The sequence below is a fragment of the Oncorhynchus clarkii genome, chromosome 21, assembly GCF_045791955.1.
Source record: "Oncorhynchus clarkii lewisi isolate Uvic-CL-2024 chromosome 21, UVic_Ocla_1.0, whole genome shotgun sequence".
Lineage (NCBI taxonomy): Eukaryota > Metazoa > Chordata > Actinopteri > Salmoniformes > Salmonidae > Oncorhynchus > Oncorhynchus clarkii.
In genome coordinates this window covers 27,884,848-28,029,026 of record NC_092167.1, presented here as the reverse complement: position 1 = coordinate 28,029,026, position 144,179 = coordinate 27,884,848, and the positions used below count along the sequence as shown (strand labels likewise).

Here is a 144,179-nt window from a genome sequence, read left to right as displayed (position 1 = left end):
TGTAGGGTAATTCAACTTCTAGATCATTCAGCAGCTGTAGTCTGTAGGGTAATTCAATTTCGACATCCTGCAGCTGTAGTCTGTAGAGTAAATCAACTTCTACATCCTGCAGCAGCTGTAGTCTGTAGAGTAATTCAACTTCTAGATCATTCAGCAGTGTAGTCTGTAGGGTAATTCAACTTCTACATCATTCAGCAGCTGTAGTCTGTAGGGTAATTCAACGTCTACATCCTGCAACAGTGTAGTCTGGAGGGTAATTCAACTTCTACATCATTCAGCAGTGTAGTCTGTTGGGTAATTCAACTTCTACATAATTCAGCAGCTGTAGTCTGTAGGGTAATTCAACTTCTACATCATTCAGCAGCTGTAGTCTGTAGGGTAATTCAACTTCTACAGCATGCAGCAGCTGTAGTCTGTAGGGTAATTCAACTTCCACATCATTCAGCAGCTGTAGTCTGTAGGGTAATTCAACTTCTACATCATTCAGCAGCTGTAGTCTGTAGGGTAATTCAACTTCTACATAATTCAGCAGCTGTATTCTGTAGGGTAATTCAACTTCTAGATCATTCAGCAGCTGTAGTCTGTAGGGTAATTCAATTTCGACATCCTGCAGCTGTAGTCTGTAGAGTAAATCAACTTCTACATCCTGCAGCAGCTGTAGTCTGTAGAGTAATTCAACTTCTAGATCATTCAGCAGTGTAGTCTGTAGGGTAATTCAACTTCTACATCATTCAGCAGCTGTGGTCTGTAGGGTAATTCAACGTCTACATCCTGCAGCAGTGTAGTCTGGAGGGTAATTCAACTTCTACATCATTCAGCAGTGTAGTCTGTTGGGTAATTCAACTTCTACATAATTCAGCAGCTGTAGTCTGTAGGGTAATTCAACTTCTACATCATTCAGCAGCTGTAGTCTGTAGGGTAATTCAACTTCTACATCATTCAGCTGCTGTAGTCTGTAGGGCAATGCAACTTCTACATAATTCAGCAGCTGTAGTCTGTAGGGTAATTCAACTTCTACATCCAGCAGCTGTAGTCTGTAGAGTAAATCAACTTCTAGATCATTCAGCAGTGTAGTCTGTAGGGTAATTCAACTTCTACATCCAGCAGCTGTAGTCTGTAGAGTAAATCAACTTCTACATCATTCAGCAGTGTAGTCTGTAGGGTAATTCAACTTCTACATCATTCAGCAGCTGTAGTCTGTAGGGTAATTCAACTTCTACATCCTGTAGCTGCTTTAGTCTGTATGTTAATTCAACTTCTAGATCATTCAGCAGTGTAGTCTGTAGGGTAATTCAACATCGACATCCTGCAGCTGCTGTAGTCTGTAGAGTAATTCAACTTCAACATCCTGCAGCTGCGGTAGTCTGTAGAGTAAATCAATTTCTACATCCTGCAGCAGCTGTAGTCTGTAGGGTAATTCAACTTCTACATCATTCAGCAGCTGTAGTCTGTAGGGTAATTCAACTTCTACATCCTGCAGCAGCTGTAGTCTGTAGGGTAATTAAACTTCTAAAGCATGCAGCAGCAGTAGTCAGTAGGGTAATTCAACTTCTAAATCATTCAGCAGCTGTAGTCTGTAGGGTATTAAAACTTCTAAACCATTCACCAGCTGTAGTCTGTAGGGTAATTCAACTTCTACATCATTCAGCAGCTGTAGTCTGTAGGGTAATTCAACTTCTACATCCCGCAGCAGTGTAGTCTGTAGGGTAATTCAATTTCTACATCCTTCAGCAGCTGTAGCCTGTAGGGTAAATCAACTTCTACATCATTCAGCAGCTGTAGTCTGTAGGGTAATTCAACTTCTACATCCTGCAGCAGTGTAGTCTGTAGGGTAAATCAACTTCTACATCATTCAGCAGCTGTAGTCTGTAGGCTAATTCAACTTCTACATCCTGCAGCAATGTAGTCTGTAGGGTAATTCAACTTCTACATCAGTCAGCAGCTGTAGGCTGATGGGTAATTCAACTTCTACAGCATTCAGCAGCTGTAGTCTGTAGGGTAATTCAACTTCTATATCATTCAGCAGGTGTAGTCTGTAGGGTAATTCAACTTCTACATCATTCATCAGCGTAGTCTGTGGGGTAATTCAACTTCTGCATCATTCAGCAGCTGTAGTCTGTAGGGTAATTCAACTTCTATATCATTCAGCAGCTGTAGTCTGGAGAGTAATTCAACTTCTACATCCTACTGCAGCTGTAGTCTGTAGGGTAATTCAACTTCTGCATCATTCAGCAGCTGTAGTCTGTATGGTAATTCAACTTCTAGATCATTCAGCAGTATAGTCTGTAGGGTAATTCAACTTCGACATCCTGCAGCTGCTGTAGTCTGTAGAGTAAATCAACTTCTACATCCTGCAGCTGCTGTAGTCTGTAGAGTAATTCAACTTCTACATCACTCAGCAGCTGTAGTCTGTAGGGTAATTCAACATCCACATCATTCAGCAGCTGTAGTCAGTAGGGTAATTCAACTTCTACAGCATGCAGCAGCAGTAGTCTGTAGGGTAATTCAACTTCTACATCATTCAGGAGCAGAAGTCTGTAGGGTAATTCAACTTCTACATAATTCAGCAGCTGTAGTCTGTAGGGTAATTCAACTTCTACATAATTCAGCAGCTGTAGTCTATAGGGTAATTCAAATTCTACATCCTGCAGCAGTGTAGTCTGTAGGTTAAAACAACTTCTACATCATTCAGCAGCTGTAGTCTGTAGGGTAATTCAACTTCTACATCATTCAGCAGCTGTAGTCTGTAGGGTAATTCAACTTCGACATCCTGCAGCTGCTGTAGTCTGTAGGGTAAATTCAACTTCTATATCATTCAGAATCTGTAGTCTGTAGGGTAATTCAACTTCTACATCATTCAGCAGCTGTAGTCGGTAGGGTAATTCAACTTCTACATCCTGCAGCTGCTGTAATCTGTAGGGTAATTACACTTCTACATCATTCAGGAGCTATAGTCTGTAGGGTAATTCAACATCTACATCATTCAGCAGCTGTAGTCAGTAGTGTAATTCAACTTCTACAGCATGCAGCAGCAGTAGTCTGTAGGGTAATTCAACTTCTACATCATTCAGCAGCTGTAGTCTGTAGGGTATTGCAACTTCTACACCATTCACCAGCTGTAGTCTGTAGGGTAATTAAACTTCTACATCATTCAGCAGCTGTAGTCTGTAGGGTAATTCAACTTCTGCATCATTCAGCAGCTGTAGTCTGTAGGGTAAATCAACTTCTACATCATTCAGCAGCTGTAGTCTGTAGGGTAATTCAACTTCTACATCCTGCAGCAGTGTAGTCTGTAGGGTAAATCAACTTCTACATCATTCAGCAGCTGTAGTATGTAGGGTAATTCAACTTCTACATCCTGCAGCAATGTAGTCTGTAGGGTAAATTCAACTTCTACATCAGTCAGCAGCTGTAGGCTGATGGGTAATTCAACTTCTACAGCATTCAGCAGCTGTAGTCTGTAGGGTAATTCAACTTCTGTATCATTCAGCAGCTGTAGTCTATAGGGTGTTTCAACTTCTACATCCTGCAGCAGTGTAGTCTGTAGGGTAATTCAACTCCTATATCATTCAGCAGGTGTAGTCTGTAGGGTAATTCAACTTCTGCATCCTGCAGCAGTGTAGTCTGGAGGGTAAATCAACTTCTACATCATTCAGCAGTGTAGTCTGTATGGTAATTCAACTTCTACATCCTGCAGCAGCTGTAGTCTGTAGAGTAATTCAACTTCTGCATCATTCTGCAGCTGTAGTCTATAGGGTATTTCAACTTCTACATCCTGCAGCAGTGTAGTCTGGAGGGTAAATCAACTTCTACATCATTCAGCAGTGTAGTCTGTATGGTAATTCAACTTCTACATCATTCAGCAGCTGTATTTTGTAGGGTAATTCAACGTCTACATCATTCAGCAGCTGTAGTCTGTCGGGTATTCAACTTCTGCATATTTCAGCAGCTGTCGTCTGTAGGGTAAATCAACTTCTACATCATTCAGCAGCTGTAGTCTGTAGGGTAATTCAACTTCTATATCATTCAGCAGCTGTAGTCTGGAGAGTAATTCAACTTCGACATCCTGCAGCTGCTGTAGTCTGTAGGGTCATTCAACTTCTATATCATTCAGCATCTGTAGTCTGTAGGGTAATTCAACATCTACATCATTCAGCAGCTGTAGTCAGCAGGGTAATTCAACTTCTACAGCATGCAGCAGCAGTAGTCTGTAGGGTAATTCAACTTCTACATCATTCAGCAGCAGTAGTCTTTAGGGTAATTCAACTTCTACATCATTCAGCAGCTGTAGTCTGTAGGGTAATTCAACTTCTACATAATTCAGCAGCTGTAGTCTATAGGGTAATTCAAATTCTACATCCTGCAGCAGTGTAGTCTGTAGGTTAAATCAACTTCTACATCATTCAGCAGCTGTAGTCTGTAGGGTAATTCAACTTCTACATCATTCAGCAGCTGTAGTCTGTAGGGTAATTCAACTTCGACATCCTGCAGCAGCTGTAGTCTGTAGGGTAATTAAACTTGTAGATCATTCAGCAGCTGTAGTCTGTAGGGTAATTCAACTTCGACATCCTGCAGCTGTAGTCTGTAGAGTAAATCAACTTCTACATCCTGCAGCAGCTGTAGTCTGTAGAATAATTCAACTTCTAGATCATTCAGCAGTGTAGTCTGTAGGGTAATTCAACTTCTACATCCTGCAGCAGCTGTAGTCTGTAGGGTAATTCAACTTCTAGATCATTCAGCAGCTGTAGTCTGTAGGGTAATTCAACTTCGACATCCTGCAGCTGTAGTCTGTAGAGTAAATCAACTTCTACATCCTGCAGTAGCTGTAGTCTGTAGGGTAATTCAACTTCTACATCATTCAGCAGCTGTAGTCTGTAGGGAAATTCAACTTCTAGATCATTCAGCAGCTGTAGTCTGTAGGGTAATTCAACTTCGACATCCTGCAGCTGTAGTCTGTAGAGTAAATCAACTTCTACATCCTGCAGCAGCTGTAGTCTGTAGAGTAATTCAACTTCTAGATCATTCAGCAGTGTTGTCTGTAGGGTAATTCAACTTCTACATCATTCAGCAGCTGTAGTCTGTAGGGTAATTCAACGTCTACATCCTGCAGCAGTGTAGTCTGGAGGGTAATTCAACTTCTACATCATTCAGCAGTGTAGTCTGTAGAGTAATTCAACTTCTACATAATTCAGCAGCTGTAGTCTGTAGGGTAATTCAACTTCTACATCATTCAGCAGCTGTAGTCTGTAGGGTAATTCAACTTCTACATCATTCAGCAGCTGTAGTCTGTAGGGTAATTCAACTTCTACATCCTGCAGCAGCTGTAGTCTGTAGGGTAATTCAACTTCTAGATCAGTCAGCAGCTGTAGTCTGTAGGGTAATTCAACTTCGACATCCTGCAGCTGTAGTCTGTAGAGTAAATCAACTTCTACATCCTGCAGTAGCTGTAGTCTGTAGGGTAATTCAACTTCTACATCATTCAGCAGCTGTAGTCTGTAGGGTAATTCAACTTCTACATCATTCAGCAGCTGTAGTCTGTAGGGAAATTCAACTTCTAGATCATTCAGCAGCTGTAGTCTGTAGGGTAATTCAACTTCGACATCCTGCAGCTGTAGTCTGTAGAGTAAATCAACTTCTACATCCTGCAGCAGCTGTAGTGTGTAGAGTAATTCAACTTCTAGATCATTCAGCAGTGTTGTCTGTAGGGTAATTCAACTTCTACATCATTCAGCAGCTGTAGTCTGTAGGGTAATTCAACGTCTACATCCTGCAGCAGTGTAGTCTGGAGGGTAATTCAACTTCTACATCATTCAGCAGTGTAGTCTGTAGGTTAATTCAACTTCTACATAATTCAGCAACTGTAGTCTGTAGGGTAATTCAACTTCTACATCATTCAGCAGCTGTAGTCTGTAGGGTAATTCAACTTCTACATCATTCAGCAGCTGTAGTCTGTAGGGTAATTCAACATCGACATCCTGCAGCTGCTGTAGTCTGTAGAGTAAATCAATTTCTACATCCTGCAGCAGCTGTAGTCTGTAGGGTAATTCAACTTCTACATCATTCAGCAGCTGTAGTCTGTAGTGTAATTCAACTTCTACATCCTGCAGCAGCTGTAGTCTGTAGGGTAATTAAACTTCTACAGCATGCAGCAGCTGTAGTCTGTAGGGTAATTCAACTTCTACATCATTCAGCAGCTGTTGTCTGTAGGGTAATTCAACTTCTACATCATTCAGCAGCTGTAGTCTGTGGGTAAATCAACTTCTACATCATTCAGCAGCGTAGTCTGTAGGGTAATTCAACTTCTGCATCCTGCAGCAGCTGTAGTCTGTAGAGTAATTAAACTTTTGCATCATTCAGCAGCTGTAGTCTATTGGGTAATTCAACTTCTACATCCTGCAGCAGTGTAGTCTGTATGGTAATTCAACTTCTACATCATTCAGCAGTGTAGTCTGTATGGTAATTCAACGTCTACATCATTCAGCAGCTGTAGTCTGTCGGGTACTCAACTTCTGCATAATTCTTTAGCTGTAGTCTGTAGGGTAATTCAACTTCTACATCATTCAGCAGCTGTAGTCTGTAGAGTAATTCAACGTCTACATCCTGCAGCAGTGTAGTCTGGAGGGTAATTCAACTTCTACATCATTCAGCAGTGTAGTCTGCATGGTAATTCAACGTCTACATCATTCAGCAGCTGTAGTCTGTAGAGTAATTCAACTTCTACATAATTCAGCAGCTGTAGTCTGTAGGGTAATTCAACTTCTACATCATTCAGCAGCTGTAGTCTGTAGAGTAAATCAACTTCTAGATCATTCAGTAGTGTAGTCTGTAGGGTAATTCAACTTCGACATCCTGCAGCTGCTGTAGTCTGTAGAGTAAATCAACTTCTACATCCTGCAGCAGCTGTAGTCTGTAGAGTAATTCAACTTCTACATCATTCAGCAGTGTAGTCTGTAGGGTAATTCAACTTCTACATCATTCCACAGCTGTAGTCTGTAGGGTAATTCAACTTCTACATCCTGTAGCTGCTTTAGTCTGTATGGTAATTCAACTTCTACATCATTCAGCAGTGTAGTCTGTAGGGTAATTACACTTCTACATCCTGCAGCTTCTGTAGTCTGTAGAGTAAATCAATCTCTACATCCTGCAGCAGCTGTAGTCTGTAGGGTAATTCAACTTCTACATCATTCAGCAGCTGTAGTCTGTAGGGTAATTCAACTTCTACATCATTCAGCAGCTGTAGTCTGTAGGGTAATTCAACTTCTACATCCTGCAGCAGCTGTAGTCTGTAGGGTAATTAAACTTCTAGATCATTCAGCAGCTGTAGTCTGTAGGGTAATTCAACTTCGACATCCTGCAGCTGTAGTCTGTAGAGTAAATCAACTTCTACATCCTGCAGCAGCTGTAGTCTGTAGAATAATTCAACTTCTAGATCATTCAGCAGTGTAGTCTGTAGGGTAATTCAACTTCTACATCCTGCAGCAGCTGTAGTCTGTAGGGTAATTCAACTTCTAGATCATTCAGCAGCTGTAGTCTGTAGGGTAATTCAACTTCGATATCCTGCAGCTGTAGTCTGTAGAGTAATTCAACTTCTACATCCTGCAGCAGCTGTAGTCTGTAGGGTAATTCAACTTCTACAGCATGCAGTAGCTGTAGTCTGTAGGGTAATTCAACTTCTACATCATTCAGCAGCTGTAGTCTGTAGGGTAATTCAACTTCTACATCATTCAGCAGCTGTAGTCTGTAGGGTAATTCAACTTCTAGATCATTCAGCAGCTGTAGTCTGTAGGGTAATTCAACTTCGACATCCTGCAGCTGTAGTCTGTAGAGTAAATCAACTTCTACATCCTGCAGCAGCTGTAGTCTGTAGAGTAATTCAACTTCTAGATCATTCAGCAGTGTTGTCTGTAGGGTAATTCAACTTCTACATCATTCAGCAGCTGTAGTCTGTAGGGTAATTCAACGTCTACATCCTGCAGCAGTGTAGTCTGGAGGGTAATTCAACTTCTACATCATTCAGCAGTGTAGTCTGTAGGGTAATTCAACTTCTACATAATTTAGCAGCTGTAGTCTGTAGGGTAATTCAACTTCTACATCATTCAGCAGCTGTAGTCTGTAGGGTAATTCAACTTATAAATAATTCAGCAGCTGTAGTCTGTAGGGTAAATCAACTTCTACATCATTCAGCAGCTGTAGTCTGTAGAGTAAATCAACTTCTAGATCATTCAGTAGTGTAGTCTGTAGGGTAATTCAACTTCGACATCCTGCAGCTGCTGTAGTCTGTAGAGTAAATCAACTTCTACATCCTGCAGCAGCTGTAGTCTGTAGGGTAATTCAACTTCTACATCCTTTAGCTGCTTTAGTCTGTATGGTAATTCAACTTCTAGATCATTCAGCAGTGTAGTCTGTAGGGTTATTACACTTCAACATCCTGCAGCTGCTGTAGTCTGTAGAGTAATTCAAATTCTACATCCTGCAGCAGCTGTAGTCAGTAGAGTAAATCAATCTCTACATCCTGCAGCAGCTGTAGTCTGTAGGGTAATTCAACTTCTACATTATTCAGCAGCTGTAGTCTGTAGGGTAATTCAACTTCTACATCATTCAGCAGCTGTAGTCTGTACGGTAATTCAACTTCTACATCCTGCAGCAGCTGTAGTCTGTAGGGTAATTAAACTTCTACAGCATGCAGCAGCTGTAGTCTGTAGGGTAATTCAACTTCTACATCATTCAGCAGCTGTAGTCTGTAGGGTAATTCAACTTCTACATCATTCAGCAGCTTTAGTCTGTAGGGTAATTCAACTTCTACATAATTCAGCAGCTGTATTCTGTAGGGTAATTCAACTTCTAGATCATTCAGCAGCTGTAGTCTGTAGGGTAATTCAATTTCGACATCCTGCAGCTGTAGTCTGTAGAGTAAATCAACTTCTACATCCTGCAGCAGCTGTAGTCTGTAGAGTAATTCAACTTCTAGATCATTCAGCAGTGTAGTCTGTAGGGTAATTCAACTTCTACATCATTCAGCAGCTGTAGTCTGTAGGGTAATTCAACGTCTACATCCTGCAGCAGTGTAGTCTGGAGGGTAATTCAACTTCTACATCATTCAGCAGTGTAGTCTGTTGGGTAATTCAACTTCTACATAATTCAGCAGCTGTAGTCTGTAGGGTAATTCAACTTCTACATCATTCAGCAGCTGTAGTCTGTAGGGTAATTCAACTTCTACAGCATGCAGCAGCTGTAGTCTGTAGGGTAATTCAACTTCCACATCATTCAGCAGCTGTAGTCTGTAGGGTAATTCAACTTCTACATCATTCAGCAGCTTTAGTCTGTAGGGTAATTCAACTTCTACATAATTCAGCAGCTGTATTCTGTAGGGTAATTCAACTTCTAGATCATTCAGCAGCTGTAGTCTGTAGGGTAATTCAATTTCGACATCCTGCAGCTGTAGTCTGTAGAGTAAATCAACTTCTACATCCTGCAGCAGCTGTAGTCTGTAGAGTAATTCAACTTCTAGATCATTCAGCAGTGTAGTCTGTAGGGTAATTCAACTTCTACATCATTCAGCAGCTGTGGTCTGTAGGGTAATTCAACGTCTACATCCTGCAGCAGTGTAGTCTGGAGGGTAATTCAACTTCTACATCATTCAGCAGTGTAGTCTGTTGGGTAATTCAACTTCTACATAATTCAGCAGCTGTAGTCTGTAGGGTAATTCAACTTCTACATCATTCAGCAGCTGTAGTCTGTAGGGTAATTCAACTTCTACATCATTCAGCTGCTGTAGTCTGTAGGGCAATGCAACTTCTACATAATTCAGCAGCTGTAGTCTGTAGGGTAATTCAACTTCTACATCCAGCAGCTGTAGTCTGTAGAGTAAATCAACTTCTAGATCATTCAGCAGTGTAGTCTGTAGGGTAATTCAACTTCTACATCCAGCAGCTGTAGTCTGTAGAGTAAATCAACTTCTACATCATTCAGCAGTGTAGTCTGTAGGGTAATTCAACTTCTACATCATTCAGCAGCTGTAGTCTGTAGGGTAATTCAACTTCTACATCCTGTAGCTGCTTTAGTCTGTATGTTAATTCAACTTCTAGATCATTCAGCAGTGTAGTCTGTAGGGTAATTCAACATCGACATCCTGCAGCTGCTGTAGTCTGTAGAGTAATTCAACTTCAACATCCTGCAGCTGCGGTAGTCTGTAGAGTAAATCAATTTCTACATCCTGCAGCAGCTGTAGTCTGTAGGGTAATTCAACTTCTACATCATTCAGCAGCTGTAGTCTGTAAGGTAATTCAACTTCTACATCCTGCAGCAGCTGTAGTCTGTAGGGTAATTAAACTTCTAAAGCATGCAGCAGCTGTAGTCTGTAGGGTAATTCAACTTCTACATCATTCAGCAGCTGTAGTCTGTAGGGTAATTCAACGTCTACATCATTCAGCAGCTGTAGTCTGTAGGGTAATTCAACGTCTACATCATTCAGCAGTTGTAGTCTATAGGGTGTTTCAACTTCTACATCCTGCAGCAGTGTAGTCTGTAGGGTAATTCAACTTCTACATCATTCAGCAGCTGTAGTCTGTGGGGTAATTCAACTTCTACATCATTCAGCAGCGTAGTCTGTAGGGTAATTCAACTTCTGCATCCTGCAGCAGCTGTAGTCTGTAGAGTAATTCAACTTCTGCATCATTCAGCAGCTGTAGTCTATTGGGTATTTCAACTTCTACATCATTCAGCAGTGTAGTCTGTATGGTAATTCAACGTCTACATCATTCAGCAGCTGTAGTCTGTAGGGTAATTCAACTTCTACATCATTCAGCAGCTGTAGTCTGTAGGGTAATTCAACTTCTACATCATTCAGCTGCTGTAGTCTGTAGGGCAATGCAACTTCTACATAATTCAGCAGCTGTAGTCTGTAGGGTAATTCAACTTCTACATCCAGCAGCTGTAGTCTGTAGAGTAAATCAACTTCTAGATCATTCAGCAGTGTAGTCTGTAGGGTAATTCAACTTCTACATCCAGCAGCTGTAGTCTGTAGAGTAAATCAACTTCTACATCATTCAGCAGTGTAGTCTGTAGGGTAATTCAACTTCTACATCATTCAGCAGCTGTAGTCTGTAGGGTAATTCAACTTCTACATCCTGTAGCTGCTTTAGTCTGTATGTTAATTCAACTTCTAGATCATTCAGCAGTGTAGTCTGTAGGGTAATTCAACATCGACATCCTGCAGCTGCTGTAGTCTGTAGAGTAATTCAACTTCAACATCCTGCAGCTGCGGTAGTCTGTAGAGTAAATCAATTTCTACATCCTGCAGCAGCTGTAGTCTGTAGGGTAATTCAACTTCTACATCATTCAGCAGCTGTAGTCTGTAGGGTAATTCAACTTCTACATCCTGCAGCAGCTGTAGTCTGTAGGGTAATTAAACTTCTAAAGCATGCAGCAGCTGTAGTCTGTAGGGTAATTCAACTTCTACATCATTCAGCAGCTGTAGTCTGTAGGGTAATTCAACATCTACATCATTCAGCAGCTGTAGTCTGTAGGGTAATTCAACGTCTACATCATTCAGCAGTTGTAGTCTATAGGGTGTTTCAACTTCTACATCCTGCAGCAGTGTAGTCTGTAGGGTAATTCAACTTCTACATCATTCAGCAGCTGTAGTCTGTGGGGTAATTCAACTTCTACATCATTCAGCAGCGTAGTCTGTAGGGTAATTCAACTTCTACATCCTGCAGCAGCTGTAGTCTGTAGAGTAATTCAACTTCTGCATCATTCAGCAGCTGTAGTCTATTGGGTATTTCAACTTCTACATCCTGCAGCAGTGTAGTCTGGAGGGTAATTCAACTTCTACATCATTCAGCAGTGTAGTCTGTATGGTAATTCAACGTCTACATCATTCAGCAGCTGTAGTCTGTCGGGTATTCAAATTCTGCATAATTCTTTAGCTGTAGTCTGTAGGGTAATTCAACTTCTACATCATTCAGCAGCTGTAGTCTGTAGAGTAATTCAACTTCAACATAATTCAGCAGATGTAGTCTGTAGGGTAATTCAACGTCTACATCCTGCAGCAGTGTAGTCTGGAGGGTAATTCAACTTCTACATCATTCAGCAGCTGTAGTCTGTAGAGTAATTCAACTTCTACATAATTCAGTAGCTGTAGTCTGTAGGGTAATTCAACTTCTACATCATTCAGCAGCTGCAGTCTGTAGGGTAATTCAACTTCTAAATAATTCAGCAGCTGTAGTCTGTAGGGTAATTCAACTTCTACATCATTCAGCAGCTGTAGTCTGTAGAGTAAATCAACTTCTAGATCATTCAGTAGTGTAGTCTGTAGGGTAATTCAACTTCAACATCCTGCAGCTGCTGTAGTCTGTAGAGTAAATCAACTTCTACATCCTGCAGCAGCTGTAGTCTGTAGAGTAATTCAACTTCTACATCATTCAGCAGTGTAGTCTGTAGGGTAATTCAACTTCTACATCATTCCGCAGCTGTAGTCTGTAGGGTAATTCAACTTCTACATCCTGCAGCTGCTGTAGTCTGTAGAGTAATTCAACTTCTACATCCTGCAGCTGCTGTAGTCAGTAGAGTAAATCAATCTCTACATCCTGCAGCAGCTGTAGTCTGTAGGGTAATTCAACTTCGACATCCTGCAGCTGTAGTCTGTAGAGTAAATCAACTTCTACATCCTGCAGCAGCTGTAGTCTGTAGAGTAATTCAACTTCTAGATCATTCAGCAGTGTAGTCTGTAGGGTAATTCAACTTCTACATCATTCAGCAGCTGTAGTCTGTAGGGTAATTCAACGTCTACATCCTGCAGCAGTGTAGTCTGGAGGGTAAATCAACTTCTACATCATTCAGCAGTGTAGTCTGTATGGTAATTCAACGTCTACATCATTCAGCAGCTGTAGTCTTTAGAGTAAATCAACTTCTAGATCATTCAGTAGCTGTAGTCTGCAGGGTAATTCAACTTCAACATCATGCAGCTGCTGTAGTCTGTAGAGTAAATCAACTTCTACATCCTGCAGCAGCTGTAGTCTGTAGAGTAATTCAACTTCTACATTCAGCAGCTGTAGTCTGTAGAGTAAATCAACTTCTACATCCTGCAGCAGCTGTAGTCTGTACAGTAATTCAACTTCTAGATCATTCAGCAGTGTAGTCTGTAGGGTAATTCAACTTCTACATCATTCAGCAGCTGTAGTCTGTAGGGTAATTCAACGTCTACATCCTGCAGCAGTGTAGTCTGGAGGGTAAATCAACTTCTACATCATTCAGCAGTGTAGTCTGTAGGGTAATTCAACTTCAACATCATGCAGCTGCTGTAGTCTGTAGAGTAAATCAACTTCTACATCATTCAGCAGTGTAGTCTGTAGGGTAATTCAACTTCAACATCATGCAGCAGCTGTAGTCTGTAGAGTAAATCAACTTCTACATCATTCAGCAGTGTAGTCTGTAGGGTAATTCAACTTCTACATCATTCATCAGCTGTAGTCTGTAGGGTAATTCAACGTCTACATCATTCAGCAGCTGTAGTCTGTAGAGTAATTCAACTTCTACATAAATCAGTAGCTGTAGTCTGTAGGGTAATTCAACTTCTACATCATTCAGCAGCTGTAGTCTGTAGGGTAATTCAACTTCTAAATAAATCAGCAGCTGTAGTCTGTAGGGTAATTCAACTTCTACATCATTCAGCAGCTGTAGTCTGTAGAGTAAATCAACTTCTAGATCATTCAGTAGTATAGTCTGTAGGGTAATTCAACTTCGACATCCTGCAGCTGCTGTAGTCTGTAGAGTAAATCAACTTCTACATCCTGCAGCAGCTGTAGTCTGTAGAGTAATTCAACTTCTACATCATTCAGCAGCTGTAGTCTGTAGGGTAATTCAACTTCTACATCCTGCAGCTGCTGTAGTCTGTAGAGTAATTCAACTTCTACATCCTGCAGCTGCTGTAGTCAGTAGAGTAAATCAATCTCTACATCCTGCAGCAGCTGTAGTCTGTAGGGTAATTCAACTTCGACATCCTGCAGCTGTAGTCTGTAGAGTAAATCAACTTCTACATCCTGCAGCAGCTGTAGTCTGTAGAGTAATTCAACGTCTACATCCTGCAGCAGTGTAGTCTGGAGGGTAATTCAAATTCTACATCATTCAGCAGCTGTAGTCTGTAGGGTAATTCAACGTCTACATCATTCAGCAGTTGTAGTCTATAGGGTGTTTCAACTTCTACATCCTGCAGCAGTGTAGTCTGTAGGGTAATTCAACTTCTACATCATTCAGCAGCTGTATTCTGTGGGGTAATTCAACTTCTACATCATTCAGCAGCGTAGTCTGTAGGGTAATTCAACTTCTGCATCCTGCAGCAGCTGTAGTCTGTAGGGTAATTCAATTTCTAAATAGTTCAGCAGCTGTAGTCTGTAGGGTAATTCAACTTCTACATCATTCAGCAGCTGTAGTCTGTAGAGTAAATCAACTTCTAGATCATTCAGTAGTGTAGTCTGTAGGGTAATTCAACTTCGACATCCTGCAGCTGCTGTAGTCTGTAGGGTAATTCAACTTCTACATCCTGCAGCAGCTGTAGTCTGTAGAGTAATTAAACTTCTACATCATTCAGCAGTGTAGTCTGTAGGGTAATTCAACTTCTACATCATTCAGCTGCTGTAGTCTGTAGGGCAATTCAACTTCTACATAAATCAGCAGCTGAAGTCTGTAGGGTAATTCAACTTCTACATCCTGTAGCTGCTTTAGTCTGTATGTTAATTCAACTTCTAGATCATTCAGCAGTGTAGTCTGTAGGGTAATTCAACATCGACATCCTGCAGCTGCTGTAGTCTGTAGAGTAATTCAACTTCAACATCCTGCAGCTGCTGTAGTCTGTAGAGCAAATCAACTTCTACATCCTGCAGCAGCTGTAGTCTGTAGAGTAATTCAACTTCTACATCATTCAGCAGTGTAGTCTGTAGGGTAATTCAACATCGACATGCTGCAGCTGCTGTAGTCTGTAGAGTAAATCAATTTCTACATCCTGCAGCAGCTGTAGTCTGTAGGGTAATTAAACTTCTACATCATTCAGCAGCTGTAGTCTGTAGGGTAATTCAACTTCTACATCATTCAGCAGCTGTAGTCTGTAGGGTAATTCAACGTCTACATCATTCAGCAGCTGTAGTCTGTAGGGTAATTCAACGTCTACATCATTCAGCAGTTGTAGTCTATAGGGTGTTTCAACTTCTACATCCTGCAGCAGTGTAGTCTGTAGGGTAATTCAACTTCTACATCATTCAGCAGCTGTAGTCTGTGGGGTAATTCAACTTCTACATCATTCAGCAGCGTAGTCTGTAGGGTAATTCAACTTCTGCATCCTGCAGCAGCTGTAGTCTGTAGAGTAATTCAACTTCTACATCATTCAGCAGCGTAGTCTGTAGGGTAATTCAACTTCTGCATCCTGCAGCAGCTGTAGTCTGTAGAGTAATTCAACTTCTACATCATTCAGCAGTGTAGTCTGTAGGGTAATTCAACATCGACATGCTGCAGCTGCTGTAGTCTGTAGAGTAAATCAATTTCTACATCCTGCAGCAGCTGTAGTCTGTAGGGTAATTAAACTTCTTCAGCATGCAGCAGCTGTAGTCTGTAGGGTAATTCAACTTCTACATCATTCAGCAGCTGTAGTCTGTAGGGTAATTCAACTTCTACATCATTCAGCAGCTGTAGTCTGTGGGGTAATTCAACTTCTACATCATTCAGCAGCGTAGTCTGTAGGGTAATTCAACTTCTGCATCCTGCAGCAGCTGTAGTCTGTAGAGTAATTCAACTTCTGCATCATTCAGCAGCTGTAGTCTGTAGGGTAATTCAATTTCTAAATAATTCAGCAGCTGTAGTCTGTAGGGTAATTCAACTTCTACATCATTCAGCAGCTGTAGTCTGTAGAGTAAATCAACTTCTAGATCATTCATAGTGTAGTCTGTAGGGTAATTCAACTTCGACATCCTGCAGCTGCTGTAGTCTGTAGGGTAATTCAACTTCTACATCCTGCAGCAGCTGTAGTCTGTAGAGTAATTAAACTTCTACATCATTCAGCAGTGTAGTCTGTAGGGTAATTCAACTTCTACATCATTCAGCAGCTGTAGTCTGTAGAGTAAATCAACTTCTAGATCATTCAGCAGCTGTAGTCTGTAGGGTAATTCAACTTCTACATCATTCAGCTGCTGTAGTCTGAAGGGCAATTCAACTTCTACATCCTGTAGCTGCTTTAGTCTGTATGTTAATTCAACTTCTAGATCATTCAGCAGTGTAGTATGTAGGGTAATTCAACTTCTACATCATTCAGCAGCTGTAGTCTGTAGAGTAAATCAACTTCTAGATCATTCAGTAGTGTAGTCTGTAGGGTAATTCAACTTCGACATCCTGCAGCTGCTTTAGTCTGTATGTTAATTCAACTTCTAAATCATTCAGCAGTGTAGTCTGTAGGGTAATTCAACTTCTACATCATTCAGCAGCTGTAGTCTGTAGAGTAAATCAACTTCTAGATCATTCAGTAGTGTAGTCTGTAGGGTAATTCAACTTCGACATCCTGCAGCTGCTGTAGTCTGTAGGGTAATTCAACTTCTACATCCTGCAGCAGCTGTAGTCTGTAGGGTAATTCAACTTCTACATCATTCAGCAGCTGTTGTCTGTAGGGTAATTCAACTTCTACTTCCTGCAGCAGCTGTAGTCTGTAGGGTAATTAAACTTCTACAGCATGCAGCAGCTGTAGTCTGTAGGGTAATTCAACTTCTACATCATTCAGCAGCTGTAGTAAGTAGGGTAATTCAACGTCTACATCATTCAGCAGCTGTAGTCTGTAGGGTAATTCAACGTCTACATCATTCAGCAGTTGTAGTCTATAGGGTGTTTCAACTTCTACATCATTCAGCAGCGTAGTCTGTAGGGTAATTCAACTTCTGCATCCTGCAGCAGCTGTAGTCTGTAGAGTAATTCAACTTCTGCATCATTCAGCAGCTGTAGTCTATTGGGTATTTCAACTTCTACATCCTGCAGCAGTGTAGTCTGTATGGTAATTCAACTTCTACATCATTCAGCAGCTGTAGTCTGTCGGGTATTCAAATTCTGCATAATTCTTTAGCTGTAGTCTGTAGGGTAATTCAACTTCTACATCATTCAGCAGCTGTAGTCTGTAGAGTAATTCAACTTCTACATCATTCAGCAGCTGTAGTCTGTAGAGTAAATCAACTTCTAGATCATTCAGTAGTGTAGTCTGTAGGGTAATTCAACTTCGACATCCTGCAGCTGCTGTAGTCTTTAGGGTAATTCAACTTCTACATCCTGCAGCAGCTGTAGTCTGTAGGGTAATTCAACTTCTACATCATTCCGCAGCTGTAGTCTGTAGGGTAATTCAACTTCTACATCCTGTAGCTGCTTTAGTCTGTATGGTAATTCAACTTCTAGATCATTAAGCAGTGTAGTCTGTAGGGTAATTCAACTTCGACATCCTGCAGCTGCTGTAGTCTGTAGAGTAATTCAACTTCTACATCCTGCAGCTGCTGTAGTCAGTAGAGTAAATCAATCTCTACATCCTGCAGCAGCTGTAATCTGTAGGGTAATTCAACTTCTACATCATTCAGCAGCTGTAGGCTGTAGGGTAATTCAACTTCTACATCATTCAGCAGCTGTAGTCTGTAGGGTAATTCAACTTCTACATCCTGCAGCAGCTGTAGTCTGTAGGGTAATTAAACTTCTACAGCATGCAGCAGCTGTAGTCTGTAGGGTAATTCAACTTCTACATCATTCAGCAGCTGTAGTCTGTAGGGTAAATCAACTTCTACATCATTCAGCAGCTGTAGTCTGTAGGGTAATTCAACTTCTACATCATTCAGCTGCTGTAGTCTGTAGGGTAATTCAACTTCTACATCATTCAGCTGCTGTAGTCTGTAGGGTAATTCAACTTCTACATAATTCAGCAGCTGTAGTCTGTAGGGTAATTCAACTTCTACATCCAGCAGCTGTAGTCTGTAGAGTAAATCAACTTCTAGATCATTCAACAGTGTAGTCTGTAGGGTAATTCAACTTCGACATCATGCAGCTGCTGTAGTCTGTAAAGTAAATCAACTTCTACATCATTCAGCAGCTGTAGGCTGTAGGGTAATTCAACTTCTACATCCTGCAGCAGCTGTAGTCTGTAGGGTAATTAAACTTCTACAGCATGCAGCAGCTGTAGTCTGTAGGGTAATTCAACGTCTACATCATTCAGCAGCTGTAGTCTATAGGGTGTTTCAACTTCTACATCCTGCAGCAGTGTAGTCTGTAGGGTAATTCAACTTCTACATCATTCAGCAGCTGTAGTCTGTGGGGTAATTCAACTTCTACATCATTCAGCAGCGTAGTCTGTAGGGTAATTCAACTTCTGCATCCTGCAGCAGCTGTAGTCTGTAGAGTAATTCAACTTCTGGATCATTCAGCATTTCAACTTCTACATCCTGCAGCAGTGTAGTCTGTAGAGTAATTCAACTTCAACATAATTCAGCAGCTGTAGTCTGTAGGGTAATTCAACTTCTACATCATTCAGCAGCTGTAGTCTGTAGGGTAAATCAACGTCTACATCCTGCAGCAGTGTAGTCTGGAGGGTAATTCAACGTCTACATCATTCAGCAGCTGTAGTCTGTCGGGAATTCAACTTCTGCATGATTCTTTAGCTGTACTCTGTAGGTTAATTCAACTTCTACATCATTCAGCAGCTGTAGTCTGTAGAGTAATTCAACTTCTACATAATTCAGCAGCTGTAGTCTGTAGGGTAATTCAACTTCTACATCATTCAGCAGCTGTAGTCTGTAGAGTAATTCAACTTCTACATCCTGCAGCAGCTGTAGTCAGTAGAGTAAATCAATCTTTACATCCTGCAGCAGCTGTAGTCTGTAGGGTAATTCAACTTCTACATCATTCAGCAGCTGTAGTCTGTAGGGTAATTCAACTTCTACATCATTCAGCAGCTGTAGTCTGTAGGGTAATTAAACTTCTACAGCATGCAGCAGCTGTAGTCTGTAGGGTAATTCAACTTCTACATCATTCATCAGCTGTAGTCTGTAGGGTAATTCAACTTCTACATCATTCAGCAGCTGTAGTCTGTAGGGTAATTCAACTTCTACATCATTCAGCAGCTGTATTCTGTAGGGCAATTCAACTTCTAGATCATTCAGCAGCTGTAGTCTGTAGGGTAATTCAACTTTGACATCCTGCAGCTGTAGTCTGTAGAGTAAATCAACTTCTACATCCTGCAGCAGCTGTAGTCTGTAGAGTAATTCAACTTCTAGATCATTCAGCAGTGTAGTCTGTAGGGTAATTCAACTTCTACATCCTGCAGCTGCTGTAGTCTGTAGAGTAAATCAATTTCTATATCCTGCAGCAGCTGTAGTCTGTAGGGTAATTCAACTTCTACATCATTCAGCAGCTGTAGTCTGTAGGGTAATTAAACTTCTACAGCATGCAGCAGCTGTAGTCTGTAGGGTAAATCAACTTCTACATCATTCAGCAGCTGTAGTCTGTAGGGTAAATCAACTTCTACATCATTCAGTAGCTGTAGTCTGTAGGGTAATTCAACTTCCACAGCATTCAGCAGCTGTAGTCTGTAGGGTAATTCAACTTTTACAGCATGCAGCAGCTGTAGTCTGTCGGGTAATTCAACTTCTACATCATTCAGCAGCTGTAGTCTGTAGGGTAATTCAACGTCTACATCATTCAGCAGCTGTAGTCTGTAGGGTAATTCAACTTCTACATCCCACAGCAGTGTAGTCTGTAGGGTAATTCAACTTCTACATCCTGCAGCAGTGTAGTCTGTAGGGTAATTCAACTTCTACATCAGTCAGCAGCTGTAGTCTGTAGGGTAATTCAACTTCTACATCATTCAGCAGCTGTAGTCTGTAGAGTAATTCAACTTCTACATAATTCAGCAGCTGTAGTCTGTAGGGTAATTCAACTTCTACATCATTCAGCAGCTGTAGTCTGTAGAGTAATTCAACTTCTACATCCTGCAGCAGCTGTAGTCAGTAGAGTAAATCAATCTTTACATCCTGCAGCAGCTGTAGTCTGTAGGGTAATTCAACTTCTACATCATTCAGCAGCTGTAGTCTGTAGGGTAATTCAACTTCTACATCATTCAGCAGCTGTAGTCTGTAGGGTAATTCAACTTCTACATCCTGCAGCAGCTGTAGTCTGTAGGGTAATTAAACTTCTACAGCATGCAGCAGCTGTAGTCTGTAGGGTAATTCAACTTCTACATCATTCATCAGCTGTAGTCTGTAGGGTAATTCAACTTCTACATCATTCAGCAGCTGTAGTCTGTAGGGTAATTCAACTTCTACATAATTCAGCAGCTGTATTCTGTAGGGTAATTCAACTTCTAGATCATTCAGCAGCTGTAGTCTGTAGGGTAATTCAACTTCGACATCCTGCAGCTGTAGTCTGTAGAGTAAATCAACTTCTACATCTGCAGCAGCTGTAGTCTGTAGAGTAATTCAACTTCTAGATCATTCAGCAGCTGTAGTCTGTAGGGTAATTCAACTTCTACATCCTGCAGCTGCTGTAGTCTGTAGAGTAAATCAATTTCCATATCCTGCAGCAGCTGTAGTCTGTAGGGTAATTCAACTTCTACATCATTCAGCAGCTGTAGTCTGTAGGGTAATTAAACTTCTACAGCATGCAGCAGCTGTAGTCTGTGGGGTAAATCAACTTCTACATCATTCAGCAGCTGTAGTCTGTAGGGTAAATCAACTTCTACATCATTCAGCAGCTGTAGTCTGTAGGGTAATTCAACTTCTACAGCTTTCAGCAGCTGTAGTCTGTAGGGTAATTCAACTTTTACAGCATGCAGCAGCTGTAGTCTGTCGGGTAATTCAACTTCTACATCATTCAGCAGCTGTAGTCTGTAGGGTAATTCAACGTCTACATCATTCAGCAGCTGTAGTCTGTAGGGTAATTCAACTTCTACATCATTCAGCAGCTGTAGTCTGTAGGGTAATTCAACTTCTACATCATTCAGCAGCTGTAGTCTGTAGGGTAATTCAACTTCTACATCCTGCAGCAGTGTAGTCTGTAGGGTAACTCAACTTCTACATCAGTCAGCAGCTGTAGTCTGTAGGGTAATTCAACTTCTAGATCATTCAGCAGCTGTAGTCTGTAGGGTAATTCAACTTCGACATCCTGCAGCTGTAGTCTGTAGAGTAAATCAACTTCTACACCCTGCAGCAGCTGTAGTCTGCAGAGTAATTCAACTTCTAGATCATTCAGCAGTGTAGTCTGGAGGGTAATTCAACTTCTACATCATTCAGCAGTGTAGTCTGTATGGTAATTCAATGTCTACATCATTCAGCAGCTGCAGTCTGTAGAGTAATTCAACTTCTACATAATTCAGCAGCTGTAGTCTGTAGGGTAATTCAACTTCTACATCATTCAGCAGCTGTAGTCTGTAGGGTAATTCAACTTCTACATCATTCAGCTGCTGTAGTCTGTAGGGCAATTCAACTTCTACATCCTGCAGAAGTGTAGTCTGTAGGGTAATTCAACTTCTACATCATTCAGCAGCTGTAGTCTGTAGGATAATTAAACTTCTACAGCATGCATCAGCTGTAGTCTGTAGGGTAATTCAACTTCTACATCATTCAGCAGCTGTAGTCTGTAGGGTAATTCAACGTCTACATCATTCAGCAGTTGTAGTCTATAGGGTGTTCAACTTCTACATCCTGCAGAAGTGTAGTCTGTAGGGTAATTCAACTTCTACATCATTCAGCAGCTGTAGTCTGTGGGGTAATTCAACTTCTACATCATTCAGCAGCGTAGTCTGTAGGGTAATTCAACTTCTGCATCCTGCAGCAGCTGTAGTCTGTAGAGTAATTCAACTTCTGCATCATTCAGCAGCTGTAGTCTATTGGGTATTTCAACTTCTACATCCTGCAGCAGTATAGTCTGTAGAGTAATTCAACTTCAACATAATTAAGCAGCTGTAGTCTGTAGGGTAATTCAACTTCTACATCATTCAGCAGCTGTAGTCTGTAGGGTAAATCAACGTCTACATCCTGCAGCAGTGTAGTCTGGAGGGTAATTCAACGTCTACATCATTCAGCAGCTGTAGTCTGTCGGGAATTCAACTTCTGCATAATTCTTTAGCTGTAGTCTGTAGGTTAATTCAACTTCTACATCATTCAGCAGCTGTAGTCTGCAGAGTAATTCAACTTCTACATAATTCAGCAGCTGTAGTCTGTAGGGTAATTCAACTTCTACATCATTCAGCAGCTGTAGTCTGTAGAGTAATTCAACTTCTACATCCTGCAGCAGCTGTAGTCAGTAGAGTAAATCAATCTTTACATCCTGCAGCAGCTGTAGTCTGTAGGGTAATTCAACTTCTACATCATTCAGCAGCTGTAGTCTGTAGGGTAATTCAACTTCTACATCATTCAGCAGCTGTAGTCTGTAGGGTAATTCAACTTCTACATCCTGCAGCAGCTGTAGTCTGTAGGGTAATTAAACTTCTACAGCATGCAGCAGCTGTAGTCTGTAGGGTAATTCAACTTCTACATCATTCAGCAGCTGCAGTCTGTAGAGTAAATCAACTTCTACATCTGCAGCAGCTGTAGTCTGTAGAGTAAATCAACTTCTAGATCATTCAGCAGTGTAGTCTGTAGGGTAATTCAACTTCTACATCCTGCAGCTGCTGTAGTCTGTAGGGTAATTCAACTTCTACATCATTCAGCAGCTGTAGTCTGTAGGGTAATTAAACTTCTACAGCATGCAGCAGCTGTAGTCTGTAGGGTAAATCAACTTCTACATCATTCAGCAGCTGTAGTCTGTAGGGTAATTCAACTTCTACAGCATTCAGCAGCTGTAGTCTGTAGGGTAATTCAACTTTTACAGCATGCAGCAGCTGTAGTCTGTCGGGTAATTCAACTTCTACATCATTCAGCAGCTGTAGTCTGTAGGGTAATTCAACGTCTACATCATTCAGCAGCTGTAGTCTGTAGGGTAATTCAACTTCTACATCATTCAGCAGCTGTAGTCTGTAGGGTAATTCAACTTCTACATCATTCAGCAGCTGTAGTCTGTAGGGTAATTCAACTTCTACATCCTGCAGCAGTGTAGTCTGTAGGGTAAATCAACTTCTACATCATTCAGCAGCTGTAGTCTGTAGGGTAATTCAACTTCTACATCAGTCAGCAGCTGTAGTCTGTAGAGTAATTCAACTTCTACAGCATTCAGCAGCTGTAGTCCGTAGGGTAATTCAACTTCTGCATCATTCAGCAGCTGTAGTCTATAGGGTGTTTCAACTTCAACATCCTGCAGCAGTGTAGTCTGTAGGGTAATTCAACTTCTACATCATTCAGCAGCTGTAGTCTGTAGGGTAATTCAACTTCTACATCATTCAGCAGCTGTAGTCTGTAGGGTAATTCAACTTCTACATCCTGTAGTCTGTAGGGTAATTCAACTTCGACATCCTGCAGCTGCTATAGTCTGTAGAGTAAAACAACTTCTACATCATGCAGCAGTGTAGTCTGTAGAGTAATTCAACTTCTACATCATGCAGCAGTGTAGTCTGTAGAGTAATTCAACTTCTACATCATGCAGCTGCTGTAGTCTGTAGAGTAATTAAACTTCTACATCATGCAGCAGTGTAGTCTGTAGAGTAATTAAACTTCTACATCATTCAGCAGCTGTAGTCTGTCGGGAATTCAACTTCTGCATGATTCTTTAGCTGTACTCTGTAGAGTAATTAAACTTCTACATCATGCAGCAGCTGTAGTCTGTAGAGTAATTAAACTTCTACATCCTACAGCAGCTGTACTCTGTTGAGTAATTAAACTTCTACATCATTCAGCAGCTGTAGTCTAGCTTTAGGGCAAATTCAACTTCTACATCATGCAGTGTCTATTACACACCATTTAAAACCAAGCTAGAGGCCATTCCTGAATATGCAATATGGCACTATCATCAACTTTTTTTGCCATTGGAAAGGGAAATGGAATTTATGTCACCACCAATGTGTCTGCATGCCTGTCTGTCTGCCTGCCTGCCTGCCTGCCTGCCTGCCTGCCTGCCTGCCTGCCTGTCTGTCTGTCTGTCTGCCTATCTGTCTGTCTGCCTGCCCTGTAATAGCTGGATGCAAATTAAAGTTTAAGATCATAAATAATTCTCTATTAGCCTACACAACCTCACTAAAAACCTAGCCTACAGGCCTTTCCAGAATATGCAATATGGAACTATTATAGGCCTTTTTCGACATTAAAATAGGAAATAAGGTACGGGATTTAAATCACCACTGTGTCTGTGTGTCTGTCTGCTGTCTGCCTGCATTTGTGTGTGTGTGCGTCTGTCTGCCTCTGTAATAGCTGTAGGCGAATGAAAGTTCAACATCATGCATAGTCTATTACACACCCTCACTAAAAAAACAAGCGTACACGAGATTCCTGAATATGTCATATGGCACAATCATAGGCATTTACACAATTGGAATAGAAAATAACGGGATTTAAATCACCACGGTGTCTGTGTGTCTGTCTGCATCTGTAATAACCGAAAGGAACCGCCCTACGCCGCCGTTGTAACGTATGATTCCACCACGCTGTAGCTTGTGCTGCTGCGCCAACCTACCACCCCGTCGTTTCTCCACCAGCGCACAGCGCCATATTCGCACTGCAGACTTTTGGGTTCAGTTGCAGCAAACTGTTTGCCACTGTCGAACGGGTGCCGCCAAAAATAAATATTTTTTGTAGATCAAACTAACAAAAAAACTGTTAGATTGCAGCAACCAGACTCACGGATAAAATATACGTCGATTTATGGTTACAGTGTAAAGTTATTGTATCACTCGCTTCAGAACCAGTGTCGATACAACACCGGACGGACGAATTTCAAACATGGGCACATTTTCGGCATGGTCGATCTTTCTGGTGGTCTCGCTGCTTGCTGTGAAAGGTAAGCGTTTCGCCCAACCCCTCTCTCTCTTCTTTGTTGCAGTTCACGCTATTGCATAGTTCATCAATTTTTTGTTGCCTCGGTCTGTTGTTTGTAACCAGTAGGCCCAATTTCTTTATTCTAAAGAGAATAACGGTACACGGGCAGCAGCAACTCACCGCAGCATAGTTCATTAGCCTACGATCGAGACAGGGTTATTGCATAGTTACGCGTTGCGGTCTAACATATGTTTTAGCCTAACTACCCAGTCATGCCTGTATGTAGCCTGCTACGTTAGTCTGGTTTGGACTTAGAGCCATATTGACCAGCCAGTCTGGCTGCGAACTAATGTTCCATATGTTTGATTCCAGGACCCAAATGAATCACGTTCTAATCACGCTTTTGTCGAGGTGAATATTTGAATTAATCAAACAAGAGGAAGCTTTATGTGAAGATGTGGGGTGGAAAAACGTTCCCCGAGATGCTGATTTCGTTGCAGTCTAGTCACATAACAGTCAGTATGATCAATAGAATTCATCTTACAGGCAAGACAATAAGAACTAATATTCAGGATTGATATAGGCGTTATTCTGGGGGTAATATGGATGGATTTTTAAAGGGTAATATTGTCTTTGTTTATCACTAACGATGGATGAATTAAATAAAGAGATATGCAAATTAGCTATTGATGATGATTGTCTGAAAGTAATTGATAGTCCAGTTAACATTTTTGGTGGATCCCTTAGGCAGTTAGGATACACTCACAAGACAGCATGGTTTTTGATTGAATGGTTAGATTGTGAGCTAAGGAGCTACGGTCTCGTTCAGTGAGTGGAGTGTCTTTCGTTCTCTCCATCATGGCAGGTGCAGGTTCAAACCTCGAGGGTGCCAGTGTCCTCCCTCCACACAGACGCAGGCACACGCACGCGCACACGCACGCACACACACACACTGAGCGTGTCATTGTGAGACAATGAGACCTGTCGAGTCCTCAAGTCCTATTCTGTTCTATTCAGATTATTACTGCATTAATGATCTGAATGATCTGTCCCAAATGGTACTCTATGCTATGTAGGGATAGGGTGCCATTTGGGACAAAACCCTGCATGTTTAAAGTTCAGTCTGCCAGCTCTATTAATGATCTGAATGATCTGTCCCAAATGGTACTCTATGCTATGTAGGGATAGGGTGCCATTTGGGACAAAACCCTGCATGTTTAAAGTTCAGTCTGCCAGCTCTGCCACCCTTCGCAGATTAGTGCGTACTTGGCTAATTTTTAGCTAGAGGGGTTTGGATTGTGGGATGAGGGGATGAAGGAGGGGGGGAGAGGGAGAAAAGGAGGGGGGCATAACCTTAGCTGCAGTATTTTCTTCGGGAGAGGGAGATGATGGGTGTGTGTGTGACAGAGAGAAAAAGAGAGCTGTTTGGGTTGTGTGTGCGTGTCTGTGGAGGAGGAGAGGAAGGGTGTGTGCGGTGGATCTGTGGAGACGGGAGAGGGGTGTATGTGCATGAGCACACATGCGTGTGTGTCAGCTTTCTTTTTGGCTTAATGAAGAGAAATAAGATCAACCCCCTAGACCGGCAGCGAGACAGAGCCATGTGGTGTTCGTCAATGAACAGAGGAATCGATTATTTATTCACTTTGTTACACACCAGCTGGGGATCCAAACAGGTCTCTATAGACAACCGTTCGTATTGTGAATTCAGCGTTGACCTGAGAAATTATATCTAATTAACTGCTATGGTATAGAGATGACTGTTGATGTCTAGGATGTAGAAAGTAACTAGTTGTTACGAGCAAAATTCATGTGGGGGAAAAACATGTTATTCAAATAGCAGCGGAGGTCAAACGATGGCGTTCGCTGGACAAGCCTTCATCCGCGCTTGAAGAACATCTACGCATGATCGCGTCGCACGAGTAAGAGAGCGATGGTCAGAAGTCATGTGGTTGCTTCTGAGGTCGTCACCAAGCTCGTATGGAATCCGCACACACAGAATTCCTATGACAATCTACATAATTTCAAATGTCGTTTTTCCTCTATAGACAAATATCTGGATAAATATCCTTACACCCCGGGTGGGAGATAGCCTACATAGCTATAAGTCCTATAAATAATGATAGCGTAGCATCTATAAATAATGATAGCGTAGCAATAGATATAGAGCTGAATACTATGCAGAATAAAAGCTATGTTATAGCATACTAATAGCAATAGCCATAGCTAATAAATTGCAATAATGAAAGTCATATTATTAGTTAGGGCCCCATTAATAATTTAACCATGGCTGTGCTGCAGAGGTGCATGGCGACCCAGCCTGGCCTGCAGTCACACAGTCACATAGACTGTGGTCTTCTTAGCCATGAATCTATTTTTAGAGTTACCAGCCAGTGTCACCCACAAGTTGCCTGCCAGATCTCAGAAGGGACAGGGAGAGGGCAGCAGTGTCTGTGTGTTTGCGTGAGTGTGTGTGCATTGCATGCATGTGAGTGTGTGTAACTAGGCAAGTGTGGCTACTCTGTGTTCTTGGTGCTAAGCATCTTTTTAATTTCGGAAGGGGAGGAGAGAGGGTGCGACTTGCAACGAGAGAGGGTGGAGCACATACAGTATAGACCTCGAACTTAATCGAGCGGTTGACAAATTACACAAGACTTTAGTTCTGGGTTGACCAACATTATTCCTGAGTCTGTGTTTCTGCTTTCTCTCTCAGACCAGTGTGTGTGTGTGTGTGTGTGTGCGTGTGCTAGGATAGTTCCCTTCTCAGACCAGTGTAGAATGCTGCTCTCTGGCCCTTACAGATATGATTAGAAACAGGATGCTACCTTACGCTAACATGCCTCCTAATGAATTTCACTAATAAACACAGGAAATGCAGCAGTTTCATAACGATCATTACATAAATTGCACTGTAAGTGTTTAGAAGGGTAGTAGGTGCCTGTAGACACAGATCTAGGATCATCTTATTTTTCCCTGAAGCCTAACCCAGCACCATTAGGGTGCACAATTAGGAACAGACCTTAGATCAGTAGAGGGACAGCTTCCTCCTACTTCCACTTAGCACTGCTAGAGATAACCTTTGACCCGTCTGATGATAATGAGACACACAGATTGTATCTGCCCTGATTGAAAACTTTCCAAATTATTTTGTTGGAGGGCAAAACCCCTTATGGGCTTTTTGAGATCTTTCATGATCACTCATTGTAGCAAGAACATTTTGAAAAAAATATGTGTGTGTGTGTGTGTGTGTCACTACATGGACACAATAGCTATTCTGTCCCATGTGCAGGAGGAATGCATTGGAGTCTGTCATGGGTTGTGTCGCAAATTAACACCCTATTACCTTTCAAGTGTACTACTTTTGACCAGAGCCGGCCATCTCAGTTGATATCTAGATCTGACAGAACGCAATGCATCCTTCACTACACTGCAAAGAAAGATGGGTTGGCTGCAGAGCTGGGTTCAAATGCTATTTGAAATCATGTCAAGTACTTTACCTGAACTATTGAACTTACCTGTTAAAAACCCTGCCTCGCGTTTGAGAGATTTCAAATAGTATTTGAACCCAGGTCTGGTTGGTAGTGTTGCTGCACTCAGAACTAATGTGTTGTGCACATGTTATATACCGCATCATTATGGCTGTCGTATGGAAAGATTGTAACGCATTGGTGTAGATTTAGTAGCAGAATCACTGATGTGGGGACTTGGGGTAGCAAAATATTTGATTCCGATTGTTTTATGGTCACATGTACAGGGTGACTAGAGCAAAGTTCCTGTCCTTTTCTCCGCAATGGATTGTGTAAAAACCCTCCGCGCTTCTCCCTCCCTTCCTTCCACCCTTCCTGTATTGCAGTCCTGTCCCAGGAGTTTGGTGACTTTGACCTGTCTGATGCCTTGGATGATGGCGATGTCACTAAAGCGCGTAAGTACAGAAAGACAATACCGTATTCATATGCTTTAGACTTGCTGCTGTCTTTTTCTATTTCTGGCAAAACCTGGATTCATGCTTTCGGTCTATGGAATCATACATTTATTACGACGAAGTCACGAACAACGCATTCGGTTGACAATGTTTTTCTAACAGGGTTTGAGTCCATTCCATTTCCATTCAGTCAGTTCAGGAAGTAAACTGAAATTCCAATTGTTTCTCACACAGAAGCATTGAGGATAACTGCATTTGAAATGTCAGTTTACTTCCTGAACTGACGGAATTATTTATTCTAACCCCGATTTCCCGCGTTTGAGGACGAAGCTGTACATTCTGTGTAACATCGTCCTCTTCTCTTTTCCTCAGCAGCAGCAGCCACACCGAAACCCAAACCGGTTCCATCGGGAGCAGGTAAACGATCCCAGATTCACTGATTCATCTAGATATGGACTTTCTCTGTTATTGATTATATCTGCCTGTACCGTAGATACTGGGCTTACATGAGTAAGCACAATGCTCCTAATTTATTACCATTTATTAAATTGGCAGGCATTTAAGCCGGTATTGACCACTTGAAAGACTACTAATAAAGATGTAGTGTATCTTCTGCTAATGATTATACAAGGTTATAATATTAGAATAAGCAGCATCTACTTCCAATTCTCCCTATATCAGCCGAATACAGATACTGCGTGTGACAAGATGGCTGATACATTGTCATCTAAAAGGCATAAAAGAGGAACTGAGAAATAGTCCTAAAGGTACTTTAAAAAAAACAGCTGATTTCCACTTCCACTCCACTATAGATGTCGCGTTGCTTTGCCCTCAGCGCCGGCGTCAATGTGACATTCTACCTGCAACACAGAGCGTTGTTTTACAGCAGCCTTCAATGAGTTCAAAGGAAGAATTCCCTTGATGGCTCATGGCAATGGCGGACGCCAGGTGGCTGTAGTGTCTCAGGGTCGTTACTAAGTAAACGCACATGACTGCTGGCTAAAACAGATGGCTCTCCCACAGTCAGGAAACACCTTTTCCAGAAAACACAAGCCCTGGTTACACATTGCAGGCACCTGTACCAATGAGCAGTGCAATACAACAGAAAAGGTTGCCGGTGATAGAAAGCGCGGATTAATGGATTAAATGAATGAATTTATACAGAGCATAAATAACATTGCACGATGTCAATACACACTTTGAATCCATATGTTTAAAAAGAGTAATTTAGTACTTAGTGTTACGGCTCTCCCTCACATTTCCTCCGCCTTGTCCAGTTTCACAAAGCTTGAGTCAGTGAGACAGGAAGAGAAACAGCCACCCGTGTAGTTGCCATTGAGTTCACCTTAATTGAATTACTGTCCAACCTTCACCTTGCTATTGTGCATACTGAATGAAATACACCTGAACCGGCGCTCTCTCCAGGCAGTAGCAGCAAACATTTACCCCATCCAAACAAGGGTTGTTCCCTGCTGCTCCTATACCAAGCTTCGCTGCTCTCCTCGGGGCTGAGCAACTGTCTACTCCTGCCCATCCTGGACTCTCCTCCAACGGAACACTTGCACCACTGTGGTTAGTTGACCTCCTCTGCTGCTGGTCTGCATCCTCAGGACCGTATCTGCTCGAGGGCCACTATCACTGGCTGTTAATTCAGTCCATCCTGGAACCTCAGTCTCCTAAAAACCTTTTAAAACCATAGGTCACCCCAAAGGATAGGGGCTAATCCACAATTCTGACACGTAAATGTGACAAGCTGGCCGATGCCTTCTCATCTAAAAGGCATAAAAGAGGAACTGAGAAATAAATAGCTATAAAATGACTTTGTTTATTTTAAAAACTGCAGACTTGCAAAGTAAACTTCTTCTTCTTCTATGAGGTTTTACGGCGGTTGGCATCCATATATGTTGCATTACCGCCACCAACTAGACTTGGATAAACACATTATAATTTGCGCCACAAAATAAAATAAAGACGTTTAAAAACGGCGAAAGGGAAAATGTGGAAAAAATAAACAATTCTCGTACCATCCCTGCAGTACAGTTGATAACCATTGCTATGAATGCTAAGAAGCCAATCTTACTGAAGGATATATCACTTGTTGGCCTATCCCTCTTTGCTGGCACAGATCCACTTACTTACACGGATCCTCTCAGGATCTTTCCCCCTTGACCCCTCTTTCCTCTACTTTCTTCACTGTCTCAGCATACGACACCCTCTGGACTACTCCCTTGCACTGGCACGTCTGATCCCCAGCACCTTGGCCACCGTTACAATTAACACATACCACTTCTTAGTAATCACAATAATCTATGGTTTAAACATGCCAATATGTACTTTGAATCCATATATTTAAAAATACCTTTACCCTCTACTGTAGCTACAGTGCCTTCAGAAGTATTCACACCCTTTGACTTATTCCACAGTTTGTTGTGTTACAGCCTGAATTCAAAATGGATTAAATATATATATTTTCTCAACCATCTACACACAATACCCCATAATGACAAAGTGAAAACATGTTTTTAGAAATATTAGCAAATTTATTGAAAATTAAATACAGAAATATCTCATTTACTTAGGTATTCACAACCTTGAGTCAATAAATGTTAGAATCACCTTTGGCAGCGATTACAGCTGTGAGTCGTTCTGGGTAAGTCTCTTAAGAGCTTTGCACACCTGGATTGTACAATTATTGCACATTTTTCTTCAAAAAATTCTTCAAGCTTTGTCAAGTTGGTTATTGATCATTGCTAGACAGCCATTTTCAAGTCTTGCCAAAGATTTTGAAGTTGATTTAGGTCAAAACTGTAACTAGGCTACTCAGGAACATTCAACATCGTCTTGGTAAGCAACTCCAGTGTATATTTGACCTTGTGTTTTAGGTTATCGTCCTGCTGAAAGGTGAATTTGTCTCCCAGCGTATTCAGGACATAAAGTTAATTTTTTGCCACATTTTTTGCAATTTTACTTTAGTGCCTTATTGCAAACAGGATGTACATTTTTTAATATTTTTATTCTGTACACGCTTCATTCTTTTCACTCTGTCATTTAGGATAGTATTCTGGAGTAACTACAATGTCGTTGATCCATCCTCAGTTTTCTCCTATCACAGCCATTAAACTCTGTAAATGTTTTAAAGTCACTATTGTCCTCATGGTGAAATCTCTGAGTGGTTTTCTTGCTCTCCGGCAACGGAGTTAGGAAGGACACCTGTATCTTTGTAGTGACTGGATGTATTGCTACACCATCCAAAGTGTAATTAATAACTTCACTATGCTTTTTTTTTACCTATCTACCAATAGGTGCCCTTTGCGAGGCATTGGAAAACCTCCCTAAGCCTTTGTGATTGAATCTGTGTTTGAAATTCACAGATAATTGTATGTGTGGGGTACTGAGATGAGGTATTCATTCCAAAATCATGTTAAGCACTATTATTGCACACAGAGTCCATGCAACTTATTATGTGACTTGTTAAGCAGACTTTTACTCCTGAACGTATTTAGGCTTGCCATAACAATGTCTAAAAACATCATTCCACTTTGACATTTTGGAATTGTGTGTGCGGGCCAGTCGGTGACAAAAAAAAAATCTATTTAATCCATTTTAAATCCAGGCTTTAACACAACAAAATGTGAAAAAAGTTAAATGGTGTGAATACATACTTTTTTTTCTCCTTTCTTTTTCTCCCAGAACTAATCAGGCTCGACCCTGAGCAGGCGTGTTCAGGGTGGTATGGCCACAAGCGTATTTTGTTAATTCCGTTTTCTCCCTGAAGTTGGTCCCTTGGCTCATCTCTGTGTGAATACTTTCTGAAGACACTGTATGTACTAAAGGGCTACTTACCACATGCATGAAAATAATTCCTAGTGCAAATTTAGACCAATGACAAAGACCTATAGGTGTACGGGCATAAAGCAGGCAAATAATCTCTTAAGCAGGTAGGCAATAATAAGTATGTCATATACGGGCTTTGTCTTAACGTGTATCTAATCTAGCCGTGGTTTGACTGTACTGACTTCGGTCATTTTGATGTTGTGTTCTTCAGACCTGGACCTGTCAGATTTCTTTGGAGAGGGTGACAAGATTACCACCACCAAGGCTCCTTCTAAGGTTCCTCCTAAAGTCCCAGCAACCAAGGCCCCGCTCAAACCCAAACCCAAACCAGGTGAGACATGAGGGAAGAAACCGCCATAACATACAGGCTTTCTAATCAGACCCGTTACACTTAACAAGGGAATAGAGAAATCCCTGCAAACGGCCTGCTTACTAAACCCGCATGCATTAAGTCTCTCGTTTAGGAGAGGCTTTTACGCTAAGTGACTCACAAGTAGGCTATGCAGAAGACAGGTGGTGTACTTAAAAAACGCAATGGCCGCAGTAGAGTCGTGTAGAGTCAGCCAATACTGCTTGTCAATAGATATTGATTATAAGCTAAATGCAGTCTCGGGTTTGAGTCAGCTGGAACAGATGATGGGTAAACTATTGACAACAAAGTCTGGACAATGCTTCAGATGGATCACTACACTCGAACCATTTTGAGAAACCACTGCAATAAGATAGCACGGTGCCATCAACACGTGTCTGTCTGTATCTCTCTGGTGAACAAGGCTGTCCCTTATTTGTTAGTCACAGTCTTGGCCTTGCACCTCTTGTTTATGTCGTGCAGAGGAGGCTGGTGGGATGAGCTATCGGAGGACGGGCTCGATGTAAAGGCTGGAATATAATAGATAGAACAGAGTCAGATATGTTGTTTTTGTGTGTTTGATGTTTGGTACCATTCCATTGATTCCATTCCAGCCATTACAATGAGCCCGTCCTCCTATAGCTCCTCCCACAAGCCTCCTCTGATGTTGTGGTATTAACATGTATGTAAATTTGTAATCGCCATACTATTCTCAGATCATCTCTAGCTAAATCCGCTACAACTCACAAGCACCTCTACTATAGTACTGTATGGGATTCCATTAACCCTACTAGCTATCCCTAGAGTGATCACAGCACTAACAGATCTGTACAGAACTTGTCCTAACACCACTTAAACGAAGGGCTAGATTCAATCCGGAGCGTGGAAGAGCCGCGTTATCGCGTGATTTACATTTAAAGGGGATTTCCGATCGAGCCGGGCATATGCAGCGTTTACTTTGAATGCAGTCCCTGCGAAGGCAGAAACATTGCCTTTGAATTCCAATCACGCTATAGCCAAATCTTCCACTCTCTGGATTGAATCTAGTCCTAAACCTAGCATTAAGCCTTGTTAAACCAGACTGAACGCTAACTAGGCTATACTAATTCCTGAGCACTCACTATACTAACAGATGACACCCAGGCTGATTTTGACTTTGGGCCCGGCCTCCGCCCGGGCCTGCTCCCCCGTGCCACCAAGGGCCCCCGTAACCCACCTAGGCCCCATCCTGGTTGGTACCGCTACCACTTAACGAACAGACGTGGGTTCAAATACTATTTGAAATGCTTCAAAACGTAAATACTTTTAGCGTTTGCTCTAGCCTAATGAAGTGCCAGATGGGCGGGAGCTTGCAGTCTTTGGACTATTCTATTGGTCCATTAAGCTAGGTGAGCTCAAACAAGCACAGATAAAGTATTTCAAATGATTTTGAATAGCGTTTGAACCCAGGTCTTAGAACCACCATCCCACCCTCCCGTCCGTTTTCACATCTGCGGGTGTGTCCTAAATGGCCCCCTGTTCTCTATATAAGCGCACTACTTTTGACCAGGCCCAGGTGTGGGGAACAGGGTGCCATTTCAGATGCCGCCTATGTATCAGTGTCAATATACATGTATATTCCCGTTGTTGCACATCATCATCCCGTCTGCACTGTTGGTTCGAAAGACTAGCTCTGCTTGTGGGTGACGTAGGCCTCTTGTCGGAAGACAACGCCTATGTCCCATCAGTCTAAAACAAGAGGTGTAGATATACAGAGTTTGGCAAACTCAGTTTTAGATTGTAGAATTGGTATAGGCACCATTTTGACACCATTCTAATTAGAATGCATATTAGAAGGTTAATGGCATAGAATGTTTGGATCCAACATGGAGGCTAGTTTGCCAAAATCTCTATACAATATCAATGGCTCTGGTCTAAACTAGCTTCCTTGTTCCTGGTCTCTGCTTTGCCTCATGAACACTGGTCTGATTGGACTGGACAGATGACAACTCCTAATGGTTATAATGGGGGAGAGGAGATGAGGAAAGGATGCGAGTAAAGATTATTGGAACGCACTCCATGTCTATATTCACACACATTATAGTGGTATCTTGTCTGCATCAATTACATCTTGTTCTCCTATAGCACACCATTGTAGACACACTATAGACACACACACCATGTTGTTTTCATGTTGTTGTAGTTTGTCTGTTGTCTGTTGTCACACATGTTGTTGTGTGTGTAAATATTGTGTTTTGAGTCAGTATCTTCGTTTCACTGTTGGGCTTTTGAGCCATAGAACACTGTCACATTCTGGAATGCAACCAGTGACCAAACAACAATTTGACCTTTGAATGACCTTTGGACCTATTTAGTATGTATTCAATCCCAAAATGTCTTGTTGTGCATGTTTGGCTTGACAATGACAGCAATGGAATTGGCAAGAGCACAAACAGATCTTGGACCAGGCTAGCAGAAGTCACTACTGCAGTGGTTTCCTCTCGGTTGAGGTGTGCTAGATGCCCTAATGCATCGTAGTAGTGGTTTGTTCAGGCTCCCCTTTGATAGATTTTCCCCACATTTCCTGGTTTTTCAGAAATCCCAGTTGGAGAGAATAAGCACGAAATCCAGAATCCTCCAATGAGGATTTCTGGAAAACTTGGGTATTTTGGGAAAGTTACTGCCATTTTGCAACTCTACCTTTGACCTGTGACCTTTCCCTGCAGCAGGTGATGAGTTTGACCTGAGTGATGCTCTGGACCCCAAAAACGACATTGGAGGGAAGGACAAGAACAAGGGACAAGCAGGTTACCTATTATTTTATTATTTGTCTATTTAAGTGTTTTGTATATTTTGTTAATTTATTTGTATATGACATACTTATAGTTGGGGTTCGCAATAGGTATGGTGCAGGGCAACAGAACGAATCAGTTGGACGGGCCTTTGATTTCCAGAGGGGGGCGCGCTTTTTCATAGGACCTCCTATGTGTGAACGAGCTTGGCATGAACACATCCAGTCATGATGTTTTCATCTGATTGTCAAAGAAATCACTTAAAAAAAGTAGGTTATCTTCGCACATTCTTACGAAATAAGTCAAACATCCGAACAGCACATTCGCCAACTTTCCTTCAATTCGCAAGTAGCTGAAACTATCTCACCCGAGAAAGCATTCGATCGAGCGAAACAGCGCCCACTCTGCCTTACTATATGTTAATCAAATCAAATGTGGTCACATACACGTGTTTGGCAGATGCTATTGCGGGTGTAGCGAAAAGCCCATGTATCTGATGCTGTCTGACCTGTCGTACTCGTTCTGGCCATACAGCATCAGATACATGGGCTACATATAGTAACTAATCAAAATAGAACCATCGCGTTCTCCCAGAAGCTTGGCTGGTGCGTAAACCCGGGAATTCAGACAAACAAAGAGGTGTAATGGGTTCGCACTAAAAAAAACACACACACAAAAAAAATATATATATATTTTTTAAATATATTTTTTGACTGCATCAGGGATAGCGTACACAGATGTTTCGGCTTTACAGTCTTCTTCAGTGTGTAAGTCCAATTTTATGTCATTCAAAACAGCATTTGCAAAGATCAACAGCTGTGCAGCAGGTGCTTCAAATCAGAGGTTGCATTCATCTGCCAATCAAGGATATCGCTTTTCTGGTCTACCTGCATACAAATGAGTCACAAAGAGATACAGAATTCTAGGATATGTGAGCGGGCACGGGCAACTCACAAATCAATCGCCCCCAGGTGTCCTCTCACCTAAATACTTCACATCAATTCATCAGATAGTCGACCACAAAGGACATCAGACAAAGCCGTTCATAAATATGTGGGGCCAACTCATGAACGATATGCAAAATCTGATATGAACCGTTCTTGTTAAACAGTTTAAATGTGGCATATAGGAAGGAGGTGAAATCCAATTCTTCGTTTAAACCGTGTACAGAGATAGAATTGAATGTATACATCCACATGGCTTCGTTTTGGAGTAATTTGTTGTCATTGTCACCTCCTCTACGTGGTGGATTAGCTTTTTCGATCCCGACGCAACGCACTTCATTTAATAAAATGATGTTGTTTTATAAAGTGTTTCGTAACTGGCGAGGTGATATCTTGACGTCTAGTGGATGTATGTTCTCCAAGAGGTACTTTCAAGACGCGGGATGTTTTTCCAATATAAATCTAATTGCAAGAACACTGTAACATATACATCACGTCTTTAGTCGTGCAAGTTAACGTTACTTTATTTAATAGGTCCTAGAAGTCTGAGGGCATACAAAGTTGGAACATTTCCTTATGTTGCTACAAGAGGTAGTACATAGGAAGATCTACAGGGGGAAGCATCCTTTTATGAATGCCTCTTTTCTCTCTCTGACCACATCTGTTTTTAACCAATACATTTGATAGATTTCTTGATAGTTTATAGGCGAATAAAGGTTGATTCTAAAAAGCAGAATTTAAAGAGGAGTCTGATGATAATGTACCAGTGTTAATTGACAATAGACCTTATGCCATTACGGCTATCATTGGAAGTAAGTATATAGTTTACAGGAAACAGTTTCATCTTTTTGTGGGGATTTATTAAGTAACTGGCTTCTGTTCAAGCTTTGAACTTGTTTTGGAGCTTAATCAAGCCAAGAATCTGGTATCCTCTCAAGCGGAAACGCTCAAGAAGAGAATTTGATTGTCTATCATATTCTTCGTTTGTGTCATAGATGCGACGCAGTCTATGAAGTAAGGTTACTGGTAACCTCTTTTTAGAGGGAGAGGTAGATAACTATCAACTGTCGATATAGTATTTTCTGTAAACTGTAGTACTTAAGAGATTGTCCCTTCTTTGTATCAAGTACATCTAAGAAATGCATAGAGTTAATGTTATTTTCCATAGTGAATGAGATTGATTGTACTCCAGAGTTAATGTAGTTAAGAAATGTAATTTAATTCCGTAACCCGACCAGATCATAAAGCAATCGTCTATATATCTGGTTCAATATTTAACATGATCTTTGTAAGGATTATTTTCATCGATAAAATCCAATTAGAATTTCCCCATAAAGGGATTTGCATAGTTAATGGCCCTAATGGAGTTCCCATTGCTGTTCCAAAAGTCAGTAGATAGTCATATTTATCAAATAATGTTGTTTTTTTAGGTTTTCTTTGCACTAGTTGCTGCAAGCTCAATGATGTAATTTGTCGGCACCTCGCTTAAGCGAGAGGAAGAATTTGAGGGCCTCCATACCGCCATCATTTGGAATATTGGTATGTAGAAATGAGACATTAAAAGTGACTAACCAGTCTCCTTCAATAATAACTGGTATACTTTGTAGTTTCATTAGAACAAATGCTGTTTTGAATGAAAGAAAATTGGACCCACAACACCGAAGAAGGCTGTAAAGCCGAAACGTCTGTGTACGCCAACCCTTGATGCAGTAAACATGTTTAAAATATGGAATATTGAAGTAAGCTTTATGCTACATATTTTTGAGTGCGAACCCATTACACGTCTTTGTTTGTCTACATATAGTAACACAGAGGGGCGCTGATTCAGACACTTGCAGATTGAAGGAAAGTTGGCGAGTGCACTGTTCGGATGCTAGAATTATTTTGGACGCACGCCATCTTTCTGTTGGCGCGCGTCTCGGTTAAATAAATGATCAATATTCTATATTTTATTTGGACGGTAAGGAGGTACGGTAAGGCCGACCAGGTCCCCTAAGACCCGCCCACAACGCCGTCCCTGTTCAAATCCAGGTTTATTGTTCGCGTACACAGATTTGCAGATGCTATCGCATGGTCCTGCAAAGTAGTATGGTATTTACTAGGCCTCGATTCAATCTGGACCGTGGAAGATCTGCGTTATAGTGCAATTGACATTTACAGGTAATTTCTGATTGAGCATATGCAGCGTTTACCGTGAGTGAGTTCTCTGTAAAGAAAAAAACATTGCCTTTAATGTTGTAGTGTAGTATTAAGTAGTATAGTCATAGTATAGCTGTACAATAGCAGTAATGTTCTAGACACCAGAAATAGTAGTATTAGTGGTAGTATTAGTTTAGTACCAGGGGGTTGATGGTGTGTAGGCTATAGTACTGTAAAGTAGTAATAGTAGTACAGTATAGTGGTAATATAGTAGAGCAGTAGTATTATTATAGTATTAGTATACAGAAGGTTGATGTGGTGTCATTTGCTCGTCAGATAAAGGTATCGGAGGCGGGGGCAAGGGTGCCGGAGCTTCCAACAACAGAGGGGGGAATGGGGGTAAGAACCCTGCCTGACCTACCCTATACCGTGCCTACCCTAACCAACATGGTCTACCTGACCAAACTAAACCCTACTGTGCCTGTCCTGCCTCTGTCTACTGGGCTGGGTACTAGCTTTTTGGATAATACCTTCTTGGATAATACCTAGTTCAATTTAACCTCATTCCTCTCTTTATTATCGACTATATCTGTCCTGTCTTTATGTCACTCTCTCTATCTTGTATGCCTGTCTCTCACTCTTTATCTCTCCCTGTCTCTCTCTCTTACTTTCTGCCTTTCCATCTCCATTTATCCATCTCTCTATCCCCCCGATTTCTCTCTCACACCATTAACAAGGCCTACTGGGGAGTTATCGACTGGGCACACACTGAGCGTGTGTACTGCGTTTGGATGTGTACTGTGTTTGGATGTATTTAACACACACTCTACTAAAAGCTTCCTCTTGGCAAGTTTGTACTGTGGGTGTACTGCGCAAGAAAGCAGGACTGATGGTCTATATCCAAAACCCACATCCTCAAAAAGCCACCACTTCCGTTTTCCTGCCAATGTGGTCATAATATCTGGCAACTTGCATGGTGGCTGTAGTTTCACTGGGTCTTGTCAAAGGCTAATCTTCTCTTTTTCCTCCCCGGGTGAAATCTGGCAACCAGCACTGTGATTGACCCCTCGTCTGCTGAACTTTGTCCTCTCTCTCTCGTGACCTTCCTTTGGAGACACTGGCGTTGTTTGTATGGGGACCGTCCCTGGCTTGGAGCCTGGTGTGTCAGGTTAGGGTTGCCCAGTTAATGTAATCCTATATCCCGCATTTTAGGTGGCTCCTTCTCGGACGATGATCTGTTTGACGTTGGAAAAGACAACACCTATAACCCCGACAAAGGGAAAGGTAATGATCTCAGATATGGGAAATGATGAGATAATTTAAAAAAATATATATATTTTTTAAATTTATTTTAAGGACAGACTTCTGTGTTCAGACCTTTGCTTGTATTTCTTATGATGGATTATTGAAGATACTCTTGTTTTAATAGGACAAATAAATATATTTACATCTGGGTTGTTAAGATTCTCTTGTCAGGACACAAGATGTAAATACTGCATATTTATTGGCATTGGTTGCACATGAATGCACGTGAATAAATAACACGATTAGACTACCTCGCAGTACATCTTTCAAATTTGCCCATGTAGGTGGACGCAATGGTGGCCCATCCACTGCTGATGACAACAACTATGGTATGATGACAACAGCAATATTGGTTGACAACAACAACAATATTTCTATGAAAAAAAAAAAGATTTACATGGCCGTGGTCTTATATTGATGGTTGATTATGGATTATACCTCTCTGTGTTCTCCCTTCGTTCCAGACACCATGGCGGAGACCGGAACCATCGCGGGGATCGTCAGTGCCGTTGGCGTGGCGCTGGTTGGCGCGGTTACAAGCTACATCTCCTACCAGAAGAAGAAGTTCTGCTTCAGCATACAACGTACGTGACCAGCTGGGATAATTGTCCTCTATAATCTATAATCTAGAGATAATAATACATTAATCTTTATTATGAATTAATTATAATAATCTAGAATTAATTATAATAATTATTAATTATAATAATCTAGACGTGAGATGATCTCAGACTGTTGTCTCCTCCCATCACAGAGAGCCTGAATGCAGATCTGGTGAAGACTGATAACCCGGACGCTGTGGTGGCCACAGAACCACAAGGTAACCACCCATTGAGAGCTAGAGCTCTATTCAATCAGATCCGCTTTAGCCCACATTTGCATAGCAGTTGTTTTTGCGGTGTCAGAGGTGGAACTGCGTTAGAGCTGACAAATCCACGAGCGGCTCCTCTGGCATTATACCTAAAGCGAACATTGCCATTGGCTGCGCGGAGTGGCATTACGAGAAATCCCATGCATCCGTGATTACAAGTTCGAACTCTGGAATGTGAGATGTAATGGACACCTTGATTAGGCTGATAGAAATCCTCATTATTTTGTGGAATGATTTTCAATTTGAGCGCCATTATTTCTATATACTACTTTCTCGTTCTTAACTTCTAACGCAAGTGGGACGGGCAGTGCTTAATTCGTAAATCGGGAGGTGCCGGATCAAAAAGTGAGCGCGAGAGGGGGGTGACCTGGGGAGCTATGAGGTACCGGAACACATGAGGGAGAAAAAAAATCACCTTTATAATAAAGCATTTCATGCATATCATCACATTTGCGTAGTGACACAAAGCAGTAGAGTAGATGCACTTACAGAAGTTGCACACATGGGGAACATTGTAGTAGCCTAGGGTCCGGGGAAAAATGTGGTCTTTTATAAACTGATTTCATGCAATTCTACATCATTTTACATGACTGGAGACTTTGGCAGAATCTTTTTTAATACCGCACAAATTATCGAAATGACAGGCTACTTTGACGCTGACGAACTGAGATCAATAAAAACGACCTTAAATCCATCAACATCATAGGCCTACGTGTGTGGAGACACATATTGTAGGCTACAATATGAGGATGAAATTATTGTCCTAAAAATGTTTTTCAGTTTCACTGACTCACCCAATGATGCATTGCTCACTCGCTGGTGAGTATTGATAGTTTTGCGGTGTTGTTGGTTGACACGAGAGTGAAATATGAAACCGTATTCTCTCCAGTTAAAAGGGTCTGTCAGGGAGATGGGGAGGGAAGGAGAGGGAGGAAGTGGGAGGGAGATTGAGGGGGAGGAACAGTTTTTTTTTTGGTAACTCAATACTCTGGGGTGTCTCCAATCTGGTGAGAGAAGGAGACAAAAGAAAAGTGAGGGAATGGTTTTTGTTTTCGGAACTTATACCATATATGACCAACTCCTTTCTTATGATGGAATCCATGAGAAGAAGTGATCTTTGTGTTTGGACAATCTGCAGCCTATTTTACTTAACTTCAAATGAAGTAGATTAGAGTAGATAAAATGACCTCCAATTGAAAATGGTGATAAGGCATAATGAAGGCATTATTAAGCTTTAGAAGTTTCAGTTTGTGGGACCTACCGTTTGGCGCAGCGGTCTAAGGCACTGCATCGCAATGTTGCGGCATCACTACAGCCTGGGGTAGGATCCTCGTGACCGGGAGTCTCATAGGGCGATGTCCGGGTTAGGGGAGGTTTTGGCCGGGGGGGCTTTACTTGGCTCATCTCGCTCTAGCCACTCCTTGTGGCCGGCCGGGCGCCTGCAAGTTCAACAGTGTTTCCTCCGACACGTTGGTGCAGCTGGCGTCTGGGTTAAGCGAGCAGTTGTCAACAGTGAAGAGGCGACTCCGGGATGCTGGCCTTCTAGTCAGAGTTGCAAAGAAAAAGCCACATCTCAGACTGGCCAATAAAAATAAAAGATTAAGATGGGCAAAAGAAGACAGACACAGAACAGAGGAACTCTTCCTAGAAGGCCAGCATCACGGCGTCACCTGTTAACGTTGAGACTGGTGTTTTGCGGGTACTATTTAAGGAAGCTGCCAGTTCAGGACTTGTGAGGCATTTGTTTCTCAATCTAGACACTCTAATGTACTTGGCCTCCCACTCCTTTTTCCATTTTGGTTAGGGCCAGTTTGTGCTGTTCTGTGAAGGGAATAGTACACAGCATTGTACGAGATCTTCAGTTTCTTGGCATTTTCTCGCATGGAATAGCCTTCATTTCTCAGAACAAGAATAGATGGACGAGTTTCAGAAGAAAGTTCTTTGTTTCTGGCCATTTTGAGCCTGTAATCAAACCCACAAATGCTGATGCTCCAGATACTCAACTAGTCTAAAGAAGGCCAGTTTTATTGCTTCTTTAATTAGCACAACAGTTTTCAGCTGTGCTAACATAATTGCAAAAGGGTTTTCTAATGATCAATTAGCCTTTTAAAATGATAAACTTGCATTAGCTTACACAATGTGCCATTGGAACACAGGAGTGATGGTTGTTTAGGCCTCTGTACGCCTATGTAGATATTCCATATAAAATCTGCCGGTTTCAGCTACAATAGTTATTTACGACATTAACAATATCTACACTGTATTTCTGAACAATTTGATGTTATTTTAATGGACAATTTTTTTTGCTTTTCTTTCAAAAACAAGTATATTTCTAAGTGACCCCAAACTATTGAACGGTAGTGTACATATAAAAAAAACAAGTTGCAGTTTGTGATCAGGTTTATAACCATCAGTTTCATGTCTCCTCTCTTTCACCAACAGTTCAACAGACTCTTCTGGAGCCCCCCAATGCTGAGCCCCCTAGTGAGGAGAACGCTGTCTAACACCCCCCCCCCCCCCCCCAGTTCTGCCTCGTCCCCCAACCTACACACACGCACAAACAAAGAGGGCATGACAACACACACTTACCCGCTCCCACCTTATGGAATATCTCTCTCCACCTGACACACACACACACACACCACTTTTGAATGATAGTTCCTTATACCTTATACCTGGCTATACAGAGATCGGCAAACTCTTTGTAATATTTGTATTTGTAATGTAACGTTCCATGTTGACACCGCCAACTTTCATGACATTCTAAGGTCAGAATGTCATTGTGGCATAACTTGGTGCCAACATGGAGGGCAGTTTGCCGACCTCTGTAGACCTACCCCTGCCAAACTATGTGTAAATATCATTTTAATTTATTTTAACTGTTTTGAATACCACTAATATGCCTGTTTCCTATATGATTATGTAGGAGATGTTAACCTGATCCCGGGATCAGTTTGAGTTTGACAATGATAGTCAGAGGACTTGCTAAACTAAAACACATACAGATCTCGGACCAGGCTTCCATCTTGGTATTTCCTGAAGAGATAGTATAGGACATAGTATAGCCCACATACTTGTCCCGTAACTCTGTTTATCCAATCAAAAAGCGTCTCTAATCGACACACGCCCTATGATCGGTGTGGATTTGTTTGCTTAGGCATATAAAAAAAGAAGTGATTTGAACTGTTCAACTGTTGATGCTAGAAATCAAACGTTGATTGATATCCGACCTGCACTTTCTATCTGTTGGATTGCCTTCAATATTAGTTGAATTGGTTGAATTCAATTGGTTGTACGTATATCCCCCGTGTGATTTTGTACCATTTCTACCTTCATTGTATATACTCGTCTTGTCCTAAAGACACAAAGCGTTTTTGCAGTGGTTACTTACACAGGTTCATGTCTAAAAGCTGCATTTTTATAACCTCGATGCCAGCCTGTTTGTGCTTTTTAGGCACGTCCTTGTCACTCATTGTAATGCTAGCATTTTTATAGTGTTGATTTGAGGATGGGAAAAAAATGAAGCAATTTGAAAAACGTATTTGTTACCTACTAAACCCCAGAGCTGCTGCTTTATTGTCCATCATATAGTTTGCGCTTTTTAAAGACACTGAAGAGAAAATAGTCTCTTTTCCAATATCCTTAATAGCATACTACTTAGGGAACGAACCAGTAGGGTATGAACCAGTGTATTGGGTCCTAGCGTTCTAAGTAGTATTCCAGTATGGACATCGGAGGGTACACAAAGGCTCTGTTCCAATATCCACACTAGCACACTACTTAAGCTGCGTTTATACTGTCAGTCCAATTCTGATATTTTGCCCAATTATTGACAAAATATCTGATCTGATTAGTCAAAATACCAATTAGTGGCAAAAGATCAGAATTGGGATGCCTGTGTAAATGTAGCCTTAGGGAACAAGCCAGTGTATGAGGTCCTAGCATTCAAAGTAGTACGCTAGTATGGATATTGTAGCGTAGACTTTAAGTCTACTTGTGTGGAAACGTGTTTGTGATGAAGATAATAATACTACTCTTTGTACGTTGTATATCTATTTTGTCTTATTGAGATAATGCCAGTGCTAGAGAAAGTTAAATCAATGTGAAATCGAAGCCTAGTTGAACTTTAAAACCTCTTGATATTGAAGTAACATAATGGTCGCGTTCCAGGCCAACTACATTGTAGATGTTGCAGATATTCCAGGGCATCAACCAATAGTTGCGTGCCACATCATCAACTTGGCGGTCAGGCATCAGGTTGCTATATCATAGTGTGGTTAGCTGGTGTCTTATCCAAGCATTGTGAGATCTGGAAGGCGTCTGCAATGTAGACAGTCTAACACGCCCAGTGGCAATATAGAAAATGGAAGTTTGTTTTTGTAACAAAGTCATTTATGGCTATGTATAGACTTCTGAAGTCCTTCAGATTTAGCTCTTTGCTAATATGAAAACATAGTTAGTTAGTCTTAGGTTCTTTGGGTAGTCTTCATACTAGGTGTTGCTGTGCTGCAGTCAGTTGCTTGTTAGGATGATTGGGGTCAATTCCATCTCAAACCAGCCAATTCAGGAAGTGATTTAAAATTCCATTTCAAGAATTGAGAAAATGCACAAGAATTTATAAAAATCCTTAATTGAAAAACAATGGCACATTTCAGTTCATGAATTGGTATTTGAAATCACTCCCTTGAATTTACTTAATTGAAATGGAATTGGCCCCAATCCTGGTTAGGAGACTAGTAGTGAAAGTGAAGCTTGTAAATTGCGGTGTTTCTGTGTTTTTACTATTACTTGTTGTATGAGCATATTCCTTGATATTACGGTGTGACCTGATGATCTATACACTCGTTCCTAAGTGTGTTTTTGGGAGAAAATAATTGCGTCTCTGCACCCCCACTCTTTCTACACTAACGTTTCCTAGAGTGGGTTTTGTCTTAACTTCTTAGCTCAACTTATTTAACATTTATTTTAGATATAGAAGAACGTTTGCGGATCTAAAATGGCCCCATATTCCCTTTGTAGTGCACCTACTATATAGGGAAGAGGATGTGATTTGGGATGTAGTCCTACTGTGTGCCACACCCTGTTCTGTTTGGCTCCCTTGTTGCCTTGGAAGCGCAGCTCTAGAACCACTCCTTCTGTGATGTTCCAGTATTCTCCCTACCTGCAGTAACTCACTGTCCCTAACAACTGCACCAGGATCAGTTGTATCATCTTACTTATAATGGGTAAGTTAAGGATTGAGTTCGGAGGAACTGTTGTAAAACCGTGTAAAAATACGGACAGAATATCCCGAAGACACATTTCAGTTCAAGGCATTCAGTTGTACAACTGACTAGGCATCCCCCCGTTCTCTTCCTTTAACATGGACCGTAGTGTTGCGGAATACAACACAGGACAATAGAACTGTCCAAACATTCAATTTCACACAGGTTAAAAGGTCCAATGCAGCAGTTTATTATCTCAATATCAAATAATTTCTGGTTAACAATTACCTTACTAGCTAGGTTTCCATCCAATTGGTGATTTTCTTGCAAATACAGTATGCTAAAATCCACATGAAAGCATTATGCACATTTTCCCACCAGAGATGTGTTTCCACCAAATTGACGTGTTGCAGATGAAAGGCTGTGTGTGATGACGTAGTGCACATAAACATACCTTTTTGCGGTTAAATTCCCATGTACCGAATAAAGAAATACAAGTTCCTGTAAATGGGTTTCCATCGCATTTTTAACTCTACTGATGGTTTTCTCGCCAAAACAATTGCATTATATAGCGCGTGCCCACTCTGGTATTAGCAAGTGCGCTCGAGCCAATAGCTTGCAGATAACTTTGTGGGTATAGCCTACATGATGAGATTATTATGGACAAACGGCAGCCAAGCATCGATGATCATGTCGCCAGAATAAAACCCTCTATAGTTATTGGAAAGGAGCATCAAGCTCATCACCGTGCACGTTCACCACCCTGTGAAGTTCATCGTAACTTATTTCATCTGTAGCCCAATGAACTGCATGCTTTCCCGACGAGTCGTAGGGGGAGGACCACACAACATGTCATCGTGTGACTCCCAAGTTTACTTCGATATGATGGTTATTATATCAATATTTGCGCATTAAAGCATTTCCACCAACATTTCTTGCATAATTAATTTTACAAACACAAAACGATCCCACCTTGTCTAGCGTATTTTTTTTTGTCGACATTTGAAAAGTTTACCGACAAATTTTCTGTTTCCATCACAGACATTTTTTTATTGATGTACTTTATGAGCATAAAAAGGTTGGATGGAAACCTGGTTATTGTGATTGGTTTCAATTAAAATAGTCAAAAGGAAACAAAATTAGCAATTTCTCAAGCAAGAATTTTGGTAGGACTGTCAGGGAGTGGTCTGAGTGGGGAGGGGAAAACTGATGTCACCAGGCAGGCCAAAACTCCAACCCACCAAAACAGGACGAAATTTCAGCAGACCTTTTCAAACACTAAAAGGGCATTATCATAATTTTCACAATTTCACAGTATTATTCTAACCTTACAGTGGAAATATATATAAAACAAAAATCACGTTTTTGACTGCACTGGGCCTTTAACTAAGGGGCAGTGAGTAACTGGAGAACCGTAGTTAACACTTTCCTCTTCTGTCACCCAGATTCAGGTGTGCATTGCTAACCTCTCCTATGACACTGCTGTAGTAGTTATGGTGCTTCTCTATGCCTTATAACCTGCTAGCTCATGCTGGGTCCCACAGTACTAACCACATAGACTAGAATCAATAGAATGAACAACGTTGTCTCCGAGCATTTGGTATGGTTCTGTATGTAAACCCAAGACACTCCATTTAATATGATATGTTACGTTTCATATGGTATGTACTAATTTGTGGATGTCCTTCATCCATTTCATGATATGTTACAAATTGCAATTCGTACAATATGTTACGAATTCCAATTTGTTGTTGCTAATGTTAGCTAGCTGGCTAGAATTAGCTTGGCTAGGGGATAGGGGTTAAGGTTAGGGATAGGAGTTAGGTTAAAGGATTAAGGTTAGGGTTACAGGAAGGGTTAGCTAACATGCTAAGTAGTTGCTAATTAGCTAAAATGCTAAAGTTTTCCGTGACGAGAATTGATCACAACCTTTGGGTTGCTAGATTTTCGCGTTATACCAAATGTAACATCATACTAAATTCAGTGTTATGGATTTGCATTTACTATGTTACGTCTAGTCTATGAGACCAGTCTGGAATGGCACATTCAATGGCTAGAATGGCTAGAATTTTCTCAGTGTTCTACACATGCAACGATGGTGTGGGAACTAGAGATGATATTTCTATGGGAACTACCAATTGAATTCCAGTGGTCTAAGGGCATGTGTCCATTCTATGCATTCTATTTCTATGGCTAAACCCCCCCCCCCCGCCCCCCCACCCCAGTGACTGAGATCTGTGCTTACACGCAAAAAAAAACAACAACGAATGTTAAACGAATGTAATCTTTCTCTTAACTCAGATGCGACAGCGCCTACCGTGGTGCTTTTCGCTCGTAGCAAAGATGTTAAAAAACCCACCAAAGATGTAGCATTGATGGATTTGACCATTGGAAGATTTTCAGATATCAGATCTTAGTGTTGTGCTTTGGGTTGAATGTTTCACTTTATAACTGCCACTAAATAGTAGAGGAAGGCACCCCCTTTCTTTTTACTATTGCATGCGAGGTAGTTTTGGGCACAACCAAAAAGAAAACACACATGTGAAGACATTCGATTCTGGACCAATTGAATGTTTAGGAGTGTCTTCCACATGATAACATCACATAGCTACATAAAAATCCCCCAAATAAAATGACATAGAAATTCCTCACAAATATTCACTTTTTAAACGTGGATTGAGACTGTTAGGGCGAAGAATCCCACCATCCTGTCATAGACTTGTTATAGGCTTGGTAGATATAAGAGAATTTGATTTGAAGAGCACAGAGTTGTGTGTGTCAGAATTGCCTGTGAGATGATTATCTTGTGGTACTATGGTTTACTCTCGTGGTATGGTGTACTCTTCTGGTACTATGGTTTACTCTCGTGGTATGGTGTACTCTTGTAGTACTATGCTATACTATGGTGTACTATGGTTTTGAATGGTATTATTGTCCCTCTTGGATGCAGTATGGATAATTTGCCTGATTTAGAAATTAGATCATGTCAAGTTTTCAAAGACATAAGGAAACGTATATACAGTAGTACACGAGTCAATGACCTAGGAGACGCTGCCCAGTAGTTTGCAGTCCTACGGCTTCAACGTTTCCCTTGGTTTCTATGGTTTACGATAACTGGGAACTAAAGGTAACAGACATAGCAGCAGTTGGATTGCCTTAAATCTAGGGGCTCCTCTGCTACACATACGACCGACCGTATGGGCTATATTGGAACTGTACAGAAATACAATGCATGTTTTGGGATATTTAGCAGTAGTCTTTGGAAGTTTTCCTCATTGGGTTTGCATTGAGAACGCCTGGGCGCCAGTATGTTTCCGCTCTCTTGCCAACTCCTTATGACTTGACGCATGACAGCAAAGGAGCTGGCAAGAGCACAAACAGCTCTGGGACCAGGCTAGCATTGCTAGGCTTGGTCTGATGATAATGTATTTGGATCAGGAGTAGTAGTTGGTGGTTGAATGTGAAGGTATGTATGAACTGGCAGTGAAGTCTAGGATGAGAACTATAAGGATTGGACCGGCATGTCGTCATAATAGAAACCTGGAAGTGCGCAAGAGTGCCAAGTTCTCCTATCCAGTTCCATTCACTGGTGGCTCTGTTTAAATGTAGTGCACTAATATCTAGGAAATAGGGTGTTCTTGGAGACACAGTTCAATTTGGTTCCAGTGCAGATGTACTTCATTAAGAATGATCTATTACACCACTGTCTCACTCTTCTTTATCTCATTCTAGAGCGACGTCATCCAGTCGTTGCACTAGCTGTCACTCCAACCCCACTGACCAGTTAGAAGTAAGAACGCAGGGCTCTTATGACATCGCAATGTTAACAATGTATTCCGACTGTAGCATTCACTTCAGATACGTACTAACAATATGGCCTTCTGCATGCACAGAATCCACGCCTGATTCACTAGTGCCTGTCAACTGAACTACACACACAATTTACGCACGCACATATGTATGCGCAATCACACACACAAAACACACATTTGACATGCATGCACACACACACACACACACACACACACACAGTCAATGAATGCCACTGGTTTTCTAACTAACAATGAGCATCTGAATGTTGGACAATCTTGGATAAATCTTATGCTAACAACAGAAATGTGATGATTCCTACTGAGACTTTCTATATTGCTGCAGTTCTATACTATATCTCACTGCTGTCTCTCACTCTCACTGGCAATACATTATGGAACAACATTCGTCAATCAATGAAACCCAATAAAATAATTTGAAAAGAAAAGAAACCCCAAGACTCTGGACTCTGCTTTCATTTTTTATATCTGTGGAATGTCTGAAGGTTTTTATTGACAATGGCTCAAACACTGGACTGGGTGCAAGTCTGTTTCTGTTCTTGCCAACTCTATTGCTGTCGTTGTCAGGACAAACAGTTTGGTGTAACAGGGAGTAGGCATGATAGCACAAACAGACAGGCACTCAGGCTAGCTCATATGCAGATATGACATGTTTCTAAGGGGGTTGGGATTCATTTAGAGTATTCACAGAAGCACCAAAAGATAATACCGAATGCTTGACATGTTAGATGACTGAAAAAAAACACATGGTAAAAAAAATCTGTGAGCAGCAATGATCGGGGTTCACAGGATGACAGGAAAGACACAAGATCAGTTGGATAACAAAGCAATCACTCCATCATGTAGGACAGGGTTCCCCATCTGGTGGCCCGCAGGCTAAATTTGACCCGTAGGTGATTTTATGTGGTCCCCCAAGTTTTCGGAGAAAAATGTTTTATTTAATTTTTATTGTTGGACATAAAATAAACACCAAATCAGCTCCACGTGATTTTAATTATGGAAATCTGTTCCAAAGTATTCCAAAGCATAACATGTGATCGTATACAATTGTAAGCTAAGTTTGAAATAATGTTTTAGTCAAGTATTATATTTGTTTGGGCTTCTTGCCCAAAGTATTTGTGACCATCCACTCAAGAAAAAAATCAGACCGCAGCTGAATCTAGTTGATGATCCCCGATGTAGGAACTATTTACTTTATGTTCAATCAGTGAAAGCATTACCATGTTTATCTCTCAATACCACAAGGATGATGCAAGTGAAGTTTAGTCTAGTACTGTAGGTTGGCTATCTTTGAATGCAACAGGTAATCCTTCAAAACATTTGACTTCAAAGTAAAATAAACTAAATAGTTTATACACAGTGGGGTCTGAAATGATTGACACCCTCGATAAGGATGAGCAATAATGAATTCTAAAGATGTTTATCAATAAAGTAGTCAAAGGTTTAGCATTTGATCCCATATACCTATGAGGCAATGGCTACATCTAGCTTGTGAGTTCATTTTGGTTGTGTTTCAGATTATTTTGTGCCCAATAGTTGGTATGGTTAATAATTAAGTGTAATTTGAGTCACTTTTATTATAAATAAGAATATAAAATATTTCTAATCCAAATTAATGTGGATGCTACCATGATTACGGATAATCCTGAATGAATAAAAAATAATGATGAGTGAGAAAGAAGGTTAAAGATCATACCCCCTCACAGCCGGACGTGACCGGGAGACCCATGAGGCGTCGCACAATTGGCCCAGCTAAATCCGGGTTAGGGGAGGGTTTGGCTATGTTCCACCCACGTAATATGGCAACAATATGCAATATTTCACATTGTTTGTCTGCATAATTTAAATCTAACACATTTTTATGAGGCAAAGTCCGCCTGACCAATAGTTATTGCTCTAGTATCCAATGGTGCCACTGACATCTATAGCCCCACCAACTGGTCTGGTGCAGCCAACTAAGGTCCAGGCTGTATCACACCTGGCCGTGATATCACAACCCGCAGCGTCGTCCAGGTTTAGCTGGTGTAGGCCATCATTGTAAATAAGACTTTGCTCTTAATGACTTGCCTATTTAGATAAATGTTCAATAAATGTTTTTTTTATTTTTAAAGGTAGCAGTGAATTAATATTCACACAGCTTCTAAGGCCCATATACATACGGTTTAAATACCAAATTCCATGGCCTCATGTCCATCGGTTCATTTCTTATAGCCCTGGTGTGGGCGAAGCAAACTCCTGTGACTGGCATACGCCCCCAAAAGACATTTGAAGCTATAATATTACTGTTTGTCCCTCTTCAGACGCCATAGCAACAACATAGCCAGTATACACTTCCTCAAAAAAAGTCTGAATTAATCTAAGATAAATAAAGAATTCTGTAATTAATGTTGACATTTTTGGTCTTAGTCGTGCAATTGTACATCTAACTAGGATGTTTGGTGCAGTATTTATCAAGTGATTTTTTTTCTCATGAAAACTAGTTGTCTCTCGTTGAATAAAAAACACTTAATTGAAGAATCCCGTCCATAGTTCCCACTCCTACTACTAGTAGTACTGTTGACCATCAATGGGCGTAGACTTGACTACCAAACTACCAAACTGACTTGAAACGTCAAAATGTTGTCGTATTATTTGCACGAACTGTTTTGACTGGGAAGCATGCGACAGGCTTTATGGTTCACGAGAAGATGATTTTTCCAGTATTTTTCACATTAGCATATGTGCTGACGTGCATCTATATGTACAGTGTGGCCATATCTGAATACGGCAACTATTTTTACTCAAAACCATTAGACTGATGTAACGATGTAAATACAACATCTTGAGTGAATCTGCCGTTACGCTTCATGAGAATATGATTGCAGATGATTCTGAGCATTAGTGTTACATATGCAAAGAATCTTGCCACCAACAAAATTTTGAATATTTGGGGCATAAAATAATAGAATAATCGAAACATAATTAAAAGTACATTTGAATCAGCCTGAGGCTGATGCCACGCAGGTGTTTGTCTACATGCATATACACACTCTCATTCAAATAAACACATACAAGAACACACACAAACATATACAGTTGGCATTGCTGTTAGGATTTTAGTTGTGCTTGATGTCCTTTTTTAAAAATGTATTATTTGGTTTTATTATATTTTTTGTGTTGTTTGCTTCTGTCGTTTCCTTTTTTTCTCTTTAGTTCATTCTCTTGGTTGTTGGTGCATTGGGGGATTCTTGGAGGTGGGGAATGGGATTAATTGTAGTTCTTGGGAGGGGTCTTGAATGATTGAGGGACAGCTATTGGGGAACTGTGGGGGGGGATCTTGGAGGGTTCGGGTTCACGTTTTTTGGCCTGGCGGTAGATCAGCCAACGTGCCCTTGAGCAGGGCGTTGACCCTGGATGCTTCTGTGTGTCGCTCTGAATGGGAATCTGTTGAATGACTGGTATGATGTAGTTGTTGAGCGGCTTCACTGCAAGTATATTGTATGTTTCGAATATTCAATAAATATTTGCTATTAATAGTTTCCTTGTTTTTAAAAATATTAATACCAAATTAAGATATGAATACCAAAATAGTGACAAGTTTCAAGTTGAATGTACACAAACTCAGATGTTTGATTTGTCAATAACTCAGCCATCTTTTGACCAATTCCTTAGCTTTTCTCAAACTATGGACCTACATTCAATTTGGTCTCATATGATACCAATTTGGTGTCATTTAGTCATATAGTTCAGGAGACGAAGATGAAGTATTTTTAGCATATTACAATATGTGCCAATACTATTTCTCAAACTCCTTAGGCACTATTGTGATGAGTCCAAATACCAAATTGAGTTTCTGACTTTTAGTCCATGAGAAGATTTATGATTATTTGATGCATAGTTAAAAAATTTAATTTCAATGCCAAACTTAACATTTCCAGTTGATTCCAGGCCATTGTGGAGTGGATTTACAAAGGATATAAATACAATCAAATTTCCTGATTTATCAATAACTCAGCCATCTCTTAACCAATCAGGGGTATCAAACAGAGGGCCGAGTGTCTGCAGGTTTTTGGTTTTTCCGTTCAATGAAGACCACCAGGTTCCTTAATAAAGGGAAAGAGGGATGCCGAGTCAGTTGTCCAACAATGTATTCAACTGAAATGTTGACCCATCTGAATCAGAGGTGCGTGCGGTGGGGCTGCCTTAATAGACATCCACGTCTTCGGCGCCTGGGTTAACTGCCTTGCTCACCACAGATTTTTACCTTGTGAGCTCGGGATTCGATCCAGCAACCTTTCAATTACTGGCCCCACGCTCTAACCATTAGGCTACCCGCCGCCCCTTAATTAGTGACCTTAATTCATCAATCAAGTACAAGGGTGGAGCGAAAACCTGCCGACACTCAGCCCTCCGTGGAATGAGTTTGACGCAATGTACTTTAGCGTTTCTCAAGCGAAGTTAAAAGATGGGCCTACATACCGAATTTGGTGTTATTTGTACATTTTCAAGATGGAGGAAAATCAATCCTGACCTTATGGGTCCTTGAAGCAAATTTGTTCACCTATGTACAATGTTTCAAGTCTCTAGGTCAAACGGGGCGACGGATATGAGGGGGTAAGTGAGACTGCTTATAACAGCGCCACCTATAGGCCAGTTGGTGACATGTTTTATTTATTTATCAAGTTACTCATGGCCTCTAGGTTTTGTGTGCCAAATTAGAAAATATGTTACCAATCTATTCTTGAGTTATTTGACCATGTCAACCTAAAAAAATAACTAAGAGAAAAACAATAGGTTACAATAATTGGAAAATAATCACATTTACCACAGAAAAGTTCAATGAAGTTGCAGCACAGTAATGAGAACATAAGCTTGACACAGGAAACAGTGGTTATAACCATCACATGACACAGGAAACAGTTACAACCACCATAATACAGTAGGAACCATACATAGTATCAAAGACATTAAGGTTAGTTAGACTTAAATGATATTGATCTAATCCTCAAGGAAAAGGATATGGGTATCACAGGATGTCAGTATTGCTGCAGTGTGTCTTCAAAGCCACAAAGGGGATATGAGCTCAGACCACATTACCATTGATTAACGTCGGCAGAGGGCAAGGAGAGCATCTTGGTGCAAATGGTAACCTAAAATAAGGATTTGACGTCAACACAATGAAAGAAAAGTCACAAAGGAATACCAAAGATAACAAGAATACAATATATAATACAGATCATATGGATATCACCATTGCATAGAAATGAAACACATTGAATAGGAAAAAAATGACGTAAAAAAAAACACGTGCACAGAGACTTTCAATGGAACGTGTTGATAGGAACACAACATACACAAAAAGGTAAACCTCCAGTCAGGGCACATTAAACGGACGGACAGGAAGAGAGGAATAGTTATGGCACAGCTGGATCAGGTTAAATTAGTACAGTGAGATAGAGATCTTATTCAGTCTACACTCCAAATGGCACCCTATTCCCGACATAGTGCACTACTTTTGACCGGGACCTATAGGGAATAGGCTGCCATTGAGTTGATAATACATGCTTACTGGAATGTGGCAGTTAAGAAGTGCTGTTGATAGTTTAGAAATATGAATTCAACTCAATTAGAAATTGTTGTCATTCGTAAAGAGTATACTTTTGGTAGGTATAAATATATTAGTTACATCTATTTATATTTACACTTTCAACGTTCGACAAAATATTATGGTGCATTTCTCTCAATACTGTAATATTTCTTTCAACAATTACATTACCCTATATCTTATTTGAATACAACCAAGAACAAAACTTTGTTACAAGTGTGTACTTATTTTCTCTATGATAAAAACCACTTGTGGAAAAATAGGGGCATACAAAGACAAATGTGTTGGTAGGGGTATGTGTGTGTATTCAGACGGTGGTGTGTAGGGGCGTGCCCCCGCTGTGTGAGGGTGATGATGTGTGTTCTGATGAAGAGGAAAGAGAGCCGTGTGATGAAGATGCTTCTCTCTGTAACTCTTCAACCTTCCTCTGTAACTCAGCTTTCAGGAACAACAACTCCTTCAGGTTCTGGTGCACTGGCATCTGATGGGGAGAGAGAGACATGGTTAGTACGATATACACAAACATACAACGCGTTTGGAAAGCATTCAGACCCCTTCGCTTTTCCCACATTTTGTTACGTTACAGCCTTATTCTAAAATATATATATTTTTCAAATCTAGTTTTTCTAAATAGAATATAGTACGATTGGTACACAGTAAGCAGTTAATGTAAGTAGTAGGCAAGACAGATTTCAGACCTCCCTCCCTCCCTCCCTCCCTCACTCACTCACCAAGCGCACTACCACCCCTACCTGTGGCCTCATACGAGGGTTCCATCGCACGTAATACCCGGTCCACAGCTCCAGGTGTCGAACACTAGCCAGAGGGTACAGGACGTGGTGCTCATAGTCCACATAGAACGGGTTGGTGAAGTCCTCTGGTTGACTGTTGATGTAGGACCATAAAGAGACTGTCTTGGTCTGGACTTCCTGTGGAGGAAGAAGAAGAGACAGATGGTCAGGAATCAATTAACATTCCATAGACAGTTTTACTGTAAGAGACCAGCTGAGGACTGTAACACTCAGCCTCCCACCCCCGCCGGTGAAGAAATGATACTTACATTGACGACTCTCTCCTGTTCGCTGTTGTAGAGGAACGTACCAAAGAGGCAGCTGTAGAGGTGGTCCAGAATGGTGATTAGGAACAACTCATTGAACTCAAATGCTGCAGGGAACTTTGAACAAATAAAGAGACAGAAAGACAGATTGAGTATAACTACACAATTATTACACAATTACCTGTGTGTGTGTGTGTGTAGCAGGGAAATCTCACCAGATGTGTGTCTACATGTACGTACTGTGTGTGTTTGTGTCGGTCTGTGCGTGCGTCTCTGTGTGTGTGTAACACTCACCTGTCGGGTCATCTGCCAGACACAGTCTATAAATTGGATGAAGAGAGGTGATCTCTCCGAGTTGGCATGGTTCTCATCCCCATGGCCCACACGCTGAGAAACACACCCACACAGGTTATTAAACACACATGCGCGCGCACGCACACACACACACACACACACACACACACACCTTTAAGAAAACACACAAGAAACAATGCGGACACATCACACACACTCCTCACCGCGGCAAACTTGTGTCCGAAGCTGATCCACTCCTTCTCCAGCAGTACCTGAGAAGACACACCTCTTATACTTTACTTATAACACAAATGACGAGAGACAAAGGTTTCCCTTCCTCACTCACCACAGTCTGCTCTCCCTCTTCTCTTCCCTTCCTTCCCTCCCAACCTTCCTTCTCACCTGGAAGCCCCTGAGGGTGCGGTAGTGGCCGTCCCCTCTCCAGCCCTTAAACATTCTCTTCCTCCCCATTTCCCCATCACCTTTTACTCACCTGGAAGCCCCTGAGGGTGCGGTAGTGGCTGTCCAGCATCAGCATGGCCAGAGAGGTGAGCTGGGCTGTCCGGTCCCACCCATCACTACAGTGGACCACCACAGAGGTTTTACCAGACTCCAGCTTGTCAGCTATACGCACTGCACCCGCAAGGAGGACCTGGGGGGAGGGGGGGGGGGATATGTAAGGACTTGTGAAAATGTGTTGTGTGCGTATCCGTCTCTCTCCCTTGAGCCAGTGTGTGTGTATGTGCGTGTGAACGAGAGAGGGCAAGAGAGAGAGAGTCCTCACCCGCATGTACTCTAGCCAGTGTGTCTGGTCGACGGCAGAGTGCCAGTGGGCCTCGTCTGTACTTGGGTAGACCACTTCTTTCAGTTTCCTCAGTGACTCCCTCATCACGTGGATGTTGGGGATCTCCAGGAAGTTGAGTTCCACGTTGGGATAGAAACTCTCACTCTCATAACCACCATCCTTAGCCTGGGGGAGAGAGGGGTGGAAAGGTCATTTAGCAGAGCGGAAAAAAGGAGGAGTGGCAAAAGAAAAACAAGAGAAAACGTTAAGGGAGTAAAGAAAAGTGAGAAGAGAAAATGAAAAAGGGAGAGGGTAGGATTGGGAAGAGATGGAAACAGACACAAAGTAATCAATAGCCCTTGGAGAGCTGGTGGTGTGACATAAGAGTGACCTCCTAAAACAGGCAGACACAGTTACAGGACATTCACCAAAATTGCTCAAAACACCGTACATACCAGACATTTACCATACCGTCCCTTTACGGTCACCATAAAACACGTCGTGATATAGAAACATAGCTGAGATTCAAGTCAAACTTCGCTTGAACACCAATGCTTACATCACGGTCTCCAGTTGACGACATCGGTCTTAAATTGCAATAGATCACCTTGTTGTTGTCTGCCACGCTGCTCTGTCGGGCGTCAAATATGGTGAGTTTGTGAGACTGTGCGTTAGCATCCATGATGGTCTGGAGGTATCTTTCATCCTCCTTACAGCGCCGGTCAGAGGGTCCCACTAAAGGCTGACTGCTACGGACTATAGTGGCCTGGCTCTCCGGGTGGATCCATGACAATACCTAAAGAAGAGGAAGGAGAGAGAGAACAAGCAAGGAAGGAAGGAGTTAGCTGGCTGCTACGGACTATAGTGGCCTGGCTCTCCGGGTGGATCCATGACAATACCTAAAGAAGAGGAAGGAGAGAGAGAACAAGCAAGGAAGGAAGGAGTTAGCTGGCTGCTAACGACTATAGCGGCCTGGCTCTCTGGGTGGATTTATGGTAAACACCTAGCAGGGTACAAGGTAAGTTTCGGCATAAGGAAGAAAAGTTGAGGAAACTTTCCAGGTAACTTTCAAAATAACAGCACATTTAAACATGTACACAGTATACACACAGCAAGAGGTAAAACCACATATATATATATATTTTTTTACACATACACACACACCCCCCCCCCCCCCCACACATCCCCAGACGTACCGGTATGCGGTGCCTGGCCCTGAAGGCCACAACTCGTTTAAGGTCATCGTCCTTGATGCTAGTGGGGATGACCAGCAGGGCAGGGTAGGTGTCACACACCTCATAACTACTGTTCATCTTACTGATGGCCCAACTCTCGTTGGGAAGACCCTGGTGTGGGGAGAGCAGGAATACAAGAGCTTCTAAATGTAGTGAGCAACAGTTCATTCATCAGTTCTTTGACTACAGCATTGTTTAAGACTGTTTTCTGATTGGCAAGAAGGGCATTCTAGAAATGGGCATTAAAAACAGATATACGGGACAGTTGGATGTCTCTGGGATAGATACACTGCACACGCAAGACCATCCTTGCTACAAAGTTACAGAACGCGAAACCAACATCCACACAAACGGATATTGGATACATTGTAAACGCAGGCCGAACGAGGGAAAAAACGTAGCTAGCTAGCATTCATTTGTTTGTTTTTGCAGAGACATCTGATGACCTAACGTGGCGGGTAATGGGATGAACACGAATGTCCTCGGTCCTTCAATGTTGCAGTCATGACGCAAGTGGCGCTATGCTGTCAAATCCTTCCACATATTTGTAGTTTGACCAGTGGTTTTCAGCAACTGATATTGTTGAATTCAGTTGTCACATTGGCATGTTTCCTAGCAACAAACTATTTAGCGAGCTTCTAGCCTAGTTTTTGATATGCAATGTGAATGATATCCTCGTAATGAACAAAGTCCTGACAAGAAGACACTGAGCATTGGGCTGTGATTGGCTCAGTGTTCTATCACTCAAGGGGACAGCGTCACCGCCAAGTCTAAGAGTAGAGCAAAAAAAGTATAGCCCCTTGGGTGCCGTCATAGAGTTACATTAGAAGTGCCCATCCAAGAAGGCTCAAAGTTATTGGCCACAGATAAAATGACATCAAATCACATACAGTGCCTTGCGAAAGTATTCGGCCCCCTTGAACTTTGCGACCTTTTGCCACATTCCAGGCTTCAAACATAAAGATATAAAACTGTATTTTTTTGTGAAGAATCAACAACAAGTGGGACACAATCATGAAGTGGAACAACATTTATTGGATATTTCAAACTTTTTTAACAAATCAAAAACTGAAAAAATGGGCGTGCAAAATTATTCAGCCCCCTTAAGTTAATACTTTGTAGCGCCACCTTTTGCTGCGATTACAGCTGTAAGTCGCTTGGGGTATGTCTCTATCAGTTTTGCACATCGAGAGACTGAAATGTTTTCCCATTCCTCCTTGCAAAACAGCTCGAGCTCAGTGAGGTTGGATGGAGAGCATTTGTGAACAGCAGTTTTCAGTTCTTTCCACAGATTCTCAATTGGATTTAGGTCTGGACTTTGACTTGGCCATTGTAACACCTGGATATGTTTATTTTTGAACCATTCCATTGTAGATTTTGCTTTATGTTTTGGATCATTGTCTTGTTGGAAGACAAATCTCCGTCCCAGTCTTAGGTCTTTTGCAGACTCCATCAGGTTTTCTTCCAGAATGGTCCTGTATTTGGCTCCATCCATCTTCCCATCAATTTTAACCATCTTCCCTGTCCCTGCTGAAGAAAAGCAGGCCCAAACCATGATGCTGCCACCACCATGTTTGACAGTGGGGATGGTGTGTTCAGCTGTGTTGCTTTTACGCCAAACATAACGTTTTGCATTGTTGCCAAAAAGTTCAATTTTGGTTTCATCTGACCAGAGCACCTTCTTCCACATGTTTGGTGTGTCTCCCAGGTGGCTTGTGGCAAACTTTAAATGACACTTTTTATGGATATCTTTAAGAAATGGCTTTCTTCTTGCCACTCTTCCATAAAGGCCAGATTTGTGCAATATACGACTGATTGTTGTCCTATGGACAGAGTCTCCCACCTCAGCTGTAGATCTCTGCAGTTCATCCAGAGTGATCATGGGCCTCTTGGCTGCATCTCTGATCAGTCTTCTCCTTGTATGAGCTGAAAGTTTAGAGGGACGGCCAGGTCTTGGTAGATTTGCAGTGGTCTGATACTCCTTCCATTTCAATATTATCGCTTGCACAGTGCTCCTTGGGATGTTTAAAGCTTGGGAAATCTTTTTGTATCCAAATCCGACTTTAAACTTCTTCACAACAGTATCTCGGACCTGCCTGGTGTGTTCCTTGTTCTTCATGATGCTCTCTGCGCTTTTAACGGACCTCTGAGACTATCACAGTGCAGGTGCATTTATACGGAGACTTGATTACACACAGGTGGATTGTATTTATCGTCATTTAGGTCAACATTGGATCATTCAGAGATCCTCACTGAACTTCTGGAGAGAGTTTGCTGCACTGAAAGTAAAGGGGCTGAATAATTTTGCACGCCCAATTTTTCAGTTTTTGATTTGTTAAAAAAGTTTGAAATATCCAATAAATGTCGTTCCACTTCATGATTGTGTCCCACTTGTTGTTGATTCTTCACAAAAAAGTACAGTTTTATATCTTTATGTTTGAAGCCTGAAATGTGGCAAAAGGTCGCAAAGTTCAAGGGGGCCGAATACTTTCGCAAGGCACTGTATCTACAGTAGCTTTGATTAGACTGATCATGTCAACATCATACTTTCAAAATCCTAGCTAGCATGAATCAACACTCTACTGGCAAATCCTTTTTAATCCTTGTCATATGAAGAGAAATTATAGATAAAACATATCGGTGCTCATTGGCCATAAACATTACACAACAAGTTGGAAATCGCAAATTCAACAAATGAGTGGTTTGGAAGGAATCAGTGTGACTAAATGCAAGCATTGCAAAATCATTAGCCTGCTATTCAGTGGAGTAGCTGTGTGGTCCAAAGTCTAAGATTAAGGGTCTCTTTTCCTAGTTTAAAATTATAAACATTCAACATTGGCCATGCTGTCAACGAAGCATGATTTGTGCCGCGCTCAAAACAACTTAACTCGGAACGGCAAAATCTGACTTCAGAGAGTTCAAGACAACTGGGAACGAGCTACGACTGGGAAAATACATTTTGAACTGTCATCCAACTCGGAATTGTAAAAAAGTTTGATGACAGAATTTGCCACCTTCCTGTTCAAGTGAACACAGCACAAGAAAGTGTTTCCAAAAATGTCTTGTATGCTATTGCATAAATTATTTGATATGCATACTATAGCTAAGAAAGTAATACTAAGTGTATGTTGTGTAGTAAGCTGTTAGTAGCTCATGTTTATCACCCTAATAATTTGGTCTATTTTCACCTCTTAATTTGCCTACTGTTTTGACTTGTGGTGCACATGTAGCCTATAACCTGTTTTTGAGAAATGTAATCATTGAATATTGTAAGCGCTTTCGTTGTCTGCTTATATGCCCCCTTTATTTATGTTACGGTTCTGAATTGGTGTACAGGAAGAACACTAGGAACGGTCCATGTTCTGAATTATGTTGCTGTACATTTCAAAAGTGCTGAACAAATAGTTATATCGACTACATCCATCCCAGCTCGCTCATTAATGTCTTTATCGAAATTATGGATTGTCTCTTATCCGCTTGCCGTCCCCTCTTGCCATAGTTTGTACATCTCAATTTTCAGCAGAAACCACATCAGCTATGTTTTTTTTAAAGGAAGTAAATGAGGCTGAATTAACTGTTTCACTGCCAAACAAGGCTCCGCTGATAGCCAGGTGTAGCAGTGGTAAGGTGTGGGGACTGCTGTTGGGACAGCTTTATGTAGGCCCTAACAGTTTGTGGGCACCGTTTATTACCGTTCTAGTTCAATGAATGTATTGTTTAGTGTAGTGTTGTGTTGTGGCTTTGCTGGTATATATCCCATGTTTTTTTTGCCCCGCCAAGGTTTACATGCCTAAATCGCCACTGGAATTAACAACTACCAGATTTAGTTGAAAAAATTTGAAGGTGTGTATTTTCAAAATGAAAATAGAATTTAAAACATGTTATTTCTTCCGGTAAACGTGTGATAAGTTGTCCATTACTTCCAAAGTAATGTACCGAAACGTCTGCATTTATCCATTACATATACGTTAGTCTTACATGAAACATTTCAAAAGGACTTCGAGACTCAAAGCAAATAAATCTCAAGGGATTTCTCGAATTACACAGAAATGTTCTGATTTTCTAATGTTGGAAAATCAGGAATACTATTTCTCATCTGTACGCTTAGCTAATATCAACCATGGTTACCTGTCTCTTGTACTCAGATATGGGATCGTACACCTTCCATCCGTCCACAAGAAACTTCTCCTTATACAGGAAGGCAAACAAGGGCTGCAAAGGGATAAAAACAGGGAGAGTAAGTGACAGGTCTCAACAAATGAACAAGCAAGGATTTTAACTAAGATCACAACCCATATTGCGTTACATGCCAGGCACCTATCAGAATGCTAGGATCCTTAACTCCCGCCCTGTATTGGTTGATTGACAGGTCTTACCAGGCCATTTGATAGGGGGAAGGTGTGTTTTGTTAGAACCTCCACTATCTCTGGTTGGCTGGCGTCCTCCTTCTTATAGGCAAACCGGGGACTACGCATGTCCTGATGGAGGTAGAGAGAGAGAGAGAAAGGGGAGAGAGAGGAGTTTTTATAAGTAAAATCTATGAATACAAAAGAAACCAGATCTTCCAACAATCCTTCCTTCAACTCTCGTACACAATTCGTAAACCTGTGGGCAAGCACATGCATTTTAACAGAGAATACTACGTGTGTGTGTAACTCCTGGGTTGTAATTCTCTCTTACCTTACAGAATATCTCCATGTCCTGTGTGTTCCCTCCATGACTCTGGCCACTGATGGCGGTTGTTATGACTGCTTATAACAGCCTTGTGCAGGCTTAATAAACAGGCTTTATAACAGTAGTAGGGTGTGCTTTCTCACCTTACAGACTATCTCCATGCCCTGTGTGTTCTCTCCATGACTCTGGACACTGATGGTCTCGAGACGACTGATCGCTCCCAGGTTCACATCCAGGATGAAGGGAGTATCCTGAGAAAATAGTGGGATGAGAATGGGACGGGAATGAGACGGGAACAGGATGGGGAAGTTCACATATAAAAGTTTTAAATAAAGAATTGGGTGAACGAGGGTCAAACCTGAGAGTGTATGTGGGTGCTCTTACCCTCTCCAGGCTGACAAAGTATAGTTTATAGTTGGTGCTGGTGAGGGTTCCTGTCACCAAGCCAGTGAAGGGACAGATGTACATCACGTCCTTGGCTGAGGGGACAAACAACAAAAAAACAAACAAACAGAAACATGTTAACAACTAGAGCTCCTCTCATAATAGGCTGAAAACAAGAGAGAGGAAAACAGAAAGGTATAGAAAATGGGAAAATAAGTCCAAATGGAGAAAAAGAGATCTAGAGGGAGAGAGAGGGAGAGGCACACAGAAAAGTAGTGGCTGGATGCGAGAGAACGTGAGCGCGACAGAAGACAGAGACACAGAATGGATGCCCACCCACAGCCTTGACGGTCTCTCCCGGAACCAGTGGAACCTCGTCCATCTGGACCTGCTTGGTTCCGTCTCTGAGAGCCTAGAACATAGAACCATAGAGCCATCTCAGAGATCTAGAACTCTCAACAGAACATCTGGTTCTAAGCAGAACCATTTCTCACTGTCCGAGCTACAGCTACACAGCCAAAGAGAGGGGGAGGCAGAAGGAGAATGAAACAAAGGTTGTAGGTGGAAGAGAAGGAATGGAGAGAGCGGGGGGAAAGAGAGAGAGCGAAAGAGGCAGAGGAATAGGGAAAGAGGCAGCAGTAGATAAGGAACAGAGGAGGCCGAAGGGGCAGGAGAGAGGGATGGAGGGAGTGATGGACAGAGAGCGAAACTTGCCAAAGCGTGGGGGGGAAGCGCAGAGTCACTATCGCCTTGGTAACAATGTCCCCTTTCCATAAAGTCCTGGACCAAGATGGGAGGCAAGGCAAGCGTGGAAGCAGAGAAAGAGAGAGCGAAGGGAAGAGTTAATTCTCTTACAGTTGCAGGTTATCGTGAGAGAACAAGAGAGAAAATTAGGAAAGAGAAAATGAGAGAGAGAACGTGAGAGAAAGAGAGAATGCAGAAGTGGCAGAGAGGTTGATAAAAGGGTCTTTGAGGTCACGGACGTGAAGCACTGTGGATCAATTAGAATAGTTAGTCAGTAGAGTTCTAACAGGAAGTGAAGAAGGGAGCAAAGCCACAACCTCACTATGGAAAAAAAAGTGATGTAATCAACGGCTAATGTTTAGTATATTGCAAATCAGTCTGACAGTACTTTTGACAGCATTCCAATATGTAGGAAGTATGGTTGGAAATGACAAATGCATCAGAAATGGTATAGAGAAGTTGAGAAGATCATCAGTTAATGTGTTTGTAGGATCTTCTGTGTATAAAATAACATCATCATTAGCCTGGTTTCCATCCAAGTGGCAATATATTTTAATGAGAACATTCTAAAATCTGCATAAAACAATATGTACATTTTCCCACCAGAGAGGTGCTTACATCAAATTGACTTGTTTAACTAGGCAAATCAGTTAAGAACAAATTCTTATTTACAATGACGGCCTACCCCGGCCAAACCCTACCCCGGAGGACGCTGGGCCAATTGTGCACCGCCCTATGGGACTCCCAATCGCGGCCGGTTGTGATACAGCCTGGAATCAAACCAAGGTCTGTAGTGACGCCTCTAGCATTGAGATGCAGTGCCTTAGACTGCTGCGCCACTCGGGAGCCCACTAAATTCCACTGATGGTTTTGCCACACAAATTGTTGCGTTATATAGCGAGAGTGTGTCCTCTCTGGTATTGCCATGTGTGCTCTAGCCAAAAGCTCACAGATACAGTGTGGGTATAGCCTACTTCACGATAAGATTATTATGGACAAAAGAGCGAGATTTTTTTTATTTGTCAAACGGCAGTCAAGTATCTATCATGTCACCAGAATAAAACCCTCTAGAGTTATTGGAAAGGAGCATCAAGCTCATCACTGTGCACTTTCACCACCCTGGGAAGTAACTTACTTCATCTGCAGCCTTAATAAACTGCACGCTTTCACGAGTCGTAGTGGGAGGACCACAACACATTATCATGTGACTCCAAGTTCACTTCGATATGATGGTTATTATATCAATATTTGCGCATGAAGGCGATTCCACACATAATACATTTTACCGACACATTTTTTGTTGTTGTTGACATTTGGAAAGTTAAGCGACAAATTTGCTGTTTCCATCAGGCCTGTCATGACATTTTTTATCTGGCATTTACCTTACTCTAATAAAAAGATGATTGGTAATAGATTCTATTATTTTCCCCCCAATTTGATTTAGAAACGATAGAGCCACATTTGTAGGAAGTAAACAGAAACTGCTCTGTTTATTACAACCATATCTAGTGGCTACCGGAGGCTACTGACGAAACCAGGGTTCTATGAATGAAGTGCAACAGAAAAAAATATTTCGGACTTTCTCTCGCGACCCCATTTTTAAATCAGGCGAGCCCACACGGCGTCGCGACCTCTGGTTTGGGAAACGCTGGCCTTGACCTTGAAGGCTGTAGACCCGCAGTCTCTTTATCCTTGAAAGTAATATCTACAGGTATAAACAGCATGACAGCTCCTACAAACTACTACACAAAGAACTAGCTGACAACCATAAAAATAGCTGTATACGATATATAGGTAATCACAAAGAAACACACTGCGCTGTACTTTACACACTCCTTGACAGGTTGTCAAGTACTAAGGTAACCTAGGAATGTTAAAAAGGCTGTTGGGTGGACGCCACCAGCCTTCAAATCTTACCCTGAGAACAGGCCTCTTGGACACCTGTTGGTTACAGACAACCGCACACACCGAGTTACTACACACACACACACACTCCGGGTTAACACTCACATACACAAAACACACAGAGCTAAAGGATAGGCCTAGAAGACCCCTGAACAGTGGTGTATCACCGGAAGGCAAAGCTGCAGCAGATGGCGAGAGAAGCATTGACCCGCTGAACACAAAAGCTAGAACCTCAATTCAGAAACTAAAATAACTAAAATAATGCTTTCTGAATGGTGCAAAGAGAGAGACAGACAAAAAGGTTGACTGTGGCCTTTACAAAAAGAATGACATTGCATGACTACGTCAGTTGCTATAGAAAAGACTCAGCATAGGAAGACTACCCAAATCACCTGACCCAGGGTACATAGAGCGTGTAAGCGCGCACACACACAAGCAACACTGCTGCTGCTATGGTTAACCTTACCCTTGGGAGATCTGTCCTTCTCCCAACCTGTCAGTCAGAAAACACAGGTTATGACGTGGGTGTCTAAACCTGTTATTGTCTGCGCATTCGTGTGTGTTGTTATAAGCCTGCTATTACAAACAGCAAGTGTGTGTGTGCGTGCGGGTATCAGTGCTAATGCATGCGACCGTGTGTGAGCGCGTCAGTGCTTGTGCGTGAGCGCGTCAGTGCTTGTGCGTGCGACCAACCACTCGTGTTTCCCCCACCTTGAAGTCTCTGGATGCAGTGTCTGGGGTTATGGATGATATCTGGCTGGAGATGGTGGCTGCTATCAGCTGCTTACACCACTCCACATGAGAACCTGTAGGACTGGGCGAGGGATGAAGGGAGAGAGAGAAACAGACAGACGAAGGTATATAGGGGACATACAGAAAGACAGAGACAGAGAGAGAGACAGAGACACACACAGATAGACAAAGGAATATGGGGGATATACAGAAAGAGAGGGAGAGAGAGACATGAGGGAGAGGGGAATAGTCAGAGAGAGAGTTCAAAGGAGAGAGGGACAAGGGGCCACAAAAACAAAGAGACAGACAGAGGGCTCAATAGTGGTTTCAAGGGAGGGAGAGAGAGAGCAATGTTTAAGAGATACCAGAGGTAGGCAGTCAGTCACACACAGTAGTAGGCTGCATCACATTTAAAAAAAAGCCTGTTTGCAACATCTGGGCAAAAATAGGTCGCGGTTAGGCTGATTCCTGCTGGGCAAAGCCACTACTTTATAACAGGGGCGTGTTCACTTGGCACAGATTAGTGATGGGCATTCCGAGTCTTTTCGGCGAGCCGCCTCATTTGGCTCCCAAACGGCTCTTTATTCAAAATGCTTTAAAAAATACTAATCTCCAATGTGAAGCCCAAAAGTCTGCCATTATGTCAGCTCGTGAAATGCGCATTCAAATACATTTTTAACTGGCCAAATATGGAATATTACGTTTTTCGCACTGCAAAAAAAGAGCGTGGACCAGATTTACTTGCTCTCCCCACTATTTATTGTTTGTGCAGTGAGGATTCATCCTCATTATTTTGTCATTTATCTGTAGAAAATCTTTTGAGCTCAAAAGGCAGTGTGAAAAATCAGGGAGCCAAATGAACGGCTCTTACACCGATGCGATTCAGTTCCCGACCCATTACTAGCACAAATCCCCTACGCCCATCTGGCGCTCTCGTTGCCGAATGCCGAAATACACAAGAGACACGGTAGCTTACAATGCATTTACTGCATGTTACAGCACAATGAAACGCTTTGAGGATTAACGTTAAACTCGTTGAAAACAACACTAACAACATATGTCAAACAAGTACCTAAATGATGCATGCAGGCAGGCTATTGCCTAGGAAAGAGCAAGTCACATTTCTACAACGATAGGCCTATACACGACACCGCCCAAGAGCCAATACACACACAACTAACGCTGTAGTAACATTCTAAACGTTTTGTAACAACATATGACAAGCCATGTCTAACAACTGCAGCCTACGAAAGGGAAATTCGCTCTTATATTTCTACTGTCCAGTGCAAAATCCATCATAACAGTGTAGCTAGTAACAGTTTTGTAGCGAGACCGGAAAAGCTATATATTCACCTGTCCAATGTCTCCACGCTAGCCTGTGTCGATCCAGAGTTGGCCAGCGTTCGTGGCTGGTTGTTTCGATTCGGTACTCCCGGCAGCGCAGGGCTATCTCCTCCTCCAACCGAGTGCTTTTCCATTTTAGTCTCCACTCAACCCCGTTTCCTTCCCGCTAGATGACGGATCAAATATGCTTCCTTTCTGAATGTCGACAAAATCTGTGTGGCGGCAACGTGTTTAAGAATTGACGTTGTTTTTATACGGATGAGACTGACTCTTCCGCTAGCTAGCTCACAGCACGAGAGAATACGGATGTTCGCTAGCTTCCGAGTCTCGTTCTGTTAATGAAATAGAGCCGGTGTGTTTATTTTGCAGATTTGAGGAAGCAGTCAGTAAACTCAACCCTGGAGCAGGACAGCACACACCTTGCCCAGGCGAACCATTAAGATCACCCAAAATGCTCACATCCTTACTAACCAGCTTCAGCAACACATAGATTGAGGATAAATTTGAGGCCTGCTTCCAATAAATGGTTATTGCATTGTTAGTGTTCTTGCAAAAACAGGTCACAAGAGGCTTACTACATGTTGCCTATTGTAACTAACGACTGGCTGAGGGCAAATGGCATAAACCAGCCTCATCAGCAACACATGCACAGACAGGAAAATGTAAAAGGGTGTAGGGATTTTATAGTAAGCCTGGAAAATTCATAGCCTAGATCATACGAGGTTACTACAACATATAGCCTGACGTAGCACCTGATGTATCCCCCCCCCATATTAAACATATTGATCACTTCAAAGGTCACTGGGTCGTTCCACGAAATCAGTCCCATTTCGGTAATGTAAGTTTATTTCACATAATTTAACATTCGGTTATATAGAGCAATGTTCAACTTAATAAACAGCACATTTTCCCATCTCAAAATATTAAATAAAAAATGGCTATATTAAGTGCCAAATAAAGTAAAATGGTTAACGATTTCATCTTAATTCATCCAAAAATCCCAGTGTGAGAGGAGAAATGGAAGCGTATTGTGTGCAACATGGAGGGGCAATTAAATGCAAGCTTAGTTTTCTACCACAAAACACCAGAAGTTTGCCAGAAAGAGTAGAACCAGCTTACCTGCATTTACAATGTGATTGTTGTTCCAACGTTAATTTTGAAAATAATATTTATAAATGAATAATTTCACCATATTAAAATAGCGATCAGTTCACATTACAGAGTTGACCTTAAAATGGGTCCGTTTTTTGTAAACATTTTTTTTTTAACCTTAAAATCAAATCACATCACTAATAGCCGTCTATTTTCCTCCACAAACCGATGCTGGCGCTAAGACCGCACTCAACCGGCCATAAGCAAACAAGAAAATGCTGATCCAGAGGCGGCGCTCTTAGTAGCCAGGGACTTTAATGCAGGGAAACTTAAATCAGTTTTACCTAATTTCTACCAGCATGTTACATGTACAACCAGAGTCAAAAAAAAACTCTAGACCACCTTTACTCCAAACACAGAGACATGCACAAAGCTCTCCCTCACCCTCCATTTGGCAAATCTGACCATAACTCTATCCTCTTAATTCCTGCTTAAAACCTCTAAAGGATCGGACTCTTTTTTCAATTTTCGCCTAAAATGACATACCCAAATCTAACTGCCTGTAGCTCAGGACCTGAAGCAAGAATATGCATATTCTTGATACCATTTGAGAGGAAACACTTTTGAAGTTTATGGGGGGAGTCCCCAATCCCGTAGAGGTTAAAAGCAAAAACTAAAGCAGGAAGTACCAGTGACTTGCTCAATACGGAAGTGGTCAGATGACGCAGATGCTAAGCTACAGGACTGGAATATATTCCGGGATTCTTCCGATTGCATTGAGGAGTACACCACATCAGTCACTGGCTTCACCAATAAGTGCATCGATGACGTCGTCCCCACAGTACATACCCCAACCAGAAGCCATGGATTACAGGCAACATCTGCACTGAACTAAATGGTAGAGCTGCCGCTTTCAAGGAGCGGGACTTATAATAAATTCTGATATGCCCTCCGACGAACCATCAAACAGGCAAAGTGTCAATACAGGACTAATATTGAATCCTACTACACCGGCTCCGATTCTTGTTGGATGTGGCAGGGCCTGCAAACTATTGCAGACTACAAAGGGGAGCACAGCCACAAGCTTCCCAGTGACACAAGCCTACCAGACTAGCTAAATGACTTCAATGCGCGCTTCGAGGCAAGCAACACTTAAGCATGCATGAGAGCACCAGCTGTTCTGGACAACTGTGTGATCACTCTCTCTGTAGCCAATGTAAGCAAGCTCTTTAAACAGGTCAACATTCACAAGGCCGCAGGGACAGACAGATTATCAAGACGTGTACTCCGAGCATGCGCTGACCAACTGGCAAGTGTCTTCACTGACATTTTCAACCTGTCCCTGACGGAGTCTGTAATATCAACATGTTTCAAGCAGACCATAGTCCCTAGGTAACAACACATCTGCCACACTGATCCTCAACACTGGGGCCCCTCAGGGGTGTGTGCTCAGTCCTCCCCTATACTCTCTGTTCACCCATGACTGCATGGCCAAGCACGACTCCAACTCCATCATTAAGTTTGCCGACGACAACAGTGGTAGGCCTGCTCACCGACAACGATGAGACAGTCTATAGGGAGGTCAGAGACCTGGCAGTGTGGTGCCAGGATAACAACCTATCCCTCAACATATCAAGACAAAGGAGATGATTGTGGACTACAGGAAAAGGAGGGCCAAGCACGCCCCCATTTTCATCGACGGGGCTGTAGTGGAGAAGGTTGAGAGCTTCAAGTTCCTTGGTGTCCACATCACCAACAAACTAGAACGGTCTAAACACACCAAGACAGTCGTGAAGAGGGCACAACAAAGCCTATTCCCCCTCAGGAAACAAAATATTTGGCATGGGTCTTCAGATTCTCAAAATGTTCTAAAGCTGCACCATCGAGAGCATCCTGACTAGTTGCATCACCGCCTGGTATGGCAACTGGTCGGCCTCCGACTGCAAGGCACAACAGAGCACTACCTTCAGCCCAGCACATTTTATTTTTAACTTCAGTTTATTTAGTAAATACTTAAAAACACTTATTTTTCTTAAAACTGCATTGTTTGTTAAGGGCTTGTAAGTAAGCAGTTCACAGCACATGTGACAAATAACATTTTATTTGAAATACATAATCTCCAGATATTACTTTGTCAAAACAACAAAATAACTACGGCTCAACAACAATAGTGAAACATGGGTTAAAATCTTCCTAGAAGTCAGAGGGTGCACAGAGGGACATGCCAAAGTGACTCATTTCGTGGAACAACCCCACTAATGGAATAGACCTAGAGAACGTTCAGTAGTCTGAATGTCATTTTTAGTAGGGTTCGATTCTAGGGAGCTAGAAAGTGTCTCATTTAAATGCAGCTATAATGTATAAAACAAGCATTTTGGACCAATTCCAATATCCTAAGGAGACGTGAACTGGTGCTTCTGTTATATTTAGGGCTGAGATATGCTATGATGGGACAAGGTCTGAATATCCACAATCTTCTCCGATCCACAATTTTCACATCAGCAGACATTACATAAGATATTTTGCACATTTCCTTATGATCTCCTGAATAAATAAAGGATAAATTACCACAAGAATTTGAATGACAGAATCAATTCATTTGAAAAAAAGTGAGAAATGTTTAAATTAATTTAATCAGCATTATTTACACAACAAGAGCCGGTCAAAACAACCAACAGTGGAGCACTCATACATGAGAGGGAGTAGTACAGCCCGGATCCCACATCGATTTGTGTTGTCTAGCCAAAACTCCTATGTAGTCTGGGTGCAAGTCTGTTTCTGCTTGTCATGGCATGAACAGAAAGTAAACCTCGTCTGAGCCAGAACGTCCCATAGGGCAAGAGGCCATCTCCTATTTCAGTAGGGTGAGGCAGGTGGTTGTAAAAGTGCACCCCCTGGACAGAACACCCCCTGAAAGACACTCAAGCTAACTCCTATGGTCACGAGTCATGACTCACAAGGACTTTGCAAGACAGCACAAACTGATTTGGAACCAGGCTAGGGAGTCGTAAGTAGGCATTACTATGACAAAGAAACCCCCCATTATTAAACCCCCTATATTACCTACGTTAAGATATAATAAATGAAGAAAATAAAAAAAATCATGAGTGACAGTTTGTCTGCGTCCCAAATTGTGCCTTAGTCCCTATATAGTGCACTACTTTATCAGAGTCCTCAATTCCTCAAGGTCTGGCATTCAATCCAACTTGCTATGGGAATGTTTACTTACGGCAGTGCCTTTGTTTACAAACTACTGTCCATGCATAGACTTCTTATTGTGGAAAATGTAATAATCTACTTGTCAGAGGAGTCTACTTGGTAGTAGTAGTAGGTTTTAACAGTTCCCATAACCATTCTGGCATTTCATTTGACCAAGGGGGAAAAAGAGCTACTCCTTAAACACCGAAATTCGAGTTTGATTGAATCACACACCAGGTTTCACAATCACAGGTAAAGAACCAAAAGGAACTGAATAGGTTCCCGATTGAATCAAATATCCCACGAATCATGATTCAAACATGATTTACTGTCCTCTCTTCTATGTTAGAAAGCAAAAATGCCCGTAAGGTAAAATAAAACAAACTAAAGAAACTAAATTTATGGAACAACAAATCCACAAATTATTAACCAACCATTCAAAGCAACAAAAAAAGACATGTCTTATTACTTTCCTTTTTATAAAACGTGTCAAATTTTACACAAAATAAAATTATATTTTACAACAATATAACTTTTCTACAGTAAAATAGGTTTTGTTTGAGGTAATTATACTGACTGAACACAAATATAAAAGAAACATGTAAAGTGTTGGTCCCATGTTTCATGAGCTGAAATAAAAGATCCCACAAATTTTTCATATGCAAAAAAAGCACATTTCTCTAAATTTTGTGCACAAATGTGTTACATCCCTGTTAGTGAGCATTTCTCCTTTGCCAAGATAATCCATCCACCTGACAGGTAAAACGCCACTCTAAAATGTGGAGTTTTGTCACACAACACAATGCCCCAGATGTCTCAAGTTGAGGGAGTGTGCAATAGGCATGCTGGCTGCAGGAATGTCCACCAGAGCTGTTGCCAGAGAATTTCATGTTCATTTCTCTACCATAAGCCGCCTGCAAGAGAATTTGGCAGTACGTCACAATCTGCCTCATAACCGCAGACCATGTGTAACCCCATCAGCCCAGGACCTCCACATCCGGCTTCTTCACCTGCAGGAATGTCTCAGCCCAGCCACCTGGACAGTTGATGAAATTGTGGGTTTGCACAATTGAAGATTTTCTGCACAAGCAGTCTCAGGGAAGCTCATCTGCTCGCTCGTTGTCCTCACCAGGGTCTCGACCTGACAGCAGTTCGGCGTCGTAACCGACTTCAGTGGGGACATTATCACCATCGATGGCCATTGGTACACTGGAGAAGTGTGCTCTTCACGGATGAATCCTAGTTTCGACTGCACCGGGCAGATGGCATACATGGCCATCATGTGGGTGAGCGGTTTGCTGATGTCAACGTTGTGAACAGAGTGCCCCATGGTGGCGGTGGGGTTATGGTATGGGCAGGCATAAGCTACAGACAACGAACACAATTGCATTTTAACAATGGCAATTTGAAAGCACAAAGATACCATGACAAGATCCAGAGGCCCATTGTCGTGCCATTCATTCGGCGCTATCCCGTTTCAGCATAATATTGCACGGCCCCATGTCGCAAGGATCTGTCACACAAAACCTGGAAGATGAAAATGTCCCAGTTCTTCAATGACCTGCATACTCAACAGCCATGTCACCCATTGAGCATGTTTGGGATGCTCTGGATCGACGTGTACGACAGCATGTTTTAGTTCCCGCCAATAACTTAGCACAGCCATTGAAGAGGAGTGGGACAACATTCCATAGGCCAATCAACAGCCTGATAAACTCAATGTGAAGATGTGTTGCGCTGCATGAGGCAAATGGTGGTCACACCAGATACTGACTGGTTTTCTGATCCATGCCCCTACCTTTGTTTTTAAGGTATCTGTTACCAACAGATTATTATCTGTATTCCCAGTCATGTGAAATCCATAGATTAGGCCCTAATGAATGTATTTAAATTGACTGATTTCCTTCTATGAACTGTAACTCAATAAAATCTTTGAAATTGTTGCATGTTGCATTTATATTTTTGTTCAGTGTACATCAGTTACTGTACTTGTACAAAGTAAAAAATAAAAATAGATTTTTGTCTTTTACATTTTTCGCTAAAAATAATCAACCAACTAACACAATCAAACAAAGTCTTCTGCGATGTGGTTATTTTTCCCTTGCAGTGTCGTTTTTTACTTTCCCCCGCTTATTGAGGCCAAAGACTTCCAAAGTGATGCATTCTGGTGAGGCGTTAGGGAGCCGCTAGTGCCCTCATTCTTTCCCCACCACCACCTTTCAACATGGGTGACCCCGCACAAGCCTTCTAAGTCATATCTATTCATTCTTTTGTATGGCGTTGCCATATCCAGTATGGTGACCGTTTTAAAACAAGCGTAACCCACCCGAAGAGTCTTCACCAGAACGAACCCACAGCAACCCATCAACAGTTTCCTTTCCCCATCTTTCTCCCCCCTGACGACGAATCAGGATTTGACTTTCCCACGCCACAACAAATCAGGTGCTTCCTTTTTCCTGCCACAACCAATTGGGTGCTTTCTTTCCCTTTCTCCCCGCCACAGAGGAACGATAACAAAGACAAAATGTATAGTTTGAGCAGAGAGGAAGAGGTGAAGCGAGAGGTTTCACTCCTGCCAAAATATATTTTACAAATTGCCCAATGTGTTTCTATGGGCAAATTTTTGACCTAAGCTTGTCGCCTGCCTTCTTGCCTTTGGGTCAACAACTCCCATTGCTGGGGCAGAGGCATGAGCATCTCATTATATACAGATCTCTGGTTTGGGTACAAAACGTCTACCTGAGGTTGAACCTCAGGTGGTCAAAGGCACAGAACTGGACCCGACCAGCGGTCCCGAGAACACTGGACCTGCCCTTTAAAAAGAGTTACTAAACATTTCTAGACTTCTTTTTACTAATCTTATCCCAAATCTTATCTCAAACTCTATGGTAGTTATTGTCCAAAGAACTGTATCTTGTCTGAGAATACTTGGGACACCTTATTGTTGTCCCTTGAAAGTTTTCAAACTATTCTGGACTTTTCCACCGATCTTACCTCACCTCTGGTTGTTGCTCGTCAAAATAACTTTTTCCTGCCCATAGTCTTTTGGAGAAAACTCTGTGGAAGTCCTAAAACCTTTAAACTCAAGCAAACTTGATCTAAACCAATTTTGCTCCCTGGATTTAGATAAAGTGTTTTGAGATAAATGTTTAATCACGGAATGAGCAGTAGGCAAAACAGCGCCTCTGTCCGCCCCACGGCCGTTGTTATCGTTTTTGTTTTGTTGACGAAGCAGAGCTGGGGAGCGTTGCAGATCGTGGTAAAAAAAATTGCATTACATATGCTTCTATTCATGTGCAATGATGTCGGAGGGAAATAACCAGAATTAGTTGTTTGCAGTAACTTCGTTGTTATAATCGCAAATGGACGTGGCAGTTTCACCATTAGGGATTTCAGGTTTAAGTTTATGCCAAGAGGAGTTTGACTGGTTTTAAGGTGACAGGTTCTAAGGTTCTCAAGTTTTACGTTGGCAAAATGAGAGTCCTGTTGATGCAGAACTTTATTGGACTGACTGAGTGGACCTAGCCTGGTGCCAGATCGGTTTGTGCTGTCTTGCCAATTCCTATGGTCATTGTCATACTTGACATGCATGAGTTCGCAAGACAGCACTAACAGATCTGGGACCAGGCTAGGGTGGACATTGTTGGAGATAAAACTCACAGCTCCTCTAATAAAAACCAATACAACTCAGTGTCCTGTCTCTCCATAGACCTTCTACAGTAAAATACATGGGGATACTGGACCCACTGGACATCTCATAGAGTGGACTACAGACAACCCCTGATAAATGCAAGGACTTAGGGCTGTTACGAATGTATGCAATAAACTGAAGGACGCAGATATTCAGAGAATTTAAGTGAGTTGGGACTGGGGAACTGCAGGGTTTGTACTTACCCAACTTATGGGAGTTTACCCAACTTATTACTGAAGTTACTCTAGTTTGTTATCCACACTTAACTGGTTGACTGGACTGGTATTGCTCATATTGAGGACATTTGTACAGGTGCACACTGATTTAAGTCAGCCAAATGCACTAATAGTCAAACGTTCTCTTTTTAGTATGTTTGTCATAACAGTTTAACAATGCCCTTTTCAGATCTTGGAGTTGACACAGTGTACAGAGTTCAAGAGGAGCAGGGGCTATGTTCCCATTCTTTACTCTTCTGGAAGTGTGCACTCATTCACCCCCCCCCCCTCCTCTCATGGATTTAAAATGAATGGACTGGTGTGAGTAACACGATGGAAACTCCCTCCAGCCTGCTTTTACCGATGCAATGCTGGGGAGTAAATGAGTGCACACTATGTAAAGTGTAGAGAATCGTAATGCAGCCATTGAGTTTTAACCCTTCACACGTCCTTTATAGTTTATCTACAACACACTGAGTATTTATTTTATTTCGTATTAAGGCTTCTCTGTTTTTGCAGAAAAAAAAACGTTATACAAAAGTTGTCAAAAGGCTGTACTGTGACATATTGCATAATCACCATAGTTAAGTTTTTGTTATGGTCATACGTCATGATTTCCATGTTATTTATCATCTCCATTATTACTTTACTAACGCTATGTACAAAAAAACAACTTATTGTGTCTGTGTCAGGGTCAAATTACATGTCGATTCAGGAAGTGAATTGAAATTCTAATTCAAGAATCTGAAAAGTTCCTATTTGGAATAAATTTCACTTTTCAACTCTTAAATTAGGAATTCTATTTCCTTTGATTCATTGACTCAATTGATATCGAAGTAACCTCAACCCTGATGAACAAACACACACTCACGTGTGTGTTTGAGTACCCCACTCAGAAAGGGGTGTGCAGGTGATTGATGTGCTGCGTGGGCGAGGCCGCATTGGAGGCAGAGCTATTTGATAGGTGGGAGGAGTTAGGGGAGGAGTCAGTGAGCTGCAGTTCCTCTAGTTTCTTCAGGTATTCGTCTCTCAGTGCCAGGAGCTCCATGTAACGCTGTTCCACTGGACTCTGCTGCTGTAGAATAGAGTAGAGACAGATAGAGTAGAGTACGATAGGATAAAATAGATTACAACCACCACCAGGTGGAAGCAAAGAGAGAGAAATGAGAGGAGGGAGATGGATGAATGGGGAACGAGTAGGGAGAGAGAGAGAGAGAGAGCAGAATGAGGGGAGAGTGAGAGAGGGGGTAGAGAGAGGAGGTGTGGGGGAGAGAGAAAAAAAAGACTTGAATGAGTGCACTTGAATGATATGCAAACAATGCAAAAAGATCAGCATATAAACAAACAGAGGTATACAGACAGATTTTTTATTTTTACATGTACATTCTACGCACATTTTACATACAAAGCATTTTTTTCCCACAGTAGTTACAGTATATAGCAATAATATAGTTATTTGATATACATTACATCTGGATAGATAGTGGATAGATAGTACTTAAACACATACAGCAGGGGTGTCAAACTCATTCCTGCTGATCTTTGTTTTTTCCTTATAATTAAGCCCGAGACAACCAGGTGAGGGGAGTTCTTTACTAATTAGCAACCTTATTTCATCAACCTAATACAAGAGAAGAGTGAAAACCCACAGAAACATGTTTGACAAGTGACATACTGTATACATTATATATAGTGTTTTCAGTCAACTATTACAGTATATACGGAAAGTATTCAGATCCACACACAATACCCCATGATGACAAAGCAAAAACAGGTTTTTAGACATTTTTGAACATTCATAAAAATAAACACAGAAAAATCACATTTACATAAGTATTCAGACCCTTTACTCAGTACTTTGTTGAAGCACTTTTGGCAGCGATTACAGCGATTACAGCCTCGAGTCTTCTTGGGTAGGACGCTACAAGCTTTGGGGTTTCATTATTCTCTGCAGATCCTCTCAAGCTCTGTCAGGTAGGATGGGGAGTGTTGCTGCACAGCTATTTTCAGGTCTCTCCAGAGATGTTCGATCGGGTTAGGGCTCTGGCTGGGCCACTCAAGGACATTCAGAGACTTGTCCCAAAGCCACTCCTGCATTGTCTTGGCTGTGTGCTTAGTGTCATTGTCCTGTTGGAAGGTGAACCTTCTCCCCAGTCCGAGGTCCTGAGCATGTTTTCATCAAGAGTATTTATCTGGTCAATACGTCAGTGTATTATGTCTGTTTGTAACAGTGTGTTATACAGTTGAAGTCGGAAGTTTACATACAGTTAGGTTGGAGACATTAAAACTCTTTGTTAACAAGAAATTTGTGGAGTGGTTGAAAAACTATAGTTTTGGCAAGTCGGGTTAGGACATGTACTTTGTGCATGGCAAGTCATTTTCCAACAATTGTTTTCAGACAGATTTCAGACAGACACTGTATAACAATTCCAGAAGTTTACATACACTAAGTTGACTGTGCCTTTAAACAGCTTGGAAAATTCTAGAAAATGCTGTCATGGCTTTAGAAGCTTCTGGTAGGCTAATTGACATAATTTGAGTCAATGGGAGGTGTACCTGTGGATGTATTTCAAGGCCTACCTTTAAACTCAGTGCCTCTTTGCTTGACATCATGGGAAAATCTAAATAAATCAGCCAAGACCTCAGAAAAAAAATTGTAAACCTCCACAAGTCTGGTTCATCCTTGGGAGCAATTTCCAAACACCTGAAGGTACTATGTTCATCTGTACAAACAATAGTATGCAAGTATAAACACCAAGGGACCACGCAGCCGTCATACCGCTCAGGAAGGAGACGCGTTCTGTCTCCTAGAGATGAACGTGCCTTGGTGCGAAAAAAGTGCAAATCAATCCCAGAACAGCAGCAAATTACCTTGTGAAGATGCTGGAGGAAACCGGTACAAAAGTATCTATATTCACAGTAAAACAAGTCCTATATCGACATTACCTGAAAGGCCGCTCAGCAAGGAAGAAGTCACTGCTCCAAAACCACCATAAAAAAGCCAGACTACGGTTTGCAACTGCACATGGGGACAAAGATCGTACTTTTGGAGAAATGTCCAATTTGTTTCATCAGACAAGAGAACTGTTTGGCCATAATGACCATCTTTATGTTAGGAGGAAAAAGGGGGAGGCTTGTAAGCCGAAGAACATCCTCCCAACCGTGAAGCACGGGGGTGGCAGCATCATGTTGTGGGGGTGCTTTGCTGCAGGAGGGACTGGTGCACATTACAAAATAGATGGCATCATGAGGATGGAAAATTAAGTGGATATATTGAAGCAACATCTCAAGACATCAGTCAGGAAGTTAAGGCTTGGTTGCAAATGGGTCTTCAAAATGGACAATGACCCCAAGCATACTTCCAAAGTTGTGGCAAAATGGCTCAAGGACAACAAAGTCAAGGTATTGGAGTGGCCATCACAAAGCCCTGACCTCAATCCCATAGAATATTTGTGGGCAGAACTGAAAAAGCGTGTGCGAGCAAGGAGGCCTACAAACCTGACTCAGTTACACCAGCTCTATCAGGAAGAATGGGCCAAAATTCACCCAACTTATTGTGGGAAGCGTGTGGAAGTACAGCTGAAATGTTTGATCCAAGTTAAACAATTTAAAGGCAATGCTACCAAATACGAGTGTATGTAAACTTCTGACCCACTGGGAATGTGAGGAAATAAATAAAAGCTGAAATAAAAAATTCTCTCTACTATTATTCTGACATTTCACATTCTTAAAATAAAGTGGTGATCCTAACTGACCTAAGACAGAGAATTCTTACTGGGATTAAATGTCAGTAATTGTGAAAAACTGAGTTTAAATGTATTTGGCTAAGGTGTATGTAAACTTCAGAATTCAACTGTATGTGAATATGTGATTGTATTATAAATTGTATTTTAATGTTTAAGGACTCTTGGAATATTAGTCCAAATGAGGACTAACAGAGATCCTAATAAAATCAAACCTCTCTGCACTTTGCTACATTCATATTTCCCTCAATCCTGACTAGTCTCACAGTCACTGCTGCTGAAAAACATCCCTACAGCATGATGTTGCCACCACCATGCTTCACCGTCGGCATGGTGCCAGGTTTCCTCCAGAGGTAATGCTTGGTATTCAGGCCAAAGAGTTCAATCTTAATTTCATCAGACCAGAGAATCTTGTTTCTCATTTACTGAGAGTCCTTTAGGTGCCTTTTGGCAGACTCCAAGCGGGCTGTCGTGTCTTTTACTGAGGAGTGGCTTCACTCTACCATAAAGTCCTGATTGGTGGAGTGCTGCAGAGATGGGAGAACCTTCCAGAAGGACAACCATCTCCACAGAGGAACTTTGGAGCCCTGTCAGAGTGACCATTGGGTTCTTGGTCACCTCCCTGACCAAGGCCCATCTCCCCCAACTGCTCAGTTTGGCAGAGTTTTGTGGTTCCAAACTTCTTAAATTTAAGAATGATGTTGCCCACTGTGTTCTTGGGGACCTTCAATGCTGCAGAAATGTTTTGGTACCCTTCCCCAGATCTGTGCCTCGACATAATCCTGTCTCGGAGCTCTACAGATAATTCCTTCAACCTCATGGCTTGGTTTTTGATCTGACATGCACTGTCAAGTGTGGGACCTTATACAGGTGTGTGCCTTTCCAAATCAATTGAATTTACCACAGATGGACTCAAATCAAGTTGTAGAAACATCTAAAGGATGATCAATGGAAACAGGATGCACCTGATCTCAATTTTGAGTCTCGTAGCAAAGGGTCTGAATACTTATGTAAATAAGTACCCTATATTTTCTAACTGTTCTGTTTCACATACAGTACATTCAAAACCTTTCTAAATCGCATAGTATGTACAGATTGTAAAATAAGGATGAACATTTTTCCTATAAATATTATTATATTGAAGATTGATTGACTATGGCTTTCCAAATCTCCGAACAGTGCTATTTGTAGGGTTCATTTGGGGTAAATGTTGTGTTTTCAAGCCATTAATGAATCTTACCAGAAACTAGTTACATAATGTAGGTGCAATATCAGAATAAGTGATCTAATGATTTGAGATGGTTGTACGCCCATAACATTCTGTTGTTGGCAATAATTTTGTATAATAATTTTAATAGAATCAAGCACGTTGTTTTGTGTATCACTTGATAAATCATGTGCCATGGAATCGGCACATTGACAATCTCTTCCCAACTACTTTTTCAACCTGTATGGCACCGCTGTCAACATGTTGGTCCTCAAATGAAATGGTTATATTTTTCTATTTATTAACATGTTTTGGTGCCAATTTTAGTCTTTAACAAAGGGCAGACAAAAAAGTTTCTCTACCTTCTCCACTTGCCTCCATTTGTGCGGGTAATGTTGCTATCAGTTGGCTCTAATTTTAGATAACAAAAAAAAAACTGAAATGTTTTCTCTAACCGCACAATACATTACTCCAACTTTACTGTTCACAAAATCATTAGCAAAGATAGTTCTGTATTTATTTTTATTCCATAAAGATTTTATTTTAGATCAATTAGTATATTGGAGTTTAACCATAATATGTGTTCTGTCTTTTCTAGGGGATGAAACTGGAATTGCAACGGGCTTTGTATGGCTTGTTTTAGAAAGGGAAATAATTAGAAAATGGTTCCATTTTCAATGAACTGAAAGTGAGAGGTTCTAATCTGGATTGAGGTTTAATGATTTAATATTTAATCAGTTTAGCTTCCTGAACTCATATTCATTACACAAATAAGCATGTTTAATTTTGTCTGGTTTATCGTTCCAAATAATGTTCAATATTTGTTGCTAATATAATGAAAAAAAATAATTGTTCAGAATAGGCAGGGCCATAAGTAAATAGGTAAACTGGGATATGACTAAAGAATTAAAATCAGCGAGATTTTTCCACAAATAGACCCTACTACACAAAGTACTGGAAACAATAGAATACTATGAAACATCTGGGAAACCAGGACTGGTATTCATGGCAGATTCTGAAAAGGCTTTTGATAAAGTAAGACTAGAATTTATATATAACGGCCTAGACTATTTTAATTTTGGAGAATCTCTTATATAATGGGTTCAAGTTATTCGTTTGTTAGTTAGTAAAACAACAAATAATGGCTACTTCTCAGAAATAAATAAACTGTCGGCGTAAAACAAGGTTGTCTACTGTCGGCGTATCTATTTAATATGGCCATCAAAATGTTAGCTATCAACATCAGATCAAACAATTATATAGAGGGGCTAGAAAACCAAGGACTAAAAACAAAGGTGTCATTGCATGCTGACAACTCAAGTTTCCTCTTAAATCTGCAATCTGGATCCCTGCAGTCTCATAGAGGATCTAGATAATTTTTCTAACCTCTCTGGATTACAACTGAACTATTTCACAATAAGTGTACAATATTACGTATTAGATTGCTAAAAAAATACAACTTCTACATTACCGTGTAGTTTACCAAAAAAATGATCTGACGGTGAAGTGGACATACTCAGTAATTTCAATTTCAATTGAAAGTTGAGAAAAATAGGAAATAACATCTTGCTACCATAGAACAGAGTGCTGACTGGAGAGCTGGATTCAATTTTCTCCTGAAATTACATGCCTGGTCCTTCAGGTCCTGAAGCAAGGATATTCTTGTTACCATTTTAAAGGAAACACTTTGAAGTTGGTGGAAATGTGAAATTAATGTAGGAGAATATAACACATTAGATCTGGTAAAAGAAAATACAAAGAAAAAAAAAACTGGGGGGTATTTTTTGTACCATCATCTTTGAAATGCAAGAAAAGGGCATTAATGTATTATTCCAGCCCAGGCGCAATTTAGATTTTGCAGCGTTTTTTTCCAAAGTTTTAGACTGAACCAATGAATCATTGAATTTCTGTTCAAAATGTAGCTTCAAGACTGCCCAAATTAAGGCCTCCCGGGAACCAGAGACTCTGGGTTCGAGCACAGGCTCTGTTGCAGTCGGCCGCGACCGGGAGGTCCATGGGGCGACGCACAATTGGCCTAGTGTCGTCCGGGTTAGGGAGGGTTTGGCCGGTAGGGATATCCTTGTCTCATCGCGCACTAGCAACTCCTGTGGCGGGCCGGGCGCAGTGCGCGCTGACCAGGTCGCGAGGTGCACGGTGTTTCCTCAGACACATTGGTGCGGCTGGCTTCCGGGTTGGATGCACGCTGTGTTAAGAAGCAGTTGGGTTGTGTTTCGGAGGACGCATGACTCTCAACCTTCGTCTCTCCCGAGACCGTACAGGAGTTGTAGCGATGAGACAAGACAGTAACTACTAACAATTGGATACTACAAAAAAATAAATATATATATATATATATAAATATATATATATATAAATATAATATAATATATATATATATAAATATAATATATATATATATATATATATATATATATAAATATAATATATATATATATAAATATAATTATAATATATATATATATATATTCTTATTTTTTTTAAAGACTGCCCAAATGTGCCTAATTGGTTAATTCATAACTTTATGTTCATAACTCTGCACTCTCCTCAAACAATAGCATGGTATTCTTTCAATGTTATAGCACTGTAATAGTAAATTGGACAGTGCAGTTAGAGTAACAAGAATTTAAGCTTTCTGCCAATATCAGATATGTCTATGTCCTGGGAAATGTTCTTGTTACTTACAACCTCATGCTAATCGCATTAGTGCACATTAGCTCAACCGTCCCGCGGGTGGGACACCAATCGGTAGAGATCCTTAACATCACAACACTGAAGTCTAAAGGGCCTCCAGTTTTTTAGATGGATTGGATCTTTATACTTACCAACTGGGTCCTGTTTCAGTAATAGTGAAATCAGACCTTCTTGCTGGCTGACTACCTGATAGTTTACAATTTTTGTAGGAGTGGTTAAAATTTGAGTACATCAAATAAAAATGTATATACCTCAACTGGTATGCCATCCAGCCCTGGAGTTTTCCCTGGCTTAAAGGCTTTAATTGCATCAAGAAGTTCCTCCTCTACAATTTGTCCATCACACAAGTCTTTCGGTACAGCTGTTAATTTTACAGTATTAGGAAAAAAATCCTTACAGTTAACTTCAGTTAGTGGAAATGGAGGAGACTGAAAAGAGAACATATGCTTAAAGTATTTTGCTTCCTCTATCAAAATATAATTTGGTGAATCATGGTTGACTGTGTGTGTGTGTATTGTGTAAAGAGGATTTTCAACTCCAGTGACTCAGGCCCTGCCGAGGGTGGCCAGGGATGTTTCGGCTAGAGTGGGTATGTGTGTGAGGATGGTAGGGGGGGTTAAAAGAGCTAGATGGTAAGAAGGGTGTTCAGGGGTGTGTGTGTGTGTAAGAACTGGAGGGGGCAGGCAGAGGGTGCTCTACACACATACACAATTATTATTTAATTTACACACACACACACACCGCAAGCCCTATAGGACGCCACGGCGTCACTGCTGCCAAACCAACCAATCCCCAGAGGTGATACTTCACAATCAGACTGACCACAAGATACCCTCAACTAATTGTCCAGTGTATTTGACTGACAGTATGGTATATTCTGAGTTTTGGCTAAATCCTAACAAAACGTCAGCTAGCCCACTAGCTACCTGGATTTTTAAAATCAATAAAATACATTTTTATTTGTCAGATGCGCCGAATACAACAGGTGTAGACCTTACAGTGAAATGCTTACTTACAACCTCTTAACCAACAACAAGAAAATACAAAAAAAAAAAGTAAGAGGTAAGAATAACAAATAATTAAAGAGCAGCAGTAATATATAGGAGGTGCCGGTACAGAGTCAATGTGCGGGGGCACCTGTGTCAAAGCAATTGAGGTAATATGTACATGTAGGTAGAGCTATTAAAGTGACTATGCATAGATAACAACAGAGAGTAGAAGCAGCGTAGAAGAGAGGGAGGGGGGGCAATGCAAATAGTCTGGGTGGCCATTTGATTAGCTGTTCAGGAGTATTATGGCTTGGGGGTAGAAGCTGTTTAGAAGCCTGTTGGACCTAGATTTGGCGCTCCGGTACCGTTTGCCGTGCGGTAGCAGAGAGAACAGTCTATGAATAGGGTGGCTGGAGTCTGACAATTTTTTAGGGCCTTCATCTGACACTGCCTGGTATAGAGGTCCTGGACGGCAGGAAGCTTGGCCCCGGTGATGTACTGGTCCGGGCCATACGCACTACCCTCTGTAGTGTCTACGGGCCATACCAGGCAACTGCTCAGGATCATCAGGATGCTCTCGATGGTGCAGCTGTAAAACCTTTTGAGGATCTGAGGACCCACGCCAAATCTTTTCAGTTTCCCAAGGGGGAATGGGTTTTGTCGTGCCCTCTTCATGAATGTCTTGGTGTGCTTGGACCATGTTAGTTTGTTGGTGATGTGGACGCTAAGGAACATGAAGCTCTCAACCTGCTCCACTACAACCCTGTCGATGAGAATGGAGGCGTGCTCGGCCATCCTTTTCCTGTAGTCCACAATCATCTCCTTTGTCTTGATCACGTTGAGAGAGAGGTTGTTGCCCTTCCACCACATGGTCAGGTCTCTGACCTCCTCCCTATTACATTTATGTTATAAATTTTTAACATCAGTTGTGATCGTTATAACAGTATTAGTTTTGGCCTTATGAACCAGGGTCTAGATAACGATACAGTATATTAGCTGGACTAAATGTGTGTTATGACTGTGTAATGTCAGTTGTCATAAGCGGCCATTATGACAGTGTTATGTAGCCTTATTACAGAGGGTAAAGTGTAACAGTACTTTCATTTATTCTCCATCCATCCTCCCATCCCGCTCTACCTGTTGTCGTATGCGTGGGTTCCAGCGGATGTAATAAGTCACCCAAAGCTCTAGGTGTCTCATGCTGGCTACGGGGTAGAGGACCCTACTGGACTCAGGAGTGTAGAAGGGGTTCAGGTAGGAAGTAGAGTCACTGTTCACCAACGACCACAGGGACACTGTCTTAGACCGTACCTCCTGGAGAGAGAGAAGTAGAGAAGAAGAAAAATGATTGGTTTAGAGAGAGAGTGAGAGAGAAGGATGGAGGAAGAGGGAGAAGGTTCAGGTTCATCAATGACCACAGAGAAACCGTCTTAGACAGCACCACCTGGTGAAAATAATAACACTTTAGTTAAAGAGAGAGAGAGAGAGGTGGGAAGTACACTGTTCACCAACGACCACAGAGACATCGTATTACACCGAACCTCCATGAGAGGGAGATGGAAGGGAAGAATACAAATTGAGAGCGAGGTGTGTAGAAAGGGTTGAGGTTAGGAGGACTGTTGACCTAACCTAACGTAGCAGGGGTAGAAAGGGTTGAGGTTAGGAGGACTGTTGACCTAACCTAACATAGCAGGGGTAGAAAGACGCCTGAGCCGAGTTCACACTTCTGTTAGGTTGAAAATACCGTATCCCTGATAACGTTTTCTAGCGACTCCGCATAGGCTACTTTTGACCAGGGACCACAGAAACACGTCTTAGACCACCCCTCCTGGAGAGAGAGGGATAGTGGGAGAAAGATCAGACGTTTTTATCCAACGCAACCTACAGTTAATAGATATATTTAGCTTATGGCCCATGCTTGAATCAAACCCTGAATTACCTGAGCCATTGGCACCACAGATAGATGGAGAGCAAACTAAAGAAAGAGCGGATACAGCAATGAGTCTCTGGACCAATAATTAGACCCTTGTGCAGTCTACAAATGTTTACACTGGGATGAAAAGGGAGAGGTGTGTGTAGATAAGAGGGTATCTGTGTTTTCTAGATGTGCTGTTACGCAGACAGTCTGTTTGTGTCAGAGTGAGTGCAGTGTGTACTAATGTGTGTTGCATCCCCCATAGTGCATTGTTATTGTCTGTTTGAAACTCAGAACCAGTGATGCGTCCCGTCTTTCTCCCTCTCTCTTCTGCTCTACTTCACATGATAAGGATGGAGAGAGGGAGGGGGAGGGAGCGTGGTTGGACAAAGAGAGGGAGAGAGAAATATTATAGACAGGGAAGGGTTGGAGATGAAGAGAGAGGGTTGGGAGAGAGAAATATTGTAGAGAGAAGAGAGGGTGTATTGGAAAGGAGGAAATTACCAAAAGATAGAGAAGTGGGGCTCTGACTCATTATGTTGTGGTCTCAGATACTTGCAGTTGTAGAGGAACAGAGAGAGTGATAAACAGAGGGAGAAAAATAGATGGAGGAAAGAATGAGGAAAGTGACAGCATAACTTACGTTGGTGTCCCAGGTGTGTGTGTGTGTGTGTGAGTGAGTGTGTGAGTGTGTGAGTGTGTGAGTGTGTGAGTGTGTGAGTGTGTGAGTGTGTGAGTGAGTGAGTGAGTGAGTGAGTGAGTGAGAGTGAGTGAGCGATAAAACAGATAGTAACAGTCTGACTTACGTTGGTGTCCCTGGCGCTCTCACAGTTGTAGAGGAAGGTTCCAAAGCGACAGCTGAACAGGTGATCCAGGATGGTCATTAGGAGCCGCTCGTTGAACTCAAACGCTGTCGGGAACTGATGGGGAAATAAGGAAAGAAGAGAGGAGAAGGAGAAAGAGAGAAATGTAACGCCTGGATGGCTTTCACTTCAGCAGTGATAAATTCATGAACTTATTTGACGAAAAGAACATGATCATCAGAAAGCAAATTACGAACTCCTCTTTAAATCTACATATTTCTCCAAAGCACAGTTGTCCTGAGTCTGCACAACACTGCCAGAACTTAGGATCAAGTGAGATACTCAAGTTTGTTAATACTATATCTCTTGACACATTGATGAAAATAGTCATGGCTTCTAAACCTTTAAGCTTGCATCCTGAACCCTATTCCAACTAAACTACTGAAAGAGCTGCTTCCTGTGCTTGGCCCTCCTATGTTGAGTATAATAAACAGCTCCCTATCCACCGGATGTGTACCAAACTCACTAAAAGTGACAGCAATAAAGCCTCTCTTGAAAAAGCCAAACCTTGACCCAGAAGATAGAAGGAAAAAAAACCATATCGATTCTCCCATTCCTCTCAAATCTTTTGGAAAAAGCTGTTGCACAGCAACTCACTGCCTTCCTGAAGAATAACAATGTATACGAAACGCTTCAGTCTGGTTTTAGACCCCATCATAGCACTGAGACTGCACTCGTGAAGGTGGTAAATGACCTTTTAATGGCGTCAGACCAAGGCTCTGCATCTGTCCTCGTGCTCCTAGACCTTAGTGCTGCTTTTGATACCATCGATCACCACATTATTTTTGAGAGATTGGAAACCCAAATTGGTCTACACGGACAAGTTCTCGCCTGGTTTAGATCTTATCTGTCGGAAAGATAACAGTTTGTCTCTGTGTATGGTCTGTCCTCTGACAAATCAACTGTACATTTCGGTGTTCGGCAAGGTTCCGTTTTAGGCCCACTATTGTTTTCACTATATATTTTACCTCTTGGTGATGTCATTCGGAAACATAATGCTAACTTTCACTGCTATGCGGACGATACACAGCTGTACATTTCGATGAAACATGGTGAAGCCCCAAAATTGCCCTTCCTGGAAACCTGCATTTCAGACATAAGGAAGTGGATGGTGACAATTTTTTAATTTTTTAAACTCGGACAAAACAGAGATGCTAGTTTTAGGTACCAAGAAACAAAGAGATCTTCTGTGGGATCTAACAATTCATCTTGATGGTTGTACAGTCGTCTCAAATAAAACTGTAAAGGACCTCGGCGTTACTCTGGACCCTGATCTCTCTTTTGACGAACATATCAAGACGGTTTGCATCAGTACAGGTGCAACAAAGCTGGGACCGAGAGACTGAAAAACAGCTTCTATCTCAAGGCCATCAGACTGTTAAACAGCCACCACTAACACTGAGTGGCTGCTGCCAACACACTGACACTGACTCAACTCCAGCCACTTTAATAATGGGAATTGATGGGAAATGATGTAAATATATCACTAGCCACTTTAAACAATGCTACCTTATATAATGTTACTTACCCTACATTATTCATCTCATATGCATACGTATATACTGTACTCTATATCATCGACTGTATCCTTATGTAATACATGTATCACTAGCCAATTTAAACTATGCCACTTTGTTTACATACTCATCTCATTTGTACATACTGTACTCGATACCACCTACTGTATCTTGCCTATGCTGCTCTGTACCATCACTCATTCATATATCCTTATGTACATATTCTTTATCCCCTTACACTGTGTACAAGACAGTAGTTTTGGAATTGTTAGTTAGATTACTTGTTATTACTGCATTGTCGGAACTAGAAGCACATGTGTATGTGACAAATAAAATTTGATTTGGTTTCCAGGAAAGATTTTTTCCATCTACGTAACATTGCAAAAATCTGAAACTCTTTGTCCAAAAATTATGCAGAAAAATGTATCCATGCTTTTGTCACTTCTAGATTAGACTACTGCAATGCTCTACTTTCCGGCTACCCGGATAAAGCACTAAATAAACTTCAGTTAGTGCTAAACACGGCTGCTAGAATCTTGACTAGAACCAACATTTTTATCATATTACTCCAGTGCTAGCCTCCCTACACTGGCTTCCTGCAAGGCAAGGGCTGATTTCAAGGTTTGCTAACCTACAAAGCATTACATGGGCTTGCTCCTACCTATCTTTCTGATTTGGTCCTGCCATACATACCTACACGTACGCTACGGTCACAAGACGCAGGCCTCCTTACTGTCCCTATAATTTCTAAGCAAACAGCTGGAGGCAGGGCTTTCACCTATAGAGATACATTTTTATGGAATGGTCTGCCTATCCATGTGAGAGACGCAGACTCGGTCTCAACCTTTAAGTCTTTATTGAAGACTCATCTCTCCAGTAGGTCCTATGATTGAGTGTAGTCTGGCCCAGGGGGGTTAAACTGAATGGAAAGGCACTGGAGCGACGAACCACCCTTGCTGTCTCTGCCTTGCCGGTTCCCATCTCTCCACTGGGATTCTCCCCCAGGGTTTGTGCCGTGGGGGAGATCTTTGTGGGCTATACTCGGCCTTGTCTCAGGGTAGTAAGTTGGTGATTGAAGATATCCCTCTAGTGGGCTGTGATTGGGCAAACTGGGTGGGGATATATCCTGCCTGGTTGGGCCTGTCCGGGGGTATAGTCGGACGGAGCCACAGTGTCCCCCGACCCCTCCTGTCTCAGCCTCCAGTAATTATGCTGCAATAGTTTATGTGTCGTGGGGCTAGGGTCAGTCTGTTATACCTGGAGTATTTCTTCTGTCTTCTGTCTGTGTGAATTTAAGTATGCTCCCTCTAATTTTCTATCTTCTCTAGGAGGACCTGAGCCCTAGAACCATGCCTCAGGACTACCTGGCCTGATGACTCCTTGCTGTCCCCAGTCCACCTGGTCGTGCTGCTGCTCCAGTTTCAATGGTTCTGCCTGCAGCTATGGAACTCTGACCTGTTCACCGGACGTGCTACCTTGTCCCAGACCTGCTGTTTTCGACTCTCTCTCAACCGCACCTGCTGTCTTTAACTCTGAATGATCGGCTATGAAAAGTCACATGACATTTACTCCTGAGGTGCTGACCTGTTGCACCCTCTACAACCACTGTGATTATTATTATTTGACCCTGCTGGTCATCTATGAACGTTTGAACATCTTGGCCATGTTCTGTTATAATCTCCACCTGGCACAGCCAGAAGAGGACTGGCCACCCCTCAGAGCCTGGTTCCTCTCTAGGTTTCTTCCTAGGTTCCTGCTGTTCTAGGGCGTTTTTCCTAGCCACCGTGCTTCTACATTTGCATTGCAAGCTGTTTGGGGTTTTAGGCTGGGTTTCTGTATAGCACTTTGTGACATCGGCTGATGTAAAAAGGGCTTCATAAATACATTTGATTGCCTGACTGGTTTGAAAACAACTTGAAGGCTGTCTCAGTTAATATTTCCTTGATTCCTTGCATCCTCTCTCCTTACTTCCTTCTCAAAACCCATTGGAGAAGAAGGGCACGAGAGGGACCTTAGGCCTTCTCACCAATATGGTTGAGAAGGTGGAGAAAGACAAATTGAGATAGAGTCGTAGCCAAACACAGGTGAGTGTGTGTGTGTACCTACCTGTTTGGTCATCTGCCAGACACAGTCTATGAACTGTACAAAGATAGGAGACCTATCCTGGTCTGCATGGTTCTTATCCCCGTGTCCTATCCTCTACACATACACAGACAGAGAAACGATATGGCGTGTTATCAGCTTCCTGTCACTGTAGCTTGTACTTTTTGGTCATTTACATACTGTAAGACAGAGGTGATATCTATGCAATCACACAGTCATAACATTGCAGAGAGTATAGGTGCCGTCAACAGGGAAGTTGTATAACAACTGGTACATCACTTGGGGTAACAATTGCAGCCCTGGGACTGATTCATGCAAGAGTGAGGGCACACATACGTTTCTAGAAATAATGAGTTATATAGAAAGAAAGAAAACTCTGAACATGGACAGCACAGAGTCTGGTTTTCCTGATCATAAATGTGATTAAATGTCCACGAGGAGAAAAAAAAGGCTTTGTCTGACTTACAGAGGCAAACTTGTGTCCGAAGCTGATCCACTCCTTCTCCAGCAGCACCTGAATGAATTAATAAATGTATATTTATACATCTAGTTGCCTCGTCAATTTGATTACAACAATTCATACATACATACCTGGAATCCATTGAGTGTGTGATAGTGGCTGTCCCCTGTTCTTCCCTTACCTCTTCCCCTTCTCTTCCACCCACCCTTCCTCCCTCCATCCCTCCTACTCACCTGAAAGCCCCTGAGGGTGCTGTAGTGGCTGCCCCCTCTTCATCACCCTTTCTCTTGCTCCCACCCTCCCTCCCTCTCACCTTTCCCCTTCTCTCCCATCCTTCTTACTCACCTGGAAGCCCCTGAGGGTGCGGTAGTGGCTGTCCAGCATCAGCATGGCCAGAGAGGTGAGCTGGGCTGTCCGGTCCCACCCATCACTACAGTGGACCACCACAGAGTTACCCCCCGATATCTTATCTGCTACCTGGATGGCTCCGGAGAGGACGAGCTGGAGAGAGGAGGAGAGTAAGAGCGTAAGAGAGAGCGAGAAAGAACAAGAAAGTTAAAGTCACTACAGTGGACCACCACACTGTTACCCCCACTGATCTTATCTGCTACCTGGATGGCTCCCAATTACACCAGCTAGAGGAGAGGGGTGTTGAGGTGTGTGTGTGTGACAGGGTTGGGCTCAATTCTAATTGAAGGCAGTCAATTCAGGAAGCAAACTGAAATTCCAATTCAATGATTGACAAAGACTTCTAGATAAACTGAAAGGGAGAAGTCATTTATTTTTTATTCAAAACACTTCCTGAATTGACTAACTTCAATTCGAATTGAGCCCAACCCTGGTGCGTGCACATCCCTACCTTGATGTGTTCTAGCCAATGTGTAGACTCCAGACTAGACAGCCAGTGTGACTCCTCTACGTTGGGATAGACGATGTCCTTTAGCTTCTTCAGTGACTCTCTCATGACGTGGATGTTGTGTATGTCCAGAAACACCAGCTCAGCGTTCTGATAAGTGTCGTCTCCTTCGTAACCCCCACCCGTGGCCTATAGGGATGGAATAGAGGTCAGAGGTTAAGGTTAGAGAGTGATGTCATCATTCATGGACAAAAAAAAATCACTGGCACTGTTTGAATATTGAAAAAAAATTATAAGGGCCAGTCCCCTGTAATTATTCCCCAGGTCGTTGTTGCAAATGAACACATGTTCTCAGTCAACTTACCTGGTAAAATAACGGATAAATAAAAAAATAAGCCATTTACCGTTATTTTACCAGGTAAGTTGACTGGGAACATGTGTTCATTTGCAACAACGACCTGGGGAATAGTTACAGGGGAGAGGAGGGGGATGAATGAGCCAATTGTAAACTGGGGATTGTTAGGTGACCGTGATGGTTTGAGGGCCAGATTGGGAATTTAGCCAGGACACCGGGGTTAACACTCCTACTCTTACGATAAGTGCCATGGGATCTTTAAATGACCTCGGAGAGTCAGGACACCCGTTTAACATCCCATCCGAAAGACGGCACCCTACATAGGGCAGTGTCCCCAATCACTGCCCTGGGGCATTGGGATATTTTTTAGACCAGAGGATAGAGTGCCTCCTACTGGCCCTCCAACACCACTTCCAGCAGCACCGGGTCTCCCATCCAGGAACTGACCAGGACCAACCCTGCTTAGCTTCAGAAGCAAGCCAGCAGTGGTATGCAGGGTGGTATGCTGCTGGCTTAAGGACCTACAGTTCTGGAAAAAATTAAGAGGCCACTGCAAAATGATCAGTTTCTCCGGTTTTACTATTTATAGGTATGTATGTGTTTGCGTAAAATTTACATTTTTGTTTTATTCAAAACACTACGGACAACATTTCTCCCAAATTACAAATAAAAATATTGTTATTCAGAGCATTTATTTGCAGAAAATGACAACGGGTCAAAATAACAAAAACAATGCAGACCTCAAATAATGACAATATTTTTATTTGGAATTTGGGAGAAATGTTGTCAGTAGTTTATATAATAAAACAAAAATGTTAATTTTTACCAAAACACATACCTGTAAAACTAGAGAAACGGATCATTTTGCAGTGGTCTCAATTTTTTCCAGAGCTGTATATTCAAAATCTTAGAAATGATCTTAAGAATCATAACATACTTTAAAAATTGTTTATAAATGTGAATACATTTGTTTACTAATATTTACAAATGTGGGCGTAAGGATTATTAAATGATGAATGAACTATTTACTAACCCATTATAAATGCCTTATTCCAAGGTGTTATTATAAAGTGTTACCCATTCCTCACTTGAGGGTATTCAAACACGGCCATTAGTAAATGCTTTGGGCTTTTGATCAGTCTATGACACACACACACTGCAGGCACAATGTGCAGAGGGCAGATAGCTGTTAAAAGCCTCTCACTTGGGTGTCAGACATTTTGGGATTATCCTCATAGATTCCATATCAGTAGAGTCCAAACACACTCACACACAGTGTAGTTGTTGTGTCCTCTTAGCTTCTAAAGACTACGGGACTACTAGCAAGGCCCTACAGTAGACAACAAGAAAACACAACAGTCCATTCTATGTGGATGTCTAAAAGACACCATCACCAACACACCTCCTTCCAGAACATTGCACCGTATCACTCTTTGTCTGTATGTAGCAAAGCTTTGCTGTGATGTAGGAGCTCACATAAAAAAAAACTCAATACCAAAGATTGCTCGCTAGCTTTTCTGTACATGTAAATAAAAAGGGTGGAAGTGTCCCTATTATGATCCATTGACCCCATTGTGACCTTTGTCCCCTGACCTTGTTGGCAACGGCGTTGACGCTGGGCCGTGCGTCATAGATGGTGAGCTTGGCAGTGCCGTTGGCCTCCCGGATCACGTCCAGGTAGCGCTCGTCGTCCTTGTTCCTCTTCCCAGACATCCCCACCAGGGGCTGGGAGCAGCGGCAGATAACGGCCTGGTTCTCACGGTGGATCCAGGATAGGACCTAGAGAGAGGCGAGAAAGAAAGAAGCAGTGTTAGAGTGAGCGAGAGAGAGGGTTAGGTAAGTGGGGAGGTGGGAGATGGAGGGGTGTGGGAGAGGGAGGGGGGTTGGGTGTAAGGAAGGAAGTAAGAGAGATAGAACACAGGGATTTGATAGAGGGATAAAGAGATGGAAGAAAAGAAAGCGGGTTAAGGTGAATAGAGAGGGCAGGAAGAATGTGAGGATAGGATGAGGAAATGGGGAGTTACCGGTATGCGTCCTCTCGACCTGAAGGTAGACACTTTCCTCAGGTCTTCCTCTGTAGCTTTGAAGGGAACCACCAGTATAGTGGGGTAGGTGTCACACAGCTCATAGTTGTCATTGATGAATGTGATACGCCACTTGTCAGTGGGTAAGCCCTGGGGACCGGGGTAGACAAACACCCAATCAGAGAAGAGATTGCAGGTTGTGACTCGAAGGCATTATTGGTGAAGTACAGTACTACATCACCGATGACAGGATAAGGACAGTATTTAAAAACAGACTAAGTATAGGTAACACCAACACAAAGTGTCTTAATAGGATGTTGGCCAACTACTAGGCTTGGGCAGTATACCGTATACAGGGGTATTTCGAAAAAGCCACGGGGTGCTTTTTCAATACCGTCAATACAGTTCAAAATATTTGACATTTTTTAATACATTTGAATATTTGTAGCTACTTTTTAAGTAAATACCTGCAGTCAACTTGTGCAATACATTAGGAGATAAAGAACATTGCATTCTTCATTTCACCTATCACATTATTATGTAGCTTACGCTCCAAGTCACGCGGTGTTTGTTTATAAGCACACAACAAGAGACCAGAGTCACTCACTGTCGTGCAGCATGCGCCTGGTGATTTAATTAAAGTATGGAACTCACAACTAAATGTTTGCCAGCTAGATATCTTATAACTATTAAGTTAACTGTCTAAAATGTGCTAAATTCTTTGCAGTTGTGCATTTGGTTTGCTAATTTAGTCGTTAGTTAGCTATCCAGCTAAGTGGTTAGCTTCTTCCCAAAAAATTAATGCATTCGCTTGGTAACAGCAGATAGTCCCCTCATGGATCAAGAGTCTTGCTGGCTAATATTTGTTTGGGGGTTCAGCAAACTGTGAGTAGCATTTTTGAGTTACTTGTATACTTGTACAGTTTAGTTCAGAAACTGTACAAAATGTTTGTTAGCATTCTCTATGAGGACTCCTTAGTACTTGTTAGCATTTCGTTAACATTCTGGTAAGTGATGTTGTTTTGGCTTTGAATATTAGTACTTTTTAAACAAATACCTGCAGTCAACTTGTGCACTAGATAATAGATAAAGCAGATTGTGTTTACCATTTCGTCGTTAGATCACTTTATGAAGCTTACAGTTACTAGTTTCTGAAAACAGCTGTTTGAGACAGTCATGTATGTTTGTTTACAAAGATGAGCAAAATGGGAGATTCGTGAGGTGAGTCACTCCTGCTGCACAACTTAAGTGAGGTGATTAAGTTACACTTGTATGAAATTCACTACTAATGTTTGCCAGCTATATATTTTATAACTATTAAGTTAACTATCTAAGATGTCCCAAATAAATTCTCACCAGCTGGGTTTTTCTAACTTGTTAGCAAAGTGACTAACGTTAGCTTGCAAGATCAAGCTTCTTGGTAAGAGCAACAGAGAGGATCCCCCCTGGATTAAGATCCCTGCTGCCTAATATTTGTTTTGTGCATGCTGAAAACTGCATTTTGAGATACTTGCATAACTTTATGAGCTGGGCTTTCTTTCCTAGTAGTAAATGTTTGCATACACTCATTAGCATTTACCTTGCATCTGCTATGAGAATCCTTAGTACTTGTTAGCATTTGGGCCTTTTTATTTTATTTATAATAGTTTACTGTATATCCCGGGATGGCACATGGTTTGAAGGTATAGAAATCTGGATACCACCCCCAAGCCGAGCCAGAACAGCTTCAATGCACATTGGCATAGGATTCTACAAGTGTCTGGAACTCTGGGAGGGATGCAACACCCTTCTTCCACAAGAAATTCCATCATTTGGTATTTTGTTGACGGTGGTGGAAAATGCTGTCTCAGGCGCTGGCCGCTCCAGAATCTCCCATAAGTGTTCAATTGGGTTGAGATCTGGTGACTGAGAGGGCCATGGCATATGGTTTACATCGTTTTCATGCTCATCAAACCATTTATTACCCCACTTGTGCCCTGTGGATGGGGGCATTGTTATCCAATGAGGGCATAGCCTTGGTAGACAAAATATATATATTTTTTATACATGATCCTAAGCATGATGTGATGTTAATTGCTATTTTAAGTCAGGACCCACACTTGTGTGGAAGCACATGCTTTCAATATACTTCGTATCCCTCATTTACTCAAGTGTTTTTATTATTTTGTCAGTTACATGTAAGTGACTGAGTTAAAAGCTGTGACATTGGACCTGGTCCAATAGACACATAAACCCTATAAGACTTATCATAGCAATGTAATGACACATTTAATAAGACAATGATAAGGCTTACCTGCCGCCTGAACTCTTCCATGGGTTTGTAGACACTCCAGCCATTCTCTTCATATTTCTCCTGACTCAGGTAAGCAAACAGAAGCTGAGGGAGAGAGAGAGAATGTGATGGACTTGTCAATACTGAGGTTTTATTTGTCATGCAAACAACATGGGAGCGTTTCGCTAAGTAAACTGCTCTTTGTGAGTGATTGTTTGACTCTAATGATGTGCAAAGGGAAATAACAGGCCACCTCAAACTGACGAACTCTAATAAAGCACATGTCTTGTACAATTATAGTTGTTAAACAGTTATTAAAAGTGGTAATAATATCAGGTGAGACTAAATAAAAAAAGGTAGAAGGAAAAAAGGTGTGTACGTACCAGGCCGTGGGATAGTGGAAAGGCGTATCTAAAGAGTATATCGAAGATGTCTCTTCTGCTGTGGCCCTCTTGCTTCAGCGCAAACCTCAGGTTCCTCATGTCCTGTTGGGAGACACACACAACACACAAAATGTCAGTATAAAATAAATGGTTATCGTCTTGATGTTGTAACTTCCTGATCCAACACTGGAATTAACGTCTCTGAGCACAATGTTAAAAATAAATGAAATTGTGTTTCATTCCGATTATATCTGACAGACTAGGACTGAACCATTGTGTATAAAATAGGGGTGTCAGCGCCATGATGAAGTATCTTACCTTGCAGGTGATGTCCAGCCCGTATGAGTTCTCCCCCCGACTGGAGGCTCCGCCCATCTTCTCCACCCGGCCAATGGCACCCAGCGGAACGTTCAGGGTCACCGACGGGTCCTGTGATGTCACAAGAAATAAAAACATGTGATTGGTCCTGCTGGGATTCCAGTTATATCACAACAGAACACGCCATAAAATAAAATTAATGATTGGTGCTGCAGTGGTTGAACTGAAATCATACTTGATATTGGTATTGAGAGGGCACAAACCATATAATTGTGTAATGCACTAAACTCTTGAATATGCTTTATGTAGACAATATTTAATATGCAAGATAGGGCAGACTTAGTAAAGCATAGGCCCATGTAGCAGGCACTTTTCGTATCACGTGCATCAGTTCAGAGTATGTGCATGTGTGTAGAAGTAGTATGAAGTCAGCATATTGTTAAAGTGTTGTCAGATGTTGTATTACAGACAGTGGAGTATGCGTTCCAAATGGCTCCCTACTCCATATCTAGTGCACTACTTTGACCAGAGCCATATGGGACATGTGGGTTAAAAATAGTGCACTACATAGGGAATAGGGTTCCATTTGGGACGTAGACCAGAGTAAAGAGCATTACTGCTGCAGTAGTGTCCCTGTAGACTGTAATAACCTACTCCATCACTGACACACACTCAATTACACACACGCACATGCACACAGACTCACACACATACACACAGATGCACGAGCACGTGCACACACACACCACTCTCCCTGACTGATGATCTCCGATAGAGCCAACCTTGGGACCTCCACGTCTGTTCCATCTATCATTCTCTAACCATCCCTCTTCTCTCTTGTTCTCCTCCCTCCATCCCTCCGTCAATGCCCCCATACCTCTCCATGGACCCTGGCAACTGGCCCCGGCAACATTACAACTTACAGAAACTGAAAACAATACAGCAAGTGCCCACGAAACTGTGCCAAACATTGGTGGTGCCAGGAGAAAGAGAGAGGGAGGAGGAAAGAGCGAGAGAGAGAGGGATGAAAAAGCAAGAGAGGGATATGGGATTCCCCACTTTTTGTTGTGTTGGAGATTAACGTCTTGTCTAAAACAGGAAGAATGAAAGTGAAAATACCAGAGAGACTGGATTACACTTAGAGGCACAATATTGCTTTATTTAAGAGAGTGTGGTTATACCCATTTCCAAATAACCTAGACAGAGCCAAGTCACACACAACTACACACAGACAGCAATAGCAGACACGCACAGTATTGTACCGCTTGACTAAGGGCCTCTTCTCACTACAAGAGATTGCCTACAGTAAAAATCATAATAGCAGAGAAATGTTTTTGATACAGCTGAAATTTATAATACTTTTCCTTATTATTAGAGACATATTATATTTAGTTTTTACCTGAAATTGCAGTAAAAGCCGGTTAATCTGAAATTGATGTCGTAGCTTTAAAGTAATCTCAGAACTCCATTTATTCCATTGCAAAAGCAAGCAGGAAAGCAAGCAGCAACTCCCCAGTGAATTAACAACTGTTTTAGTCACAATTAGCTTTTTGGCATGTAGGCCTACTTATTTGCATGCTATTGATGAAATGAAGCATGGTTTGTTCTAAGCCTGGCTGAAAATCAATCTAGCTAGGTATTGTTCAGCTAACTAAATGTTGGGCAACTTAGCTAGTAAGTTAGTATTTGACATTTTGCAGGATGAAATCTTTTGAGATGCACCATCCAATTTTTAAGTGTCCAAATAAATAATTAAAAAACAATACTAAATAACAAGAATAATAATGGCAGCTACTGTCTAATAATAATAGAGACAAAAAGTTGTAAAACTACTAAATAGGGCTACATCTTAAACTGCTGCAATCACTAATACAACTAATAAAACTAAGTACCTATAATATATTTATTTTTTTGCAGCTGCACATGAAGACACTTTTAAAGTACTTGAAATGTTCCTCATTGACTGACCTTCATGTCTTAAAGTAACGGACTGTCGTTTCTCTTTGCTTATTTGAGCTGTTCTATAATGTTGGTATTTTACTACATAGGGACACCTTCTGTATACCTTGTCACAACACAACTGATTGGCTCAAACGCATTAAGGAAAGAAAGAAATTCCACAAATTAACTTTTAACAAGGCACACCTGTTAATTGAAATGTATTCCAGGTTACTACCTAATGAAGCTGGTTGAGAGAATGCCAAGAGTATGCAACACTGTCATCAAAGCAAAGGGAGGCCACTTTGAAGAATCTCAAATATAAAATATGATTTGTTTAACACTTTTTTGGTGACTACACGATTCCATGTGTTATTTAATAGTTTTGATGTCTTCTCTATTATTCTACAATGTAGAAAATAGTTAAAATAAAGAAAAACCCTTGAATAAGTAGGTGTGTCCAAACTTTTGAATGGTACTGTATGTCACTTAAAATAATGTTGGACCTTCTGTTAAAATGACATTACTTTAAATGAACACTAAGGCCATGCTCCTACCTTCAACATGACAATGTTGTCATTGAACCAGTATTATTTGTGACCGACCGCCTTGATTCGGTCTTAAGTAGCAAAATTTGAAATTGTGTTTTTTACATTGGATAAAAGCAGACACACAAAGCTACATTTGAGGAACAACGGGAAAGTAATTCTGCTTTGAAAGTTAATCAACTTGTAACCTCACAGAAAATAGCCATTTAATGTTTTGGTACCTACTGGAGAGCTCTTTGTCTACACCCATTCAGCATCGTTCACACCCTCTTTAGCTTTAGCTCCACCCATCTCTTTAAGGGTTGATCTGAGCGTTCTGTCCTAACAACAACAGTCAAACACCCAAGCTAACTGGCAAACATTGTTAAGACATGTTGCTAGCTAGCTAGGTAAACAATGAACCATAATCCCAACTCATGACATTACTACCCTGCTTGAATCTGCAGGTAACTAACCATCCAGCAATCTAGCTAACATTAGGCTATAACTAGCAAAGCAAATGGCTCTGAGATAATAATAAAATTATACACATAACATTAGCTAGCGAGCCAGCCAGCTAACGTTAGCTAGCTAGCTAACAGTACACTAACTTGAAATGAAAACGACTGTCAAAATTAGAAACGTGTAATATCTGAAAATGTAGCTAGTTAGACTATCTTACCTGTATACATCATGAATGGTTGCTTCTCCCTGTCACAGATGCTATGTCTGCCCTTAGTTTGAAGAGTTAATCCAGAGACAGGTGTTTTCTCCATCTCCTAAAATATCATACTCTAATCCCAGTGATTTCAACAAGCCACGTTAAAACAGGATTACCTACACATACTGACCAGCTCAAATAGACAGAAGCATGCGATATGGCAGACCAATCCGACTCATCTCTTGGCATGTCCAGCCCACCCATTAACTCAGCCAATCATGGCTAGCGGGAAGGTTGCTGCCTTTTTATGTGGCTAAACCAACTAGGCCCATAATTGAACAATTGCCTTTTAATAGAAAATAAAAAGTACACATTCAAATGGCTGCCCGGTGAAGTAGTGACCCGAGACAAACTAGCTTCCAGAAACTATTCACATTTAGTCCTTTATTACAACTATTGCATATTTTCTTGTTTTTATCCCATTTCCTATAAAGGGGTAAGGCGCAGGGGAAGGAGGCTGCTTTTTGGAAGTGGTGTGGAATGGTTGGCGAGCTGCGGACACCCTACCAGTTCCTGTATTGGCCATCAGAGCTACAGCATCCAATGCTACAAGGAAGAGCACAATGAAGCACCTGTGCATGCAGCAATGTGTCGGGGTTGTGAAAAGTCCTGACAGGGACATCATCAGACTGGCCGTGAAGAAGGTGCCCTCTGACCCCGTAGAGACATTTTTATGGTTGCTCACAATGTTGGAGTCAAATGGACCTGAGATCCCAAGAACTGTCCTATAGTGTAAGACTGTTCTTTTCTGTACAACAAGGTTTTTCAGAATTTCCCTGGGGAGAAATCTGTGAATCCAGCAAGAGCAGAGGGCACAATGGAAAACAGGTTTTTGGACATGTACCACTCAGACACCCAAGCACATAAAACTGCACATCATCGCAGCCTTAAAATAAGACTAATCTAATATCAGAGTTGTGATGGCTAGGCTACTTCAGCACTGGGCATAGGGGTAGACTTTAAGGGTGTCCAACATGTAGTCAACTATGTACCACAAGATGTTCAGTCTTAATTGCAGGCATATGGAAGAGTGGGGAGTGCCTCCAAAGTATTCAGACCCCTTTGATTTTTCCACATTTTTTAACTCTAAAAATGATTTTTTAAAAATTTACACACAATTCCCATAAATGACAAAACAAAAAGGTTTTTAGATTTTTTTTAAACTATATATTTTTTTAAATGTCTGCAGCATTGACGGACCTCAAGAACACAGTGGCCTCCATCATTCTTAAATGGAAGAAGTTTGGAACCGCCAAGACTCTTCCTTGAGCTGGCCACCCGGCCAAACTGAGCAATCGGGGGAGAAGGGCCTTGGTCAGGGAGGTGCCCAAGAACCCGATGGTCACTCTGACAGAGCTCCAGAGTTCCTCTGTGGAGATGGGAGAACCTTCCAGAAGGACAATCTCTGCACCACTCCACCAAATCAGGCCTTTATGGTAAAGTGGCCAGACGGAAGCCACTCCTCAGTAAAAGGCACATGACAGCCTGCTTGGAGTTTGCCAAAAAGGTAACTAAAGACCTCTCAGTAAATGAGAAACAAGATTCTCTGGTCTGATGAAACCAAAATTGAACTCTTTGGCCTGAATGCAACCCGTCATGTCTGGAGGAAACCTGGCACGATCCCTACGGTGAAGCATGGTGTTGACTACATTTTGTGGTGATGTTTTTCAGCACCAGGGACTGGGAGACTAGTCAAGATCGAGGCAAAGATGAACGGAGCAAAGTACAGAGATCCTTGATGCACATAGCCAAGACAACGCAGGAGTGGCTTCGGGACAGGGCTCAATGTCCTTGAGTGGTCCTGCCAGAGCCCGGAATTGAACCTGATCGAACATCTCTGGAGAGACCATTGAATAGCTGTGCAGCAACACTCCCCAACCAACCTGACAGAGCTTGAGAGGATCTATAGAGAAGAATGGGAGAAACTCCCCAAATACAGGTGTGCCAAGCTTTTAATTTATATTCAAGTCAGTTAAGAACAAATTCTTATTTACGATGATGGCCTACACCGGCCAAACCCGGATGACGCTTGGCCAATTGTGCGCCACCCTATGGGACTCCCAATCACGGTCAGTTGTGATTGTGGCTTGTAGCGTCATACCCAAGAAGACTCAAGGCTGTAATCACTGCTAAAGGTGCTTCAACAAAATGTATGCGTAAAGGGCCTGAATACTTATGTAAATGTGTTATTTCAGTTGTGAAAATAAAAAAATAACTGTATTTTGTAGATTGATGAGGGAAGAAAAAAACAATTTAATAAATGTTACAATAAGGCTGTAACGTAACAAAATGTGGAAAAAGTCAAGGGGTCTGAATACTTTATGAAGGCACTGTATCCTGTAACATGGAAAACAGCCTGTTGCGAGTTTCAAATAGTACAAGCTGCAAGCGGGTGAAACTGTTACAGCTCTTTTATGATGTCACTGTCACGCCCTGGTCTTAGTATTTTGTGTTTTCTTTATTATTTTGGTTAGGCTAGGGTGTGACATGGGTTTATTATGTGGTGTGTTTTGTCTTGGGGTTTTTGTAGGTATTGGGATTGTGGTATAGTGGGGTTGTCTAGAATAGTCTATGGCTGTCTGGAGTGGTTCTTAATCAGAGGCAGGTGTTTATCGTGGTCTCTGATTGGGAACCATATTTAGGCAGCCATATTCTTTGAGTGTTTCGTGGGTGATTGTTTCTGTCTCTGTGTTTGTTTGCACCAGATAAGGCTGTTTAGGTTTTCACGTTTATTGTTTTGTATTGTTCATGTTTATATTTTATTAAACATGTATCGAAATAACCACGCTGCATTTTGGTCCTCCTCTTCTTCGATGGAAGAAAACCTTAACAGTCTGCATGGAGCAGCCAGAGCCGCCAGTATCACCCAAACATGACCGCTGTAAAAATTGTGCTACCTCATGCAACTACAATGACGTATGTCAGGGCAATTCAAGCCCTTTGGAGAGGCATGCTGGACAACAATTACATCCAAGACATAGGCTGGTGATTGACCTTGCACTTGAGATGGCACACACAGGTGTTCATGGGAGTCTCAGTTTATTGCACATCAGCCAATGGATGGTAACCCTGACAAAATCATGGACAACATTCGGAGCACAATTGCCCTATGTTTCTCAGTTGAGGAAATGTTTCTGCTCTGCCCATTACTGACATAAGACATGCAATAGCCCTAGAGTTTATCATCAGAGGTTTTTGGAGATGATGAACACTTAAGTGATGATGATTATGATTCAGTGTTGGGACAACTTAAGTCTTGTGCAAACATGACTGTGTATATGTGGGGACTTTTTTCATGCTGTGTTGATTAATATTGTAGGCATTCTCATATATACTTAACACTTCAAAAGACTTAGGGTATGTAGTCTAGGATATTATTGTTGTGGAAACCATTCTGCTGTGTGGAATAGTAGAACGTATGCCATACACACACTGTAAATAAATACTTTGGCTTAAATATTTGCTCTAATACCCATTTTGAGTTATCTAAAGTACACTGCTCAAAAAAATTAAGGGAACACTTAAACAACACAATGTAACTCCAAGTCAATCACACTTCTGTGAAATCAAACTGTCCACTTAGGAAGCAACACTGATTGACAATAAATTCCACATGCTGTTGTAAAAATGGAATAGACAACAGGTGGAAATTATAGGGATTTAGCAAGACACCCCCAATAAAGGAGTGGTTCTGCAGGTGGGGACCACAGACCACTTCTCAGTTCCTATGCTTCCTGGCTGATGTTTTGGTCACTTTTGAATGCTGGCGGTGCTTTCACTCTAGTGGTAGCATGAGACAGAGTCTACAACCCACACAAGTGGCTCAGGTAGTGCAGCTCATCCAGGATGGCACATCAATGCGAGATGTGACAAGAAGGTTTGCTGTGTCTGTCAGCGTAGTGTCCAGAGCATGGAGGCGCTACCAGGAGACAGGCCAGTACATCAGGAGACGTGGAGGAGGCCGTAGGAGGGCAACAACCCAGCAGCAGGACCGCTACCTCCGCCTTTGTGCAAGGAGGAGCAGGAGGAGCACTGCCAGAGCCCTGCAAAATGACCTCCAGCAGGCCACAAATGTGCATGTGTCTGCTCAAACGGTCAGAAACAGACTCCATGAGGGTGATATGAGGGCCCGATGTCCACAGGTGGGGGTTGTGCTTACAGCCCAACACCGTGCAGGACGTTTGGCATTTGCCAGAGAACACCAAGATTGGCAAATTCGCCACTGGCGCCCTGTGCTCTTCACAGATGAAAGCAGGTTCACACTGAGCACATGTGACAGACGTAACAGTCTGGAGACGCCGTGGAGAACGTTCTGCTGCCTGCAACATCCTCCAGCATGACCGGTTTGGCGGTGGGTCAGTCATGGTGTGGGGTGGCATTTCTTTGGGGGGCCGCACAGCTCTCCATGTGCTCGCCAGAGGTAGCCTGACTGCCATTAGGTACCGAGTTGAGATCCTCAGACCCCTTGTGAGACCATATTCTGGTGTGGTTGGCCCTGGGTTCCTCCTAATGCAAGACAATGCTAGACCTCATGTGGCTGGGGTGTGTCAGCAGTTCCTGCAAGAGGAAGGCATTGATGCTATGGACTGGCCCGCCCGTTCCCCAGACCTGAATCCAATTGAGCACATCTGGGACATCATGTCTCGCTCCATCCACCAACGCCAAGTTGCACCACAGACTGTCCAGGAGTTGGCGGATGATTTAATCCAGGTCTGGGAGGAGATCCCTCAGGAGACCATCCGCCACCTCATCAGGAGCATGCCCAGGCGTTGTAGGGAGGTCATACAGGCACGTGGAGGCCACACACACACTACTGAGCCTCATTTTGACTTGTTTTAAGGACATTACATCAAAGTTGGATCAGCCTGTAGTGTGGTTTTCCACTTTAATTTTGAGTGTGACTCCAAATCCAGACCTCCATGGGTTGATACATTTGATTTCCATTGATAATTTGTGTGTGATTTTGTTGTCAGCACATTCAACTATGTAAAGAAAAAAGTATTTAATAAGAATATTTAATTCATTCAGATCTAGGATGTGTTATTTTTTTGAGCAGTGTATTTAGTGGGCAAAGATGTGACCCGTCACCCATAGTTACTTGTTCATAAAGTTAATTTTTAGATCTCCCTTTTCTCCTTCACTCGACTTCAATACATCATCCATATTTGAAAACATTAATGCTCAGTGGATTGTATGACTTTATTGTAAATTAACTTTTTGTTGCCTTTATTTGCTGAAATACGTAAAAAGTATACTACTATAAACTTGACACAACTTTCCAAGTATAAAAAGTGTGCACTTTCCCCTCCAGAGTTGGCATAGATAATTGATAAAAGGCTAGGCTATAGCAGTTGTGATACTGTTCTTGCATTAGTGTACACATCACAGCCCATAAAACTTCTACCTATTTAAGGTTTAAGACAGCAACAGCAGTACATAATATTGTAAGTAAAAGTCATTATACAAATAAAATGGTAAAAAAAATGTACATACAGTACCTTCAGAAAGTATTCACACCCTTTTACTTTTTTCACATTTTGTTGTGTTACAGACTGATTTTAAAATTGATTAAAAAAGGTGCATTATGCAGAAACCGCTCTTCCATTTCCTGGTTTCAAAAATTCTAAATTGCTCGCCTAATTTCAGTATATGTGACAAAACCAGCAGTCATTCAATCATTGTACCATCTAAACCGATGTGAAATATCTTTGAAGCTGGTGTTTAATGGTTGTGGTATGAGAACTGAGGATGGATCAGCAATGTTGTACAATACTAACCTAAATGACAGAGTGAAAAGAAGGAAACCTGTACAGAATAAAAATATTCCAAAACATCCATCCTGTTTGCAACAAGGCACTTCAGTAACATTTATACAAAGAGTTATGTTTGGGGTAAATCCAACACAACCCATCACTGAGTACTAGTTAAATAAAGGTTAAATAACAAAAATGTAATAAAAAATACCACTCCCCATATTTTCAAGCATGGTGGTGGCTGCATCATGTTATGGGTGTCATTGGCAAGGACTAGGGAGTTTTTTAGGATAAAAGAAACAGAATACAGCTATAAGCACAGGCAAAATCCTAGAGGAAAACCTGTTCCAGGCTGCTTTCTAACAGACACTGGGAGACTAATTCACCTTTCAGCAGGACAATCACCTAAAACACAAAGCCAAACATACACTGGAGTTGAAGATAACATTGAATGCTCCTGAGTAGCCTAGTTACCGTTTTGACTTAAATCTGCATGAAAATCTATGGCAAGACTTGAACATGGCAGTCTAGCAATGAACAACAAACAGTTTGGCTGAGCTTGAAGATTTTTTTAAAAGTAATGGTCAAATATTGTACAATTCAGGTATGCAAAGCTCTTAGAGACTTACCCAGAAAGACTCACAGCTGTAATCGCTGCCAAAAGGTGCTTGTACAAAGTATTGACTGAGGGGTGGGAATGCTTCTGTAAATTAGATATCTGTATTTCATTTTCAAATCAAATAAATTAGAAAATGTTTATAAATACATGGTAATGGGATAGTGTGTGTAGATGGGTGAGAAAAAATATCTATTTTGAATCCATTTTAAATTCAGGTTGTAACACAACAAAATGAGGAATAAATCAAGGAGTATGAATACCTTGAAGGCTCTGTATAATATTTTCTGTTTAAATAATTATACAAATAAATGCACCGAAGAATGAAACGGTATAAAAATACAGGTTGAGTCTACATTGTCATTGGTTTCAGTACTACATCTTCTTTCCTCTTTCCTACATTACTTCTCTAATTGCGGCATTTAAGATTATTTCCATTCTAGGGTCTCAACACTGCAGCTGAAATCAACTGTCAAATGTTTGTGCCTCTGCCTGCGTACCAAATGAGCAGACAGTTGGTTCTTCTCACAGTGTAAGCTCAGTTTGTGGTTGTTGATCCACAACTATAGTTCCTCATAGTCCAATTTGTGCAACAGCTTCATTTGGAAGTTCCGGAAGCTTGGGTAAATAAAACCTGCCAGGTGTCAAAGGAAACAACTTCCAATAAAGAAGCACACTTACTATATGGTCGATGTCCTCAGATCTACTTGAGATTGAGTGCTTTCCACACTCTGCCTACAGCTCAAGGTCTTTATCATATCGATGCATGAGGTCGGTCTGCTCTCCAATGGTCCTGCTGACTTTCTGTGCAATGTCAAACTTGACACGGGCCCCTTGATGTTGCATGAGGTCTTTTGTGTGGCACACATGGTGTTCGCAGTTCAAGTCTAATGCTGTATTGTTTTCTGATCCACCACCTGTATTCACTGTGCCATTCCACCGGAGTCTTTGAGACACGCTGGGGCTTTATGAGGCTAGATCAAACTGCCGTTTCAGACCCTCCAGGCTGTTTTCTTCTCTCGGCTTGCCTAAAATGCAGCGTTTTGAATCTCTCCATCACCCTCATGTATAGAATGTATACACACAGGCCACTGTGATAACTGAAAAGTGCATCAACTGTGTTGTCTGTGTTTCTTTTAGATCTGGCTTCAATTTTAGCTAGATTATAGGCAACTGATATCTTGTGTTCTTTTTGCTGATGGTGACTCAGTTCCTTCGGACTTCGGAAGGCCGGATGGCTAAATCCACGAGTGACAGGTCAGCATCTGTGGTTGTCTGTCCTGCGTTTGGCTTTTCTCCACTAAGCTGGCGGTGGAAACCTGTGTCATCGTTCATGACATAGGTGTCTACTATGGTAAACATCTGAGCATCAAAACACTTCTGTTTTTCAGTGGCAGATGTTTGAAATCTTCTGGTGGACTATGTCTGTGTATTGTGTCCTACGCTGAAGCCATGCTAAAGTAATGGAGCGTAGCTGTGATGGAGGCATCTGATCCATCTTTAAAAAAATTCAAAACATGGCCTGTAATTGTCTCCAACTGCACTTCGAGTCACATTTCTTCTGTTTACCATGTTCCTTAATTGGTACAAAGTTCCAATTTCTCCATTGGGCGTTGTCTTGTAGAGGTTGGTAAAGTTAATTGCGCAGTGGAAGTCTGTTGAAAGGCAGGCAGTAAGCCTTCGACTTTGTCCATGGGTTCAAGGGCATTTTTCAAACGTCCAATTGCTGCATTTGCATTTTGTTTTGTCCACTGATCACCTGTTAATGTCAACTTCCCATGCGGGGTTTGAGTGTTCTTGCCATCTACTTCTATGGAAGAATACGGGACATCATTTTCATTAAGTAGATTGATTGTCCTCATCATGTCTTTTGAACGAATTTCATTTTCATCCAGTAGCCCTAAAGGAATGAAATCTGATTTCCTTGCCATTACATCTGAGTAATTGTGAGGTATGTGCCATTTAACAGACTTGTAGTGCTCAAATTATGGTAACTGTCTCACAACGACACGTCCCACAAGCTCTTAGAATTCGTTCTTGAGATATTGTTGTCGTCAGTGTTTGGAACAAATTTGGATTTAGGAAATTGAAGGACTTATATGGAGACCTTTTGTGGGAGGTGATCTACACCAACACGTTTCTGAGACGCAAACATTTTGATCCAGTGGTAGACTTTTAAAAAATATTCTAGTCAAATGATGCAAGGTGTTAAGCTGCTGTCAAATGTGTCTATTGTAAGTTGATATGGATTTGTCTGTGCATAGGCCTAGAAAAGGAGCACAGAAACAAGTTAATTAAAAATAATGCTTATTCCCTAGAATGTCCAATATTAGCCGAATGTAGCTGTATATTACAACCAAAAAGATAGTTCATGATTTTAGATGTTATTTAATTCAAAACATTTAATCATCGTTCAGTTGAGAGGCTCTTTCCTCGGATCCAGGCGATGGGATGTCAGGAAGAGCTTCGATCCCTGACATTAAAACCTGGCCACTGTCAAGCTGGCCCTGATGATTGCAAACAGTTGCAAAGGAGGTTCAAAACAGTTATCAGTGATTCAATTAATGCAGCAAACATACATACTGTAGCCACGTAATGCATGCTATTAAGCGCAGCTACTGTGAGTTGCCATGTATAAACACCACACTGTGTGCATACTATTCCAGCACTGCTGAGATGAGAAGGTCTTTCCTTGGATCCAGGGGATGGACTATCAGGAAGAGCTTCAATCCCTGGCAGCTGGACCTGTTCACTCTCAGGCATTGGATTATAGATAGTGACATGGGTCTTAACAGGTTTCTATATTAGATTAACACAGCAATGCTGACGTCGTGACTTGGCGGTAACGCGCCAGACATCAAGGCATATGCGATTAGTGCTACCCAAGGAACTGGGTTCGTCACCCTGTCTTGCTGTCACTCGTTTCCTACTGCCTTGGTAATTGTAAAAAATCCCTATAAAAATTATCTTAAAAATAAAACACACAGCAAACATACACAGCCGTATATCGTACTGTATGTAGTCTGTTATAGTGGTTGTATTTAGAATGAACATAAACCATCAATACATCTCAATAGCTACAGTCTATACAGTGCATTCGAAAGGTATTCAGACCCCTTCCCTTATTGTTACATTACAGCCTTATTCTAAAATGGATTAAATATTTTTTTTCCTCATCAATCTACACACAATACCCCATAATGACAAAGCAACGTTTTTATTTATATAGAAAGAATGGGAGGCCCCAGTGCACAACTGAGCAAGAGGACAAGTACATTGGTGTCTAATTTGAGAAACAGACGCCTCTCAAGTCCTCAACTGGCTGCTTCATTAAATAGTACCCGCAACACACCAGTCTCAACGTCAACAGTGAGGAGGCAACTCCGGAATGCTGGCCTTCTAGGCAGTTCCTCTGTCCAGTGTCTGTGTTCTTTTGTCCATCTTAATCTTTTATTTTTATTGGCCAGTCTGAGATATAGCTTTTTCTTTGCAACTCTGCCTAGAAGGCCAGCATCCCAGAGTTACCTCTTCATTGTTGACGTTGAGATTGGTGTTATTCTGGTTAGAACCAGTAGTACACATCGTTGTACGAGATCTTCAGTTTCTTGGCAATTTCTCGCATGAAATAGCCTTCATTTCTCAGAACAAGAATAGACTGATGAGTTTCAGAAGAAAGTTATTTGTTTCTGGACAGAAACTAAACTAGTCTAAAGAAGGCCAGTTTTATTGCTTCTTTAAATCAGAACATCAGTTTTCAGCTGTGCTAACATAATTGCAAAAGGGTTTTCTAATGACCAATTAACGTAAAATGCTAAACTTGGATTAGCTAACACAACGTGCCATTGGAACACAGGAGTGACAGTTGCTGATAAATGGGCCTTTATACGCCAAAGTAGATATGCCATTTTAAAAAATCTTCCGTTTCCAGCTACAATAGTCATTTACAACATTAACAACGTCTACACTGTATTTCTGATCTATTTGATCTTATTTGAATGGAAATTTCTAGGTGACCCCGAACATTTGAAAGCTAGTGTATTTTGGTAGGGTTTTAATATCTGCCAACCTCATGCACCTACAACACTAATCTAATGGGGAAAGAGTAATAGCTACCCGATCAATTTTTTTTTTTTTTTTACACTAACACAATTAACATTTCCAAATCTTTTTTTTTTTTTTTTTTTTACCCCTTTTTCTCCCCAATTTCGTAGTATCCAATTGTTGTAGTAGCTACTATCTTGTCTCATCGCTACAACTCCCGTACGGGCTCGGGAGAGACGAAGGTTGAAAGTCATGCGTCCTCCGATGCACAACCAACCAAGCCGCTGCTTCTTTAACACAGCGCACATCCAACCCGGAAGCCAGCCGCACCAATGCGCCGGAGGAAACACCGTGCACCTGGCCACCTTGGCTAGCGTACACTGCGCCCAGCCCGCCACAGGAGTCGCTGGTGCGCGATGAGACAAGGACACCCCTACCGACCAAGCCCTCCCTAACCCGGGCGACGCTAGGCCAATTGTGCGTCGCCCCACGGAACTCCCGGTCGCGGCCGGTTACGACAGAGCCTGGGCGCGAACCCAGGACTCTGATGGCACAGCTGGCGCTGCAGTACAGCGCCCTTAACCATTGATCACAGAATGTAGGATTTTGTAGTAATTAAACATTGAAACACCCTCTTGTGGGTCTTTTAGGAGATTCTGAAATGTGTTGGCTGTAGTTAGCGTGGTGATCAGACAAGATCATGTCAAATTGCTATTGTTTTAATTTTAGAAAATATAGGCGTAGATACTATAAAATCGAGTCGGAAGAATGTTTTATGCCTGTTTGAGTAGAAAGTGTACTATTTTGCTTTAGGATTGTGTGCTCACGAGGCATCAATAAGTTTGTAATCAGAGAGTATATGTCGGAGAGCCTTAGTTGCATGTGGATTGTAGGTGGTGTTTTTTTGTCCTGCATGTCCAAAATGGCATTCATGTCTGTCCCAATAACCAGTTGGAATTCAGTTAATAAAAAATAAATATGCAGTTCAGAGAATCCAAACTTTGGAGAATACACATTAATAAGAGGCCATTTTCTTTCCATTATGCATATATTTAAGGAAAGTGATTCTACCTTCTTGGCCTTCGCCTTTACGCAAGATAGTGATTGAGGTTCTTATGTACCATTATGATTACACCGTTAGTTTTGTTTGGGGCTGATGAAAAGGCAGACAGTTTGTACAAATAGTTGTGTATTCTACAGGGAACTGCCAAAATGAAGTAAACATAATGCATAAAGTGTCTTAATAGGGCGTTGGGCCACCACGAGACCGCCAGAACAGCCAGAACAGCTTCAATACGCCTTGGCATAGATTCTACTGTCTGAAACTCTATTGGAGGGATGCGACAATTCTTACACGAGAGATGCACCGCTCCAGAAAGTGTTCAGTTGAGTTGAGATCTGGTAACACACACACACCCTTTAAACCCCCTATGCTCCTTTGAAACTCATCTTTCAAAGTCACAGATTTCTTCTAGACATGATAGGCAAAATAATGGTCAACTGGGCATTTTTATAGACGATAGAATGTTTAAATTGCTTAATTAACTCAGGAACCACACCTGTGTGGAAGCACCTGCCTTCAATATACCTTGTATCCCTCATTTAATCAAGTGTTTTGTTTATTTTGGCAGTTACCTGCATGTGTCCTTTTGGAAGCAGGTGTGTTTCTTGGAGCATTGCTTTATCAATATGGTTTCTTGATAGGATATCAAGACAGCTGGAATGTTTGATAGGACGACATTATAATTTGAAGCGGGAATAGCTAGTGTTGCCATTGTTTTTCAAAAAGGAATGTTATATTAAATGATAACAATTCTATCTTTAGTGTTGATAAGCCGATGGACGTGTAACAAAAAGCAGGACCCACAGGGAAACCCACCGATTGGTCGTTCCACACCCCTTGTAAATCATTAGATCACGATTGATACAGTCCTAAAATGTTTTGCATGTCAGCAGTCAAGTTAGGATATTGGACTTTCAAGAAGCAAAGTGTTACCGACCACATCAACATGGTGATGCAAAATGCACCACCCCTTTAAGGTATTGAAAACTAAATGAAGCAGAACATAAAACAGTTTAGTTTGCAGACTTGAGGAGTTAGGGTAGGTAATAAATAAAAAGTAAAAAAATAACAAAAAGATATGCAAGCCTAAACAGTCAAATAGGATAGCTGTAGGAACAAGAGCTTTTAGCTTAATCCATTGTCATAATATATTATTAGCAATATGGTTTATGACCTCAAACATACATTTGTATTATGGCTTCAAGTGCTCCATACTATGTGCAAAAAAAGAAGAGGAAATGCAAGAAATGCAGTCTATAATCAAGAACTTCACAATCAGTCCTCATGACCTCTAGGCAGGGCTCTAAAGTGCGACCAATTTGGTCACAGATGCAACAAAAACAATTGCTGCATGACCAGTAATTTTATTTTTGGGAGCACCACGCGACAAAAAAAATGATACGAATATTTTGCTGCAACACTTCTCTTCACTGCTCATACAAGAAAGGCTGATACGTTGATCATAACCAATCAGAATGCCACAAATGTAGCTAATTAAACCAATCACACGCCAGGCACAACCAATACCTTTTCCTGCAAACTTTCCCTTAGATCTGTGCCGCCCCTTTCTTTCAGCTATTTGGCATAAGCTAGCTAGCTAGCAAGAACAACAATGAATCATGGTGTATTTTCAGCTTTCTTGAACAAAAAAAAACCCAAATGAAATGATCAAGCACAACCAGAAGATGAGGACAATGACAGAGACGTTGCCACGTGATCCACCTCTTCAGAAAAATACCGACATGTTTCGAGAGGGTTGGTTCGCGAATTCAAGTGGCTAAGGAGGGACAAAACTAGCAACAAAGGTCTGTTAGTACTATCGAAAGTGAGCGAAATAGTAGCAAGGAAGACACATTTTGCTACTGGGTCCAGCAACCTAAAAAACACTTGAGTCGTTGCTAAAACACAATTTAAGCCAAAAGCACATCAAGTACATCGGGGCAGGGGTTGGAGCAACATCACTAAGTCCATATTCGACAGGCAACAACACGTGGCAGCCCAAGCCGGTCAACAGGCCAAGCTAACTGAGCTAGAATTTATTAAATTTAACACCACTTACTGCATTGCCAAAGATATGTTTTTTTTTACCAAATTCAGATGCATGTACTCTCCCAGAAAAGTAATAAAAGTAATAATAAAAATTATCAACCCAACATATGGAAATGAGTTGTCCTGCACAAACATTATTATAATTTGGCACCACAGCAAAGACTATCCGGGACTGCAATCAGTGTTCCTTGGGATGTCCCTACCCTAACAGCAAGTTGATTCTAGATAAAACAAAAATCATTAGTTAGTTATTGTGAGGAGACTAAACATGTATTTAATTATCCAAGTATCAGTTCATAGTTAGCATGTTGCCTTGTTACAACATGTATATTATTACATAGTTTTGTATTATTATTATTATTATTTTCTGTTAGCTGAATGCAGTAATGAAGAAAAGTTTGCTGTTGCACTTTTGATTACAATAATGTTCGGGTTTGTAGGTTACATTTGTTTGTACAAAACGAATAACCTATGTAAATAGTATTCAAAAGTGCCACAAGCAAACCTATTTAACATAGGTAATTACAAAAACAGAACATGGATAGGTTTGCTGTTGCACTTTGGAATACTATCAAATGTTTTGTTTTTGTATATTACATTTGTTTGTCCAAAACAAATAACTATTGTAAATATCTTTGCTGTTGCACTTTTGAATACATCATCAAGGTAACAACTGATGACAATTAAGAATTAAGTCATTTTTTTCTGGTGCTCCTAAATTGTCTGGTGCTCCTTATCTTTTGAAGTTAGGAGCACCAGTGCTATCAATTACAAAAGTTCATTTAGAGCCCTGCCTGTAGGCCATGTCCTCCCTGGGAGATAAATGCAATAGCCTAAATGGGATGGGAGGAAAGCAATCAAAAGGAAGAAAGAAAGATAGTAGGGGAATAGCTACCAACTTATAATTGACATATTTAGCCCATGTAGGGATTCACCTCAATATATTGTCCGTTGTTCGTTAATTGGAGTGGCGTTGACACTGTGTTAATGTCCTGGACCATAGGCAATACAATAATAACAAATTCCAATGATCAGCAACAACAGTAATAATGTTCCTAGTATTATCCACTTGAGGGGCTATTCTCATCATCTTCTTATGCGGAGGGCAGAATCATAGGCTAGGCTGCGTGATGGTGCATGGATAGGCTACCTGGGGCGGCAGGTAGCCTAGTGGTGAGAGCGTTGGACTTGTAACCGAAAGGTTGCAAGATCAAATCCCCAAGCTGACAAGGTAAAAATGGGTAATTCTGCCCCTGAACAAGGCAGTTAACCCACTGTTCCTAGGCCGTCATTGAAAATAAGAATTTATTCTTCACTGACTTGCCTAGTTATATAAAAGGTACAATAAAATAAATGGATAACATACCAGAATATTGAGCCAGTCATGATGGGGTTCCATCTGTCGACTCGTCCCCTTGTGCGTTGGTCTTAATGTGATTCTAAAATAAGTCCCGAGCTTCCTTGGCAGTGGAGAACATGTATGTCGTGTTCTGGAATGTCAAGGCGAGTTTTCCGGGTGTAGCTGGGATCTCACCTAATTGTAGGTTGCCCTCCGTTTTAGAAGTTCAGGTCTGGGTAGATGTTAATCCTCTTCTCCTAATAGGTCAGAGCCCCCAATTCCGCTGCAAGGCGAACAATTCGCCGTTTGACTTGGATTCGTTCAATCATACAGCGAGAGTCGTTGTTGAGAAGACCCGTTTGGTGCGCAATGTTAATCACCGGCACGGGACCCAGCTTCTCCTACTAGAACAGGTCATAGAAAATATTTATCATGAAGGAAGTTGGGTTGCCCTCTTCCACACCAGTTTCTAGTCCTATGATCCGCACATTGAATGTACGGGAATGATTTAAGTGATTCCGTTTTCTCTTTTAGGAAATTGATTGCCTATTCTAGTTTAGCTCGCGCTAATCTTAGCTCGCGTTTCCAGGTCATGGAGTCTCACCTCTGTCGCATTGGCCGCGTTCTTCAGACTTTCCACTTTAGCTGGAAAGGTATCTACTTTAGAAGTGAGCACGGCGAGTGAAGTCGAGGGCAGAGGTAATCTCCTCACAAACAATCTCTCGGATAGTAGTGGCCAGCTCTTTCTGTTGTCTGGTGTTGAGCCGCCATGTTCCCACAGGTGAATTGTGGGCGGACAGATTATGCCACCTGCTGAAGCGAAATAGACCTGCTATTTATTTTTCTTGTAATACAATGAACGGAAGTTCCGTTCCACACCTTAACATGGTGTTTACTAGTGAACACTTTTACTAAACAAGTCTGTTCATTTCTTGTAATTCTGCAAAAGAAAGCCACGATAAGGCCACGCGTTTCAATGCATGCCACAGGAACCGGTGATTGTAGATCTCTCATATGCTCTTTGATTTCTTGGTCAAACAGTTCAATGACAAGGAGTAGTTAAGTATATAGCAGTCATGTTATTTAGAGAGTTAGACTGACTGGGTGTTCTGATGCCTTCCATCTGTCTGCCACACAAGACGCAACCACCAGACAGATGTGTGTGTGTGTGTGTGTGCTTTGTCCCAGCGGTAGTCCCTGGGAGTGTGTACGCGTGTGTGTACTACTCACTGCGTCTGCACTCTTGAAGTACAGTCTGTAGTTAGTAATGAAGACTTTGCCTTTGACAGGTCCGCTGAATGGACATATGTACATTATGTCTTTGTCTTGGGGGAGAGAGAGAAAACGAGCAATATAAGAATGACAAAGAATATACAATGCACACAATGCACCCACACAAACTCAGAACCATAAAGACTACAGCAAGAAAAGAAAACCTTTTCAAAAACTGTATTCAACCAGTCTTAAAATCATCCAAGCAATAAATAACATCGGCAGAAGTGATCCCAGAGAGCGAGTGAGAGCGGAGATAGAGTAATGTTTATTGTTCATTTTTTGATTTCCCTTTAGTTTCTTGTCTATTTCACTTGCTTTGGCAATGTAAACATGTTTCCTGTGCCAATAAAGCCTTGAAGAGGAGAGACAAATTGAGAGAGCAATAGCGACATTATAACTACTCTGGAATAATGCAAGTTGACACGGCTGGGAGAGTTGGTTCCATATTGAGCCTCTCCTGTGACAACCCCAACAGGAATCTCCTCCCTACCACCTCTCGGGTTATATTTACAGTAAACACTTACACACCACGTTTTGGTGTGGGCGGTATACTGTATATACAGTGCATTCGGAAAGGGTTAAGAACCCTAGACTTTTTCCACATTGTTATGTTACAGCCTTATTCTAAAATTTATGAAGTCGTTATTTTCCCCCTCAATCTACACACACACACACACACACACACACACACACACACAACCAACACCCCATAATGAAAAAACAAAAACAGTTTAGAAATGTTAGAAAATGTATTAAAAAATATTTCCCGAAATATCACATTTACATAAAGTATTCAGACCCTTTACGCAGTACTTTGTTGAAGCACATTTGGCAGCGATTACAGCCTTGAGACTTCCTGGGTATAACATTACAAGTTTGGCACACCTGCATTTGGGTTGTTTCTCCCATTCTTCTCTGCAGATGCTCTCAAGCTCTGTCAGGTTGGATGGGGATCGTCACATCACAGCTATTTTCAGGTCTCTCCAGAGTTGTTCGATCGGTTTCAAGTCCGGGCTCTGGCTGGGCCACTCAAGGACATTCAGAGACTTGTCCCGAAGCCACTCCTGCGTTGTCTTGGCTGTGTGCTTAGGGTTGTTGTCCTGTTGGAAGGTGAACCTTCGCCCCAGTCTGAGGTCCTGAGTGCTCTGGAGTAGGTTTTCATCAAGGATCTCTGTACATTGCTTCGTTCATCTTTCCCTCGATCCTGACTAGTCTCCCTGCCACTGAAAAACATCCCTACAACATGATGCTGCCACCACCATGCTTCACTGTAGGGATGGTGCAGGGTTTCCTCCAGATGTGACGCTTGACATTCATGCCAAAGAGTTCAATCTTGGTTTCAACAGACCAGAGAATCTTGTATAGGTGCCTTTTCGCAAACTTGTACGGGCTGTCATGTGCCTTTTTCATAAAGGCCTGATTGGTGGAGTGCTGCAGAGATGGTTGTCCTTCTGGAAGGTTATCCCATCTCCGCAGAGGAATTCTGTCAGTGACAATCGGATTCTTGGTCACCTTCCTGACCAAGACCCTTCTCCCCCGATTGCTCAGTTTGGCTGGGCAGTCAGCTCTAGGAAGAGTCTTGGTGGTTCCAAACAACTTCAATTTAAGACTAATGGAGGCCACTGTGTTCTTGGGGACCATCAATGCCGCAGACATTTTTTGGTACCCTTCCCCAGTTCTATGCCTCGACACAATCTTGTCCTGGAGCTCTACGGACAATTCCTTCGACCTCATGGCTTAGTTCTTGCTCTGACATGCATTGTCAATTGTGGGACCTTATGTAGACAGGTGTGTGCCTTTCCAAATCATGTCCAATCAATTGAATTTACCACAGGTGGACTTCAATCAAGTTGTAGAAACATCTCAAGGATGATCAATAGAAACAGGATGAACCTTTTGAGTCCCATAGCAAAGGGTCTGAACCCTTATGTAAACAAGGTAAGTTTTAAATTTTTTATACATTTGCAAACATTTCTAAAAACCAGTTTTTAGTTTGTCATTATGGGTTATTGTGTGATGAGAATTTCTCTCTTATAAAAGAATGTACAGTGCCAAGAAAAAGTACATGAACCCTTTGGAAATTATGGTGGAAAATTGCAAGATTGTTATAATACTTTTATTGCATAAAATGGTGTATAGTGTATTCTGTTAATGTGTGTTCTACTGAGGATGGGCCTCTGGGAGGAGATTTACAATGTATTTTGGGTGATAAAACCTAAAGAGCACAAGTTAATGTTTCTGTTCTACACCGTATCAGGGAGAGATGGTTCCAGTTTGGAGTCGGAGGGCCAGACACTGGTCTCTACACAATGAAAATTGTTGACACAGCAGATAATACATAGCAGACAGTATCTTTCATACAAATCTTAACCTCGTGACCCATTCTATATATCCGTTGTTCGTCATGTAGGTTGAAAGCGGTGTATCTTGGCTATTTTGTCTCAGAGCTCTCAACGAATCATCTGAGCGTGAATCGTCGATCAGCCACCATTATCGTAGAGCACTCAATCGATTCACTTTTTATATGTGAGTTGTATTCACTAGCTGTTCTGGGGGCGGGCCAGGGGGGGCCAGTGCCCCTGTGACAATTTTGGACTCCCTTGTGGTCCCCCTAAATGTGGAGTATGAAATCATTTTTACATAACAAATTTTTGCTATCGTTCTTTTTTTACATCCGTTATTAGACAGTGACAACGATGATGATTATGAACATGGTCTTCTGCCTGCAATGCAGAAAACGATATGACAACAATAACGTCTAATGTAACTGGCCCCTCTAACAGTACAACTGGCCCCAGCTTGGCCCCCCCAGTTGAAATGGTCTAGAACCGCCACTGGTTGTATTGACCTGCTCCCTAATAAGTGATTAAAGATTTAGTTGAAGTATAACTCTGACTTGTGTGATAATTTCTTTACTATCAAATGAGGAGAGACAAACTTAACCACCACAAAATACCTGGATTTCTGCATAAATTGGTCATAAAATTTGATCTGATCTTCATCTAGGTCACAACTGACAAACGGTCTTCTTAAACTAATAACACAAACAATTATACATTTTCATGTCTTTACACACCGTGTAAACATTCACAGTGCAGGGTGGAAAAAGTTTGTGAACTCTTGGATTTAATAACTGGTTTACCCTCCTTTGGCAGCAGTAACATCAACCAAACATTTTCTGTAGTTGCGGATCAGACCTGTCCAACTGTCAGGAGGAACTTTGGACCATTCATCTTTACAAAACTGTTTCAGTTCAGCAGTATTCTTGGGATGTCTGGTGTGAACTGCTCTCGAGGTCATGCCACAACTTTTCAAATCGGGTTGAGGTCAGGACTCTGACTGGGCCACTCCGGAAGGGGTATTTTCTTCTGTTGAAGCCATTCTGTTGATTTACTTCTCCGTTTTGGGTCGTTGTCCTGTTGCGTCACCCAACTTCATTTGAGCTTCAATTGGCGGACAGATATCAAGACATTTTGCAGGAGAATGTTAGGCTAAACTTGGGAATTCATTGTGTGTTCCTTCCAAACAACTCAACTGTAGTTTCATCTGTTTACAGAATATTTTGCCAGTTGCGCTGTGGAACATCCAGGTGCACTTTTGCAAACTTCAGACTGCAGCAATGTTTTTTTTGGACAGCAGAGGCTTCTTCCGTGGTGTCCTCCCATGAACACCATTCTTGTTTAATGTTTCACGTATTGTAGACTCATCAACAGGGATGTTTTCATGTTACAGATATTTCTGTAAGTCTTTAGATGACATTCTAGGATTCTTCTTAACCTCACTGAGCATTATGCGCTGTGCTCTTGCAGTCATCTTTGCAGGACTGCTACTCCTAGGGAGAGTAGCAACAGTGCTGAACTTTCTCCATTTATAGACAATGTCTTACTGTGGACTGATGATCAAGACTTTTAGAGATATTTTTGTAACCGTTTCCAGCTTTATGCAAGTCAACAATTCTTAATCTTAGGTCTTCTGTGATCTCTTTTGTTTGAGGCATGGTTCACATCAGGCAATGCTTCTAGTGAATAGCAAACTCAATTTTCTTGAGTGTTTTTTATAGGGCAGAGCAGCTCTAACCAACCTCTCCAATCTCATTTCATTGATTGGACTCCACGTTAGCGGACTCCTGACTCCAATTAGCTTTTGGAGAAGTCATTAGCCTAGGGGTTCACATACCCTTTCCAACCTACACTGTGAATGTTTGTTTAAATGATGTATTCAATATAGACAAGGAAATACAATAATGTATGTGTTATTAGTTTAAGCACACTGTTTGTCTGTTGTGACTTAGATGAAGATCAGATCAAATTTGATGACCAATTTAAGGGTTCACATACATTATACAATGGCAAGAAAAAAAGTATCAATTTTAGAATAAGGCTGTAACGTAACAAAATGTGGGAAAAGTCAAGGGGTCTGAATACTTTCCGAATGCACTGTAAGTATTCTAAGACACCAACTACTGCAGCTGAATGATATCACCAAATTTCAAGGCTAGAGAAAAAAAACACGAGTTCTTCCTGTTATGAGAAGTTCCTCTAAGACAGCTAGAGAAAGGTTACAAGGCTAAATACAGATCACATTCAAGAAATCCTATATGATGTGACCATCTACGGAATCTGAAGCTAACCACTAGTGAGAGTTGCTGTTATGAGAGGTTCCTTTGAGACAGAGAGCAAATCTCAATAATATTTCCTCAATTCTTTATTTCTTCCCTCTCAAAGCACATTGGAGCAGAAAATCTGAGGCTCCTCCACTCAGATCTTCAACTCCAATACGTTTTGAGGAGCGAGGATGCACGCAATCAATGAAATACAATTGAGATTCACCCAGAAACAGTTTAGAAAACTCACCTATGACTCTCTCCTCTCCGGGCAGTAGGGTGACTGCCAGTGGTTCCATCTTCAGACTCTCTCTGGATGCCTGCCATCAAAACAGACAGTGGAACATTAATAGGGCTCACACACACACACACACACACACACACACACCTCCTTAAAGAGAAAGATACACACGGCATTTACTTCCTTCTTTGCTCCTAGGTTCAAAATACACAGGTTAAGACAAGAGGATTCCAATATCAACTCATTGTGCCACCAAGTCATTATCAATAAACCGTCACAATACGATGCAGAGCTCTATCAGAGTTATACAGCTTGACATCTGCAAGTTCTCGTTCTGGTAAAGTTGTCAGTCGGACTACTGTCGTCACCACTATAGATGGCAAGCAAATCAAACAATATTTGGATATAGCCATTTAGTTTATCCCCGGAGAGTTAGCACGTTAACTAGCCATATTGACGTGATCTGTTATTAGCTAGCTAGCCAATTTGACCTTCAATTAAGGCTGACCCCTTTCAGATTGTTTGGTCGATAGGCTGTTGGTTGACAGAAAATTCTTTAGCAGAGCAGAAGCAAAAAACAAGACACTTGTCCGATTCGCGTCTGTCTGAGGGGACTAATCAATTGTGGAGGCCATGGGGGCGACACAGTCCATCACTTTAAGACACTTGCTACTGAAATTGTATGTGGTTATATCTCGTAAGAACAATGGCGCAACACGAATACAAATTATATTATTTTATAACAAAAAGAGACTTCAACCGCATTGGATAGCAGCCGCTGTCCTGAAACACATCCGCGCGCTGCTGAATTGGCTTTTCCTAGACCATGTCGCTATTTGCAAAAACAGCAAAGTTAACCAGAATATTGGCAGCAGCGTTAGGAGACGAGAAAACAGCCCTTGCCATAAATTGTCTGAGAAAAGTGAGGAGAGAGGAAACCTCAACTTAATTAGGTCTATAATCAATAGCCTACATGTTAAATGTGCCTGACTTTATAAATCATCCAGATACAGTGCCTTCGGAAAGTATTCAGACCCCTTGACTTTTTCCACATTTTGTTAAGATACAGCCTTAATGTAAAAAGTTTTTAAAAAATTTAAAAAACTCAGCAATCTACACACAATACTCCAGAATGACATAGCGAAAAAACGCATTCGTTTTTGCAAATGTATAAAAAATACAAACAGAAATACCTTATTTACATAAGTATTCAGAGCATTTGCTATGAGACTCGAAATTCAGCTCAGTTGCATCCCTTTTTCCATTGATCATCCTTGAGATGTTTCTACAACTTGGAGTCCACCTGTGGTAAATTCAATTGATTGGACATGATTTGGAAAGGCACACCTGTCTATAAAAGTTCCCACAGTTCACAGTGCATGTTAGAGCAAAAACCAAGCCATGAGGTCAAAGGAATTGTGTCCAAGGCAGGATTGTGTCGAGGCACAGAACTGGGGAAGGGTACCAAAACATTTCTGCAGCATTGAAGGTTCCCAAGAACACAGTGGCCTCCATCATTCTTAAAATGGATGAAGTTTGGAACCACCAATTCTCTTCCTGGAGCTGGCCGCCAGGCCAAACTGAGTAATAGGAGGAGAAGGGTCAAGGAGGTGACCAAGAACCCGATGGTCACTGACAGAGCTCCAGAGTTCCTCTGTGGAGATGGGAGAACCTTCCAGAAGGACAACCATCTCTGCAGCACTCCACCAATCAGGTCTTTATGATAGAGTGGCCAGACGGAATCCACTCCTCAGTAAAAGGCACGACAGCCCACTTGGAGTTTGCCAAAAGGCACCTAAAGACTCTCGACCCATGAGAAACAAGATTATCTGGTCTGATGAAACCAAGATTGAACTATTTGGCCTGAATCCCACATGTCATGTCTGGAGGAAACCTGGCACCATCCCTATGGTGAAGCATTGTGGTGGCAGCATCATGCTGTGGGCATGTTTTTCAGCAGCAGGGACTAAAGGACTAGTCAGGATCGAAGAAATAATGAACTGAACAAAGTACAGAGAGATCCTTGATGAAAACTCGCTCCAGAGCACTCAGGACCTCAGACTGGGGCGAAGGTTCACCTTCAACAGAACAACGACTCTAAGCACACAGCCAAGACAACGCAGGAGTGGCTTCGGGACAAGTCTCTGTCCTTGAGGGCCCAGCTAGAGCCCGGACTTGAACCCGATCGAACATCTCCGGAGAGACCTGAAAATAGGTGTGCAGCAACACACCCCATCCAACCTGATAGAGCTTGAGAGGATCTGCAGAGAAGAATGGGAGAAACTCCCCAAATACAGGTGTGCCATACTTGTAGCGTCATACTCAAGAAGACTCTAGGTTGTAATCTCTGCCAAATGTGCTTCAACAAAGTACTGAGTAAAGGGTCTGAATACTTATGTAAATGTGATCAGTTTATTTTTTATACATTAGCACAAAAAAAAGCCAGTTTGAAGCGGTAGCTTGCTAAGTAAACATGATCAGTTAACTTCTGCTGCTTGACAAGCAGCCCCGACAAAGGATGGAAAATTAACACTTATACATGTCAGGTATAGTTCACTTCTATTTCTACCACTCAAATACAGTGCCTTCAGAAAGTATTCATTCCCCTTCACTTTTTCCACATTGTTTTATTACAGCCTGAATTTAAAATGGATTCAATTGAGATGGAGTATTGTATGTTGGCCAATGACACAATGTCAAAGTGAATTGTTTTTTTTTAGAAATTATTACAAATCAATTAAAAATGAAAAGTTGTGAAAGGCCTTGAATCAATAAGTATTCAACCCCTTTGTTAAGGCAAGTCTAAACAAGTTCAGGAGTAAAAATGTGCTTAGATATTTCTCTGTGAACAAATTAACAACAGACTTTCAATATGCTTATGTGTATGCATAGGCTCTAATATGTCTATGGGTGTTTTTGAATTAATCATCACCTTAGCTGTCCATATCGTTATGTTAGGCTTTGAAGCAAAATCCACATTGACCATGTTTCACACTCAGCTTCAACCTGCCGTTGAACTTCTTTCTTCAAGTTGATCATCATAGTGAGGTGAGCTTTAAAAGCAACATACTGGGAGGGCGGAGCTAGCATGTTGGAGTGAACGGCTGTGCGTGAGAGGCTCCTGCAACTTTTTTGCGAAATAATCTAATTTAACCTACTTTATGGCACTTTTTACAACAAACGTTTCTTTCTAATACAAGATTGTAACTTTTTATATGAAAATGCCGAGTAATAAGCGGCCAAAGGACAATAAATCCACAGCGGAGGCCTACTCCCCACTAAACAACGAGACAGGGAGGCACATGCAACAACGTGACACTTACAGAACTTACCCGGGCTTTGGGGGAGCTACGTGTTGCTATAGCTGAGGATCTTAAGGCCACTATTGCTGAACTGGACACCAAAATCGAGAGCATCATTCGAACGGTCGCTTCGCATGGCCAGAGTATTGTGGACCTTGAGAAAGCTTCTGAATTCAACGCTGGTAGGATTGACGAGTTAGAGAAGCTATGCACGTCATTGCAGGATACTGTGCAGAGACTTTCTGTGAAAGTGGTGGACCTGGAGGGCCGATCCAGACGTAATAACCTTCGCGTTGTTGGTCTGGCAGAGGGGGTAGAGGCGGGCTCTCGCCCCACCGACTTCTTCGCCAAGCTATTGAAGGATGCAATGGGATCGGATGTTTTGGATTCGGATCCCCAGCTGGACCGCGCACATCGCTCCCTTGTCCCAGTGCCTGGACCGGGCAAACGTCCTCGCCCAGTAATCATCTGTTGTTACAGTTTCAAGACCAAGGATCTTATCCTGCGTGAAGCTCGAATGAGGGGCAACCTGTCACATAAAGGGCATCCATTCCGTGTCTATGAGGATTATGCGCCCGATGTGGCAAAGCATCGCGCCGACTACAGAGATGTCATGACCAAACTCTACAAACTCCATCTTCGCCCAGCCTTGCTCTTCCCTGCAAGACTAAGAATTACCCCGCCTTCCGGTGAGAAGATTTGGCTCTCCTCGGTTTTGGACGCAGAGAAGTTTATCCGGGGATATACACCAATCCCCCGTACAGGTTAGAGTGCCTTGTTATTGCGTGTTAGGGTCTGCTCATGGACTCGAATCCATACTATACCATATTGGGTGAAAACGTATTAAACGGGCTCAACAAGGGCTACCGAACATATAAGACGCTGAGCAGACCAATGGATGGCGGTCAGAGCTGTGCTCAGCGATGCATATTTTTTACTTCCAGGTTTGATCACTGACACCTTCGGACGGATATACTTATATTCCCCCACTTTTGTTTTGTTTCGTTATTTATTTTACAATCCTTACATTATTCTTACTACCATACCATTTATTTATTGCTTGCAGGGGACTGGGGGTGATGGTTGGGAGGGGGCAGACACCTGGTTAGCAGGTTGATGTTTTGTGCCGTTCTGCCTTTGTCTGGCCGTGGGCCTCTCTCCCGACTAGAGTCCCACCAGCCCGCTGTAGTGCTTATGTCTGTGTAGGTGTGCATACATATAATTACTATTTGTACTTTATTACTATTTTCTCTTAGCATTTTAGTATTATGTATGTGTATATTTTAAATCCGTGTAGATTGTTATTCTGGGGTATGAATGTTTGTATGTGTATATGTGCATATGGATGTATATACATATTCTTTAAATATATATTTTTATATATGATTTTTTTGTGTGGGTATGTATACATACATGTATATGTATGTATATGTGTGTGTGTGTGTGTGTGTATGTATATATATGTATATATAGGTATGTGTATCTATATGTGTGTATGTATGTGTGTGTATGTATGTGTGTGTGTATATGTGTGTGTGTGTATGTATATGTGTATGTATGTATGTATGTATGTATATATATATATTTGTATGTATGTGTGTGTGTTTATGTACGTATGTGTGTGTGTGTATGTATGTATGTATGTATGTATGTATGTATGTATGTATGTATGTATGTATGTATGTATGTATGTATGTATGTATGTGTATGTGTATATGTGTGTGTATGTATGTGTGTGTATGTGTATGTGTATATATGTATATGTGTATATAATGTATATATTTTTATTTATTTTTTATTAAACATATTTTGTTTATAGGGGGAACGTTTACTTTAACAAATCCTTGTTCCGATCTCCTGACCCACAGTATGTAAAGGTACGGCTGACTATGTCTGTTGCGGATGGTTTATTTTTTGACCGGCAGTTCTTAGCAATATAATCTTGAGGCTATATCTTGCTTATCTCTGGGATTGACCCAGGATGACGCTTAAATGCGCAATATGTTTAAGTTGCAACTTATTCTGTTTAGGTTTATTAGATGCTAACTGAACACTTAACTCGCGGGAGCCTCCTCAGTTCATATGTTAGTAGAAGTTCTAGGATAGTGAGAGGTGAAAGTATAGTTGGGATTTTATTTTTGTTTTACCTCTTGTTCGAGGTCGCGCAGTGCTTTTTTGGCATCGGCCAGACAATGTGTTTATTATTTTTATTTTTCCTTTTTTTTCTCTCCTGTTTGTACATGCCTGTTAAATGTGGGTTGATGGGGGGGGTAAGTGTTGGGGAAATTAGGGGAACAGGGTGGGAAGTAAAGGTGCTTGCAGGGGGTGAGGGGTGGGTTGGATACTGCTCGGGTGTAGGTGCTACAAATGCTGATCGTGATGGTTTGGTGCGCTTTCTTACCTTTTTATCAAGTTACATGGTATGCAGGCCACCATAGGAACTACAAACGAGAGGAGGGCGGGGCTTACATTCACTTCCTGGAATGTCAAGGGTTTAAACGAACGAATTAAGAGGGGCAAGGTCCTAGCCCACTTGAAAGCACTCTCGTCTGATATTATATTTTTGCAAGAAACCCATCTTAAGAATAACTCATAGCAGACTTAAGTGTAGGTGGGTGGGGCAAGTGTATCACTCTAACTTCTCTGCCAAAATGAGAGGCACAGCGATTCTGGTACGGAAAGGAATTCCCTTTCTACATAAAACCACTATTGCGGATAAAGAGGGTCGGTATGTGATCGCAATAGGAGAAATCCACTCTACCTCAGTAACTCTACTAAATATCTATGGGCCAAACATTGACAACCCCTCTTTTTTCAAAAGAGTCCTTGCCCTGATTCCAGATATCTCCCATACTAACCTGGTCATTGGAGGGGACCTTAACTGTGTGCTAGACCAATATTTGGATAGATCCTCTACCCGGCGAACCCCTACCTCCTATTCAAGCGAATTCTTGAATACCTACATAAAAAATTTGAACTTATTTGATATATGGAGGATCGCTAACCCTACGGGTAGGGAATACTCCTTTTACTCTCATGTTCACAAGGTTTACACTCGAATTGACTACTTTTTGTTGGATGCTAGACTACTCCCCTATACCTGTAATGTGAGGTATCATGATATTATAATCTCGGACCACAGTCCACTCACCTTCTCCCTGAGATTGGGTGACATTGTACCAAACGAGAGGGTCTGGAGGTTGAATCCTCAGCTCCTCACAGAACCAACATTCTGTGAATATCTTAAAGACCAAATTACATTTTTCTTTGATACCAACGACAACACAGAGACCTCCCCAGCATTATTGTGGGAAACACTGAAGGCTTATCTGAGAGGCTGTATCATCTCCTTTCAGGCTGCCAGGAGTAGGCAAAACAGAGGAAAACTGGAAGAACTGGAGGGACAAATTCACTTACTGGATAGGGAGAATGCTAGCCACCCATCTATGGAGAAACATAAAAAAATTACCTCTTTAAAATTTGAATATAATCAGATTCTCTCAGCTAAAATTGCTAAATCTTTTCTCTATGCCAAGCAAAAATATTTTGAGTTTGGTGACAAACCACACAAATTACTCGCCAGACAACTTCGAAAAAAATGTGAGTGACCGAATGATTCACAGGGTTAAATCTGCATCTGGGGAATTACTCTCTTCCCCCAAAGACATCAATGACAGATTCCGGCAGTTTTATGAGACTCTATATACATCTAAAGCGGATCCTAACCCCTTAATTATGCAAAAATTTTGGAGGACTGCCCTGAACCAGGAAGATTCTAACTTCCTGAATAAGGAAATATCTCAATGAAATTCGAGAAACAATTAAATCTCTAAAGAGTGGCAAGACCCCAGGCCCAGATGGATACCCTGGTGAATTCTATAAAACATTCAGCAACATGCTCTCTCCCTATCTGCACAAAATGTTGGTTCAGGCCAATGAGGATGGAGCTCTCCCTTCTACTTTGGACGAAGCGTTCATTACAGTTATACATAAGAAGGGTAAAGATCCAGACGAGGTAGGGTCATACAGACCAATATCTCTCCTTAATACAGACCAAAAGATTTTAGCAAAAACTCTGGCTAACAGGCTTAGCACTTTAATTGGCAAATTGGTCCATTCGGATCAGACCGGCTTTATCCCTAACAGAAACTCATTCTTCAATCTCAGGCGCCTCTTCAATATTATGTATTCTCAGAGGTTACCCAACGTGGACCTTGCCGTCATATCTCTTGACGCCGAAAAGGCCTTTGACCAAGTTGAGTGGCCCCATCTATTCAAGGTCCTACAGAAATGTAATATTGGAGATAGGTTCATAAATTGGATCCAGCTTTTATATAGGAACCCCTGTGCCAGAATACTCACTAACCAATCATTGTCGCCCCGATTTAACCTCAACAGGGGGACAAGGCAGGGTTGTGCGCTGTCGCCTATGCTCTTCGCCCTAATTATCGAACCGCTCGCTCAGACGATTAGATCTCATGCAGCAATACACGGCTATAATACTAAAGATACTCTAAATAAGATCTCCCTATACGCAAATGACATCCTCCTCTATGTAACAGAACCCCAGGCTAGTATCCCAGCTATTCTTGATGTGATCAATTTGTTTGGTACCTTCTCGGGATACAGAATAAATTGGAACAAGAGTGAATTAATGCCCATACGGTCGCAAAATACCTCCTGGCTAGAACATCTCCCATTTAAGTAATCTTCAGAAAAATTTACCTACCTAGGAATTGTAGTTACCAAACAATACTCCTTACTATTTAAAGAGAATTTCCCCTCTCTGATACAAAAACTCAAAGCAAACATACTATTTTGGAGAACTCTCCCAATTTCTCTGCTCGGAAGAATTAATGCCATTAAAATGGTCTTCCTCCCACAACTGCTCTACCTATATCAGAACATCCCAGTATTCATACCTAAATCCTTTCATAAACAACTGGACTCAATTATCAATCCTTTCATCTGGGATTATAAAACACACAGGATAGGTAAAAAAAACACCTCTGTAAATCCAAGATGGAAGGAGGATTGTCTCTCCCAAATTTAATATTTTACTACTGGGCCGCTAACCTCCGCATTGTTACGTTTCTGCTGGATGACGTACTTCCGGCATCCAGCTGGCTTAGTATGGAGCGTGAGGAGTGTCACCCCTTCTCTATTGGCGCTGTGATTTTGTCACCTGTCAATCTGGAGATGTCACTTTATTGTAACAATCCTATTATACATAGCACAGTCCGAATCTGGAAGCAAATTAAAGTCCACTTTGAGCTTAGACCAATGTCATTCATGCTCCCTGTCGCCAGGAATCCCTCCTTCGCCCCTTCTAACCTTGATAACACCTTTGAGCGATGGGGAGAATTGGGGATAAGTACCATAGGGGATTTATACATAGAAGGGACCTTTGCTTCCTTTGAGTTGCTGAGGGAAACCTATAACCTTCCCAGAAGTAATTTTTTCAGATACCTACAAATTAGAGACTACGTTAGAAAACACCTCCCAACATTTGGGAATGCTAAACCTTCCATGTTTGACGAATGTATAAAAATATGCCCCACCTCCGATAAACTGATATCGCGTCTATATGATGCTTTTCAATCTGTTAGCACACCTTCCACTGATGCCATCAAGGCAAAATGGGAGGAAGAACTAGGGACTGACATCTCGGTGGCAGACTGGGAAGAGAGCTTGGAGTATATCCACACATGCTCCATTAATTCCAGACATCGTCTCATACAATTCAAGGTATTACACAGATTACACTATTCCAAAACTAAACTGCATAGGATATTTCCTGACACATCCCCTACATGTGATAAATGTCAGGCTACGGAGGGTACACTACTCCACTGCTTTGCCCTATGCTCTAGCTTGCATGGTTATTGGAGTGGAATTTTTGGGATCCTCTCTGAAGTTTTGGAGACTTCAATAGATCCAGACCCGCTTCTGATAATCCTGGGAGTATCTGAGTCCCTAAACGGATTAACCAACCCCCAAAAACAACTAATCTCGTATGGTCTCATCTCGGCAAAAAAACTAATCTTGTTGTTTTGGAAGAGGAGGGAAGCGCCCTCTACCAAATTATGGCTCAGTGAATTGGCAAACACTGTACACTTAGAAAGAATTAGATATATTTTGAACAATAAATTATCAACATTTGATCAAATCTGGCAGCCTTTCCTCTCCTACTTGGACGAGTCGGCGCTGTGAATTTGTACTTATTAACGCACTCTCAATTGTAATATTTTCATCTACCTTTGGGCAGCATGTGATGGCCCTGCCACCCGAGCAGTTGGGGGGGGGGGGGGGGTTTGGGGGAATAAGGGGGGGGGGACATCTTCCCTCTTTCTTTCTACGTGTCCTTATTTTGTATGTCGTGTTTTGTATTATTTGTTCTGCACACAGAACTCTGGGTCTTGTTGTTCCTGTATGCTCTTTTATGTTTAGATGAGAATTGTATACCTGTCTTGTATACCTATACACCATTCTTGTGTGTGTTTAATAAAAAATATTTGAAACAAAAGCAACATACTGTTTTGATGTGTTTTGTGATTGTACTTGCATTGATGCCCGAGTGGTTAGAGGGACAATAGAGCCCCAAGTACCAGGCCATTAGTGACCTGATGGTTGTTAGCAAATTGGGTACTACCAAAGTATGTCCAAAGTGCATAAAAAGGAGATTACCTTGACCTTACGGTGACGTGGAATTTTACTGTGTTCATGACTCATGACTGCCGGGTGTGGCGGTAATATGGTCCCCGCAACAACCTTAGTCCTGAACATCTCTGAAACTAAGGGCATTGTATTTGGTACAAATCATTCACTAAGTTCTAGACCTCAGCTGAATCTGGTAATAAATGGTGTGGCTGTTGAACAAGTTGAGGAGTCTAAATGACTTAGTGTTACCTTAGATTGTAAACTGTCATGGTCAAAACATATAGATTCAATGGATGTAAAGATGGGGAGAAGTATGTCCGTAATAAAGAGATGCTCTGCTTTTTTGACATCACATTCCACAAAGCAAGTCCCACTGCCCTTGGTTTTATTACACCTGGACTACAGCCCAGTTATATGGTCAAGTGCTGAAAAGATGGACATAGTCAAATTACACTTGTCGCAGAACAAAGCAGCACAGGTGGACCTTCGATGTACACAGAGGGCTAATATTAAGAACATGCATGTCAATCTCTCCTGGCTCAAAGTGGAGGAGAGATTGACTGCATCACTACTTGTCTTTGTGAGAGGTATTGACGTGTTGAAAGCACCGAACTGTCTGTTCAAACAGCTAACACACAGCTCAGACACCCATATAGTACATACCCCACAAGACATGCCACCAGGGGTATCTTCTCAGTCCCCAAGTCCAGAAGAGAGGCTGGGAAACGCACAGCACTACAGAGCCATGACTACATGGAACTCTTACACATCAATTAACTCAAGCTAGCAGTACAATCAGATAAAAAAATAATTTCACAGTACAGTAGAACGCGGACTGTGAAGACACACACACTACACTATTTTGTAATATTGTATTGTTTTAATATTGTACATTTTTAATAAAGGAGCTGTGCAAATTTGCACAATGTATTGTATGATGTATTGTATTATTTATGATGTAGCCTATTGTTTTATTATGATGTATTGTATTATTATGATGTAGCCTATTGTTTTATTATGATGTATTGTTTTATTATGATGTCGGCTATTGTTTTATGATGATGTATTGTATTATTTATGATGTAGCCTATTGTTTTATTATGATGTATTGTATTATTATGATGTAGGCTATTGTTTTATGATGTATTGTATTATGATGTAGCCTACTGTTTTATTATGATGCATTGTATTATTTATGATGTAGTCTACTGTTATATTATGATGTGTTGTTTTGTTCCTGTTTGGACTGCAGGAAGAGTAACAGCTAACAAAACACTAAATCTTCAGGGATGTACTGTATGCGAGAGAGAGGGAGAGAAAGAGAATGAGGCTACTGTTTAGCATGTGTACATCCGCATGCGCAAGAGAGTGTGTGTGTGTGTGTGTGAGAGAGAGAGAGAGAGTTTGTGTGTCTAGCAAGGGGCACCGTTTCCTTTGGCGTCTAGCCTCCCTAGGTCTCGACAAAGCCACACTTGTGTCCATAGTACTGTACCTAGCCGTCATTTGTTTTGCATGGAAAACCCTCAACAGTCAATGCTATAAGAGCACTGTTTTTATTGGCCCGCCACTCGAGGACTTCCTGATTCGAGAGCCAATAGGAATGAGTAATCTATGACAGAGGGTGTCTGTATTGACAAAAACTCTATACCGTGTACACTATCCTGGAAGGCCGAAGGAACGTTTAAAAAGAATTTGACCCAACTGACACATGATCTAAAAAAACTATGTGCTATAAATTGCTTTCATGCTGGTTGCCGGAACTGTACAGACAGAGTTCCTACATAAGAGCTTTCAACACAGCCGTGAGTAAGACAGCACTACTGCCTATGGATGTTAGGTAGAGCCACCATAACTTATTAATGACAGAAGAGGGTAAGTAGCTAGTAACAGAGGCAACCTAGGAAATGCATGGTTAAAAAGTTTGGTCACTGACTTGAGATTGCAGATGGATAAAAAACATTTTTTAAATCCCCCTCATCTATCTACACACAATGCCCCATAATGACAAAGTGAAAATAGGTTTTTAGAAATTTTTGCAAAGAAAACTTGTGGGGCCAAATAAAATCCCCAGTGGGCCACCTACTGGGGATTCCTGGTGTAGAGGGATGCGTGAATGCATATGAGTATGTAAGTGAGAGAGATGAGAGTTTGCATGTATTAGTGTGGACTGGCACCATCATCTTCCCTGCTCAGCCTAACCGCTGAAACAGCTTATTAGATGTGGTCGGTAGTACGGTATCAGTAGATAATAATAATAACTAATTATTATAACTAATAATATATGCTGCAAACCACCAAATAAAACATAGAACAGAGAGAGTTTGAGAAATAACATGCGAGTATACAGAGCCCTTTGAATTCAAATAGAGAAAGACAGAGAGAACGGAAAGAGAAGCGAGGAAGAGAGCAAGATCCTTACATTCTGACTAGAGCTGTTCTCCAGGGGGTTATTTGAGCGGTTGTAGACTGGTATTGATGCAGAGGCCATGACTCTACAGGGGAGTGCTTCTTCCACTGACTCTACAGGAGGAGAGAAGATAGAAGGAGAGGAGAGAGGTCAGAGAACAAAACGTAAGATATCAATATTGATTAATAAAGTCATTGGGACTGTTTCCACTCATGGCTATCCCCAAAAAGTAGAACCACAGAGGTCTTCACAGATCCACCTGTACCCAAACACCCGAGACCCGATCCAGGACCCGAGCGGGTCCGGATCCAGAATTCTAAATGTCACATTTCAGGGTTGGATATGATTGTTACGGGTCTCAGGTACGTGTAATTCTAACTGACTTGTCAGGAGGGGCCTGTACAGATCCGAACGCAAGTGTGCAGAGAGAGAACATTTATGATTTATGCTGCTGCTCTTGCTTTTCACGAGAGATGAGCGTGACTCATGTAACTTGTTGTTGGCCAATCATAAGTCATCAAAGAGGCAATAGGCTACAGTATAGACTATAGAGCCTCGCAGTGTGTGGCAAAAGTTAGGAGATGAATACATCAACGGAAGATGGAATTAAAATGACAGAATTAAAAAAGTTGTAAGATGAGAAAGCGCATGCACTGCAGCCTCAGCCTAGCTAGCTAACGTTAGCTAGCTTCTCGTCCCGATTTGATGCAGTCCAAGACTAATAGTCTATGGTAGCACGAGTCGGCTTGGTTGGTTGCTGTCTCCCTCCCTCCATGTGTCACTCGCTCACAGTAAAGCCCTCCCTCACCTGCTGGAGCGGCACCTCTCTCCCTCCTCTCGTGCTGTATCAGCTCAGATTAATAAAGTAGCTTAAAAAAAAGACTTTTCTGCTGCTTCTCTCACTCGGATCGGACTGGGTCTGGATCCGACCAGGTCTATACAGAACGGGTCTAGATGTCCTCAGAGACCCGTTCCAAATGGACCCATATTATTTAAATGAATTTTTGCATATTGGGTCGGTGGGGGAAAGCCCCAGGCTAACTTTGGAACGGGTCCAACTTTTTGAAGATCTCTAAACCAGATGCCATTCCCTTCATTAAATAGTACCCGCAAAACACCAGTCTCAATGTCAACAGTGAAGAGACGCCTCCGGGATGCTGGCCTTCTAGGCAGAGTTGCAAAGAAAAAGCCATATCTCAGACTGGCCAATAAAAACAAAAGATTAAGATGGGCAAAAGAACACAGACACTGGACAGAGGAACTCTGCCTGGAAGGCCAGCATCCCGATGTCGCCTCTTCACTGTTGACTTTGAGACAGGTGTTTTGCGGGTACTATTTAATGAAGCTGCCAGTTGAGGACTTGTGAGCCGTCTGTTTCTCAAACTACACACTAATGTAGTTGTCCTCTTGCTCAGTTGAGTGGGAGGCCCCGGTGCACCTCTTTCTATTCTGGTTAGGGACAGTTTGCACTGTTCTGTGAAGGGACAATTCTGTGCTTCCAACTTCGTGGCAAACGGCAGGCCCTTTCCTGTTTCAGCATGACAATTCCCCCGTGCACAAAGTGAGGTCCATACAGAAATGGTTTGTCAAGATTGGTGTGAAAGAACTTGACTGGCCTGTACAGAGCCTTGACCTCAACCCCATCTAACACATTCGGAATGAATTGGAACGCCGACTGTGAGACAGGTCTAATCGCCCAACATCAGTCCCCGACCTCACTTATGTTCTTGTTGCTGAATGGAAGCAAATCCCCGCAGCAATGTTCCAACATCTAGTGGAAAGCCTTCCCAGAAGAGTGGAGGCTGTTATAGCTGCAAAGGGGGGACAAACCCCATATTAATGCCCATGATTTTGGAATGAGATGTGTCCACAACAATGTTTAATGCCTACTTTGCAGACAACAACTAATTGGGAAGGTGTTTCAGAACAGCCTCAATTCATTGGGGCATGAATTCTACAAAATGTCGAAAGCATTCCACATGGATGCTGGCCCCTGCTGACTCCAATGCTTCCCACAGTTATGGCAAGATGGCTGGATGACCTTTGGGTGGTGGACCATTCTTGATAGACATGGGAATCTGTTGAGCGTGAAAAACCCATCAGCGTTGCAGCTCGACACACTCAAACAGTTGCGCCTGCCACCTGAATGCACTTACATCTGGTCAGTCTGTCATGGAAAGTGTTCAGTGCAGGTGTTTCTGATGTTTGCACCCTCAGTGTATATCAACACACACAGCTGTGAATCAAACTGAGGTATATTTAAAAAACACACACGGATGTGCAGTTATTCAAATAACCGAACGAACGTTAGTTTTCAGAAACTTGTGTGGGTTTTACATTTTTGCCCGAGAAATAGGCCTTTTTTAATCTGATTTTAACAGTGAAAGACTTTTTCCTACATTAAATGAAAATATCCATGTGGTATTGTTACATACAAGAATATTCACAAGTTTTTTTTTCAGGAGCAACATGGAGCTTAGGTGGTAGGCATAGCCATGAGCATGGTCAATGATGCGGTCGCTGTCCGAAAAATTTAGAGGCCCTCCTGTTGACTGCAGTGACAAATGTAGCTGTTTTAAAGCAAGTTTCCTGCAATTCTACATATTCTGCTAAGGCTGAAAGAAAAATGTTAAATTATTCATTTGAATAAAAAACGTTTTAATGTAGTTATGACATACATGGTGCAAACCACAATAAAACATACTGAACAAAGAGAGTTAGCAATATATGGAGAAAGTGAGAGGTAGCTTGTTGTTTATGTTGGCCAATCAAAGCAGCTCAATGTGTAGCAAGTGAAGTGAACGTTCACTAATGCAATGCAAGATGGAATAAAATTGCTTAATACTTAAAAAAAAAAAAAAGAGAAGTAGGCTAAAACGAGCAACCAACAGGTAGGCTGTTTTATCTGAATTAGCCTAGCTATTGAGCTTAGCTAGCCTCTACAGGATCGGTGGGTGCCCCCGCGGGACGGTTGAGCTAACGTAGGCTAATGCGATTAGCATGAGGTTGTAAGTAACAAGAACATTTCCCAGGACATAGATATATCTTATATTGGTAGAAAGCTTAAATTCATGTTAATCTAACTCCACTGTCCAATTTACAGTAGCTATTAGTGAAATAATACCATGCTATTGTTTGAGGAGAGTGCACAATAATGAACTTGAAAAGTTAAATTTAAAAAAAATTAGGCACATTTGGGCAATATTGATTCATATTTTTTCACAGAAATGCAATGGTTCATTGCACATACACTGCATACAGAATCTGAATTGCACCTGGGCTGGAATAATACATTATGGCATTTCTCTAAGAAAAAACATGCCATTTTTTTGTACTGTGTTATATTATCATACATTAATTTCACATTTCCACAAACTTCAAAGTGTTTCCTTTCAAATGGTACCAAGAATATGCATATCCTTGCTTCAGGTCCTGAGATACAGGCAGTTAGATTTGGGTATGTCATTTTAGACAAAAAAAAATAAAAACTGCCGGATCCTTAACTAGCTTCTCTAGGCTACTCCAGTCAAGACAGTCATTGTTATATTGGATGATAAATAACATTGTGGATGCAACAAATTAGCTAGCCTTGGCTGTAGCAGAGTTGCCTTGGATATCTGATATCCAACAAAAATGTATGATACTATTCATATAGTGAAATTATTTCAAACCCCTACCCTAACACACACACACTACACCACACAAATCAAACCGCTCATCTCAAGGAGCAGCTATTACAGTTTGAAGTAGTGACCACTTGAGTTATATTTAGCATCATATAGCCTAGTTCAGCCTGGTTTATTCCAGCTCCGGAATATCAACCAACGGTTGGTTGATGTCAGTTTAACAGGGCAATCCGGGATTCGAAAAATGAACACAGCAGTCAACCCCGACACCTTTTTGGTAAACAGCTGAGGGATGGGGAAATGTCGGTCTAACCACTATCAAATTCATATGGATGCAAGGACAGACCATCCATGAGAACAAACTGTTCGTTTTAACCATGTTTTGAAACTAAACCGTTTGTTTATTATATTGTTTAGCAGCAATGGAGTAAAACATTTTTTTTAAATTGAACCTTTATTTAACTAGGTAAGTCAGTTAAGAACAAATTCTTATTTACAACAACGGCCTACACCGGCCAAACCTGAACGACGCTGTGCCAATTGTGTTCCGCCCTATGGGACTCCCAATCACATCCGGTTGTGATACAGCTTATATTTTGGGAGTCAGGTGAGCTAAGCGCATGAGGCATTTATAGGTTACATTCTTCAATGGATAGGCCTATACATCACTGATTTAAAAGTCAAAGTTTGGATTGTCCCTTTAAATGCTAAAGGTATAAGTCAAGACATTAATCATTTAATTGAAAGGGCCAGTCTCTATATCTGATATAGCAACATCGGGTCACATCAACATACTGTACCAATGAGGTAGTGCTACGCTGCGTCGAGACAAAGAGCATTGCTATTTAAAACGTTTGACACACACAGACAAATATATACACTGAACAAAAATATAAACGCAACATGTAAAGTGCTGGTCCCATGTTTCATGAGCTGAAATAAGATCTCAGAAATGTTCCACACGCACAGAAAGCTATCAAATGTTGTGCCCAAATTTGTTATTATCCCTGCTAGTGGCATATTAAGAAGCTGATTAAAAAGCATAATCATTACACAGGTGCACCTTGTGCTGGGGACAATAAAAGGTCACTCTAAAATGTGCAGTTCTCTCATTTCCTCCGGAGTTGTTTCCAGAGAATTTTATGTTAATTTCTCAACCATTAGCCGCATCCAACGTCGTTTTAAAGAATATGTCAGTATGTCCAACCGGCCTCACAACCGCAGTGTAACCATGCCAGGCCAGAATTTCCACATCTAGCTTCTTCACCTGCGGGATCGTCAGAGGGGAGGGGTGGTGCTGAGGAGTATTTCTGTCTGTAATAAAGCCCTTTTGAGGGGAAAAACTCATTCTGATTGGCTGGGGCTGGCTCCCAAGTGGGTGGGCCTATGCCCTCTCAGGCCCACCCTTGGCTGTGCCCCTGCCCCTGCCCAGTCATGTGAAATCCATAGATTAGGGCCTAATGAATTTATTTTAAATTAGTGATTTCCTTATATGAACTGTATCTGAGCAACATATTTGAAATGGTTGCATTTATATTTTTGTTCAGAATATTTGACAAGTGACCACTGCCTGGGTGGGAGGCAGTGGGAGACAAGGGGGCTGCCCTATCTTAGCAAGCCTCATCATACAGTACATCACTACAAACTACTCGTATCTATTCAATCCATCACACAAACACAACAGAGACAGACACAGAAACAGACCTCCCCCCAAAAGGGCTAAATCAATACCTGCATTGTTGTTGATATTATCATACTGTAGGCTGATGCTGCAAGTGGGTCAAACACTGGTTTACATCCAAAATAGCACCATATACCCTACTTTTGACCAGAGTTCTATGGGCCCTGGTCAAATTTAGCGCACCACATAGGGAATAGGGTGCCATTTGGGTCAAGCATTCTGTCCTATATTCTGGTTACCTCTTTTGGATGAATGCAATATTAAAAACCATTTGGATACATTTATGTGCTAAAAAATATCCACACGAGGTCTGTAACGTTAATGATTCAATAATGTTAATTTCAAGCTCTGAGATTATCATCACGTTGACTTTCATGGTCGATGCTAATATGATACAATGTGTTACATGTATCACTGCAACAATAACGCAACAGCATGACAACCTCCCCACTTTCCATTTGTGTCAGTGTGAGTGGCAAATACTGTAGCAACAAAGTAGCACTAGCACGGGACTGTCACAAGTGAAGTCAGACTTGCAATGCAGAAATATGGGAAACGAATAGTGTTTTGAATTGAAACCATATCACGCTAACGTTACTCACCTCGGGAACGTTTTGTATTCTAACTGACTTTACTTGTAATTCCTGCTTGCCGACTAGCCCGATCCCCCAAAAATCAAGTGAGGTGAAGGAGAAATGGAATGCAAAACTAGCTTCAATGATACGCTGAAAGAAAATAAAAAAACATTCTGCTACAATACTAGACATTACGGCTCAAATAACATTGTAAACACAAAAAATAACTACGAACTGAAAGCAATGTTTCCAAAATAAAGGCTTCAAACACACGATAAGACAACTTTTACAACTTTGCCCCCCATCCCAGCAAGAGCGCAAAGCCAAAACTCGAGCCAGTGCATCACATCCATAGAATGAGCTCCCGAGCATCGACCAGGAAATAGCGAAGGCCCAACACAAACCGACAGCTACTTTAGAACACAACCGCGAACGTTTCTCTCGTCTCAGCACAACGTAACATCAACCAACAGCTGCCGAAAAGCCCACCCAATTTATTCGCCGCGGTATTTTTTATCGTAATTTGTATTACTTACACACAAACTGCAATTCTCCGTTCCTGGATTTGTCAGTCTGTTTTGCACCGCTCTCTCAGGAAGAACTTCACCCAGAGTCACGTGCGGAGCTGTCATGACGCGGATTGGACGATTGTCAAATTGGACCCTGCAAAGACTTTTGGGATATGTAGGCTATCACTGGTTTGTACTTTGTAAATATATTTCCAGCTATAACGGTTTATGAATATTTTTTTTAACACGGCATGTAGATTCAGTTTGTATTCATGTGTTTATTGGTATGGGGTAGGCCGTCATTGTAAATAACAATTTGTTCTTAACTGACTTGCCTAGTTAAAAAAAAAGGTAAAATATATATATTTTAAGATGGACAATCAATTTATATTGTTTTCTATTGAAATATGACAGGCCTACAGTAGATTTGTTGTGGGCCATCTGAGTTTACACTTCCCCTATCTATCTTATCTTATCCTAACCCCTTGCCCATTAGGCCTATTACTCAGCAATATTTACATTAGACACAGGAAGCCTGAGTGTAACTCCTCATCCATTATAGGCCTAGGCATTAGCCTATTAGACCACTGTCAATGCAAAGTCACAGATGTCAACAGGGTCTTCAAATTGGCAAATCCTCTTACATGCTGTGTAATTAATCAGGGAAAAGATAGAATAGTAGCATATGTTCACATACTCTTAACTTCTTATGGCTGGGGGCAGTATTGAGTAGCTTGGATGAATAAGGTGCCCAGAGGTGCCGAGAGTAAACTGCCTGCTACTCAGTCCCAGAAGCTAAGATATGCATATTATTTGTATATTTGGATAGAAAACACTATGGAGTTTCTAAAACTGTTTGAATTATGTCTGTGAGTATAACAGAACTCATATGGCAGACAAGAACCTAAGAAAAAAATCTAACCAGGAAGTGGGAAATCTGAGGTTTGTAGGTTTTCAACTCATTCCCTATTGAAGATACAGTGGGATATTGGTCATATTGCACTTCATAAGGCTTCCACTAGATGTCAACAGTCTTTAGAACCTTGTTTGATGCTTCTACTGTGAAGGAGGGGGGAATGACAAAGGAATGAGTCAGAGGTCTGACTGAGTGCCATGAGCTGACCACGCGCGTTCATGTGAAAGTTAGCTTGCTTTCCATTGCATTTCTACAGACAAAGGAATTCTCCTGTTGGAACATTATTGAAGATTTATGTCAAAAACATCCTAAAGATTGATTCTATACTTCGTTTGACATGCTTTTACGGACTGTAATGGAACTTTTTGACTTTTCGTCTGCTCATCTGCTCGCGCGTCATGAATTTGGATTACTGGGCTGAACACGCTAACAAAAAGGAGGTATTTGGACATAAATGATTAACTTCATCGAACAAATCAAACATGTATTGTGGAACTGGGATTCCTGGGAGTGCATTGTGATGAAGATCATCATAGGTAAGTGAATATTTATAATGCTATTTCTGACTTCTGTTGACCACACAACATGGCGGATATCTGTTTGGCTGTTTTGGTCTCTGAGCGCTGTACTCAGATTATTGCATGGTGTGCTTTTTCGGTAAAGCTTTTTTGAAATCTGACACAGCGGTTGCATAAAGGAAAACTTTATCTAAAGTTCCATGCCTAACAGTTGTATCTATTAGCAATGTTTATTATGAGTATTTCTGTAAATTGGTGTGGCTCTCTGCAAAATCACTGGATGTTTTGGAACTACTGAACATAACGTGCCAATGTATACTGAGATTTTTGGATATAAATAGGAACTTTATCGAACAAAATATACATGTATTGTGTAACATGAAGTCCCATGAGTGTCATCTGATGAAGATCATCAAAGGTTAGTGATTCATTTTAACTCTATTTGTGCTTTTTGTGACTCCTCTCTTTGGCTGGAAAATGGCTGTGTTTTTCTGTGACTTAGCATTCACCTAACATAATCACATGGTATGCTTTCGTTGTAAAGCCTTTTTGAAATCGGACACTGGTGGGATTAATAAGAAGTGTATCTTTAAAATGGTGTAAAATACTTGCATGTTTGAGGAATTTTAATTATGAGATATCTGTTGTTTGAATTTGGTGCCCTGCACTTTCACTGGCTGTCGTCATATCGATCCCGTTAACGGGATCTCAGCCATAAGAAGGAAGCCAACCGGCACTGCTTCTGCTCCTGCTTGTGCTGCTGCTTGAAACATGGGTTGTGTCTCTATACTATAAAATTGCTCGGTTTGGTTGTCTCATCTTCTTTTATTTTCAGTGATTATTAAAAGGACTGGTTTCATCCACACTGCTTCCACCTGTCCTGTCATGTCCTGAACCATCATGAACCTGAACCATTATGAAGACACAAGGAAAGGAAACTATGGAAACAGGAAAGGATACAAGGAAAGGAAGCTAGTTAAAACTATTGAGACACAGACTTGATGCATTCTATAAAAAATCTGAAAGCTGCCGACACCAGGTATCAAGAGGACGACAGCTATTCTACGTCGGTGCCCAAAACTGTGTCCAGTTGCATGAAATACA

At 41.6% G+C, this 144,179-nt stretch overlaps 3 protein-coding genes across 8 annotated transcripts; 1 reads left to right on the top strand and 2 right to left on the bottom strand.

Moving 5' to 3' along the window:
- The first annotated feature begins 24,401 nt into the window (after nucleotides 1-24,401).
- Nucleotides 24,402-50,497, top strand: LOC139378824 (CD99 antigen-like protein 2). Of its 3 annotated transcripts, none has more exons than XM_071121348.1 (11): nucleotides 24,402-24,921; nucleotides 28,750-28,818; nucleotides 29,191-29,235; nucleotides 32,864-32,983; nucleotides 35,707-35,787; nucleotides 39,192-39,254; nucleotides 40,068-40,139; nucleotides 40,445-40,489; nucleotides 40,625-40,744; nucleotides 40,915-40,980; nucleotides 43,474-50,497. In XM_071121348.1, the coding sequence occupies exons 1-11, from the start codon at nucleotides 24,864-24,866 to the stop codon at nucleotides 43,533-43,535; spliced, it is 801 nt and encodes a 266-aa protein (XP_070977449.1). In that variant the 5' UTR covers nucleotides 24,402-24,863; the 3' UTR covers nucleotides 43,536-50,497. The 3 variants fall into 3 exon arrangements, with proteins under 3 accessions (XP_070977449.1, XP_070977451.1, XP_070977452.1); XM_071121350.1 differs by having other exon boundaries at nucleotides 24,639-24,921; nucleotides 35,710-35,787; XM_071121351.1 differs by lacking the exon at nucleotides 39,192-39,254 and having other exon boundaries at nucleotides 24,639-24,921; nucleotides 43,474-43,535.
- Nucleotides 50,498-54,848: 4,351 nt separating this feature from the next.
- On the bottom strand, nucleotides 54,849-69,146 carry LOC139378823 (phosphatidylinositol-3-phosphate phosphatase MTMR1-like). Of its 4 annotated transcripts, XM_071121344.1 has the most exons (18): nucleotides 68,812-69,131; nucleotides 67,438-67,540; nucleotides 67,193-67,219; nucleotides 66,739-66,762; nucleotides 64,414-64,489; nucleotides 64,078-64,172; nucleotides 63,837-63,944; nucleotides 63,396-63,497; nucleotides 63,148-63,231; nucleotides 58,981-59,130; nucleotides 58,392-58,580; nucleotides 57,785-57,970; nucleotides 57,494-57,652; nucleotides 57,225-57,272; nucleotides 57,001-57,093; nucleotides 56,710-56,823; nucleotides 56,402-56,578; nucleotides 54,849-56,130 (listed from the first exon to the last, which is right to left on the bottom strand). In XM_071121344.1, exons 1-18 carry the CDS (start codon nucleotides 68,934-68,936, stop codon nucleotides 55,957-55,959), a joined length of 2,034 nt encoding a protein of 677 aa, XP_070977445.1. In that variant the 5' UTR covers nucleotides 68,937-69,131; the 3' UTR covers nucleotides 54,849-55,956. The 4 variants fall into 4 exon arrangements, with proteins under 4 accessions (XP_070977445.1, XP_070977446.1, XP_070977448.1 ...); XM_071121345.1 differs by lacking the exon at nucleotides 66,739-66,762 and having other exon boundaries at nucleotides 68,812-69,136; XM_071121347.1 differs by lacking the exons at nucleotides 66,739-66,762; nucleotides 67,193-67,219 and adding an exon at nucleotides 64,792-64,857 and having other exon boundaries at nucleotides 68,812-69,085.
- A 3,362-nt stretch (nucleotides 69,147-72,508) lies between these two features.
- On the bottom strand, nucleotides 72,509-141,749 carry LOC139378819 (myotubularin-like). Its single transcript, XM_071121340.1, has 16 exons — nucleotides 141,669-141,749; nucleotides 135,263-135,363; nucleotides 122,891-122,960; nucleotides 117,993-118,087; nucleotides 98,716-98,826; nucleotides 98,398-98,499; nucleotides 98,036-98,119; nucleotides 95,743-95,892; nucleotides 95,312-95,497; nucleotides 93,367-93,552; nucleotides 92,853-93,008; nucleotides 92,514-92,561; nucleotides 92,051-92,143; nucleotides 88,371-88,484; nucleotides 86,787-86,963; nucleotides 72,509-78,073 (listed from the first exon to the last, which is right to left on the bottom strand). Exons 2-16 carry the CDS (start codon nucleotides 135,329-135,331, stop codon nucleotides 77,891-77,893), a joined length of 1,824 nt encoding a protein of 607 aa, XP_070977441.1. The 5' UTR covers nucleotides 135,332-135,363; nucleotides 141,669-141,749; the 3' UTR covers nucleotides 72,509-77,890.
- Nucleotides 141,750-144,179: the final 2,430 nt, after the last annotated feature.

Excerpts from the sequence above, each read along its gene's own strand:
- LOC139378824 (XM_071121348.1), top strand. The coding sequence starts at position 24,864 with ATGGGCACATTTTCGGCATGGTCGATCTTTCTGGTGGTCTCGCTGCTT. Across the intron at positions 32,984-35,706 it reads CAAACCCAAACCCAAACCAG|CAGGTGATGAGTTTGACCTG; the intron begins GTGAGACATGAG and ends CTTTCCCTGCAG. Across the intron at positions 39,255-40,067 it reads CAACAGAGGGGGGAATGGGG|GTGGCTCCTTCTCGGACGAT; the intron begins GTAAGAACCCTG and ends CCCGCATTTTAG.
- LOC139378823 (XM_071121347.1), bottom strand. The coding sequence starts at position 68,936 with ATGGAAAAGCACTCGGTTGGAGGAGGAGATAGCCCTGCGCTGCCGGGA. Across the intron at positions 64,858-67,437 it reads CTGCATCCAGAGACTTCAAG|GACTTTATGGAAAGGGGACA; the intron begins GTGGGGGAAACA and ends ATCTTGGTCCAG. Across the intron at positions 57,653-57,784 it reads ACTGGCTAGAGTACATGCGG|GTCCTCCTTGCGGGTGCAGT; the intron begins GTGAGGACTCTC and ends CCCTCCCCCCAG.
- LOC139378819 (XM_071121340.1), bottom strand. The coding sequence starts at position 135,331 with ATGGCCTCTGCATCAATACCAGTCTACAACCGCTCAAATAACCCCCTG. Across the intron at positions 93,009-93,366 it reads ATTGGCTAGAACACATCAAG|CTCGTCCTCTCCGGAGCCAT; the intron begins GTAGGGATGTGC and ends TCCTCTCTCCAG. Across the intron at positions 86,964-88,370 it reads AGAGCGCCAGGGACACCAAC|GAGGTACGGTCTAAGACAGT; the intron begins GTAAGTCAGACT and ends CTCTCTCTCCAG.